Consider the following 144,179-nt stretch of genomic DNA (forward strand, 5'->3'; position numbering starts at 1 on the left):
GCTGACACAGTTCTCTGCAGTCATCGAGTCTGTCCTCTGCACTTCAGCTCAGCTAACAAATCAGACATCAGAAGACTGCAGCGGTGCTAGGAGAATCACCGTAAACCCCTTACCACTCTCCAAGAACTGTACTCATCCAGAGTGAGCAAAAGGGCAGGCAAAATCATTCTGGACCGCTCACATCCAGACCACTTCCTCTTTGTACAGTTGGCATCTGGTCGGCGCTACAGAGCACTGAGCACCAAGACAGCCAGGCACAAGAAAAGTTTATTTCCATACGCCATCTACCTCATGAACAGTTAAATGCCCCAACTGGGCAATAAACATATGCAATACACAACACTATTTATACTCATATTTATTTAGCATAACAAACCTCTTATTCACATTCCCTTGCATTGTATATAACATACCTGTACATACATAAATTGTCTATTATCTATTTTTTATATACAGTATTCTGTCATTCTGTGTATGCACTGGAAGACAAATTCCTTGTATGTGCAAGCTTACTTGGCAATTGAAAATTCTGATTTTGATAATTAAAACTGCAAAAATCAATTATTAAATTTGTTCATTTAGATTTCATGGTGACTTTAAGTAAGTATTAGGACACTGATTTGCACTCTAATCTAATGCCTCGTTTCCACCGAGCGGTACGGTACGGTACAGTTCAGTACGGTACGCAATTTTTGCCGTTTCCATTGTCAGAAGTTGTGAATGGTACCCTAATTCTGAACCGTATACTGTAGCCTACCACTTTTTTGGGACCTTTCCGTTGGGAAACCTAGCACAGTAGTCCGGTACTGAAGGGTGGAGCTAGACTCACTGCAGAACGTTGATTGGTTGACAGAGAATCGTCACTTGCGCGTGCTACAAGGGGAATGACGCTATTTTTTAATACAGCTGAAAACACAATACCGTTTCTTCTTGTGACAAACAGCCACCTGACTATGTCGAGAAGCAAGAACAAGATCTGCTTTATGTCCTCCAATGTTGTTTACTGTGTTGCTTTCTTCTTCACGCTAGAATGACATTGATCGCTACTTTCCGGCATACACCACGGCTATCAAGTAAGAGTACTGTTGGCGGTGGAAACACAAGCCGGATCAGGGTTTAGCATCCCGAATCGTATTGTACTGTACTGTCCTGTACCGATCAGTAGAAACGAGGCACACAGTCTACACAGGGCTAGAGAGACAACATAAATGTTTTATTTATTTTATGACTTCTGCTTTGAACTCCCAGGTTGACAGTTCTCAAAGATCAATGCAAAGCCATGAATGAAGATGGCAAAGAGGAAATAAAGTAAAGAAAGATTTTCGTTAGCACTTTATTTTACAGTCCTGTTCCCCATGTGCATACTATGTACTTAATATAGTAATTACAATAACTTGGTTAAAACTAGGTACTAACCCTGAACTGAACCTACCCCTAAACCTAACCTTAACCCATGTAGTTACCTAATATCACTCAGTACTTTCTTAGGTAAGTAAACATAAGTGCACGTACTGTAAAATGAAATGCGACCAGATTTTCTAAAGAAAATGTAGGGAGTGCTTGCCCACACCAAAACTGAAGAGAAAAGATCCAGGGAAGAGTGCGGCATTGAGTGGAGAGAGGGATGTCTAATCCACACTCGTTCCCTTCATAAGCATCACTCATGTCTGACAAATGACCCTCAACGGAGCGCCGGCGGGACAGAGATGTCATCAAACTGCTGTGCTAAATCATGAGCACCATCACTCACCTTCAAATCTGCAGACCACAGGCTAACCAGAGCTCCGGGGAGAAAGCCCTGGCTTCATGGCATTCACAATTTTAGATAAGAAAAATTAGATTTTTGACCCCTCTAATCTTCCAGGGAAGCATCTGTTAAAGTGTATCCTTTCCCTCCAAGAGGTAATGATGAACCTGGCCCTTTCATGTGATCTAAAGATAAACAGGAAAATAATGATCAGTGATGCAAACAGAATTCAATTCTGCTGTAAAGAAGCTCTCAAAAAGACAATAGTGACATTCAGCTGAAGTCAGTTCAGTGTCGATTCAGTTCAGTTCAACAATTCAGTTCTATCTATTATGATATAAGATCAGTTCAGTTAAGCAGCTCTACAGTAGACAGTGTCATTATTCACTTTGAGTCAGTTCAACGTTGATTCATTTAAGTTCAATGAATGTGTCAATGTAGCAAAATTCGTCAAATGAAGTTGAATCACTAAAGCAGCAAAAGACATTTTGACTTCTGACAGTTTAGTTAGATTTAGTTTACTTTAGTTTTCTTATTAGGCATGCATATTAAAGTTATTGCCGATACTGCAAAAGCTGACAATTATTTTCAGGTTCTGGATACAAAACGATAAATTCCGCTAAATTCTATTTTATAATAAAAACAATCAAAATTCAATCAATTTAAAAGCTGAATTTAGGCAAAAATGTAAATGTTTAAGGAAATGAAAAATTTGGATTTTTTAATTCACTTTAAGTGAGTGACAGCAAAGGTAATCCAAATGTAAAAATAGAAGAAATGAGCATGCACAATTAAATAAACAACATTGACCAACACTGAAGTACAGCTGACGTAACCAAGCTCAGCAAGCTATAAGTGAAAACCGTTGTTGTTGTGGTTAGATTTTTACAATGACATTACAATTGTAAAATCATTAATTAAAAAAATACATCCTGACAAAGATCTGTTCCAGCATTTATCTTCATTCTCTCAGTATGCATAGGGGACCAACAGAGGGATCAAATACTAAATTAAATCTGTGCTTTTGATTAAGACTGAATTAATCAACGCAGGACAGTGGTGAACCGTGTGCCAATCAAATTCAAATTCCGTCAGGAGGACGCAATATATTAAAATTTAATTCAGAAAGGAGTGTGTATTTTAAAAACACACTCTGAACCCTGGAGGTTTGAGAGAGAGAGAGAGAGAGAGAGAGACAGCCAGCCAGCCAAAAGTAAACAACAATACCATTAATGTACAGTACATGTGCAAAGTGAATCAGCCTCTTCTAACTGTGTCCTGTCACATCACGTTATCGTTGTCACATAGAAGAATGCCTTCTATATATTGTCAACACTTATAATTAGCCACGACATTCAGAAACAGGCGGTTCAAGAATCGTGTCCTTTAGTAAATATAGCTTCAAACTATTTTTGCACACAGAGACCTAATGAACAAGACTTAAAGGCATAGCTCACCCACAAATCAAGGTTCTGTCATCATTTGCTCACCTTAACGTAATTTGCATACTTTCAATGTTACTACAGATTTTGTGTGTGTGTGTGTGTGTGTGTGTGTGTGTGTGTTCTGTATATTTATGGTTTATGAGGACGCAAATGTGTATAATGACATGGGTATTACAAAGTAAATGTGGTTTACAAGGACACTTAAATAATTAAATAAAAATATTTTTTTTTAAATGGGAAGGGAAGGTTTAGGGGTAGGGTTAGTGTGGCGATAGACTATAAACAGTTTATACAGTATAAAAATCATTACGCGTATATGCAAGTAAGTGTGTGTGTGTGTGTGTGTGTGTGTGTGTGTGTGTGTGTGTGTGTGTGTGTGTGTGTGTGTGTGTGTGTGTGTGTGTGTGTGTGTGTGTGTGTGTGTGTGTGTGTGTGTGTGTGTGTGTGTGTGTGTGTGTGTGTGTGTGTGTGTGTGTGTGCGTGCAAGGTTCAGGTATTCCCTATACGTTATTGGGACAAAATGTTTTGGATATTCTCCATGAGGAAAACAGCTTATAAATCAAACTAAATGATGTTGTTTGATAATGTACAAATGCAGAACGTTTTCTGTGATGGATATAGCGGTATGGTTAGGGTTAGGGGATAGAAAATGCTGTGCGGGTCTCAGTTTTCAGTGATGGGTACATGACTAGTGGCTGGTCTGTGTGTGCAATTCCATAACTCTGGTAAACCTTCTGAATGTATATAACTAGTGAGGCCTTGTCCACACTAAATAAATGTATCCTGCCAGAAGAATTGCGTGATAACTTTATGTCTATTCCGTATCATCTACAGTGAGCTTTTGTGAGGTTACAGGCATGCGCTGTGAGGTGAATTTAGATTTTTCCCACATTTCAGTGTGGATGAGAAACTTTTGGAAAACGCCTGAGTGTGGACGGAGAGCGTTTTGAAATGAAAACGCCATTTTCAAAAGTCTCCGGATGAATGTAGACATAGCCTAAGTGTAACGTGTATGTTCTTGTTTTTGTTCTGTTTTCACAGTTTCCAGTGCTCATTTGCCTGTGTTCTGTGTCCCTATAGTTTCCTTCATGGCTGTTAATGAACCCCACACCTGTTCCTAGTTCTGTTAATTATATCTCCCTGTGTATTTAAACCCTGAGTTCTGTCTGTTCCGTGTCGTGGATGACGTTAACGTGGTTGTGTTACTTTGCTTATTCCTGTGATTTCTTGAGTATTACCGAGTTGGATTTCTTTTCGTTTGATTCCTCGTTTTCGTGTGCATCGTTACAGCGACAGTAGGCTTTCTTTCTTTTTTAGAAGAATATGTGTTTAAAATATGAATACTAAGTATAACGGTATGATGCGGTGAAGTTAATCCCTTTAAAATCTCAAAACCATTACCAGAATTACCAAATCTCTTTACCATCATATTACTATAGTATATTACACCATACTAGAATTATATTATTATATAGGCCTACCAGAATATATCAAGTCAGGGGGTAACAGATTTTATCTACACTCGAAACTAATCCATGCCTATAAATAAGATGTGGTCTCTTTCTCTCTACAGTGTGTGTATTCATGTGTGCCCACTCTGCCCATCTCTAGATGCCCACCAGTGCCAGATGGCCAATAAACACAGGCTTGAACTTACTTGGGAGATTTTGCAACCTCTAGTGTTCAGTTATTAACATAAAGCGAGAAATGGATCATTAACCTTTTAAAGAAATGAAAGTGGATTGCTTCTATAAACGCATATGCTCAATTAATTCTAGTTCATTTGAAAGCGCTGATGATGGTTATGGGCTATATTCAATTTTGGGTCATGCATCTAGAGGTTTCCTAATCCCTGTCTGCGCTGTTGACCCGTAGACGAGGTTTTTGAACATTACTAGTTCAAAGAGAGAAAATGTTTAGAGCAGAAGACTAGCATACTGCTGTAAACACTGTAAAACAAACTGCTGTACTCTTAAAAATAGTATGTGAAACAGTTTGCAATGCTAAACATTTAAAAAAAAAAACAGCAATACACTTTACAGTACTACACTCTACAAGGCAGTCTGATCAATCATCACAATACAAATGACACATCATGCTCATCATAGGGAACCTTCTCAGAATCAAATAACTTTGGCTAACGTTCTGGCAAGGTTCTCTCAAATATGAACAAACGTTCCTCTAACTTTGCTTGAATGTTCATTCAAAGATATCTGGTCTTTAAGAATGTTCTCAAAACATTAGCACAAAAAAATATTGTTTATACATTGTTCATGGAAGGTTCTGAAACATTTTAGTTTGACATTCATGTAACATGTTCAGAGAACATTCAAAAGTAACATTCCCATAAGATTTGAAACATTAATGGAATGTTTCCTGAGCGGTCAAAAAAACAAGTTTTTTTATACGTTTTTTTTTTTTTTTTTTAAAGAACATTCTAAGAACTTTATGTGAACATTGGCAAAACGTTCTTAGAACATGTTTTTGTTAGTACATCAGGTCATCATAGATCAGGGTATTTCATGCATACAGATTATTTGAATATTCTGATATTCGTTCACTGACAGTGCAGTCAGGGATATGTGTGTGTGTGTGTGTGTGTGTGTGTGTGTGTGTGTGTGTGTGTGTGTGTGTGTGTGTGTGTGTGTGTGTGTGTGTGTGTGTGTTTGTGTGTGTGTAAGAAAGGACACCATTTTGCCTTTTAAATTCTATGGTTTTAAAAGGACACCCTTTTGAATTATATGGTTTTAAGGAGGTATCAGGACATAATAATAAAAAAAAAATCATCTGGTCTTCAGCAGGTCTTAAAATTAGGCAAATTCAGCCTAAGACGAACGAACAACAACAGTTACACATATTACACTGTGTCATTATTTATTTAACAAAAATAAAGCCAAAATGGAGAAGTGTGACAAACTAAGTACACCCATATTTTATTTTTTCTAAAGTTCATCCATTGTACATACCATAGACTGTAAAGGAACATACCCTTAGCCGGAGGGTGCATAACACAAATTTCATGACGAGTTTTTCCTGAAGCAATCGGCAACCTGCACAAGCATCCCTGGCACAGTTCAACCTGGCATCTTGCCATTTGAATACCTGCCACTGAAAATGCCAACTTCTTTCTCCAAGTATATAGACACACTTACGCAAAATAGCGTTTTAAACAGGTAACTGCGTCTTTAAAAAAACGAAAAGGAAATGACGTCAAAGGAAAACGCTCTGCATCTGCGGAAGTGTCCGTCTCCGTGTGTTTTCTGCGATGCGTTGTGTGTGATTGTGAGTTTATTGCTTTGACTGTGATGTCGGTGCTCTACATGGATAAGTTAAGTCGTGTGTATGAGCGTTATCGGGAGTATGTGAGGACGAACCCGGCGGCCGCGTCTCATCTGGAGAGCACAGTGCGCGCGCTGAGTTACCTGATCGCAGGTGAGACTCTGAATGTCTGTCAAAGTGAAAGTAAACATACTCTCTCACGGCTTGTAAAACAGTGTCGTGCAAGACTGAAGCTAGATGTATGTTTATTCAGTTATTGTCGTTTATCGGCAGTTATCTGTATTGTGTTGTTACCTTCTGTATTTGGGTCCTTGTTTATTTTATTTCAAAAACATTAAAATCCATCAAATGTATGTGGGATGTATAATTTGCATGCCTCGTACACACTTCTAAACGCTCAAATATTTCATGTAGCCTAATTAGCATGAGATATAAAAATAATGCACTTAAAGTTTGTCATACCACGGAACACCACTGTCACTGTTTGACCTGTCATGCCAACTACCCATTAACTGTATAATGTATTTACTATTCAAAATTTTTGGACACACCTACTCATTCTTTATTATTAGCTACTATGTTCCACATTTTAGAATAAAAAAGTAATAAAAACTATGAAATAACAGAATTTGGAGTATGGAAACTATGACTAAAATGATAAGCAAATCTATGTAAATATATTTATGTTTGAGCTTCTTCAAAGTAACCAGTCTCTAGATTATACCTCTAGACAGTTTTTGATTACATAGTATTTTTCTCATTACAGGTCGCTTCTCAGACTCTCATGAAATCTCAGAGTTGGGTAGGATTCACTACTTTATATAGTCTTTTTTGTTTTATTTTTATATTAATGCCCTTCTATATATTCTGTTGTGTTTTATGTGTTTCTCACTTTGATTTGCAGTCTACTCAGCATCTAACCTGCTAGTGCTGCTGAATGATGGTATCTTAAGGAAGAATCTTTCTCGGACGTTGACTGTGGTAATGCATGTCCCTTAATGTCATATTATATATTAAGGTTTTTTTTCTTCAAGGTCGTCTTATTGTCATTAAAGGGTTTTTTGGTTTCATTTTCCACCTCCTCTCTGTCTCTTGAAAATAAATGGTCCATTTTTGTTGCCAGGCTTTTAGTAAGTGCCCCCTTTCACACATTGAATGGTCCCCTCACATTGACACATAAAATGATCCACCTTGTATGACATTGCATAAACAATTAATAAAATTAAACTTCAGCTGCTATTTGACATCAGAATATTTGTTTCTAGTGAAGTAGAGAGTACGTTTTGAGTTCTGACATTAGGGGTGTGCGATACTGACAAAAAATTATATCTCGATATCATCATGATAATTAGACACTAGCTATGTTTCCATCAACACGTTTTTATCCGAATTATGTGATATCGAATGAAAAATGCCTTATGGAAACAGTAAAATTCGATGGAATTTCTTGAATATCGACTAAAATGAAATACGGTCGGTCTCATCGGATTTTATCTTGATCGATATACCGTTTATGCGATAAACGCTGATGGAAACGTTATTTGCCGAATAAATAATGGATTGCGATTAAGTTTTAGGTCATTTTATGGGTACAACCCGCCACAAAAGAAGAAGTTTTAGTTAATTTCCGCCCAGTTTGCACCCATTATATACTGTCTGGTTTGCACACATGGCCGGTGTCAACAAAGTGGACAAACGAGGAGATGAGATACTTTTTGAATTTAATTTAACAGAAAAATAAAACGGCTATTATAGCAAAAATCTAAGAAATGCCATAATAGTCAAATAATGTCGCTATCAGCTGTCACATAAGCACCTAGAGTCCTGCAATGGGTTGGGTACCCGCATAAAAGTGGCTAAAACGGGTGGATTGTGACATTCCTAAAATTCACAGGCGGGGATGCGGGCGGATAATGAACTCCTTGCGGGCGGGTAGCGGATGAAAAATATGTGCAATATTTGTATGTCTAAATTGCCATTAGACACTCGCAAATATGTGTTTTGGGCATCCTTAAAAATATTCTTGTTTGCCGTTACCCGACCGATCCTGTCAATTTAGGACCGACCCAATAAAATTTTTTCCCCTTTTAGTCCGACCGACTGGCCGGTTGTAAACTTGCGTTAAGATCGACCGATTTAAAAAAATAAATGTTTACTTTTTTTTTTTTTTTACTCTTCGAACAACTAATACAAATGCAATAAAATAATATTAATTATATTTTAGTAGGCCTAAGTATTGTGTATATAAATTGCCCATAGCCTATATATTGCCCATAGCCTATATATATATATTTAAATTTCATGTTGATTATATGAAAAGTGAAAAAAGCATGAATAAGATTAGATGATCCCGAATATCGGGAGACAAATGGAGTGGGCAGACATGATTTTGACCACTTTATTAAGTTTGTTTTTGTAGAAAGACTTTCTTTAAAGTGAATTTCGTTTTGTATTAATTGTATCTTAATTTTAATCAATGTTTAATCAACCATTTTCCTGGATTTAATCAATAAGAGCTAAATATAGCAGTATAAATATAATCAGGACACGGAGAGGCGCCCGCGTGTGAAATGCAGGTAGCCTAGGCTACTTGAATGGCACAAAACAAAGCGTTCCCCATTTATGAGGCTATTGTGATGTTGAGAGAGGTGCGAGATAAAAAATAAAGCACTTTAAATGGAATGATTTTAGCTTGTGTGCGAGTTATCGCGGGCACGGGTCAGATCTGGTGCTGAACTTTGCGGGTACGGGCGGGGCGGGTCTCCAAAAATGGACCCGTGCAGGACTCTGCACTATTACAACTTGTGCAATATTGATCATTTGTTGGTAGATGGCGCGATCCATTTTGTCTAGCAAAACTTTGTTCGCAAATGTTTGCTTGAATGTTGTGCGATTCAGCGCGAAAATGAATGGAAACACCTTAAAATGTCTCAAATCAATTCGATATACCAATTTGATCGCAAAACAGCATGTGACGTCATTACGCACAGGTTTTTATTTGCTTTAAAGCAGCACTCAGTAGCTTTGGGATTTCTTTGCTGTATTCTCGCTTTTTGCTCGCAGGTTTCTCTCTAGAGCTCCCCCCACAGCTTCGGAATAGATATTTGACAACACTGTTGTAAAAACTCGTTGGTGATTCTCAGACACCAGAGGCTATAGATCAACGACATCAAAGCATATGGGACATTCTTTAAAACGTCTTCTTCATTCGGGTTCGGACAGCGTGAGGGAGCGCAATAATGACAGCATTTTAGCAGATTTCTTTTAGCCGTAAAGCAATTGTTTACATCGCGAGACCTTTACACGCAGCGGCCGGCGGCCCGCCGGCTCAAAGTTGCAAGTGCGTATTTTCCGCTCGCGGGCACCAGGGGGGTGCGAAACGACCACCATTCAACCCGAAATAAGTAATATAACCATTCCAATGACTCCGAAGCTGTTCAGTTAAGGTAAAAAAAGTTACTTAGTTCACCTTTAAAGCCGTTTGATGGAAACACACTTTCACCAGCTTTATTCGCATGATTTCTTTTACCGAACTTCAGATAATTCGATTGACAAGTTGATGGAAACATAGCTAATATATTGCTGATTTTTTGTTTTGTTTTGTTTTGTGCTGGTACCTTGACTTGTTTTGGCCTGTTGTGGACCGCTGACTCACAGCTTTTAATATTTTTCATTTTCTGTGCGGTGTTTAGTTCTCTGTAGTGACTGAAATTGACTTTTTAATTAAGGGGTGACATTTGCCACCTTAAATTGATTTCCATGGGCATTTTTACTTTTATGAGGGCATTTTCTAACCTTACTAGATGTGTGCATCATCATAAATGCCAAATTCTTGCATTTAATCAAAAAGTTAGAATAATGAGATGCTAAAGGCTGTTACCAGTCAAATATAATCAGTAACAACGAAATCCATTTTGCACTGCTGAAGTGGCCCTGGAGCTACATCTAAAGTAGCATTTAGATTAATTTACTTTGGAATTATAATTGCATAAGTACATAATGCTATATTTTTTTATTATTTTGATTATTGAAATATAAATAATAAAAAAAAATAGACATTTAGTTGTATAGCACTTTTCATACATAGAATGCAACTCAAAGTGCTTCACATGCATAAAATCAAATAATACAATCACACAATGCAAATATAAAAATATTCGAGAACAACTATAAAGGTTCAGCGTGTAAAATAAAGTAAATTAGCAATATAGTTTGACCTCATTATCGATATAAAATCAAATAAATAAAAAGGTAAAAATAGAACATAAAACTGACTTACACACAGCTTTGTTATATTACAACACCATATTGTTATATTGATAAGCAACTTTAAAAAGATAACCCGCTTTTTAAAAATATGAATGCTAGTAGCCTCTTTTACTTCATCTGGTTGACAATTCCAAATTAGTAGAGCATAGTGGCTAAAAGAAGTACCGCCAGATCTTTATGCTTTACTGTATAATGTGCCAGAAGGCTAGCACTAGAGGATCTTAAACTACGATTTAGGACACATCTCGACAGACAGTCTGAAATGTATAGAGGAGGCAGATTTTGCAGTGTTTTATAAACTAATAAACGAACCTTAAAATCAATTCTTTGATGAACTTGTAACCCATGCAATTCCATTACAACCGGTGTAATATGCTCTCTCTTTTTAAGTTTCATTAGTACTCTGGCTGCTGCATTTTGTATCAATTGCAACTTTGCTATAGAACCAACTGCTATTTAATAGTAATAATAATAATACTTTGAAAATATAACTAAAATTAGTTATTTTAGTCTTAATGAGTGAGTCATTGGCTGCATCCGAAATTGCAAACTTCTCTACTACGTAGTAGATGAAAAACATTATGTGACAAAAGAAGTATGTCCAAATTCACAGTTCTCATAAAAGGGTAGGCAAAAAGTACCTAGATGACCTACCTCTTCCGGCGAGATTCGGAAATGTGCATATGATGGAAACTTTGCTATCCCATGAGGCCACGGGACAGGATTTGTGAATGTCAGTGAAGTGACATAACTGACACTGGTAGGTCAAGTGATAATGACAACATGGCGAATGTAGTATGTCCAAATTACATTCATACAACTCACATTTATACTATTTAGAACATACTCAAAAACATACTATAGAAGTTATTCAAACTAACTATACCTACTTGAGATTATGCGATTTCGGACACAGCCTCTGATGAAAAAACAGCATGCTTGTGTGGTATTGCTTAACTATGTCATGTACAAATATAAGACAAAAACATTTTTGCCCTCATATATTGAATTTTGAAGTCATTATACATGTTATTGTTGTGTGACATACTCAACAATGTCAGCTTCCACATAGTTAAAAACCATGTCACTCACTCCTATCTGACAGATACATTATGTTTTCATTGTACATCAAGTTCTTTTATCGATTTAAAGTATTTTTCTCATAAAAAGACTCTTCTAAGCCAGTCTCTTTCTCTTCTTAATCATCACACTTGCATAAGGGACTGATATGTGCATGTGCAGTTGGCATGGCAACCACCATAAAGTTATCTGCGAATGAGAGTTTTCTATTGTGAAACTTGTGAAACAGCACAGTCTGTGTCTGCTTCAAGAGAGAAGATTCAAAGTTGTGGCAAGCTTCATGTGTTCAAAGTCGCTGCCAGCTGCTTCCTTTGACCGCACATTGTCAAAGAATTTATTTCCCAGGTCTTTTGCCCCAACTCTGCCACTGTGCTGCTATAGACTTGTTGTTATCCACATTTTCGCCCCCGTGATGACAGCCTCGAATCGCTCGAGATGGCTTTGAAATGGGCGGCCTGTGAAATACGCCTGACCCCTTCAAAAGCACAGTCTACAAAGTGCCATTGTTTTTTTTCTTTTCTATTATGTTTGTACTTGGGAGACATATTTGGCTTTGTGGGCTCAGGAATAAACACATTTAAAGACAGGTACTTTCAGAGCAGCTCAGCCACGGGGACAAGAAGAACGAGTTTGCGTTTACAGCCATGGGCTTTTGAGCCGTGACCTTAATGGACCTCCTCAGAGGCTGTTTGACTTTATATTGAGTTTGTGATAGTCCAACTAGTCTAGTAAACGACATAAAGTCTAGTCCTCTTTCTCATTCTGGCTAAAAGCACCACTTAGACAGGAAGAGACCTTCTGACCCATCCACAGTTCATTTTGTTCCATTTAGGGGAGTTAAAAGGATAGTTCTCCCAAATAGAAAATTGTGTCATCAACTGCTTACTCTCATGTTGTTCCAAACCCTCAAGACTTTCGTTCATCTTCGAAACACAAATAAAGATATTTTTAAATGAAATCTGAGAGCTTTCGGTCCCTCCATTGAAAGTCAATCACCCAAAACTGACACTTCAAAACTTTTTTTAAAGAGATTGCAAAATAAATCCATACGAATCGAGTGGTTTAATCCTTAAGTCTCCTGAGGAGATGCGATAACTTTATATAATGAACACATTTAATTGAGGCTTTTATTCACACATAAACATTGATGAGCAAACACACAGAGAGGACTCCAATATGGTATCGAAAGCTCAATTGTACCTGTGACAAACGGGAACAACTCTCATTGGTTCTCACGCATCAACAAGCATGTTTGAATGGCACGTTACTGAAAAACAAACTTGCTAAATGAAATGTGTTCATTATATAAAGTGTTTGTGTGATTCGTGTCGCTTCAGAGGACATGGATTAAACCGCTCAGTTCATATGGATTTCTTTTACGATCTCTTTATGAATGTTTTGAAGCATCAGAGTTTTGGGTGAACAGACTTTCAGTGGAGGAACAGAAATCTCTTAAGATTTAGTTTAAAATATCTTCATTTGTGTTTCGATGATGAATGAAAGTCTTATGGGTTTGGAAAGACAAGAGGGTAAGTAACTAATTTTCACTTTTGGTTGATCTATCACTTTAATCTAAAATGGATTAAACCACAGTAATAAAGAAATGATGAATTTTAATAATGACACACTAAGGCTGAGAGTACAGTACGGCTAACCTCTTTTCTTTTGGACCAAACTGAACAGAAAAATATTAAACATTTCTCTGCGTTTTATCCTGATCTTATGCATGTGTGTGTGTGTGTAGTCTCTTTCTCAACAGAAGCTGTTAACCTGGCTGTCAGTATTGGAGTATGTGGAGGTTTTCACTGAGATGGCGGCCGCCAAGCTGTGGGGGGACGCTGGACGTTGGCTTGTTATTGTTCTCATTCAGATTGCCAAGTAAGGACCCTCTTTCACAGGTAGTATGCTTATAGGAGTAGTTCACCAAGAGGACATATCATCATTTATGCACCATCATGTCATTTCATGTACGACTTTCTCTTTTCTGTGGGATGTAAAATGTTTAGCTGAATGTTCTGAGTGCTCTTTTCCATACAATGAAAGTGAATGGGGACATGCACTCCAAAACAAGCTCAATAAAGGACACAAAGAGCACCATTAAAGTATCATAAAAATAGTCCATATGACTCCAACACCATTTTCTAAGTTTTCTAAAGCCATACAATAGCTTTTACAAAACACAAATATTTAAGTTGATGTTTTATGAATATTCATCTGCTGTAGCTCTCATTGATGACCGAATTGTCATGTTCAGTTGTACTAACAGTTAATCTAATTATTGCTGTGTCCTCATTTCTGTCGTCCCAATTCGTCATTCTCTCCTGTGTTTACAGAGCGATTCTGCGCTGTCTCCTGCTTTTCTGGTACAAATCAGGCATCCAGACATCACCACCTATAATTCCCCTGGACAGGGACTCTCAGCTCTGTAGTCAAGGTGAGATAGACAAGAACCACAAGCAGATTCATATTTCAAAAATAATTAGAAAATATTCAAGACAAACTATTGACTCAACAAAGCCTTGTATGAAACTTTAACCCGTGGAAGATTTTTATTGAGCTGAATATGAAAGAATCAAGTGTTGTCTATGTGAAAATAGCCATTTTATCCTACAATTATTTCTGACGATCATTCCGGAGCTCTTTAGCACTCGCGCCACCGGCCTCGCTCCGTTCCCACGGCTCTCGGCCCCGCCCTGCTTGCCACACTCATAATGAACTGAAGACTCTTTGTTCTACCATCATATGAGAAAGCATGTGATGAACTGAGATCTCTTGTTGTACTTAATGTAGTTTTAAATATACAATAGGGGCATATATGAAATACATTGACTCCACCTTGATTAGAGTGAATGGAAATTTGTATTTAAGGCTGTCTGCAGACCAACTCAGCTTTGATAATAAAGTCTGTCCTCTGGCATTAACACCCCAAGACTTTGAGAGTGACAGAAGCCACAACAAATCCTCTTGTGGTCTTTGGTCATTTTCACACACAAAAAAAACTGCATTTTTTTTTTTTTTTTTACTTTTTTGAAGTATATATATAGAGAGAGGATCGATCGATCTAAATTGGTCCTCTGATTGGTTCAGTTATCAAATCGCATCTTCTGTTGAGGCAAAATCACATGCGTTTTTTGTTGTGCATCGAGGGATTTATTCTGTAACTGTTTCCATTGTAGTTTATGCGAGTTTATTCCATGTTTATGTAGTTTATTCCATTGTAGTATAGTCGTCTTACCTGATAAAAAATTATCCACCTCAATTGATTGCATACATTTTTATGCGCAATTTTAGAATTTATGGCGTTTCCATCCAGCTCATTTTCAATGCAATATCCCAAATTTCACATAAAAATAGGTGGATGGAAACATATGCCGCTTTTCCATTACCAGTACCAGCTCAACTCGACTCGACTCGGCTCGGCTCGCTTTTCGCTCCGTTTTCCATTGCAGATAGTACCTGGTCGTCATAGCGACGCCGCAGGAAACTGCCGTGACTTAATCTTTTACGCGAGACACACCCGCTACCCAAACACACAGGACAATGGAGGAAATCGAGTGTATGCTGTTTTTGGATGTTTTTGTTTTTGTTTTTGCTGTTTTTTATTCAGGATACTCCGTCTGGCGCGTGCAATGATGACGCAGTGAATAGTGACGATTCTCTCTGACCAATCAGCAGTCTGCTGTGTTTTCACGTCACATTTTAGTATCGCCTCAGCTCGCTCAGAACCGCGCCGGAGGTGGTACGAAAAAAAGTACCTGGAAGCAGGTACAGGTACAACTTTTACACAGTGGAAAACCAAACAGAGCCGAGTCGAGTCGAGCCGAGCCGAGCCGAGGCGAGCTGGTACTGTGTAGTGGAAAAGCGCCATTAGATGATCTTAGTTACTAAGTGTTCCTGAAGCTCAAATATTAGAGCACAATGCTAACAATGCCAAGGTTAGGTTTAATTCCCAAAGAATGCAAGACCTGAGAAAATACAGTATATACATCTATGAATAAAAGCATGCCGAATGCAAAAATCTAAATAATAACACAAAGATTTCAAATTTCAAAAGTCAGAGTTAATTTATTGTTATTTCTCCACTGCATGACAGGATGTTTAACCAACTGAAGTGTCTCTGGAAACCGCCGTGCAGGGCTTTTAGCACACTCACAACAAACAATGAACCCACAACAATAAGCACCAGAACACTCCCACTGATGACAATAAATAAACCGTGTGTGAGACAATAAGAGCAGTGTATGGCCTGTGCAGATAAACTGTCATTGTGTTGTTGAGTGTAATGTAAGGCTGAGTAAGAGCCCATGGAGTTACTGCGGTTTGCCCTTGAGCGTAACACCGGGAGACTCTAAGGAAACTGCTCCTGCAGTCAGTGTACTGTGGGTTCTTTATGGCGAAAAGTGATTTCCTGCACACCGCTCATATATTGATCTCCCTTACACAGAGAACAATACAGAAGAAGATGATGAGGACACGTCTTTCGTGGGCCAGCGTTCAGGAAGAGTGGTCCGGCCACTGGGAAACGGTAAGACTTGGCAAAAACAGGACGTTCGGGTGTTTGATAAAGGAAATAATGGGATATGTCTGAACAACGATTTGTGTACCATCCAGATTGTAACCCTTTCTTAAAACATATTTTGCGATGGAAGCGATACATTGATGATGTTTTCTGGCTATGGAATTGGAATACGGAGTCTCAGTAGTTTGAGTTTCATAAACTGTTTAGTGATAACTGCAGTGCACTGAAATTAGGGACCGTTCGGTATTTATGGAAGGGGCCACCGGAGGAAAATAGGGGAGGGTCATGTCTTTTTATTCTTTGTTGAGGGGAGGGTCATCCAACTTTTTTTAGTCTCGAGGGAGGGTCACCCAACTTTTATATTCATGAAAACAGCAACATTTCAAAGTGGCTTGTTTGGTGCTATTTTTTTCCATTTAGCTCCATGTTGATCTCGCGTTATCAGCCCCCCTTCGATATCAGATGGGTCTGACCCAACAACAATCCAGTTTGGTGCTGTTTGACAGTGCTCGCGCACTTCAGTTCGCGCTTAGAAAAAGTGCATCATGTCAGAACAGAATGCCAAATAAATGTTTACCCGGCAAAGCTTTAAAGCACGAGCAAATAATGAACTTTTGTGATTGCGAATAAGTGCACGGTGTCCTGTGAGTGATGTGAACGTACGTCTAGTTTTACAGTATTGGGACTGAGGCGCCAGAACTGCAGCTGATAGAATGTGCGCTGTAGCGCGATACTACCATATTTTAGTTTCCATTCTTATTTTGTTTCCACGATGTGTGAAATGTAGGGCTACCACATCTTTAAATTACTATTAGTATTATTTAAGTTAACATAATAAAATACGTAGACCTACACCACAAAAACTAGTTGAGGATAAATTCGTTAAAATTGGGCGATTCCAGTGTTATGGACGTGACATTTGCAGTAAAAACTTGAAATATAAATTCTCAGAAAATGCATTTAATACCAATATTTTGAAACGTCTGAAAGGAGTCAAGACATTAGAAAAATATCAGTCTACACATGCGTTTTATATTTAATATGAGGGAAATACACATGTGATGTGACACAAAAAATCTTTAACTTTTAGGTGGCAAAATATTTTTTAGTAATTCTATCAATTACACTGTGCAAACCAAAAGATATATACCCACCGGATGAATAAAGATCGGCCTACACAGAACATAAAATATTATTTTTATTTTATTTTTCGTGTTCGCATTAAATGTAAAAAAAAAAAAAAAAAAAATTTACGGGCGTGACAGTTCTCCATTACGGACATGACTGCTCTGAAAGCGACTTTAAAAATTTCACAGAGACCTCAAACACAAAGCCTTTCTTTAAAGTGAATTTCGTTTTTTTATTAATTGTATCTTAATTTTAATCAATGTTTCATCTGGATTTTAAGAAGTAAATATAGTAGAAAAACGATAATGACAGGAGGCGCGGGCGAGTGAACTGGACTTGTCTCATAAATGAACCGAAACTCAGCGTAAGGTATGCTACTTGCCTCACAGACCTGAGAAATATATAGAAAGCTTGAAATGTCTACTTTTAAACAGAACAATTCAAAACGAAGGAAAACAGACTGCTTTCTGCTTATGAAATGTGCATTTCTCTCTGGCACGTTCTGAGAAGATCGCGACGCATGGACAACTTCATCTTTGCAGTCGACACAGAAAACACTTGTTTATTAATAAACAATTAAAATGTATCCTTGCTATATTTTACGAAAGCGGGGCACAAAGTAACGCTTTTTTTGTGTAAATCTACTTATGGTTCAGAGTATTTATTTTTTTCCACATTAATTTCCCACATGTCTACCACAATTATGTGTTTTTGTTTTATTAATACAGTATATACTTTTTTTCTTGATATACCCCGAAAGAATGGAAGTGAAATGTGACAACATGCCCCATAGGTGGGGTACATTGTAACATGTGTGGGGCACATTGTAGCATAACATATGACAGCTTAAAATGTTATCTGATCTAATAAAAAATATATACAAAACAAACTAAAATATTTTCTGAATAAAATACAATTAAAAAACTTTTTCATATAAAATAATGGCAATTTTTAATAATTAAATATAAACTCATTTTGAGTTTTGACTATGAACACATGAAAACACAGCTATACAACATAGTTCAAAACAAATAAATAATTTTGTAATTTCTGAACATTGACTCTCAGTCTTTATAAACCTTTTTCTCATGTTTTCTCAATAAAATTAATAAAAGTATAGAATATAATAGCATATTTCTAATAGGGGCTCATTGTAACGCAGTGTTACAACATGCCCCCGCCTGCACAACTGGGATTTAAACCCTGCTAGTGTCTTCTGCTAGTTAGCGAAGCATTAAATAACTATCTCAACTGTTAAATAACATCTTAGAGATTAAAATAATATCAGATTTGTCTTATTTTAAATAAACACAAAAAATAGAGATGAAAAATTAACTTAAGTAAGAAATTTACTTTTGCTATGGTTTAATAAATGTCTATGGATATCTTCCCAAAAAAAATAGTTTTGGCGGAATTTTTTGATATATAGTGTTGATATGGCAACTAGTAAATACACAAAGTTTCGTCATCCAAGCATGTGCGGAAGTATTTAAAACAAGCGTGTTACAACTAGCCCCGCGTACGGTTGTGCCCCGCGCTCCCCTATCATTAGCCTACTTTTGCCGGTTCTTTGTGACAGCTTTTAGATGCTTTGTTGGCAGCGCCACCCACATGTTGAACGAGTCACACCGCATCAGCACCGAAAACATGATTTTTTTTTTTTTAAATCTAAAATCCAAAAATCATGATACGAAACGAATCGTAGGTTTGGTCTATCGTTACAGCCCTATGAGAAAGCAAGAGTTTATGGTTTAAAAACAAACAAACTATGGCTATCATCTTTGCCAAGCGCAAACCAGTACAGAAGTAGGCTAATCAATAAATTATCGGGGAGGGTCGTGCCTTTTTTCACAATCATTTTGGAGGGTCATAGAAAAATGTATTGCTGGCTAAGGGAGGGTCATGTCTTTTTTGACAACAGATCTCAAAACTCCTCCGGTGGCCCCTTAAATAAAAAACGAACAGTCCCTTACCATCGAATTCCATCAGGAGCATATCTAATTCGTCATCAAATCTGTATCAGGTCTGAATCGATTAGTATCGACAACCTACTGATCGTTAAACACTGTTTGTTGTTACATGGTACGTCTTATCATCCTTGAGTCATTAAAACATTCATTACAAATCTCAGTTCCGTCGTATACGTCGTATGTGCAGTGTAGGTGATGATGACTTCCAGTTCCAACATAAAGCAGCAACTTTATCAGATAGGTTTAGAGCAAGAGCATATTAGGAAGAATGGATTCATTCTGCTGCGAGTCGTTTTATGACTATGTCACAACGTGTGTGTCTTGTTAAAAGACTGAAGACTTTTGAACATCGAGTGAACTGCTATATTCAATACTCACCGTTGGCAAAAGACATAGAAGGTTTGTTACTTAAACATTGGCATATTGTGGGCAGGGACCCTAATTTCAAGAAATGCTTTGAAAAACCACCGCGTGTAGTGTCTAAGAGACCACCTAAACTTCACAATAGTTTGGTTTGAGCAGATTTAACCCCTCCCTCACATTTTTTTAAAAATAAAGTGCCTTTTGACAATTATAGATGTAATTTTGTAATCTAGATGTCAACAATGTAATTTTACTTATAAAACTCAAACTTTCACACATACTGCAAAAAATTGTAAAATAAGAAATCTAGATTTCACAAGTCCGGTAACTCAGCACTTTGCTACTTTTAGACATTCGGTCTCTACCTTACAATACATAGGAATAGAATTAGTCAACTGTCAACGGCATGGAGGAGACATTAATCATGTACTTTTGAAACGTGAAGCCTCCTGGATTTACACATTAGAAACTATAGCGCCTAGGGGATTAATCCGTTTCTTTAACATTCTTTCTTGGTTTTCTCTTTGTTTATGCTTGGAATCATTATTTTCTTCATATTATTAATTTTGCATGTTTAAAATTTGACTTTCACATTTAGTATCTTGTATTTTTCTTTTGCCTTTTTGTTCCATGACTTTCTTCCCTCTTTTTCTGTTGGCATGTGATCCTTGATTAATCACCTGTGGGTATAAAGGCTTGTTTGGGTAAAAACCTTTACTTTTTACAGCATGCTTGAAACATTACCTGTGTGTGAGCCCAACATAATTTTTTTTTAATCTTTTGCTTTTTTTGGAGCCTTGGTGTGCCGACTTTTTAGTTTTTTTAATGCTGTCAAATTGATTAATCGCATCTAACATAAAACAACATATTATATAAACAACAACTTTTATGTTAGATGCAATTAATCGATTTGACAGCGCTAGTTTTTTTCTGGGGGGTTTTAAACGGTAAGAAATAAATATTTTTAAGCGGTAAGTTCTGTGCCCTTGTAAAAATTTATTGTTTCCTTTTTTTTCCAGCACCATCATTACAGTCTCGTCTTTGGGGTCTACCTCAGAACAGGAAAACAAGTAGGAATCAGGAAGAGGATCTCCACTCAAGCCCGACCCCTCTGGGTCTGCAGGAAACCATTGCAGAGTCCCTGTACATCGCACGACCGCTTGTTCATTGTATCCTTTCTGCTAATTCTCTTTTATGACAATTTTCACAACAATATCCCAGTGTAATATTATCCCAGGATAGCCGAATAGTTAATTTACTCCCAGGGGTGTGGGAACAATTGGAAAACTCAAGTGGGAATTAGCTATTGTAAGATTACTGCTTACCGCTTGGTTTTTAAGTGTCATTTTATGTGACCATCTACACATTTTCTTTACAGCATGGTCAAACAAAATAAACACTTAAAATATAATGAAATACAATTACTCTAATGCAGTGGTTCTCAACGTTTTTTACTCCAATGCCTCCTATTTTCCAATACAATTTTCAAAGGCCAGCCCTGGATTCTGTAAATTACATTTCAGGATTCCAGAAGTTTTAAGAGCTGAATGTTTTCAATGTTACCACTTTTTAATCAATGAATTTACATGGCTTTTTCCAGGTCGTTGTTTACTGGATTAGGATTAAAGATAAGGATAGTAAAGTGAAACGAAAGTTGCGATAGTCTTTCCTTCCCTATTGTGACGAATATCCAAGTGAAACGGCTTCTCGGAGAAGAAAAAAATGTAGTGTGGGACTTGAATTTGTCCATATGGAATTGGATGGTTGTGGTTTGCTATTGGTCGATCTCATGTGATTGACAGGTTGTCCCGCCCTCGCGTCAGTAAACACATCATCAAAGAGATATCGCTGCAAAAGGGTGGGAGAGATATTTTTATTTGGTGAGCAACGCGTCTTTCTGTGCGTCGTGTGTGCGTCACATAGCCAGAATATTCACAGACAGCGCGTTTCTCTTTTGTCTTTTAACTTGAATTGTTTAAAAGCATTTGCATGAATGAGAGCATGGTCATAAAATTATATATTCAAACAATTTCATCACCACTGATCATATTAAAGCTTTATGAGGATTTATCTAGTTATACCAAACTCTAAAACGTATGCTCATAAAATCCTCATGAAATTTTAAGATGATCAATGGTGATGAAATTGTTAGAATATTTTTTTTCAGTTTGTCATCCATCATCCTTAACATTTGCAAGTGGCCAGTCTCGGGATTTGCGGAAAGCGTTCCTGGAAGCCTTGGATCATCTCTGGTCTATTAGAGATAACCAGGTATAGAGTGCTTAAGTTTGCTCCTCTCTCTCTTTGCTGTCTTTGTCAGTCTGTCTGTAAAGATTTGAAGAAGTTCAAGCTGATGCTGTTTTCTGTCCAGTTTCAGTTTGTTGAGTGACATGAAGGCGCTGAACCGCAGAGAGCGTGCTGAGATGAGGAGACGGGCCTTCCTTCTCCTCTACTACCTGCTCCGCTCACCCTTCTATGACCGATACTCTGAGTCAGTGTTTCCTTTATTGCATCCTCTGCATTAGTGCAGTCTTCTCTTATGATGTGCTTCTGGTAGTGTTTTGTTCAAATCCATTAAGCTTAAATATTTAATCTTTAGTGAGCAACTCAGCAAGCACAATTTGTGCTACAAACATGAATCATTCCTCAAATTGTGCAGTGTTTTGAGAGGAGGTTCTGTTTTCTAAGCAATCAGAGTTCAAATTTTCACTTGACAGACAATGAAATTGGTAAAATAAAACCACTCAGAAAACCCTAGCAACCGATTAAGGCCGGATATACAAACTGCAAAGTTTTCGTTCCTCGCTTTTAGGGGTAAAAATATGTTTGCATACGATACCTTTGCACCGCTATACTGTTAGCGAACGTCCCAATGCCGATCATTTAGATGAAAATAGCCAGTTTCCATCCACTTTTTGCGCTGTTTTTCTATCAACAAAGTGAATATACGTTAAAAAAAGATTGCGAAATTTGCTGTCTCCAGTCTGTTTCCATCCAATTGGCCTATTACCGATAAAATGGTGTGCGTAATGATGTCATCTATAAAAAAAACTAAAAACTTTGTCACATAAGTTTAGTTGTATCGCTAAAAAAATCAGCCCTCGAGTCGTTTCCATAATTTCATGTATATCGCAAATTATATCAAATCTGTCGCATCCCAAATATTTGTAAAATGCAGAGAGTAACGAGACACTTGGAATTCGCCAGTTCACTGCTTACTATTTTCACTTATAATAAGCCTATTTCTAAATTAGGAAATATTAGTTAATCAAAAATCACTGCGTAGTGGGACAGCTTGTCTGACAGGACTGCATGTAACAGCCTTTATTTGACGAACCCCATGGGTTTGGACACAGGATCCATAAAAAAAGATTGGTACAGTAAAATGTTTGGTCGTATAGAAACAATCTTTAACATAAGGATGCTGTATAGGCTAATTATGTCATGTGACACCACATTCATTTGTGTTAAAGCCCTTTTTCTCTACAAAAAGTGTCTCCAAATTAGTTTTTCGCGACATTTGAAGTATAGACCTACAATTTATGCGCTTAAGTTAAACGGAAAAACATTTGCAAAAAATTATAGAAAATTGGCATTTCCATCAGCTATATCGGTAAACATTTTGATACGCTAAACCTTTTTCCGCAAAAAAAAAATCCTTGGATGGAAACCTGGCTTATGTAAATATTTGCTGCACACTTCCCTCTCAATAACAAAATAAACAAAAATGACAGCAGTGAGAAAACATCAGTAAACCAAGCATCGGCATGAACTGGCCAAATCCATTTCATTTAAAAAAAATTATTTGGATTGTAAGGGGTGGTTTAACCCCTTAACGGTTGCCCATATATATTTAGAACAGTAAAATCTTAGTAAAAACCTTAGTAAAAAAATATTTGGTGGCTGTTTTTTAAAATAAATTACAGAGGAGCAGTACAATTACAATTTATCAATTTGCAACAAGAATATTTCATAATCATTAGGCGTGTTTAGGCCTTTATTTTGAAATAGAAATAAACATGAAAAATCATGAAAGATTGGTAGAAGCCTCAGTTTGTTTTCATGCCAAGAGTTCAAAAGATAACACCAATTACATTTTATGAGAAAAAAAGGTCTGAAAATGTTTTGAATATAAAGAAAAATATGATGGATTCTCGATTTGTGATGCGGCAGCGAGCTATAATGTGCATATGTGCTCTTTTTATATTTATTAGAGGTTGAAATCAAATCAAATACTGCCAAAACACCCATACTATTTCTGAATAGGATGTATACTTCATAAATTGTATGAAATTATGGAAATACATGGTTCAGATCACTCAAAACATATATGAAAATTGAGATGCCCTTATATGGTCAGTAAGGAAGCTGGCTGTCCATCTAGTGAAAAAGTCTGGTACTGCGCCCAAATAAAATCTTACTGAAAGCTCATTTTTTGAGATATCAACCTAAAATTTGGAACACAACTTGTTTAGATTTTTGGCTTTAATTTTTTTGCAGTTTTAGAGTAAAATATATTTTGAAATATATATATTTTATATAAAATATAAATAATTATATTTTTATATTGTACATTTTCATAAACTCAAACTTATATAACTTTTTTTTCTGTTTCACTTTCATAATTTTTTTTCACTTCTACAATAATCTGGCAAATGTCTTCTTAAAAACAAGACCAACCATATGTCTATATTCCAAAGCATTCTTGAATTACAACCATTTTAAGTTTGTATAGTAATTTTTTTGTCTATGCGAAAAAAGGGGGGGTGACAGTTAAGAGGTTAAACCTTTTGTAATCCGATCGAGAGGACATGTAAACACTTGATCGGATTGAAAGTACTGCGCATGTTTAATGACGTAGAAATGGTAATGACGTATGACGCAATGAACGAGCTGTTGTTGTTGTTGAATGAAGTGTCATAAATGACTGTCGTCTCATTCTAAAATTCTCCTTCCTCTCATCGTCTGTGAAGTGGAGCAAAACTACGTCCCACGAGTCCTTGTTTTCGGACCCTCATTCGCAGACGCTTTGTTTTGGGCGTGGAAAGAGGCGTTTTTACTGTTTGATAAATATAAGCAGAACGGCACAACAATTCATGTGCTCGTCGTCTCCTAATTACGACCTGAAATCAAATCAAATAAGTAATTTAGTATGTGCAAACAGCGGGAAACTCTGTATATTCGTGCAATGACGTGCGCATGTCATAAAAATCAATTCCGTTTTGAAGCATGTGACATAAACGCGCACATCAGTCCGAACACTTTATTTAGCGTTCATGTAAACACTACGTTCGGCTTCATCAATCGGAATGAATTCATTCATTGAAACAAAAGGTGTCCATGTAAACGTAGCTAGTGACGATTTCAGTTAGAATCACAACTTCAATTTCTACTATAAAGCAGCTCTCCAGTGTGTTCGTGATACTTGCGTCTGACATAAACATGTCTCAGAGCCACACCTACCTATTACATCATCGGCATGGACCAATGGTAGTTCGAAGGTGTTTACCAGCCAGAGTGAACTTTCCCGGAAGGTTTACATTGACAAGCTTCACACAAACTTTGTTTTGGCCCGATTTTGCTCAAAATGACGTCATGCAAATTCGTCTTCGATTTCGATTGAAATATATCGGGGCCTTTAGCCACTTCCTGGCCTCATGACAGCCGGCTTAGCGCGGCTATATTTTTTTTCCAGAAAATATAAAAAATGTATTTTTACACGTTGTCTATCTACATTTCACCATGCACACCTTCACTGCATAATGGGGCTTTTTGTTCCCAGATCTAATGTCTCTTTTACACTCACAGGACGAAGATTCTCTTCCTCCTTCGCTTCTTGGCAGATTATGTTCCCGGAGTTGGCTTTGTTGCACGTAAGTGGCGTATCCATCTCACCCAATGGATGTTCAATGCTGTCACACTAAAAGCTTTAAAAAAGCTCAGAGATATGTGCTGACTGGATTTCTTTTCCTGTCCTCTCAGGTCCGCTGATGGAGTACTTGCCCATTTGGCAGAAGATCTACTTTTATAACTGGGGCTGACGTCAAAGTGAATCTTTCACAGGTCTGCGCCGCCAAAATGTTAGTAGAGAATGAGAGGAAGCCATTTAGAGGATGCTACAGCGACACAAGGACTCAATCACACCTGTGCCAGAACATTACCACATTTATTGAGGAGTTTTGTAGTCAGTGAGTAACAGATGCACTGCTGGTCTCTGAGATGCATATATCTGGATAGCGATTTTCCGATTGCTGTTTTTCTTATCTCTTTTAGCTTTCACTTAATTTTATGCATCTGAGCCTTTTTCCACCACATTTTTTGCACTTATAAACATCTGTTGTCAAATGAATTTTGGCCAAACTTAAAGCTCTCTCATCCCGTTATCTATCCCTAAACACGAATGCCTTCTTTCTGATTTAGATGGTTAATTCCAGGGAACGGTTTTATTGAACACAATAATTGACTGGCTGAAATGAATTAAGACAGTCTTTCTGTTTGTTCTGTTTCTGTCTGATTCATCCTCAAGAGTTTTGTGGCATGGATGGGATGAAGCTGAATCTGATACTTTTAATTGTTGCTACATTTGCTCATTAAATGGAATAATCCATCAATGATGAAGGTCCACCGTTGTTTCACAGGACTCCAATGAGACTTTGGTTATCTAAACCAGCACTATGAGCGTGTTTTTACACTGTGTGAAATAAACTCATTCGCTTCTCTGTTTGAAAGCCCATCATTATTTTGATTGAAAGACCTGAAGCAAAAATGAAAAGCATGACTTTTTTGAAATGCTGAAAGTGTGAAATTGCATAATTGGTTTTGTAAATACCTCCGTTGCATTTAATAAATCTTTAAATAATAAGAGTCCTCATGCCTCAAGTGTTTTCCATCAGAGAGCAGAATTTATAATGCCTCTAAGAGCTACTTGTACACATATGGGCCATAACTCAAAGTCTGGTCTCACAGTGTTTTCATTCAGCTTTTCAAATCAATGTTTGAATTAAACATAAATGTGATGTATGTCCTCCAGATTCATGGAGTCGCGGCTGCAGTGTATATGCTCAGGAAAAAATCCCTGAACTACAGTATCAGCAATGCTGAAGATGATAAACTGCTTCCGGAAGAAAGGCAAAAAAATGTCCTCATGGACCTCAGAGCTGGGAACAGCCAAGCTATCCATTATACGTCCCTGTGGGGTTAAAAAAGACATCTCTCTTGAATTGTGCCCCTAGATACTCACTAGCTCCCAGTGCAATTTATCTATCTCTTTCGCTCTTTTATCTTTATGCTGTGTGCGTATATTCTGGGGTTTATCTGATCCACCAGAGGTTTTGTTAGTTTGCACATAACATAGTCATGTATCCTGTCTAACCACTGTATACTGTTATTAGTATATTAAATTCTAAAGCCTTTTCACCACTAGCAAATTACCTTCCATGTTGGGATGGGATCAATATCTAAATCAATTTTAAAACAATTAAACCTTTATAGAGTTCATTAATCACGCCTAGAATTGATTTTCTGATAAAATGCCTTTGCTTTTGTTGTGTTTTCTATAAATTATTTTACTGACACAAATGAATACATGTAAAGTAACACACAGGTGTGTCAAAAGTATATACAGTGCCTTGTGAAAGTTGTAACCCTTAATTTATTCACATTTTGTTATGTTGCAGACTTATGCTAAACTGTTTTAAAAGATTTTTTTCCTCGTCAATATACACGCCATACAACTATAATGACAAAGCAAAAAAACTGATTTGTGTATATCTTTATACATTTGTTACAAATAAAAAACTGAAATAATTACACTGCATAAGTATCCGTACCCTTTTCTGGGACACTTAAAATTTAGCTCCAATTTCGCTTGTAGATGTCACTACAGTTCGAATGGAGTTCATCTGTGCAAATTCAATTGAATTGATCTGGAAAGGCTCACACCTCTTAATAAAAGGTCTAACAGCTGAAAATGCATATCCGAGCAAAAACCAAGCCATGAGGTCAAAAGAACTGCATGTAGAGCTCAGAGACAGGATGGTGTCAAGACACTGATCTGGGGAAGACTACAAAAAAATGAAGTAATGTACATGTACTACATGTACTTACTGTAGTAATAATGGTAAATTATGCATAATTACAAGTAACTAACCCTAAAACAAACTCTAAACTCTAACTTTGAGTACATGTAGTTAATTAATATTACTCAGTACTTATTTGAGTAACCTTGACATAAAGTGTAACCAAAAATGATGTTGCATTGAAGGTTCACAGAAGCATGTAGCTTCAATAATCCTTAATGGAAGAAGTCTGGAACAACCAGGACTCTTTCTGTCCAAACTGAGCAATCAGTGGAGAAGTGCTCTGGTTTGAGTGCTGACCAAGAAGATGATGGTCACTCTAGTTGAGCTCTATGATCATATATGGAGATGGGAGAAATTTAGAGAAGGACAAACATCACTGCAACACTCCACTTATCTGGACTTTATAGCAGAGTGGCCAGACTCAAGCCTTTCAAGACATGAAAAAATAAAACAAAAGCACCTAAAGGACTCTCTCAGACTGTGAGAAACAATCTTCTGTGGCCTGATGAACCTCAGTTTCAAGCATCATGTCTGGAGGAAACCACTGCTCATCTCCTGCACGATACCATCCTAACAGTAAAGAGTGGTGGAGCAGCGGCAGGGTCTGAGGGACTCGTCAGGGTAGAAGGAAAGCTCAACGCAGCAAAATATACAGATAGCCTTAATGAAAACCTAGTCCAGAGTATTCAGAACCCTTCTGACGGACTCTGCCCTTTTAGCAATGTATTCTTATTAAAGCTACCAAAATTAATTCAGTCAAGAGCAGTGAGTGACTTCTCTTTTGTTGTGATTCATATTAACAGCATAGCAGTAGCCTACTGTATATTACGCTGCTTTCACTTTAATACACAGCTGTTTACGTTCACAGACATAACCGACTGTGTTTATGTAAACTTTGTTTGACATAACCTTGTGTGTATTTGACAGTTTTAACACAATAAGAGTTTAATACTCATGCAGTGTGCCGTCAAACATCCAGCTTTCTGTGTGCTCAAAAAAACCCCAAAAATATCAGAAGTTTCTGATATATGCGGCTTTAAAACGTATGCAGATAATAAACATTCATATTGATGAAGAACTGTAATGCCACATGAGCATGACCTCAACAGAGATGATAATCAAACCCAAACAGATGTTTTAGTTTTTGCAAGTATTGGAGGCAGGAGCTGTACAGGCTCCGCCCTCTTCTGAAAACCGGTGAGGGGAGCAGCAGCTCATTTGCATTTAAAGACTTAAATCTGTTTGTTTGTTTGTTTGTTTGTTTGTTTGTTTGTTTGTTTGTTAGAACCGAGTCCATTGATAAAAGCTGTGAGGGCTGAAGAACCCAGTTGCAGAAATGAGAGCTCAGTCAGGAAATACACTTAATGTATCTTTAATTAGTCCATAAAGTAATTCCACAACAATCCATAAAGTAATTCCAAAACTGTAACTCCAAATTGTTTCAAAGAGTCAATAAAAATAAAGCGGAAAGAAGCATATAGGGTGTGTGTGTGTGTGTGTGTGTGTGTGTGTGTGTGTGTGTGTGTGTGTGTGTGTGTGTGTGTCTATCTATCTATCTATCTATGCAGAGTCTGTGTGTTCGAATTTTCAGCAGCTTTATTAAAACACTTAATTCATATAGTTGCTTTTATAAAACAACAATATAATACACTATATATATGCAATATTTTATGAAAATATATTAATTTTAATTTGAGTTGGCATGCAACTCCCATTCCTCTCATTTTCTCCCTTGTTCTTTTTAATACAGCTTTATTCTAAGAAAGAAAAAAAAAGGCAAACATGTTCAAATCTCTCTCTACTGTAGGTTTGGGAAAGCAGCCATGTAAAACTGTAGTTATGGGCGGAGCAGGAGACGTCCAGTACAGGGTTGTTTTGTCTGATAGCCTGTGCCTGGCTTCAGTGAGTGCGTGCGCGAGCTCTAATGTCATAGTAAGTACATGCGTCATTTTGTGACCTTTTTTGCTTTTTACATTAAACACAGGCTATTAAACAGGAAAAAGCTATTATGGTTTAGTAAATCAATATGAAAATGTCTCTTGAGTGCTTGTGTCGTAGTTGCGCCGTTTCAAGTAGCCTAACTTTGTATCGACGTTAGCAGGGCAACATTTTCAGGTAACATTTTCATTTTTAGATTTGTTTTTGTTTTTGTTATATTTTTATGTTTAGTACACTTTATTGTTTGCTGTGCAGGAAAAAGTTCCTCGTGTAATCTAAACTGCGGTTGAAACCAGTTTTTCCACTCACTCACAGAGCAGTTTAAACATGTTTATGCATGTTTTTCTTTAGCGTCATGTAAGTTAGTGGAAAACGTTTATTTGTGGTGTAATATTTTAACTTTCACCTCATGGATAATAAGTCAGCATAAAATGGGAAACTTCATGGTGGGTCATTTGGTGGTTTCCGCTGATTATTCGCCTCATCCTGCGTCTGTCACGACAGCACACACTTCATGCTGAGAATAAACCAACACAAACCACACAGATGCACACTGTGAAGCATTATAAGCAGGGCTTGACATTAACTTTTTTGCTCGGTTTTCCAAAGTTACTAGCCACACAGCATTTTTACTAGCCACATTTTTGTTTTTGTGAAATTACCTTTTAAAAGTCGACTATGGCGTGCTAAAATTTACTTGAACTAGATTTACAACCCTTTTAAATGTAAAACCACTGTACACACCCAAATCAAGACTACACAAAACAGGTCATTATCATTAGCTCTGATAAGGTTGTGTGTAAAGCTCCTTTTTTTAAATAAAACCATGTATTATATTACATATCGCCACATAGCTCCACCGGCATACACTGTGTGCATGTAATACTCATTAGGGCTGTCAAAATTGCTCAAAAAATACGTTCGAATATTCTCTCTAAAAAAAAACGTTAATAACAGGGCAAATTAATACAAAGAGACATAACTACTTGTATAGGTAGTTTATTTAAGTTTAAACACATTTGACAACGTATTACCTACACAAAAACAAGTAAATCAACTAATGGCCAAGACCGCAGACCTCACTCTCGCTCACTCACTCGCAGGCACTCTTTCTCTCTCTCACCCTCACCCTCATGCTGCGTTCACACCAAACGCGAATAGAGCGTCTGGCGCGAGTGTAAAGACGCGTTTACGCACGTCTAGAGGTCTTGCGGCGCGAATGAGGCGTCACGCTCTCTGTGCATAACGGTTTAAATGAACAACAACAATAAGCAAATGTTGAGTGCTGATCAAGAGTTTTGTGCAAGCAATTTAAGGTCGCGACTCTTATATAGCAGGCTTCATTCAGTGATTGAAACAAATATTATTAACAATAATTGAAGTTTTTAGCCTATATAGAACCGACATTGAACGCTCCGAGCGAGCTGTGCTGTGGTAAACATGGAACTTTTCCTTGACATGAAACGGTAAATAATCAAACCAGTGGAAGCCTGCAGTGCATGAAACTGCTGTATCTAACCTACCTTATTCATGCAATATCTATTCAGTCATTACAGTAGCCTACACTTTAGTAATGTTTCTGTTTAACGTTAACGCTTCTTCCTGTTACCTGTCCCTGACCCCTCAGGCAGCGCGCCCACTCGCAAAGCAGACAGCCGCGCCTCTGCAACCGCGGGCGTTTTTCCACATTCGAATATACATTTTCACCTTCGAAATTCTGTTTTTTAAAACTATTCGAATATATATTCGAATTTAGAATATTCGTTGACAGCCCTATGGGAGTTGTAGTGTCACACTTATTTCAGATGCCTTTTGAAAAGACTACAATTATTCAACCCGCCACAGTGGCTAGTTGGAGTGACTATGTTACCCGCCACGAGCAAAATCTACCCGCATTTGGCGGGTTGGCGGGTGTTAATGTCAAGCCCTGATTATAAGCATTACTGTGAACACTAAGGCATTATAATGCTTTATAGATATGGTTACCATAGGCATAACACATTATGATACGTTACATATCTATTCAGAATACTAGGTTATTATAATATAAACTACGTCTATATGCACACTAACGTAACTATACTTATTGCATAATTTTGAGTATAGTGCATTAAAACAAACAATCATCATTATATTTCATGTGTTACTGTGTGTTAGGTTACATCACAGACCAATTCTCCACAGGTGCAGTCATGAACATAAGTAAAGTCAAAGTCAAAGGTCATACACAATAATAATGTACTGTACAGTTAAAATGTATAATGGATTGCAATGTGTTTTATATGGCATTAGGAAAACCTTCAGAATGCTTTATAAATACAAGCTTCACAGAAAATATTTGCATGTTTTTTACAGTACACAGTCTTTCTGGATAAAAAAGGTATTGACTTTCACTTGTATTCTCTCTCTCTCGCTCTCTCTCTCTCTCTCTCTCTCACAGAGTATATAAAATGAGTGAGGATGTGTATGAGGTCCCTGAGGGGACAGAGTATCGTTATCTAGTGCAGGACGAAGAGGAGGAACAGGTAAGGTACGTCCGTCGCCACTACGTCAGTCCATTCCGGGCAGTGTCACGCAGATGCATGTTCCTCATCGGCTGTGCAGTGGTCAGTCTCCTCTCTCTCGCGGGATACCTGGCTTATGTGGCGAAGACTCCTCCTCCAGGGGTGGCAGAGGTGAAGACGGACTGCGGTTGGCTACGCGGGCGCTGGGAAGGCGGAGCGTACTCTTTCAAGGGCATCCCGTATGCTGTACCACCAGTGGGTGAACGTCGTTGGCAACCTCCGGCGGATCTAGTGGAGGCGGGAAAGTGTTGGCATGGCATGTACGATGCTACTCGATTTCGCAGCATCTGCGCGCAGGTGCAACCCCTCCGAAAAAATGGGCAGGTCATGGGACAGGAGGACTGTCTGCATCTCAGCGTGTGGACTCCGAGTCTAGAGCCCGCAAAACCCCTGCCCGTCATGGTGTGGATCCACGGAGGGTATCTCCACATGCTGAGCGGCCAGGAGAGAGGCTACTCCCCCACTGAAGAGCTGGCGGCCCGCACGCAGATGGTGTACGTCAGTCTGAATTACAGGCTCAATGCTTTCGGCTTCATGGCCCTGGAGGTGCTCAGAGAAGGCTCTCCCACCAACTCCTCAGGTAAGGAGTCCCTGTCCTCCTTACCCAGTCCCTGTCCAGGTCACTTATGACTGCTGCCCATCTCGGACACTTTTATTAAATAAACTACTGACAACATATCTTCCAAATTTCAAGTCAAAACACATTCCATGTTTTTAGACCTTGAATAGTTTATGCTCATTTTTAAACATGTTTAGAAATCAATGTGTTGTGGAAAACCCCAGATTTACAATCACAGTTTTCATGCGTCTTGGCATGTTCTCTACCAGTCTTTCACATTGATGTTGGGTGACTTTATGCCACTCCTGGCACTAAGATTCAAGCAGCTCGGCTTTGTCTGATGTGCTTGTGACCTTGTGTCCTTCCTCTTGATCACATTCCAGAGGTTTTCAATGGGGTTCAAGTCTGGAGATTGGGCTAGCCATGACAGGGTCTTGACCTTTGTGTGGCATAGAGCATTGTCCTGCGAGAAAACCCAATCTTTGTAATTGGGGAACATTGACAGAGCAGAAGAAAGCTATTTTTCTTCCAGGTTAACCTTGTACTGTACGTGACTTGAGTCATGCGTCCTTCAAAAAGACGGATCTGTCCGATTACAGCCTTCCTGAAGAACCCCCAGATCATCACCAATCCTCCACCAAATCCTCCACAGAGGGAACGAGAGACTGTGGGTTGTAGGCTTCTCCAGGTCTCTGTCTAACCATGAGAGGACCAGGTGTTGAGCAAAGCTGAAACATCAGAATCAGGCACATCTGTCTTTGTGAAGGACGCTTGACTCAAGCCACATACAAGGTTATCCTGGGTTTTTTCATCACAAATTCAACTTTTGAACATGATTATTTAAAAAAAATAAGTTGAAATAACTTTGCAGGCTGATGGCATCAACAAAAGCATATACCATCGATTAACAACCTCAGATCTCACAGTAGGTCTGTCTTTAAAGATTTATAAGTTGTTTTTTAAAATCCATTCCCTTATGGACTCTATCAGCTCTCTGCTTGTCACTACAGCATATTGAAATTCATCAAATGTCATCAAGCAGTTTTTTTTCTGTCTGCTGTCAAAGGGAATTATGGCTTCATGGACCAGATCCAAGCACTTCAGTGGGTCCAGCAGAATATCCATAACTTCGGTGGGGATGCAGGGAGAGTTACCATATTTGGTCAAAGCTCAGGTACAACATACAATGAATGACCCCTAAAAGTATTTGGACACTTAAAATATCTGATTGTCAGTGCATAATCCTGTTCCCTTTACTTTTTGAGAATGTGTTATTATAAGGACAACATGTTTCTAAAATTAAATAAGTTTGTAACATATTTCATGTATTATAATACTTATTTGTTTTGTCTTTAAGCTTTTATATTTTTACTTTAAAAAATATTTATAAAATATATTTTTACTTTCTAATAAGTTAACAGTACTTTTTTTTTTTTTTTTTACACTGACCCAAAGGTTTATTCATGTGTAAACCTTTAAAATGACATCTAAATTTGTATTTGTTTCTAAATGTTAAATGTGCTGTCAATAGAATAGCCTAAAGCCAGTAATCATGATCTAAACTCAATCCCAACCAAAAATAATTAAACCTTAAAGGGGTGGTGTAATGTCCTTTTCACAAGATGTAAAATAAGTCTCTGATGTCCCCAGAGTGTGTATGTGAAGTTTTAGCTCAAACTACCCTACAGATATTTTTATATAGCATGTTAAAGTTGTCAATTTGTCAAAGGGTTTGTGTCTGTTCCTTTATATGCAAATGAGCTGGGGGGCGGAGCTTCAACAGCTTGTGTCCCTTTACCTCACACAGACATGCACTGAAAATTTCAAAAACTTTTAGCCTTTTATGTTCAAACCGGAGTCAGACAATGATGGAGAGACTCGAGAAGAACTGACAACATGTAGAATGCAAAAGGACGTTTCTGAATGGTTAGTTGATGAATTTTTGTAGCTTATGTGTAGTTAACTTCTAGTCATTGATTAGCATATTCTATTTTGATAATCTATAAATCGTGTTCTGGGGGCGGGGTTTATGTAAATTGTAGGGTTGGTGATGCCACTAACCCAGGAGGAATGTCGTGTAGTCTCTACCAGCCGTATGTTGTAGTCCTTAAAAAGTGATTTCTTTAAAAGCAAATATCTCCCTTTGCTTTGAGCTTTGAGAATTGTAACTTTGCAGATGTTGTTTATGCTCAAACAACAAAATTACACACTAACTAAAGTTAGAAAAGTGAGATCATTATCAACCACCCCTTTAAAATCAATTTCTGTAAATGTGTTAAAAACTACTATGTTAAATGTATTTCATTATATCTTAAAGGGATACTCCACTTTAAAATGAAAATTGTGTCATCATATACTCACCCTCATGTTGTTTCAAACCTGTATGAATTTCTTTCTTCTGCTGAACAGAAAGGAAGATATTTAGAAGAACGTCAGTAACCAGACAGTTTCTGGTACCATTGACTTCCATAGTAGGAAAAATATATACTATGGAAGTCAATGAGACCAGAAACTGTCTGGTTACTGACGTTCTTCTAAATATCTTCCTTTCTGTTCAGCAGAAGAAAGAAATTCATACAGGTTTGAAACAACATGAGGGTGAGTATATGATGACACAATTTTCATTTTAAAGTGGAGTATCCCTTTAAGTTGAAATGGGTCGGTGATTTGACCAAAATCACGATACGAGTTAGGGTTGCATAATGTATAGTTTTAGCATTGATATTGCGATGTGCGCATCCGCGTTAGTCGACCCGAAGGATGTGCGTTGTCAAGTATAGGGATCATAGTTGATCTGTGATCCGTAAGGACCAGGCCGCATGATTCCAGACGTAGATTAAAGGGATAGTTCACCCAAAAATGAAAATTCTGTCATCATTTACTCACCCTCAAATTGTTCCAAACCTGTATAAATGTCTTTGTTCTGCTGAACACAAAGAAAGATATTTGGAAGAATGTTTGTAACCAAGCAGATCTCAGGCCCCATTGACTTCCATAGTATTTTTTCCCCTACTATGGTAGTCATTGAAAAATACTCTTTTTACTTGGGTTTAGCTTTATAGATGTATAATAAGTATCTCTCTCACTGTTTGATCATGAGGAGGAACTTCGGTTTGGACTTTGATGATGTCTCCACTAGCCAAAGGACTCTTTCATCGTGCGATTGACATGAGCGGCTCGTATGTGTATAATGCTTCCCTGGAGTCAGCAGAAAAAGACAACTTGGAATTCCTGAGGAGAACTGGCTGCAAGGACGCCATCTGCCTGAGAGGACTACACATCACTCAAGTCCTTCAGGTGAGAAATTCATGGCCGAGCTTGTAACCTTCCACAGCAGAGTCATGGCTGACTAACAACAGCCTCAACCTGTTGGCTTCGTCATCCGTAAACTCTCTTTAATAAATCATCAAACCTCAACTTCCTGCCAGAACTCACAGAACGCTCAATGAATTCCCAATGAACATCAGAGGAAGGGGTTTAATTTTTCTAAATGGTAGTAATATATCAGAAATGGATCTGTGGTTGAATTAATGTCAGTGATTTGTATCTGACTCAGGCAATCCCGTGGCAGAAGTACCCATCATGGGCAGCCGATGACTTAGTCGATCTTCCAGTCAAAGGTATATTTGTTGGTCCAGTCGCAGTGGTTGACGGCCATGTTCTCAAAGCTCCTCCGTTTGAGACCTGGGAGAAACTGGGAGCCTATAATGATGTCCCATTTGTGGTTGGAACAACTGAACAGGAGACTGATTTTAGGTAACCGGCTTTGTTTGATTTTCAGTCATAAGTTGTAAAATGAAAATACTGTCAGGAATGTGCGCCATTTAGAATTAAACCCAGATTGAGTTCATGAATTGGAATTGAGGTTCAAAGAAATATAGAAATCTAATTTGTAACTATTCATTTCAATTCATTATACTATTCTCATAAACGTTATCATACACAACATGGTGTATTTCGACTGGAGTATTTCCAGCAACATTAGATGATATTTATAATCACTGTTTGAAATGCCACCTATAGAAATTTGTATTTAATTGATTATTTAGTTATAATTATTTTATAATAATTATAAAAAATCTATATGTATAAAAAAAAGAATATGTATATATATATTTTTTATTATTATTATTATTTTTATATATATATATATTTTTTTTTTATAATTCTAATAAAATAATAAAATAATTATAACTAACTAATCTAATGTTGCTGGAAATACTGACTATTTCACTAGAATACAAAATTCTCCATGTTGTGTATGATAACGTTTCCGGGAATTGTACAATGAATTGTAATGAATAGTTACAAATCACAATTAAAAGATTTCTATATTTCTTTATACATATACAGTATATACAATACAATGCATCCCCTAATATTCTACATACATTCTACAGGAAATAAATAAGCATAAATAATACAAATAAATCTTGTAATTATTAATGTTTTGTTGTGAAATGTATGTTGGCCTAATTAAATTTCTCTAATGCAATTCAGTAAATTTCTCTTCCTTTCATTCCTAGTCAAATTCTGATTCAAACCGGTGGGGAATATTTTACCCAACCATGGAAATTACATTGTGAACATGGCGTCATATATCATATATTTTCTAGTGCTGTCAAATTGATTAATCGAGAGTAATTGCATCTAACATAAAAGTTTGTTTACATAATATATATGTGTGTATATATATATATATATATATATATATTAATAATTATATATATTTACACACAAATATGCAGTATACTGCATATGTGTATAAATATGTCTGTGTGTATATATACACTATATACACACAGACATATATACAATATATATAAATGTAATAATATATATACACACACATTATGTAAACACAAACTTTTATCTTAGCTGCGATTCATCACAAATAATCGATTTGACAGCACTAATATATCATACTCTATACATCATTCTCTAGTCCTCCATATGAAAACATCTCTACATGGACATGGGGGGACTATCGCTGGATTGTGACAAGTAAGTCACTCATAGGAGACATTTCAAAAAGAACATTATGAATGAGAGTCTTTATATAAGTGAATGTGTTTTTCCTCACCACGTCTCTGTTGATTCCTTCACACAGACAAACTGAGCCCTTTCGGAAAGAACCTGAGCGATCAGGCGCTGAGGCTGTATGATAGTTCAGCACCGTGTCCGACCTCTGACCGCTGTCCAGAGAGACTCTTCACCACCATGGTGTCGGACATGAAGGCCACATGCCCCAGGAACGACCTGGCTAAGAGAGCTGCAGGTTCAAATCAATTTTTCATTTCACAATTAAAGGGAATTGAGCTTTATCAGCACTCTGAATATTTTATCATTTGTGAGCTCCAATAAATATTTCATGATAAGTGTAATAAGCAATATAGCGTACAGTCATAATTGCAAAATAAACTCCTTAGTCAGACCCATAGTCGGATGTTTAAATCTAAACCTTTTCAATGATGTCATATGTATTCCAGGCGCTTTAAAGAGCCCAGTGTACCGTTATCTGGTGACTTACACTCCATCAAAACAGGCAAACGCCTCCAGCTGGCTTCCCTTCCCCAGTCGCTTTGCCTTTCATCTTCTAGACAGCTTGGCCTTCTTCAGGGGTCTTGAAATGGTGCTAGGGACCCTGTCGCCAGCTGATATGAACTTCCAGGAAATGATCACCAAGTATTTTGTACATTTTGCCAAAGAAGGTAAGCTTATTGTGAGATTTCCCATAATAATAGCACAACACTATAGTAAATCTAACCTACTTGATTCTTCAACCATTTTATATAGACATACAGTACACTACTATTTAAAGGTCGGTACAATGTAATGGATGCACAAATTTATGGATGCACCCATAGGATTTTTTTTTGGTTGATACCAATTTTAACAAACAACTTCTGGCAAATTCTGATACCGACGTAACTTTTATTATTAAAATAGATGACTGTTTATTAGCAAAGTTCAAAAAGGTATATTAGCTAGTTTATTGATGCATCATCAAATCATCTTCACTGAACATGGATGTGATCCATTTATGATTCAACAAGCCAACATCAATTCTTAAATACAACAGAACAAAGATACATACGAAATAAACAGTGCTCTTCAGGTAGGTCTAACAGTTGTTTTCAGGTACAGAAATCGAATAAAGTAATCACATGTATAAATTAAATATATATTAAAGGGTTAGTTCACCCAAAAATGAAAATTCTGTCAGTAATTACTCACCCTCATGTTGTTCCAACCCCGTAAGACATTCGTTCATCTTCGGAACACAAGATATTTTTGATGAAATCTGACAGCTGGATCACTTCTCCATAGGCTTCTAAGGGACTGAAACTTGCTGGCCCAGAAAAGTTATTAAAGAGATCGTTAATATAGTCCAAGTGACTCCAGTGGCTCAATCTTAAGTATATCAAGCGACGAGAATACTTTTTGTGCGCAAAAAAAACAAAAATAACGACTTTATTCCACTATTCATTTCATTCTCTCTGGGCCTCGAGTTGGTTCACGTAGTGTTTTTGCGCAGCGCGTCAGTGTTGTACGTGACAGGCATTACACACATGACCAGCGTCGGCCAATAGTGAGCCTACGTGGTGACGTGTAACACAGACGAGCTGCGCAAAAACACTACGTGAACCAACTCGAGGCCCAGAGAGAAGGAAATGAATAGTGGAATAAAGTCGTTTTTTTTTTTTTTTTTTTTCACAAAAAGTATTCTCGTCGCTTGATATACTTAAGATTGAGCCACTGGAGTCACTTGGACTATATTAACGATCTCTTTAATAACTTTTCTGGGCCAGCAAGTTTCAGTCCCTTAGAAGCCTATGGAGGAGTGATCCAGCTCTCAGATTTCATCAAAAATATCTTAATTTGTGTTCCGAAGATGAACGAAAGTCTTACGGGGTTGGAACAACATGAGGGTGAGTAATTACTGACAGAATTTTCATTTTTGGGTGAACTAACCCTTTAATCCTTATTATAGTTACAAAAGTTATTTAGTCAAAAGCAGTGAGCGGTTTTTTTTTCTTTTGTTGTTTAATCAAAACCATTGTCACGATCCACACACGGGAAACAGGGAGATCCAATTGCAGCAAGAATTTATTGTTAGGGCAATCCAATTCGTAACCAGTCCAGGCAGGGGTCAAAACCAAAGTAGCAATCCAAAATAAACAAGAACAATACAAACGGGCAAGAAGGCAGTACTCAGAAGTGGGGTGATGAAAAACAAGGACTCCGTAACAAACACTAAAACAGACAGGGTATAAATACACACAGAACTAACAATCATGATGGGGAACAGCTGGGTACAATGAACAGTGATGAGTGCAGACAAGGATTGTGGGAAATGCAGTTCCTAACGAGAATGACACCGTGGGGGAAGGGGACCTCTAGTGGACACCAGGGAACATAACACAACACTGTGACAACCATATCCAAAACAATCATCCACTAACTCTTCCAGCAGCCTGAGGTTTACAGAGGAAGTGCAAGAGCAGGTTTTTCCTGATCATTTTTGCTTTGATTCAAATCAGTGTTTATTCAATACAAAGCTGGCTGGTTTGGTTCGAAACTTAAAACACTTTGACTAAATAAAGTAAAGAAATTGCGCAGCAACCCAAGGTCGATTCCCGGCTCGAAGTCCTTTGTCGATCCCGTTCCTCTCTCTGCACCCTGTGCTTTTCTGTCTGATCTCTACACTGTCCTATCCAATAATGCCATAAAAAGGCCAAAAATATAATTTTAAAAAAATGGAGCAATTCCAAGAGGGCCAGAGCAACAATGGTGCGAAGTACTAATGAATAGTACATCTGAAACCTAAGCTGGTGGAAATGAGGCAGTCGATGTTGTGCTCTGACAAATTTTTTTTTGATGTGTGTGTGTGTGTGTGTGTGTGTGTGTGTGTGTGTGTGTGTGTGTGTGTGTGTGTGTGTGTGTGTGTGTGTGTGTGTGTGTGTGTGTGTGTGTGTGTGTGTGTGTGTGTGTGTGTGTGTGTGTGTGTGTGTGAATAATGTGATCAAATCTTCCCCATAACGTTCCCAACCTCTTCATAACGTCACAGGTAGGATGCCGGAGGAGTGGCCGGAGTTCCCCTCAAGCGTCGCCCTGTTGGACAAGAACATTTCTTTTGTGCTGAACTACTCCAGAGAGAGGTGTGACCTGTGGGAGCAGAACGACTTCTACTCGTACGCCTGGATCAACTGAGCCGCATCATCATCGCTGGTGGTATTGATCCATCCACTGCATTTCCATCTGACTGTGTGACACGAGCAAAGCTTTATTGTGTGATTATACAGTATTGACACATTTATAAGACTTCGCAGAGTATGGGGTGAATATTGTGCGCAGTTGTTTGACCTCCAGGAAAATACGTGTTTCCGTATGAAAGCAAAATCGCAGAGATCTCTTCAATGTCTCAATTTCTTTCTCGTAGAGAGCAACAAGACTAAATCAAACTCAAATGGAGACTCGGGTCTTTCTAATGGGGAAAATATCCTAGAAAGATCTCGGACTGTGATCAAATTTGCCTACAAAGTTAGAGACCACAATATGAATTTAAACCTTTCTAATCAAACATTTCCAAGCCCAAATGATGGGCTATTTTATAGCTGGTTTTTTTCTTACTGTATGTCTACATGTCTTTTTTTATTTTGGGACAAACATCTAAGACAAAGTTGATTGGGATAAAAGGGCATCCATCCATCCATCCCCTAAGCTGTGAATTGAATTTGCGAATCCGAAGACTGTTTTAAGCCATAAATCCCCATTATTCAGGTTTTTTCTTTGTTTGTTTGTTACACTAATCGGCTCCATTCATATATTTACAGAATATAGCCAGTCTGCTTTCAAACCTGTTATTCTTTGGTTGTGTGACTAAGTAAATCCAAAGCTTTGACATGGATGAGAAGCCAGGGACACAATGAGGGCCTAGAAAGGGATTTAATGCGGCTCTCTGATCGCCCTCTTTTAATTTAACTGCTATGCAAATAAGACTTACGGTTACATTGATCTTTTGTTTGTTTGTAGATGCCGTAGAACCCCCGCTATCGATGCAATAACAGAAGGTGACATTTATGTGTGTTTTTGTACCTGTGATCAAAGGGTCTTCTAGCACTCCTGAACAGACTTTGGAATCAAGGCCTGTGGAATCAGGAACATCACAGCACCTGGAGCACTATCACACTAAATCTGATCCAGGAACAGTTGTGTTTTATAATACAGACCCATTTGCCTTGCATGGCTGAATGAAAGGAGAGGTCATAGGTCACCCTGCCCCTGTACAACGGGATGAAAGGTGTCCGCTGAATGGGAGCACATGAAAGCCCTGACCCATATACAGAGTTTTCTTTAACCTATAAAGCCCGAAATAATAGTCTTTTTTTATTTAAAGGTACACTTTTTTAGTGGTTAAAAAACAAAACTGCATGCAGTTTGCAGAAAAATGTTGTTTTGGTTTTATGGCTCATATGATACAGGAGAAAATGAAGCCCACACTCAAAGGGGGAAAAAAACACCCAATTTTATTCAGAGGCCCAAACTGAGCAAAAATATGCAATTTGCTGCAGTTGCTGCTGTTTATATGGCCAAAAAGTAAGATGAAAATCTGACAGCTTGTAATGTAAATCAATGACATCTTTATAACAGTAAAACAGACTACTTACATGAAATGCATATCAGTTGTTACTCTATATTTCCTAAAAATGATATGTAAATGCTTTTATGATCAAAGCGCTGTAGTTTTTATTGTGTTGGGACAAACAAATGATGATTGGGATGTACAAAATAACATTCTTCTAGATATTGTTGTGTCATATTTGGTACATTTTAACATGATTCTAAAAATGATTATGTGTAATCAAGTAAACCTAAGTTGCTTCAGTCCAGTAAGTGTTCATCTTGAAATATTACTTACAATATAAAATATATTATGGTTGCTTTAAAATCAGTAAAAATTTCACAGCAATAAGACACGTCATGTAACAACCTAAAGGTGTACGCTTTTACAATCATACTAAGTATAAACTGTCAATCGGAGGACAGATGGCAAGTCGTAGATTGCGTACATATTTTTTGGGCAACGTTTTTATCATGCCTTAAAAATTTGCATATCAAATGATACAGTAGACTTTTTATAGGGTTAACGTTAGCCAGGCCATTAAAGGGTTAACACCTTCTCTACTTTGTACTCTGTCTGAATGAACTATTTTAATATCACTCTTGTTGGTTTTGCGCTTTATCTGTAATCCTTATGTCATAAAATGATTGTGTTGACTAAATCAAAGTCTTAAACAGCTGTTGTGGGGGATTTCATTCTTTATTCACATAATTCTCAACAGGCCACAATAAAAAGCTTTTATTCCAGGCGGTCGTTGGATTGTTGTTCTTTTATTTGCAAATTTAGCAGACAAATACCATTCACCAGTTCCCAGTCTGGCATAAACCCAAAAGAATAGGAAAGAAAGGCTGTAATGCATGTACTAGAAAACAGACGACATCACTTCAGTGGGTGAATTTTAAATAAAGAACCATTTTGTCAGCTGTCATTTTATCATCTAAACTGAGAGTCGTATTAAATTGTTGAATAAATCACGTCACTGTAAACCTCCTCAGTCAGCTTGGTTTCTTGAGCAGTTTATCTGTAAATACGACGAGTGAATGCTGGAAATCTGACTCGTACAGCACCAGTGTCTACGGCTTATGCTGGCATGCAAAACAAACATGGTTCAGATTACAATAATCTGTCCTGAAACTCAAACTCCCAGGTATCACTCTCACACATCCACAAGAAAACCTCAAGAACTCGTCCTTGACATGCGAGGACATATTGCACAATATTACTGTTATTTTATCACTTAAATCACTCAAACTTTCTCATAGTTACTAACCATGTAAAATAATGATGATGCATCAATTTTAAAGATTGTATTTAGGAAATGGGCTCAATTTATAAATATACCATATGGGGTTCCCTTTCCTTGTTTACTGAATGCACTGAGGTCTTCGGAGAGCGTTAAAATACAAAAAAGAAAAGCCATTAGAACATATTAGCACTATAAGTTCAGTTATACATTTAATTCCAGACAGAATACTTTCAAATCCAAAACTATTTGAAATCAAAGACCAGTACATGGCATAGAAAACAGGACTGTTATTTCAAACAGAAAGCACTGCGACTCTGAAAACAGACTTTACACTCTGTCAAGCGTTTCTGTTGTTATCTGAAAATAAAACAAGAGTCTTCAAAAAAAATTAAAATACTGTCAGCAAGAGTCTACAGTGGTCTGGGGAGAGAGTGGGAGTTCCCAGGTCTTCGTCTTGCTCTCTCGCTCCCTCTCTCTCTCTGATGTGTGTTCATGTAGGAAAGACAGACTAGATCCAATCAGCAGTGAGGTGTGTCCTGTTTGATGCAGCTTCCATTTCAGTCGAACGCAGTCCTTTCAGTAAGATCCGTAGCGATCCTGAAACGTGATCGGAGAGAGTTAATACAGCTGTCGTAGAAGTGTTGAATCAGAATCGGCGTGGTATCGTCACGACTGGAATATAAAGCACATGTGTGCATTCACCTGAATGGTGTTCATAACCCCATTGGCCAGCACTGCCATCTTGCCCGCCACGGTCTTCACACCTTGCTTGAACTGGGCGATGTCTGGACCAGAGGGAAGCACGTTATCGAATCCTGATGAGCCTACAGGGACAACGCACACACACACACTGAGTCAAAGTCAAAGTCTCGCTTATGCAATATACTACGGCAACATGGCGAGCTGGAGAGGGATGTGTTTACCAGAGGAACGCACACTGCCGTCACCAAACAGGTCAGCAGAGCTGATGGAGGTACTTCCAGACATGCCCTCGAGACGAGTCTTTGCTTCATACTAGTAGAGACATTACATATTTATATAAACAATGAAAGAAGTCTCCATATTCTTTCTTGAGTTAAATATATTACACATTTTTAAATACACAAATAATTGACACATTTTTTTAGTACCTCATGATTTGATTTAAATCGATTCTTGATTTTGAATCAAATTTCAATTCGATGTGTGCATAGATTTGATTGTAGTTTACTGTTTTGTGTTACTTTTCTTATTTGACTGCGGTAGACAGTTTAGCAGTTTTAAAAATAACACACTATAGTCTTCACTGTGTGAATTAAATATAATTTGATTCACATTAAAAGTTGATTTTTTTTAATCAACATTAATGAAACGGATGGCATGAGTTTATGAGGCTGCTGTCCCTTTAAGAATGAATGCACGGATCTGTTACACATCCGATTTTCTCCCATTTGTTTTCGTTCGCGTAGGACATAACAGACTGTTTACATTGAGTACTCCACAGTCCACACGATGTGCATTTTGACAATTGTGTGTGTGTAGCTGTGAAAGAACTAAATTCGAAATTGCATGCATGTGAGAAGCGGCATCCCGGCTGTGAGTCCGTCAGCACGAGCACCGCATTTAGTCCTTGTTCGCAGCTTTTGTGATTAACGTCAATAATTTTAAGTAACTTTAAGTAGTACTGCGAAGTTAAAGAAGTGTAACACTTTAGAAAATCGATTTTTGAAATTTGTGAATCGATGCAAATCGGAATATAGAATCAAGATTGACATATGATTAGCTTTTTTTCCCACACCTCTATAAAATTGTGCAATATAATTTAACACACAATAACATTATCCTTAGATTACAGTAAATAAACAACAAAGTTTTACCAAAGATGTCCAGTTAGTGTCAAAATTAACTCAAGTGGGTCTAGTGGGCTCACGGTACCTCTGGGTTGCTCTCGCGGCCGAAGAACATGTCCGATGAGATGGCTTTAGCATTAGCAAACTTCTCTCGTGCTTCGCTAGACTCTGCAGCTGGCACAGACACCTCATGCTTCCGTCGGCTGGGCAACCTGACATGCATCGTGTCACCAGTCATGAAAGCGGCCACAAATCAAATCACTGACTACTGGATCAGGACATTATTAAGACAGACCAACCTTTCTCCGATTGGCTGGATGCTTGAGATGGTGACCTCACTGTCTTTAGGTTCATCCTTCTCCAGAGCCCAGGAGGAGAATGATGATCCTCCATCATTGTCCCACCGTGACCCAAAGCTGTCTCCTGATGTGAACGGGTTGTCCTTGTACCTGAGATCACAATGAATGATACCAATTACAAACACACACACACACACACACACACACACAAATGGCGTCCATCACAAACATACTTTGGCGGTCCCGAGGCAAAGCCAGGCTCATCAAACATGTCCAGCTTGGAGCGAGAGGAGGATTTGACTCCCACCGGGGTCTCCTGCTCGATCACTTGCATCTCGGACATCACGGAATGAGACACGGCACTGCAGAAAAACATCACATTAACAAAACTAACATACACGCATCACTCTGTTCTGGGTTATTCATCTGCTGAAGACGGTGATGCTTGAGGGGAGTGATGTAATTAACGTGACAGTGGTTTAATGGAGGTTTCCGCTGTGTCTTTACCTCCTGTTCCCGAATCCCATGCCCAGTCTCTCCGCCTGTTGCTTCTTCTTCCCTTCTAGGTTCTGCAGTTTCTTCTCCTCTATCTTCCTGTCAATCTCCAGCTCTTTGTAGGCCAGTCGCATCGAGGCCACCCTGTGAGATAAGCGGGAAAGCAATCAGGCACTGTTAGAAGAGGCATGAGAATTCAATAGTTTAAAGAGAGGGCAAAATCTTTAAAAGGTGAAGTATGTACCATTTTATGTTAAAATACATTCTATTAACCCTGTTTATTGTTCAATGAACGCTTCAATACTATACAGCTCCACCATACACATTCAGAAAGACACGATGTGTACCAGTTTATATTGTATACTCTGATGGGTCCGGTACAGCCTCAAACAGTCGTGGAGCGTTGTGTCAAAAAGCTGCCCGGTGCAGACACATTGGACGAAACACTCACGTTCGCTCTAGACTTAGCCGGCTCTGTTGCTTACTCATGACACATAGCAACACAGCTAAAGGTATTCATAAAATGTTTGACCTTTTCTTGGAAGTAGCCTACTTTTAAAGGGTTGAGAGATGACTTCACTAGCACCGTAAGAGCTGGACATGATGTTTGAGTTGGGGAAGGTGCGACACTTTGAAAGAGTGTTTGCAAGGCTGTAATTCCACTAGGAGCCACTAGTGAACAACATTATTTACCTTTAAAGAATGATGTAAGAAAAGAAAGTTTTCCAGCATCTGCAAACATGTCCAACAGATTTAGAATCAGACTCACATGGACTCTTCAGCTTGTTTCTTGGCTTCAGCGACCTGTTCCTCTCTCATCTTCTCTGCCACCTGGGCTTGTTTCTCCACCTCAGTGAAGCTCTTGCTGCTCACCTTCTGGGCACCAAGACCCTTTTTAACGCCAAGCTAAAAACCAAAAGGAAGACATTTTTTAAATGATCACCTACAAAGATAACCATGAGCTCTGAGGTTAAATGACAGTATTTACTTCTGAAGATGGTTTACATTTGACAAAAAAAAGAAACAAAGAAAATTCGGTAACACTTTATTTTACTGTGTCCTTGTTACATTATGTTACATGTACTTACCATAGTAATAACAGTAAATGATGCATAATTACATGCAACTAACCCTCAATCAAATCCCAATCCTACCCTAACCCTATAGTAAGTACATGTAGTTACTTAATATTACTCAGTACTTAAATATATAATTACACGGTAACAATGACACCTTAAAATAAAGTGTAACCGAAAATTCGTATTTTATGGAATATTACAGTGTTTATTATGATTTATCCATGCATGTTTTTTATTACTTCACGTGCCTTCATTATGAATGAATGAATGAATGAGGCATTTATATAGCGCTTTTATATGTACTACTGTACACCCAAAGCGCTTTACAATCATATCAGGGGATCTCTCCTCAACCACCACCAGTGTGCAGCATCCACTTGGATGATGCGACGGCAGCCACAGTACAACGGCGCCAGTGCGCTCACCACACACCAGCTATAGGTGGAGAGAGGAGAGAGAGTGATAGAGCCAATTCAATGTAAGGGGATTATTAGGAGGCCATGATTAAGGGCCAATGGGTGGAATGTGGCCAGGACACCGGGGCTTACACCCCTACTCTTTACGAGAAATGCCATGGGATTTTTAATGACCACAGAGAGTCAGGACCTCGGTTTTACGTCTCATCCGAAAGACGGTTTTCTATTGGGCGATCATATTCTATTGGGCGATTATATTTAATAAAATAACTTCCCCTCCTTCTTGCAGTGACATCATCTCTGATGACATGTTTATAGGCGCGAGGGCGGGACAACCTGTCACTCACAAGATCGCTCAATAGAAAACCACAACCATCCAATCAATTACCGATGGACAAAATCAAGTCCTGCCCTACATTTGTTTTTCTTCGAGAAGCCGTTTCACTCTGATATGTGAGACAATATAGGGAAGAAAAGACTATCGCATGTCAACTAAGTATATTTATCCTCTTAAAAAAAAAAACAGCATAAAAGCAGTACAATAAATACTATGATTTTATCTAAATTAACATCGCAAAAAATAGAGACCTTTGATATTAGAGTACCACAATGCTAAAAAAAAGAAAAAAAAGTCTCAATGACAACTACACAATTATGCTTCAATGATAATACTTAAAAGTAAAATATATTATCCTATTTGATTTCAAGATGAAATATGACCTGGACATGTTAATGGATTTTTAATGCTTAAAACACTTTACTGAGGGGGAAAAAGAAGAAGAAAAAAATGGTCTGACTGACTGAATGGGTAAAGACAAACATTACATTGGTCTAACTATTTTTAGAAGATTTAACATTCAGATTCTGCCATTACTTGCACATGTCTGCATTGATTATTAGTTTTCTTCTTTAGCTTGAGGCAGAACCACAGTTCTAGATCCTGTACAAGTCTGACACCTACTGCCACAAACTGAACACTGCAAGATCAGGAAACACAATTGCCTGAATAGGAAGTGACCGAGAGCACTGATTGTTCACCTACCCCTTTCTTTGCAGTGGCTGGCTTCTTCTTTCCAATGATGGAGGATTTCATTTCTGAAAACGGAAAGCATAGTCAGAGAAAAGTAAACAAGCATTTCCTCCTAGATTACTCCAGAGAACACAACTTCTCTAGATAAGGATCATTAGTGCATGGCGATAGAGGCCACGGCCAATAATGACCTGAGAAATATCATGCCGGCAAAGCCTGAGGAAAGGCAAGAGGTCACACTTGCACACAAATCAATTAGATTATCAGAGCAAGAGTGTGTTGAAAGTGTACATGTGAACATTCATGCTGTATTCATTTTGCAATGAGCTACAAAAATAAATAGAAAATTGGGGTAACTGGAAGACGAATGCTGAAACTGGTCTTGAAGTTTAGACCCACTGCATCCTGATCAACAATGAAAAGTCGCTCTAATCTCATTCCAGGGCATAAATCAATCCAGACCGGAAGTACACATCAGAAATGCCACAACATAAGCTCTGTGTCCAGAATGGAAAGTGTCTGCGAGCTCTTTATGAGATCAGAAAACCCTACACCTTTTGTATCAGTGAGTGACTTTACACACTGGCTACACATGGCTTCACTTGTGGAAAATTGCAGAAATTAGATTAACAAAAAATTATAATAATTTGGGAATGTGTCAAGGAATTAATAAGATTAAAAGGTGGCATCAATAATTAAGGCAATGTGTCCACCAAGGCATCTTTTCTTAAGGACAGTGTATATTTGAAATGTTTTAATGGGAGAGCCACATATTTAAAATGGCAGCAGCGTGACGAGGCAATGAGGCTGACTGGTCGCTGAGAGTTGAAACATTTTCAAATTTGGGTAAAATGCAGAACTCATCACTGTCACTTTTTACCCAGCCGTCCAATCACAGTGGAAGAGGGGCAGGACAAATACCACACTGACCAATTGTCACATCCTGCATCTACAATGACATCAACAAGCACAACAACGGCACAATGGAGGAGAAATTAAGATTGCTGGTCTCAGAATATACATAGTATGTATTCAGAAGCAAACTATCTGTGAAATCAGACACTAGTAACACTTCCACGGATACTGCGTATAACCGCAACCAAAGCGTCTCAACTGAAAAAACGCTGTGCCATCAAAGTGTACAAATGCTCTCAATCGCCCGCAGCTAGGCCTAGGCGTTTTCAGAAGAGTGCCTGTCGTTTTCAGCCAGCTAAAACATTTGGGAACATTTTTTGGACAAAAAACTTTCCAGTGACAATTTGCCGCACCTTAAGAATACAAATTGACAAATACTTTGTGAATAATAATAGTTTTATAGCATGCAAGTTAGTTCTGCCAATTTTTCTAGTTGACTCCTTAAGGCAGGGTAGGTGATTTGCTTCAAAAACATTTTTTGTTATGCTGCGTGAAAGTCTCTTCACATCCCGATAGCCATCACTAAGTTAAGTGGTCTAAATGTATCATCTGTGGAAGGTGTAGAACCATAAAATGTTGGTCCAATCATAGATCTCGTTCCGAGGGCTACGACAGGATGTCCTACCTGCCTGTCAACGTATGTTTTTACATACCCTTGCGCACACTGTTCGCTCAGACATCATATGTCATCAGCGTGCTTCATGCTATGCAGAGTTAGACAGACGTCAGTCACTGAGCACCGCAACCGAAACAGCGGTCGTCTTTTACAGTTCCTCCTGAACCAAAACAACGAGCTTATGCAGCGTACACAATAGAACTACTGGAATTTGAAAGAGTTGGAAACCTGTAACGTTATACTCGAGGTTGTTCGTGCGTTTCAATGGCAACACCATCAACGGTGAAATGAACCTGCAGCAGTCAGGTGGTACAGGTCAGTGTATATGTTCATTATTATTGTAATGGTATGTGCTTTGAGACATGAGGTAGTTTAACGCAGTCTCTCATGAGGCTTTTGTTTGCTCCCTACTGAATGCGTTCGTGGGCTTTGGAGGAGGCGTGGCTTTGGAGACGCTCTGAAAGGAGGTTGGGATCTTATGCTTTCAAAGCTAGGTCGCTATTGCAAGCCTCTCCGAAAATCGCCCACCCTACCTTTAAAATTATCAATTCCAAGCAATGTTCAAGGTGCAAGTGAAGCCCAAAGTTTACTTCAGGTTTTATGTGTCCACTAAGGTATATTTACAGCGCATGTGACAATTTTTTTCATTATCACAGCATGCAGGTACTGTATGCGAGCAGCCATATTTTTCTATATATCCTTGAATTTTGTTTGACCTAATTAGGGGCATTAACAGAATTAGGGCCACGTTCAAAAAATAAATGACAACAATAACAAGTGTAAGGCTACAACAATAGACGGTTGAAGAATACTTTAAGCTCGATCAACAGCATTTGTTTCATAATGTTGATAGCACTGAATATCTCAATTTTAAATTAAATTAATTAAATCCCAGCCAACAATTGTCAGTGCAATATATACACTGTCCCTGATGACACCCTGAATAGATTTGAAGCAGTAAGAATTTTTTTTTGAATAAGCAGTAAAGACAATTTTTAAATAGGAGCAGCTTTGCGAGGAAGGGGTGGAGCCAAAGCGGCACACACACTCAAATGAAGTGTCAGTCAAGCGCAGAACCATGCTGCTACTTTCTGATCAGCCAATAGGCATTTCAAAATCATTCAAATCACCTTCAGGAGTTTGACGCTCTTCAGACGCCAATCTCATTGAGTTCTCAATCTCTACATTAACAGAACAGACAGGACAGCAGGCTCTGAATTCATTTGCAATAAATGTCGAAGAACTACATTTACTGGATTGCTATTACACATAGATATGATTTTAGTACATACATAGTCATGAGTTTGTCATTGTAATGTTTATAAAATATGGTGTTTTAGTACCATAGCACTTTTTTGCTTTTCATTTCATTATTTGCTGTCAGTTGTCCATAAAAAGGTTGATATACTGGTCCCAACCAGGTCCTGGAGCTTGACTTGCTTATAGGATTCATTAATGTGTGGTGATAGTATCTCAAAAAAACACTTCAAAAATAATAATGGGGAATTGGGTGGTGAAGGGAGAAATAGACACATGGGGATGTTCTGATGATAATGTACATTCTGCCAGAGCACTAACACACACACACAGACAGACAGACACACACAAACCAGCAAACACTCACCTATTGTGGCTTTAGGACTAGTGCTCAGTCCTTCAATGCTCGGACCCTCTTCAGGCACTGGATCACATGGACAAGAAATGTTTACATGTAAAAGTAATGACAATGATGTATTAATGGTGTGTAATGCACTACACTCACAAGTGCTGGTAGTCTCTGAACTCTTAGGACTGCTCTGCTCCAGTTGAGGGCTAACAGTAACAGCTCCATTCAGATCTGTTAGGGATGGGGACGCCATGTCCCAACTGTTGGCAGGCTACAGGTAAGAAAACACAATTATTAAATATTACATATCAAGTCATAATAATGGCATATCTGCATGAGCACAATATTAAAGATAGAGCGAAACTTTTGACAGCATTTTCAGTCGTTCCCAATAACAGAATAAGGAATTTAAAAGATCTTTTCACTCACAAAATGCAATTACTGATTCAATATTTTAGAGAACCAGAAAAACTTTAAATTAAAATGTTTCATTTATTTTCTTGACCCTCACAATTATAATTAACAAAATTCCATGATATTTTCAGGTTTCCAAGACTGAGGGAATCCCGTTTCTGGCACACAAAAAACAAACAAAAAACATTAGGTAAACTAGTCCCTCCTGACGCACTGTTCAGCTAAAAGTTTAGTAAAACTTTTTAAAAATAAATACAAATAAAAGTGTTCCTTAAGACATAACTTCTTAAGTTCCTTAAGAAGGTATGACCTTCTACTTCCGCCAATATTCGGAAGTGTGCACTGCATACGATGGACACTTTACTATCCCATAAGGCCACGGGGAGAGGATTTATGAATGGCAGTGAAGTGACGTAACTGACGCTGGTAGGTCACGTGATAATGACAACATAGCGAATGTAGTACGTCTGGATTACATTCATACTACACATTATACTATATAGAACATACTTTTTTAGTGGTCGCAAAGTAAGACCTTATTAAAAATAAGTACCTACTCAAGAGAGTATGTGATTTCAGATGCAGCCTGTGTGTCCTACCTGTGTGAGCTCATCGAAGAAGTCAGTCTCTCTCTTCTCTACAGGTGATGGCTGAGCACAGCCAGAGTTGTCAATCCACAGCTGAACGATGAGGGGAAAAAAGGGGGTCAGAAAGCAGAATAAAAGTTCTGAATGCAGCTCTCCAGACACACTGGAGACGTCAGGGGAGTCTGGGAAGATAAAGCTAACCAACACTGCTGGAACGTGGAGTTTGTTCAGTGACTCAAGTTCAAAGTTTATTCAATATAACAAACACTACAGCTGCATGCATATATATATATATATATATATATATATATATATATATATATATATATATATATATATATATATATATATATATATATAGTGAAATCCAAATCTCTTTTTGCTTTACATAACTAAACAGCAACATAGAACTATTAAAATATATAAAAGTAAAAAAAAGAAATGTATATATATATTTTTAGAATATTGCAGAACTGCTTTAGATAAAACAAACTCATTTAATAATTGGTGATCTTTACAACGGAACAGAATCAACACTGAACTGACTTCTGCTGAACAACAGCTGAAATGCACTATTTCCCTTTCATCACTGTAAAGCTGCTTTGAAACGATGTGTATTGTATAAAGCGCTGTATAAATAAAGGTGTCATGACTTGCAATAGAGATAAAACATGGTTTGTGATGATATGCACAATATGTGCAGTTCTGTGAATTATTGGCATTTAGAACCCAAACATTCAGACTACTTATTAAAACATGCCTGTTGTAATATCAATAAAGTTTCTTTTAAATACATTTCGATATATATTTTGTTTCATTTTTTGTTACTTTTATTAAAGAACGATTTCATTTAGTATAGTGATGGGTTTGCCATAAAATGTCCTCTGTAAAATCTGGGTCTTGAAGCTAAGCTGGATGGAAGCCCCTGCCTTTAGAGCATGTAATCAGCATGACAGTACAACATCTATTAATAATGAATGCTGACAACAAACCCAAGGAGCATAGTTCACTTTCTAGGCAGTGATAACACTGGAACAGAATGAGGTTTGTATACACACCTCAGTGCCATACTTGGAGAGCGCAGCGTTGGCAAGCTGTCGAATCTTCTCTCTGTACATCTGAGCCGCACGACTGTTATACTTCGCATTGGTGTCATTAGTGGTACAGCCATGTTGGCGGAAAAACCCCATCTGTGCACAAAGAAAAGTATATTGAGTCTACAGTATTGGCTCATGCAAATAGCTGAATTAAGAGGCTAAGTTTTAAAGGAAGAACTGATGCAATGCATATTACAGGGTAGGAAAATGAAGAACTAACCGCATTGGCATTTCCTCCAACCTGCATACATCTCAGCTGAAACCAGCTCCAGTTGTTATCCAGCTCTGTGGATCTGAAAAGACAATACACCTCAACTCTTGCCTCCTTATTAACAAATGAATGTGGCATTGTGGAACACCACAGATGACTGAAAACTTTAACAGACTTTTGCATGACAGCATAATATAATTAAAGAGAAAGACAATAGAGAGTCAGACCGACCTGATAAAGCTCAAGTGTACTCCCAAGGAGCGATGGATCCCAGAACAGTCAATGCACAGAAATACTCCATATGTAATACTGGCCCAGCTCGGGTTCTTAGCGGAGCAGTCAAAGCAGGCCTAGACACAAAACAAATCATTTACATAAAAAACTGTTTCAGAAATAAACCTCTGTAAACAAAAGTTTGAACTGACCTAAAGACAAAGAGTTCCAACATATGGTTCACAAACCACATGTTCATAAAAACTCAGTAATAAATGTGTACATTCGGAAAATCGAGAATATAACAGGAATGTACAAAAACTTCACCAAAACGTTCAATTTTAAGTCAATAACAAACATTATGTAAACTTAAAAGATCTGACCGTACAATAATTCACGATTCCATGCCCCAATATACAGATTTTACCATATGAATGAGTTTGATGCATCTATGGGACAGTACAGACTGACAACTCCGTGGATTTTGAGGCACATTTTAACAGGATGAGTAATTTTCCATCGCCACTGCGTCATTCTCACATCACAGATAGAGCAGGTAAACCTGTGATCATCTGATTTCTTTTTAAGACAGCTGACTTAGTCATAATAGCTCGTTAATACGAAGTAATTATTGTTTGATAGCCTAGTACTGGTCTGTTTTTGAGATGTGATGTTGATAGTAAACATATATGTGTTAGACGGCACTCAGGCCCCATCAGCACCGGCTTAGCGAATAACAAATGACACGTAATCCCACATGAAACACACATAAGGATGTCTCTGAATAAGTTATAACGATAATGAAAACAGTCACAGGTAGGTTTTAATAAGACCTCATGTGTTACCTTGTTTGTAGGTATAGAGCGCAAACGTTTAAAAATGGTTAGAATTTCTGTCTTGTTCGGTTCCGACGCCATCTTGCCAACTGAGCAGAGGGAAAACAGAAACCAGACATTAAAGACCAGGCGGAATTGATGTTTCTGAAAAATAAAAGTCCCTTGAGACAAACGCTTTTGAAGACCATTTACAAAACTCTCACAGAAACGTGAAAACCATGTGAAAACACATACATAACATGTAAATATTGATACAAAAACAAAAATTGGAGCATCAGTATATTAGTAAAATGTACTTTTAGACGAACGCACCTAGAGTTTTTTTTTTTTGGAAAAAAACGTATAAATAAATGAATTACTCTTTTATTAAAAGAGTAATTCATTTATTAATTACACAAATCTGGATTTTGGAGTTCTATAAAATGTAAAAATAAGAGTGCAACTTCAAGCCCTGATTTTTTAAATAAATGCATAAACAACAATTACATAAATAAATATAAAATACTACATGATAATTATATACAGTTATATAACTATATTATTATATCATATTGCTATTTTATAATTCTTTAAGCACCTCAGAGAAAACAATGTTGCTGATTACTGAGTACTGTACATTATACATATTCATATTCTACATATTCTACATATTCATATTATACATATTCACAAGATTAATAATGAATGCCTCGTTTTCCAAACTTTTATCATAATTTAAAAAACCAAATAGTACATCCTCATATATAAAAGAAAATCGCACAAAAAAATGCCAAACACTTCAAGCCCTGGTCATATTTGGCGGAAGTTACATCATTTCCGCATTATGCCACTGACGTGTCTGATCGTGAGTTGAGTGTAGAGTCTCACGGCAGGCAGCACTGCGTGCGCACAGTAACTCAAGCGCAGGGCAACTTTGGAGTACTTATTTATTTTTTTACACCTATTTCGTTTTTGTTGAACGCTGTTTGTTCTGTCCTAACCTAGAATTAGGTTGTTTCGTGTTTGGCAAAGATGCTGGACTTCTTCGCCATCTTCAGTAAAGGGGGAATCGTGTTGTGGTGTTTCCAGGGGGCCGGAGTCTCTGAATCCTTTACCGGGCCTGTCAACGCTCTCATCCGCTCCGTCATCCTCCAGGTAAAGTCCCTGCTCGGCCTGCCGTGGATTATTGTGGAATTCACTAACGTTATATAGGCAGGGGAGATATCGCCACCTTAGCCCAGCTAACACATGGGCTAGTTAGGCTGTGAGGGTGTAATGTAGGCAGGTTACTATGGGAACTATGTTGGATGATGTAAAATAGCAGGAATATTGACCTACAGATGAAGCATTGGGTGGTTTCTGAATCTCAGTTTTGGATTGTACGTGTTGGACAGTCAAATGCGTTGCGTAATACAGCACGTGCCAGCTTAGACACACAGAGAGATGAATATAGACACCTTTCATGTTTAGTTTATACATTCTTTTTTAGTACTATTACTCCTTGCATACATTCATAATTGTAAGTAGTAACTTTTTATTTTCAAGAAAAATTATACATATGAATTCTTTATAGAAATTAAATTACTTGTAGGAATCTTTTAAGCTGTAAAACTTATAATATAATATAATACACTTTGGTTAATTTTAGATTTGAATGTATTGTAACCATCTCATTTCGTTTGAAAAGGTTGTATTCTTTGTTGCAATATAAAACCCCAGACAGAGAGGGCTTTTATTTATTTACTCTTATAAGTACTTTATCATTATTATAAAATTGTTTTTGTCAAAGTTTATGATTATGCAACAGTAGCTGCTAACTCAAAGTAGAATAAAAAATCTAAATATAACATTAAAAGCCTCTTTCCATGAATGTTACACATATTTAATTAACTATTATCTAATTTAAAATGAACCTAGCATGAAAACAAAGCAAGTGTCTGTATCACTCTCCATCCCTTTAAACGATTATTTTGGTCTGTCCATCCTTCTCCGCTCCATCCAACAGTTAACTTGATTAAAGATTATCAGATTTATTATAACAAGTTGTATGTTAAAGTGCCCCTATTATCCTATGAAAGGTTCCTAATTTTGTTTTGGAGGTCTCCGACAACCGGTTTACTTGCATCAAAGGTGAAAAAACACTTTCATTTTATATATAAATTTTTCAATGATTCTCAAACAACTTATCCGAAGATTCAGTCTCTCTAAACCCCTCCTTTCCGAGAGCTTACTCTTCTCTGATTGGTCAGATTGCCCAGTTGGTTGTGATTGGTCTACCGCTTGCAGCGCGTGTTGGAAACGAAAAACCTATTACCATAACTGAATTTCAGCTCCGGAGGCTTCATAAGGCTCAGCGATTGTACACACAGTTATGACAGTAATGTTGTAGATTTTAACATATCCAGCCGATCACGAGTCCGACGATGAAACATCAGAAGAACTAGTTAACCAACCCGAACCCGAATTCCTGACGACTCGTGTAGACGGTTCAGAGTCGATTCTTTCTTTTGGGAGACAATAACTTTATTTATGCTGCACTTTCGACTTTACAACTTTCGAGACCGTTTACATTCACAGATACCCTTATTACACATTGCATGAAAGGCAATATTCGAAAAAGACATTAGAAGTTGAATGTGTTTTTTTTGCTTTCTGTTTACAGGAGAGGACTGGGAATAACTCTTTCAACCACAATGCCCTCAATCTTAAATACAAGCTGGACAATGAGTTTGAGCTTGTGTTTGTGGTGAGTTTCATTTTCCTTTTTCAGTGCAAATAAAGTTCAGTCAGTGACCCATGGCTCAACCGTCCATATGCCTGATCGTGTGCTTCTGGTGTCCCAGGTGGGTTTTCAAAAGATCCTGACGCTGACATACGTGGATAAGTTCATAGATGATGTCCAGCTTCACTTCAGAGATCGATACAAGAATGAGCTGGAGCAGAGAGGTGCCCTAAAGTTTCTGCTCAATAATTTTGAGTTTGGAGAGGACTTCCACAATCTTCTACGGTGAGAAAATATATTTTTCCTGGGTCGATAAATATGAATGGCTGTCAATGTTTTTTTATTTTTATGTTTTTTTGTCTGCAAAACTAATTTCACATTGTCTGTAAACCTTTGGATCAAAATATTTTTTTCAGCTATACAGGGCACAACGCTAATCATTTTTACTTTCCCTGCCAAGATTTCCACTGGCCCCACCACAAAAAAATTATAAATAGGCTAAATAAAATAGGCCTAGTTATCGTCATCGTTGTTATTGACCCTTAACCTTAATAAATAAGCTTGTGCCAGCCTAACTCGTATCAATTTCAAATATTGTTAAAGACAAATAAACTAGCAGTAATACAATAAAAACATATAATCAAATTACAAGCAATAGCACAAATACAGTAGAACAAATATACAAATTAAATAAACACTGCTTCTCATGTTTTTCTAATTGTCAGGTAGAGAAAATGAATAATCAAACGTAAAATTGCACTGCATAGTCTTCACTGTATAAATTAAATATAGATTAATCCTTATTAAAGGGATAGTTCGCCCAAAAATGATATTTAGCCCATGATTTACTCACCCTCAAGCCGTTCGAGATGTATATGTCAATCTTTTTTCAGACGAACACATTTTCAGTTATTTTAGAAAATGTCTTAGATCTTTCAGTGGTTAGAATGTGAAGCAATGGGGTCCAGCTCGTTGAAGTCCGCAAATGAGCATGCATCCTTCACAAAAGTAATCCATCCGGCTCCAGGGGGATAAACGAAGGCCTTCCGAGGGTAATCCGTGCGGTTTTGTCGTAAAAATATACATATTTAAAACTTTATAAACGAAAATAACTGGCTTCCGGTCGCGGTCGACGCGCGTTCACGGAGATGGATGCTGGCATATGACGTAGGACGTAGCGTAGGAAGCGTCGTGACGTAGAACGAACGTAGAGTTTTGTTTTGCTCTGCTCTCTGGCTGCGCTGTCACGTTCGTACTACGTCACGACGCTTCTATCTCCATGAACGCGCGCCGACCGCCACCGGAAGACAGTTATTTTCGTTTATAAAGTTTTAAATATGTATATTTTTACGACAAAACCGCACGGATTACCCTCGGAAGGCCTTCGTTTATCCCCCTGGAGCCGGATGGATTACTTTTGTGAAGGATGCATGCTCATTTGCGGACTTCAACGAGCTGGACCCCATTGCTTCACATTCTAACCACTGAAAGATCTAAGACATTTTCTAAAATAACTGAAAATGTGTTCGTCTGAAAAAAGATTGACATATACATCTCGAACGGCTTGAGGGTGAGTAAATCATGGCTTAAATATCATTTTTGGGGGAACTATCCCTTTAAAGTTGCAAAAGTTATTCAGTCAAACAGTAGCAGGGTTGTCACTTAAAGAGCTGCACCTATCCAAAATATATGTTATAATGTTTTTATTCCGCAAAGATGCATTCAATCGATTAAGATTTGTATTTCAAATAAATGTTCTTTTGAACTTTCATCAAACAATCTTTAAAAAAAATGTATAGGTTTCCACAAAAATATGAAGCAGCATAACTGTTTTCAACACTGAAAATAATAAGAAATGCTTCTTGATGCACCAAATCATCATATTAGAATGATTTCTGAAGGATCATGTGACACTGAAGACACTGAAAATGTAGCTTTGCATCTCAGGAATAAACGACATTTTAAAATATGCTTACTTTAGTTATTTTAAATTGTCACAATGTTACTGTTTTTTTATGTATTTTTGATCAGATAAATGTAGCCTTGGTAACCAGAAGAGACTACTGTACCACTTGTTTAAATAAAAGATTACAATTACAATTTTTGCAGGGAGGCGGAGGACCGCAGCAAAGCCAAGGGTCCCGCCCCTATGAAGAATTTCAAGGAGTCCCAGAAATCCCAGAAAACTGTGAAGTCTATGATTGAGACAAAGGATGGAGACAAAAGCAAGGAGCAAGGAGGCAAGAAAAGTAAAAATGCCAAAAAGGAAGGTGAGAAATGTGAAAGACGAGGCAGTGGGGAGTAAGTGGCGCTTTCAGTGCTTATGCATTTGTTAGTGTGACCGTTTCATTCTTGTTCATCTATTCTCAGGCGTCTCAGGAGGAGATCAGACTAAAGCTGCTTCACAGACCGTCTCTAAGAAGACTGTGGAGAATGGAAGCGATGGTCTGACCGCAGAGGAGATTATTGAGAGGAACCGTGCCAAGTTCATCAGCAAGCAGTTGGGTGGCGGAAAACCAGACAAGACCACCAGGTAGGAGACGACATGAACTGTGTGAAAATGCATTGCAGGTGAAGCCACTTTTGATCACAGATCTCTAAATGACTTCCACTTTAACCCTCAAGTTTAGATCTAGACTACATTATTCCATCTGATTACTTTGACAACAGAAGGTTATAATAAACTATGGAAACTTGTTTCCGCCACAGAATAAAAAGGTATTTTCAATTCTGCAGAACTGTGAGATAAAAAGTCGCAAGTTTGAGGAAAAAAAAGGCAGTCCAGAATCGGACTTTATAACTTGTAATTGCAAATTTATGTCTCACAATTCTGAAGGGAAAAAAGTCAGAATTGTAAGATGAAAAATCATTAAATTATCTTTAAATTGTTTTATTTAATGGCGGAAACAATCTTCCTTAATAAACTCTCCTGATGTTTAAAGTTTTTATTGCTGTTGTATTTCACAGTAAGTCCCCTAAACCCCAGAAGCCAAAGGGGAAGGCAAACCGGGTGTGGGATATGGGTGGGAGGAACACCGGAGAGCTGGACTACAGTGGAAGCAATGGCAACAACTACAGTGACGCGCAGACACAAGACCATGATGCCTCAGCTGAACCGGTGAGCAGTCCAGATTTAAGTTACCTTCATTTATATAGCGCTTTTTACAATACAGATTGTTTCAAAGCAGCTTTACAGTGATAATAGGACATTAAAGGTAGGGTAGGTAATCCTGTTCAGAAACACTTTTTTTTATACTGGGTGAAATGGTCCTTCCATCCTGATAGTAGTCAATACATTATGTGTTTAGAAAAAGGAATGAAAAAAATCAGACCTCTGTAGCAGCTGCAGGACAGTAAAAACTCTGACCAATCACTGCCATTCGGTGCGAATGTAAAGAACCAATCAGATGCCTTCATGTCTCGTGCCCGCCCCGAGCCCCACTGCGCGCGCTGCCCGGCGTGCACTCATCACATGTCACCGTTCCCAGAAATATTCAGCTCAAAGCACCTGCATATGCAGTCAGCGAAGGCAAACAAGGCAAAAACTACTTCCTCGGACCCTGCCCGCACTCTTGAACGACCTCCTCTGCTTCGCCCTCAACCCCGGACCTGTCCTCGAACCGACGATGCGGTACTTGTCTCCGGACTCGGAGTGTACGTTAGTCTTCATTAGAGTCAACAATGTTTTCATCATGGAAACTCTTACATGCAAAACACCGTATATGTTATGAATCTTACACGAAATTCACCTTCATCACAGTGTAACTGATGGTAATGGAAAAACGTGTATCAATGCAACCTGTTTTTAGTTTTGCTTTATAAATATAGCTCGTTACCGAATCAAACTTTACCATTATCGATAAGCTAGCTTGATAGTGAGTACTAAAAGAAATCTTATTTGTTTATATTCATAGTGATAAAGTTAGGTATTTTATTACATGTGATTCTGACATGATGTCACTGTATGTACTGCGCTCCTTCCTCTCCACTCGTCTCAGGTAATAAATGCGTCTTGTTCCAGCCTGAGCGTTTGGCGTCGCGCGTTCATGTGTTTTGGGGGCGTGGCTTTGGAAGGAGCTCAGAAGGGAGGGGGTGGAGTGAATGGAAATAATGAGCTGTGTTTATTGCAGATTAAAAGGTCTACAGTCACTCGATTTTTATATTTTCTTTTTCAGAGTACTTACATTTTAATTATGTATTGGTATATAAAGACAGTTTAAACAAATTTGGAATGTTTTTTTTTTTAGAAAAATGATTACCTACCCTACCTTTAATACAACACAGATTGTTTTGGCTGTACAGCAGCTCTTGAAGAAAGCCATTGTCTAGCTTAAGTAAGTCTTGGATTGATTCATTTCCGTTGTAAAAATTAACTTGGGGCCGCTTACATGATTCCGCTTTCAACTGAAAACAGAAAACTCTTAATGCCTTCTGGCTGTTCATTTACACGACAGCGGCGTTTTGGTGGCCTGAGAGCACAAACTTTGAAGTAGGTTTCAAAGTGCAAGTTTTTGAAAACGGGTTTCATCTCCACGTAAACTTCAGAAACGTGAATCTGAAAACAGTGACGACATGCATTACGTGTTTAGTCTATAGGCATGCGTGTTTCAATGCATATGTGCGCGGGTGCGTAGTCTTTCTTTACAAAGTGATATTGCCAATTACTTGTCTGGCATACATAAAACAGCGTTTTAAGTCATTTCCGTGGATCTGTGTGAATGGGAATCATTTTGATAACGTTTTCATCTGTGCAGAGGATAAAACTTTTGTTGTGAACATTTTTGGCGTGATGAGAGGTCATCGTCTAGTTGACACTTCAGGACTTTGTTGTGGTCGTGTCCAGGCGCAGGTCCTTCATCTGATCTGGATACGGCTCGGATCCTGACTACAATAAACCTCGGGATAAACAGAGACTAATATTAGCGTAGACGCCATTCTTCTTATGATGCAACGAGTACATCACGTGTTTTGGGAAGTGTCCCCGGTTCCGGTTGACCTAGTTTATGCAGCCTGAAATTTCTGAATTATAGAAATTTATAATGTGTATGCCAGGTTAAAGAGATGTGTTTTTAGTCACTTAAACTGACAGAGTGTGTCTGCTTCCCGAACAATGCTAAGAAGACCCGGGTGTACTTCATTTTCCACGTTCCGCTCCGTCTGAACTATCCCTTTATAGGCTGCCAAAAGTTTCATTTATAGGGTTGTTTAACACTTTTAAATGAATTGCAGATGAAATTGTCTGTGTTCCTCTCAGCTGATCCAGGTGGATTCAATGAAAGGTGACCTGAGAGGTGTCGATTATGAGTCCTCAGATGATGATGATGAGGATGAGGATGAAGAAGTGGAGGAGGAGAGAGTTGTGGTGCCAGATACTAACAAGAAAGGGTAACATTTTAAAATCTCGATTCTGTTCTTTCAACATTGAATTTCTTCATCTGAACTTGCTGCTGAATGTGTCTTGGTTTGAATCGTTAGATAGTGATTCTGTGTGTGTTTCTCTGCAGAGCTAAAAAGGGTGGTTTTGGGGGAATGTTTGGGATGCTGAAAGGCCTGGTGGGATCTAAGAATCTGACTCAGGAGGACATGGAGCCAGTTCTGGACAAGATGAGGGACCACCTTATTGGTATGACATCGCTCTTGCTCCATGGCACCTCATTCAATACACTTGTTTACAATTTGTTTTTAATGAAATTGTTACAGGGTTCCTACAGTCATGGACAAACTGGAAATATTGAGGATTTTTTTAGATTGGTGTTTTCCAGGCCTGGAAAAGTCATTGCAATTAATGAGACATTTTGATTTTGACTGTACATATTTCTAGTTAAATTTCTACTAATATATTTAATTACACGAAGGTGTGCTAGGGAATTCATGTAAAAGTTTACAGAAAAACAGTGTAAAAATTTTAATAACAAGAATAAATATAAATAAAAGGATTAAATTAAATAAAAGGGACAAAATGAAGTAGGAAGAAGGAATTAAAAATGCAGCTAATATAGGTTGAAAAGGGCAGACAAATTTGTGATAAAAATATGATTAAAGTAAATAAATTTGATATAATAATAACCTCTTTAAATAAATAAAAAATAGATATTGATATGCAAATATATCCCAAAAACTACTATAGGTAGAGAAAGTATAATAAAAATTAAAGTAAATAAGAATTTGAGTTAAATATAAATATAAATATGTAAAAAAAAAAAGAAGAAAAAAAGGGTTTAAATAAATAAATGGATTAAATTAATAATAAAGATTAAAATAAATAATAATTGATATAAATAAATAAATACATCTACAAGTACAGGTTAAAATATAGGTTGAAATAGTAGAAAAAAATTCAATTTGAATAAAATCAAATATACAATAAATAGCTCTAACAGTACAGTACTATAGGTAGAAAAATCTGATTAAGTGGTGATTTAAATTAATTAAAAATAAATATAAATAGATATTGATACAAGTAAATAAATCATAATAAAAAAATGTTAACCAAAAAAAAAGCATAATAAAAATGTTTAATGTAAATAAAAATGTGAGTAAAATAAATAACATTTGATTTAATTGTTTGATTTAAACATTTGATTTATATAAATATAGAATTTTAATAAAAAATTATACATCGAACAGTACAGTAACAGGTAGAAAAAAAGCGTAATAAAAATGTAGTTTAAATAAATAATTTAAAGGTGCACTATGTAACATTTGGTGCTCTAGCGGTTAAACAAAATTGCATGTATAATAACAGTAAATTATGCATAATTACATGCAACTAACCCTAAACCAAACCCTAACTCTTAACCAAGTACATGTGTATAATTACGGAGTCTGTAACAAGGACACCTTAAAAGTATAACCCAGCCTACATTTATAACTGGATCAAGCTAGCTGCAATTTGAATTTTGTCTCTCGTTCTTCTAGCCAAGAATGTAGCAGCTGAAATCTCCTCCCAGCTCTGTGAGTCTGTGGCCAAGAAACTGGAAGGCAAAGTCATGGGCACTTTCACCAGTGAGTACAGCACACACACACACACACACACTCCTGCTGAACAGCCCGTGCAAACAAGAGCCTTCCCACAGACATGTGCACGTTCTCACGCCAGCACATCGAGTGCATGTCTCTGCTCTTGTAAATGTTCCTGTGTTCTCCTGTCCAGCTGTGGCCTCTACAGTAAAGCAGGCTCTACAGGACTCCCTGGTGCAGATCCTGCAGCCCAAGCGGCGTGTGGACATCCTGAGGGACGTGCTGGACGCTCGAGCTCAGCGCAAACCCTTCGTCATCACCTTCTGCGGGGTCAACGGCGTCGGCAAGTCCACCAACCTCGCCAAGGTGAAGTGAAGTTTAAAAAAAAAAAACGTGCTTGTAGAAGTTTAAGGTCTGGAATACCTGGAAAGCTTCTGTTGAAAAGTGCTTGAAATTTAAAAGGAATATGTGTGTGCGGTTTGCATGCCCGAGAAACAAATACACTACGATTTCTTTATCTCTTAGTCTCTTCTGCTCACCAAGGCTGCATTTATTTGATAAAAAAACCCAGCAAAAATAGAAATATTGTGAAATGTAATTACAATAAAAATAAAAATAAACTATTTCTATTTGAGTACATTTTAAAATGTAATTTATTCCTGTGATCAAAGCTGGTGTGTGGTGGCGTTCTGCCGTCGCATCATCAGGTGGTGTTTGAGGAGATCCCCCCCCCCCCCCCCCCTTCCATGTGTAAAGCGCTTTGTGTCGAGAAAAGCGCTGTTTAAATGTAACAAATTATTATTCATTTTATCATTAAAGCTGAATTGTCAGCATTATCACCACTCCAGTCTTCAGTTTCACATGATCATTCAGAAATCATTCTTATATGCTGATTTGCTGCTCAATTATTATCAGTGTTCAGTTATTAAAGATTAAAGTCAAAACAATATTTATATTAACAAAAATGGTAAAACTTTACAATAAGGTTCATTAGTTAACATGAACTCAGAATGAACGATACTTCTACAGCATTTATTAATCTTAGTTCATATTAGTTTCAACATTTACTAATGCATTATTAAAATCAATAGTTGGATCAGTTAACATTAGTTAACCCACTTTGTACAATCATGAACAAACAATGAACGACTGTATTTATTAACTAATATTAACAAAGATGAATAAATACTGTAACAAATGTATCGATCATTGTTAGTTCATCTTAGTTAATACATTAACTAATGTTATCTAATGAACCTTATTGTAAAGTGTTACTGTGAAAATATATATTATTAATAATAAAATAACAGCTTAATATTTTTGTAGAAACCAGATCTTTCTTTTTTCAGGATTCTTTGATAAATAGAATGTTCGATGAACAGGATTTATTTTAAAAAGTCTTTTGTCTTTACTGCCACTTGATCAATTTAATGCATCCTTGCTGAGTAAATGTATTTATTTATTTTATTTCTTTAAAAAATTGAATAGTGCATCACAATTTCCGCAAAAACATTAAGCAGCAAAAACGGTTTTCAATTTTGCTAATAATAATAAATGTTTCTTGTAAATCAGTAAAGCAGTAAATCAGCACATTAAGGTCATGTGCCTTTTTCTTCTTGTACAGATCTCTTATTGGCTGATTGAGAACGGCTTCTCGGTGCTCATCGCCGCGTGTGACACGTTCCGCGCGGGTGCGGTTGAGCAGCTGAGGACTCACCAGCGGCGTCTGAACGCTCTGCACCCGCCGGAGAAACACGCGGGACGCCCCGCCGTACAACTCTTCGAGAAGGGTTACGGCAAGGACGCGGCCGGGATCGCCATGGAAGCCATTGCCTTTGGTAAAAGCCACGTGATTTTAATGAAAGAATTGAAACTTTCCCAAGGACTCATTGGTTAACGCATCTCTCTGTCTCCAGCTCGTAACCAGGGTTTTGAAGTGGTGTTGATCGACACAGCTGGCCGTATGCAGGATAACGCCCCTCTGATGACGGCTCTGGCGAAGCTGATCGCGGTCAACACCCCGGACCTGGTCTTGTTTGTGGGAGAAGCACTGGTGGGCAATGAGGCTGTGGATCAGCTGGTAGGTGTAATGCCAGATATAGTCTATAGATGGCACTGCTTTATAGTGTTGTATGGAGTGGTGCAGGGATGACGTCGCTTTGTAGGCCAAAACACGGACGCGGATTAGCATTTTAGCACCTCTGGTTTCATCCTCCTGAAGTCAATGGGTTTTATGAATTGGGTTTCGGTTAAATGGCTGAAATAAGGTCTGTGGTGAACACAAGCTCAAGACACTTTCATGTTTAAGTCTATGACTTAAAATACATCAGTATTACCCCACTCGTGATTTTTTAGAAGCTGTTAAGTGTCTTGTAAAAGGCGGTGGCTAAATGGGAGTACAGAGGCTGTCGAGGAGATTAAACGTCATCACGCCTGACAGGTAAACTCAGTCCGCTTTTACAGCCTCGTTATGATTATAATTGTGCTCTTACAAACTATTCTAATGTTCTGGGAAAATGTTTTTAGATAACTGAAAGAGTTGTCGGAAGCTTAGCGATGGTGACGTTGAAGTCGAGCGACTGGTGTAGTTCGTTTATAGCCTACCTTTAGCTTTTTACTTCTGGCGACTGCATTTAGGCTTCAAAATTCATAAAAGTTGTGTTCATGTGTGATAATTATCTTGATCGACAAAACGTGCAAGTATCATAAACTTTTGTTGATCACAGAGCTTGTTTTTTAGTGATAATCTAAAGCCTGTGGGAAAATCCTATTGGGGTTTTCTCGAGGGAACCAGCGTGATGCTGACTGCCGGTTGGCCTACAAAGTGACGTCACACCTGCACTCTATTCAAAGTGTATGTTTCTGGTTAATGACTGGGAGACAAAAAGTGGTCTTGCTCTACGGGGCGTTGATGGTTCTGAAACAGTGGTCTGCAAGGGTTAACGGCTCACTGGAGGAGTATTTCAGTCAATTATAACTTTATGCTTTTGGTGCTTTTATTACGTTGAAATTTTTTTTTTTATTTTTTTTTTTATAGAAATGTATACTTTTATTCAGCAAGGACCCATTAAATATAATAAGTCTTTACTGTCACTTTTCATCTGTTACTAAAGATTTCTATTTTAAATAAATGTTGTTTTTTTGAACTTTCTATTCATCAAAGAAACTTGAAACCTATTATGAAATGTCTGTATTTTTGTTTTGTTTTAGTTTGATCTATTTTAGTACATCCAGTTTAACTAAATAAAAATGGCTAATTTGAATTTATTTTAAGTGGGGAAAAAAAGTATTCTATTCTACTTGTTAAATAAAAAAATAAAAAAAAAATTTTGCAAAAATTGCCGTTTTTTATAGTATTTTGATAAAATAAATAAATAAACCTCGAGAGATTCCACATGGCAACATATATGTATAATAATGATATTGATAGCCTTTAATAATTAATTAAATTGAACACACACGAGGAAAAGGAAAAGCAGGATAATTCAACAAATTACAAACAGCGTCCGGGCTGCTAAGCCCCACCCATTTTTAAGTCATCCTGATGCATGCTATGTTCTGTTCCAATCGGATCCACTTAAATGTGGGAAGTCGATGTCAGAAACCAGTCCTGACATTCATAACACACATTTCAGATCTGTTAATATTAATATTCAGTCTGTAATACATGGATGTTTACTGCATTTTTGTAGGTGAAATTTAATCAAGCCCTGGCTGATCATTCCAAGACTGACAAACCCAGGCTTATCGATGGCATTGTTCTGACCAAGTTCGACACCATCGATGACAAGGTATGACTGTTGGAATCCTTCTTTAGTTTGAAGTTCTTGTGAAATGAACCTTGGTTAAGAACTTGGCATGTTTCCTATAGGTGGGCGCTGCCATCTCCATGACGTACATCACGGGTCAGCCCATCGTGTTTGTGGGCACCGGGCAGACGTACAGCGATCTGCGCAGCCTCAACGCCAGGGCTGTGGTCAGCGCGCTCATGAAGGCCTGAGCTACACCACCGCTCTCAGCTTCCTGTCAATGCACACAAGCCTATGTGTTTTTTTGGTTTACTACACGTTTAACTGAAATTCAGTTTATATTTAGGAGCCCTCTTGTGTTTTGTTCCAGGAAAAAATTTAAAAAGTGTTTGATTCAGTTTAATGAGTGGAAGGAATAACATTTGACTTGATCTCACCTCAGCAACCGTTTTTGATTGACATGCAGCACAGCCAATCAGAGAGCAGCAGCTACAAACGCTCATTTAGATCTTTTCATTCAAGATTAGAATGAGATGAGGAAAGTATTTTTGCACTTTTCTGCCTCTCTTCGCTACGATCGAGTGTTCTCATGCGCACTTCCCCGCAAAAGAAGGAAAAAAAAAGACGGATAGAGGTGTAATTCAAATGTCATAAAAGAAATCTAATATATTCTAAATGTATTTTGTCTACTTTTTATTTGATTTAATGTAGGTACATTCAGAAGATGGCCAGCCACCCGAAACTGTCTCAAGAATTCACTACCATAGTGCCTCAGCTCATTACATTCGCAGTTGTTCCCAAAACTGCCTTTCCTCATTCTTCCTTTTTTACTCAGGCTTTTCATGTCACTTGATATGAAAGTTATTAAAGGTTATTGAAAGATTTGGTGCTTGAGGTTTAAAGGTCAAGGTCTGAGAGAAGCACCTCAGCAAAGATTTGTAGAATGCTGCGTATACCAAACTATCTGAATCCCTACAACGTTACCTTTTTGTTTTAATTCATTCGTAACTGTACTGTCATTTTCTTTTCTTTCAGATCCCTTCATGCTTTTATTTTAGAACAAAGTCAGGTTTTAATTCTCCTCACATTAATTTGCGCTAGCACAATGGCAAGACTGGAGAGCTTCATCGAGAAGATTTGATGTACTTTAAGAATGTGTAATATTTCTTAAATAAAGCTGCTATAATAGCCTGTAATGACCTGTTTTGTTTGGTAGGCTGCTGGGAGGTTTCCTGTACAGTACTGGTATGTTCACCACATTTCTAAAGAATAAAGACAAACAGACATGCCTGTTACATTGCAAAAACAAACATACAGCATGACTGATGAGGTGTTATTCCCTGAATCATAACTTTTATAGGCCGGGTCTTATGAATCAGTCGAAAAGAATCACAAATTACCGGTTTAAATCGTTATACTCAAATCCATCAGGGCGGTGCTTACTGAGAATCATCTGATTATGTTTATGATGGAGCAGTTACGCATTTTTCAGATAAAAATGTCAGTGTAGTGGAAGTGCTGTTTGTTCAGTATGTAGATCCCATATTTTGCAATGCAAAAGTACGCTATTTTTAGTGCCTGTGCGAGAGATTCAACGCCAAGGTCATGGATTCGATTCCCAGGGAAAGCAAGAACTGATAAGAATGTATATGTGTACCTTGAAAATGCAATGCAAGTCGCTTTAGATAAAAGCGTCTGCCAAATGTGTAAATGTATTTGCTTTCAGTAATGACAACACATTTGGTACCAAACAGATATTTTATTTTAAAATAGCATATAAATACCCAAGACATTTGTGGACTGAGATGTTTACACAGTGGTCCACTGGAGTTAAAATACAAAAAGTTTATAAACAACTGTTTACTTTTTTATTTTAGAGCATTACTGGCCAAGCATTTAAGACTATAAATGGGAACTAACTGTCCAAGTGCAATAACATGTATTGAAAGTTGTGTGGCTTGAGAGGAATGATGGCATTATATCATTATTCTCAGTCTCGTGACAGGTTCAAGTAGATTCATGGAAGCTGAAATGCAGATTTAGTTGTAAAAGAAATCATATATATCAAAAGGAGTCATATTTCAACCAATTAACATGTACACAAACTACAGGTTAACAGTTTGGATGTTTTGGAAAGATGATGCTCACCATGGCTAAACTTTTTTTTTAATGAAAAATACAGTAAAAACAGTAATATTGTGAAATTTGGAACTTTTCTTTTTGAACATATTTTAAAATGTAATTTATTCTGTGATGCAAATTATTCCAGTCTTCAGTGTCACATGATCCTTCAGAAATTGTTATAATACACTCAGTTATTGGTACATAATTATTAATAATGGTTATATCATTATCAACGTTAAAAATATTATTGTTTATTTTGTGAAAAACATTATACTTTTTTCAATGTTCAATTTATTATTAAGCACATATTAATACAACAAAGGTTGACCACAGTGCTGTACATGGGACAAAGTCAAATCTTCATAAAATCACGTTCAAATTCTATACCATTGCCACTGACAAGAATAGAAAGTTAAAAAGAACAGCATTTATTTGAAATTAAATCTTTTGTAACATAATAAATGTGTTTACTGTCACTTTTGATCAATTTAATGAATCCTTGCTTAATTAAATGTGACACTGAAGTAATGATGCTGAAAATTCAGCTTTGATCACAGGAATGAATTACATTTTAAAATACATTACAATAGAAAATTGTTCTTTTAAATTGTAATAATATTTCATAGTATTACTATATATTGTATTTTGATAAAAATAAAATAAAAAAAAAGCCTTGGTGAGCATGACTTAAAAACGTAATTATTCCAAACTTTTGACCAGTAGCATGTAACATATGTGTAACAACAGTGTGATATGTTTTTATTTTTTTTATTTCCCTTTTAATTTTGGGATGAAAAATGCCCATGGACATTTATTTTGTGAGGTTCAGTCACTAATTAAATATTGCTGGTGCATATGATGATGTGAAAAATGGGAATTGAGGACCCACTACATTTGACCGCTCGTGTTTAAGATCAGACTGGCCCTGAACATCATTCTTGGTCCACACTTCAATTACCACATAAAAAAAAGCCACAAATTTCTCCTTCACTCACATGAAGAGTTTCATGAAACATTTTCTGAGTTGCCGGAGTTCACAGTTTGCCTGGTGGTGTTTTTACAGACGCCTGTCCCGTGTGGAGCGAACCGGTACTGACGGCGCTCGGCTTAAGTATGAGAAAGGAGTCTGTTGTGCGTGGAGATCTGGTCATACCAGACCTGTGCGGCGGAGCTGTGGATATGTTCTCAGACTGCCACTTGTGTCACGAGTGGTAGTCTGGACAGAGAGACAGGAAGAAGATCTCATTACAACAGAAGCATCAGCTGATTTCATCACAGGAAGCCACAGCGCACATGGGCTCAAGTGCAGAAGAGGACAGTGGAAAGGTGTAGTGAGTTTAAAACAACAACAGAAGCCCTTGTGCTGCGTTCAGGTCTAAGATTCTTTCGTTCTAGAAGCATGCATTTAAGGAAAGGAGGGAAAAGGAGGGGAAAAGGCGTCGCCATGCTCCAGTCAAATGCCCAAATTGCCTTTAGCATGCAAGCCAGGCAACAACACGAAAGCTGTCCTAACCTTGCAGGAGGTTTTTCTGGGTCGTAAAGCCATTTTCACTTTCTTCGCCTTGTGAGACGGGAGATCCTGAACGAATCAAGCAAATGAAAAGGTGAAAAACCTCAAACATTGTATGTAACGCATCTTAAAAGTGAAGCCCAAGCTTACCCCAACCGTTGGTCACTACGTCCCGGTCCACATCACGGTTGCAGATCTCATTGGCCAGCCGCTCGAAGTACTCCGGCAGGTCGGCGTATTCGTTGCCGTACGAGATGACCTTAATGCCTTTGTCCAGCATGTTATCTCGAAGCTTTTTGAATTCGCCCACGTCCTCTCGCCGCACCAGCATGAAATGCTCGAGGTCAGACTTGTGTTTGACCGCCTCGAGAAACAGTGCCTGGAAGGTGGTGTCGTCCACTGTCCTCCCGCAGCCCAGGAACACAAAAGACTTGGTTTCGTAGAGTTTCTGGATCTCCCTCTGCAAAAACAATATTAGAACGGACGTCATGGAGTGACGGAAGATACATTTTAAGGATAACCGAGAAATAACAGACAAAAGAGTTCATGATGATTTCATTTGGTTTTGAAAAACATTTATGGCATTTTCAATAAAAGTTTATTTTCAAAAAACATTAAATATATCTTTCAAGGTAAAACGTATTTAAAATGTATATCATGAATTAAAATTAATTTTATTTGTTAATTATGCACGTTAATCTCACCTCATGACTTTGATTTGGTGGACTACATTTTTTCAAGTAATAAGGAAATGTTACTACATTTTGTTTGAAATACTTACATTTTAAAAATGCTGAACTACTTATGGTTTTGTTTTCAATAATTAAAAAAAAATGTTTTTTAAGGGAGCACAATTTAGGTAAAATATTGTGATCATATAGCAATATGGCTATTTAATAATAATAATAAATATTATTATTAAAAATATAACAATTACTAAATAAAAACAAACAAATTTTACTATTGTAATATTTCTCTTTAAAATTAAAATAGAGCATTTAAGAGAAAAAAAATATTTTCATTAGAACTGTAAAATTACAATGCTAATATTTATGTCTTAAGTTCTGCATTTTCGAATGTTAAAGCTAGCATGAAATCAATTTTCTTCCTTTATTTTTATAATAAATTATTTATCCGTGAACATAATTTTAAAAAAAAAAAATTTTATTTCATGTGCCCTCATAATCTTCATTCAAAATAACTTCCTTCCCATTCAAGGACTGGACAGAGAACAACAAAAACTGCTACAAAAGGGAGTATCTCCTCGGACCAGAATGCTTTGGTTCACTGTGTCCTCCACCCCAGTGAATTATCAACTTCCAGTGGTGTGACTTGATTTTCTCCTGAGAGCAGAAAACATTTACTCACCATGACTTCTGTGTTCCTCAGAACATTCTGGTAGCCCGCAGGATGCAGTACAATACCACTGGGGTTGGTGTAAACACCGTGAATATGGAGTACACTTAGTCTTCTCTTCTCCTGAGCCCACTCCAGAACCTGCACACACATGCACACCGCAGCATTTCATACTCCACTGATCCCAATCCGGCTCCCACTAGGTCCAGCTGCTTTTAATGACTGTGGGTTCTAATCAAGAGGCATCTGATGGAAAAGGTGCATAAACACCCAGCCTAAAGGCCACACTATGGAAAACCACACACGGCCTGATTAATAAAGACAGAGAACTGAACATGCAGTCACTTGTGTTTCAGAGGGCCCTTCAGGTGAGCCGCTGTAGAGCCTACATGCACTAATGCACTACATGACGCTTGGCCCGGGGACCATAAGGCTGATTTTATGGCTAATAGCTGAAGCTTTCACTGCTTTGTGCTGAAGGAAATTTATGGCCAAAAGCAAACAGAGATGAACCCAGTGCCCTGAACATCTGAAGAACATAATTTCACAAATTGATTTAATTATTTTTAGTGATCTGATGATAAGTATTATTCTACAAGTCTTCATGGTCTCTTCTTCAGATGTTTTTTTTGTATCTGCCAGTGACTGATTTATTTCCGAGGGGAATTCCACTCTGCAACATAAACAATGGTTTATGATCCTTTGGTCTAGATCATAGACTAAATAATAGCGCCCTATATGATGTCACATTGCCGATGGACTTTGAGATCCCAATGACCTGCCACCTGATTTAGTAGTGCTGAGGGGGGATTGTTAATCATGAAGGCAATTTACTAATAAATGTACTATTGTTGCATTAATAAGGGTCGTTACTAATAATACTACGTTTATTTCTTGGAAATGCACATTGACAGTAAAGCATTGAGCTTGAGTTGAGATGCAGACAAAATTTACTTTTAACAACAACCTAAGTGTTATAGGGAAAATTTTTTATTCTACTCTTAATGTACCATTGTTCTTCGATGGTGTCATACTGAACTGACAGACAGCTTCATCGATTATAAAAGGAGTGCTCTTTACTTACTTTCTGTGTAATTCTTTGCAATGTAAATTTTTTTTTTTTTTTTTATGAGACTTTGTGACTTTTCCTACTTTATACTTAATTACAAAGAGTGTCAAACTTTGATAAAAATTTATTTCTTAATGATTTGATATTTTATAATAGGGATCAATTTAAATGCAAAACGTGATAAATAAAAAACTTTATTAGGGAGTTGAAATGGCTAATAAGCTAATAAGTGCTACTGGCACTTCTTTTTTTATAAAAATAAAATAAAAGCGTTTGTTTGCCACGTGTTCGTTTTCCTACATCTTAAAACTTTTAGTTTTACAAATGGGGACAATCTTTTATTGATGAACAACAAATAATGTTTTTGGTCATCACATTAAAAATAACATTTAAACTGGATAATATTTAGAGCTTTGAATGAAGTGCTGGAAAAAGTGTGAAGCACAATAAAGTCCTTGAAAAGTGCTTGAATTTCTCTCTCAAAAGGTTGTACGAACCCTGAAATGAATAATGTAAAAGCATTCGCCTATTCCTGCCACAATACCATGGTTACAGTTAGCGTTACTACATTAAATCCATGGTGAGAGTTGGTGATTTTTAGACTGAAAAGCCTTCTTTAACTTGTTCATTCATGGCACAATGTTTGTCCTGGTTTGCGCTTTTTGATCTGATATCTGTGTGGTTTATAACAGAGAATTCTGCGCTGAATTTGAATGCCTCTCACTAGATCTTGATGCGATGTTATTAATACAGCAGTGAATTCAAACGCTTTCTCACCAGATCTTTCAGCACTGTGTAGTAACGGTGTCGCGTGATCGAGAACGACTCATGAGAAAACCTGTTCTGAGCTCGCGCTGCATTGTCGATTATTGTTCTGAGCTGATTAACGGTCCGTACTGTGCAGCTCAAATTAATAGTGCGGTTTCGTTGTGTTTTCATTTGCCGTTTGATTTTTCTCATATGCAACAGAAATGGCAGCTCTTATCAGTTGGGCAAAGTCGCACCAACAGGAAAAGGGGTTGCAAAATGCGACCATTTGATCTAGTCTGGAGCCCTGATATAGCTACCTATTTTACCTTATTGTGTTCATATCTGACTTAAAGGGATACTTCAGGATTTAGCATTAAGCTTTGTATTAGTAGAAAACCTGTAATATTTTCGAATTACCGTGCTTTCCACCCTCATATCCCCCTGAGATGAGAGATTTATGTATTTTTTGTCTGGAAAAAATCCTCCGATGACGCAACAATCATCATTTTGCGTCATCGGAGGATTTTTTGGCCAGAGGCTAAAGACTACAGCCAGTAGGAGGGGCTGTCCCGCATGTTTTCAACCCGCCCATAGAGGGTGGTATCTCACTCACAGAATGTACACATGGTATCAGCTGTCTTTCTTTGGAAGCTAAGCTAGCAGGCTCTTGCTCTGTGGAGAAAGCTGAGTAGTAGGAGAAAGCTGAGTAGTAGGGGTTACCATCCTCTTTTTCCCGGACATGTCCGGCCGTCGAGATCGTCCAAAATGTCCGGGATTCGGCTTTTGCTTTCTGCAGTCGCCATTCATTGTTTACATGCACACCTTTTGCTTCAATCTAACTGAATTCATTCCGATTGGTGAATCTGAATGTAGTGTTTACATGAACGCTAAACAAGTGATCGGTTGATGTGCGTTTTAACATTGCTAAGAAAATTCCCGCTCCTCCGTGAGAGATACGAGATCGGTGCGTCTCAGTAATCTCGCCACAGGAAAATATAATAAATGGCGACTGTAGAACGCAAAAGCCGAATCCCGGACATTTTGGGCGATCGCGAAATACCGGGCAAACTCGTCACGGAGTCTCACTAGTAGCCTAGCCTTCTTGTTTTCAACTGCGCTCTCTAACCGGTAGGCGTGGCTTGGGAGTGGCCTCCTAGGGCAGCGAAGCAAGTGCATTCTGGGAGTTGTTGTCTTTCATCCACATAAGCCAAAAATACATTTTCTGGCTTTTCTCAGTCTAGAAAGCTCCAAATTCAAAAATAATTTCTTCTACATAAATGACCTATTTTAAATACACATTCATCTTTCCAGAGGTGAAGTATCCCTTTAAGCTCAAGTTTCACATTAAGTGTGAGTAGCCAACTACTTTAAATAGAATATCCAGTTTTAATATGCCATTTAAAGCAAAGCATGTTTGTGCAATTTTGTTATTTTAATGCTTGGCGGTGTGCCGTGGGATTTTTTACTTATCAAAACTGTGCTACGGCAAAAAAAAAAAAAGTTGGCAAACACTGGTTCAGATAAATCAAGTATCTTCTTTCATTGATGCTACATTTATGCATTGACTGAATCCAAATCAAAAAGTTAGACCTCCTTTACTATTCAAATTTAAAACATTGTAAGCGCCTAATAGGGCAAGTCTGATCTGTAATGCTTATTCAGCTAATTTATACTTTAAAGTTCTTAAGGAAACATAACAGGTACCTTCTTCTCATCTGTGAGATCCAAAGACTCCAGCTTGGTCCCTTGGTGGGCAGCGTAGATCTCTAACAGGTTGTCAAAGTTGGTGGTGAGGACCAGAGCACCGCTCTCCATCAACTGCAGCACAGAGCGGAGGAGATGCTTCCCAACGTTCTCCATCTTACACTCCAGGTCATCAAACACCTCGTAGAGGCAGTCTTTAAAAAAGGTGGAGCGTACATTTCCCGTCCGCTACAGAAAAACGCATGAGGTGAAAAAGAAATCTGAGATGTTTGGAAAAAACAAAACAACTTCAGGTCTATTTAAATAACTCTTTTTGGAGTGTACAACAATGTTACATAGCCTGCTTTTAGAAGGGATATATAAACATTATCACCTTTGAGGACATTGAAATGTGCTCTATGGAACACAATACAAGAAACCAAGTACTTAATTCATATATTTAAGCTAAAATTGTAGGCAATTAAATTAGCTTGATTTATACATTATCTGGGGGAATTACAGTGACTTCCATTTCAGTCAGTAAAGTGTTAATTAGACACTGTACATGATTTGATTTCAAACACTGGAAAGTATGAGAGATCGTGTCGAGAGCGCTGAGAATAGAGTAGTTCTGACAGCAGTGCCCTTGTCCTGGTCATACTCAATCTCATTACACTGAGCTGAATTCATTCTCTGAGCTTGGCCGAGGCACATGGAAAACCAGAGAGAGAGAGAGAGGCTGCTATGAATAGCTTGCAGAATCCACTTTCTCAGGAAGAAGGCTAATTATCAGCACCTCCACACCTGCTGTGAACTAATGCCTCTGATCTTAGAGGTGTAGGTGTCTTTTAACTGTTTACATCTGGTATTAACATCCGTCTCGGTCGTCTGATCACGTGTGGTCAGTGCTAAACAGATGTAAACCACGCGAACGAGATTTACAGGGCCTAAGACTATTTAAATGTACACGTTATGAATTAAAAATGTGCATGTAATGTCTTTTTACTTGCGTGTTCTGTGAAGAGTTGCCTATGACTTCACTTGTTGTGTTGACAAAATGAGACGTTGCGCATCAAAGTTTCAGTGGGAAAAGATTAATGAAAATGTTGTGAAAGGAGGGCAGACATACACACGGCAGGATGACTGAAAATAAGTGTTTTAAAAGTGTAAAATGCCAGTATATTCTTGTTACACCTTAAAAAAAAAAAAATTATGTGGCAGCTGTTTAAAGTCTATAGTCAGTGCAGTGCATATTTCATTATTGACAGGAATGAAAATGAGGCTGAAGGATAGAAGTAAAGTGTGTTCAGTGGATTGTACTGTTGCTTAAAAACATACAGATTGTTCATTTGATGAAACATCTTTCCAAAAACCTTTCAGCAGACAAAAAACTTTGAAAGTTGTGAGTTTTTAAAATGACATGTGATCTAGAATACAGCACATGACATTATTAAGACTGTAAATCTATCCCTCACAGCCTTGTTTCATTCATGTAAAATTCAATGTTATCTATTGATTTATTTGTCTGGAGCCCTGATTTAGGTAGTCAGTGAAAAATAACAGCATTGAGCAACAAGCACTGAGAAAGTAGATTAACAATCATATTTGGAAGGTTTTGGACTTTTTTGTGTGCTTATCAACACATGCAGTAACTCGATAGCTTTGAAGTCTGAACCATGACTTTCATGCTCAAACATGTTAATGTTTATTTTGACTGGCATCCTCCGACTTGCAGCGAGCATTACAAAGCATGCCTAACTAAAGAAATATATAACGCAAAAGCTGACTGGATTATTGTCTAGCCGTGGCCTGTTGTTCTTGAGGTGCGAATCCTGGATGCATGTTCAGATTAGCCTCATTTTCTGCGCTGAACTCCAACAGGTCATTTGATTCACTAGGATCTGCTCTGCTCACTTAAGGCTCAAAACTCACACAAGTAGGTTAAACCATTAAAAGACCTGTGGAGATTTGAGACCTTAAAGTTTGGGTAGGCGATATTTTACATAAACACTTTTTATTAAACTGGTTGAAACTCTCTTCACATCCTGATAGCAATCAATAATAGAAGTGGTCTAAATATTAAAAAATGTATGTATATATATATCTTCTGTGGAAGTCTCAGGACCAAACAAAGTTTTTGTCCAATCATTGCATTCGGCCCCAATGCAATGATAGGATGTCCTACCTTACCTGTCAACATACAGTATATTTCCATACGTCCGCACACCCTGCTCACACAGACATCACACGTCATCAGAGTGTTCTGTAAGGCTATGCAGAGTTGTAGACCAAAACACTGAGCTTATGCTGCGTTCACACCATGTCATAACCGTAATTATGAGATAGAGATGCACCGATCGACCGGCCAGGGATCAGAATCAGCTGATTTTCCGCATGATTGGCCCAGACCAGTGAACGGTCGGTCAGTCTCACATCTTTCCGATTCGGCTCGTTTTGTTGCCAACGGCACAGGCAATAACGTCAACTGCGCGTTCTCGCTCTCTTCTCTCCGACGGCGAAGTGACACACATCTGCCCCCTCTAACTCACTCGTCTCATTCGCTCCGGTTAAATAGTGCTTGTATTGCTCCTAATTTTAATCTTCACTGCAGGTTACGCGCTCACACCACTGATCTATATAAGTGGAGCGCACAACCCGGCTCTCAGTCTCAAACAGCTTGTGCTGCGTTTAAACAGTCAAATACACACCAAATTATGTAAAAATGCCCGTCTTGGCAAGTATTCAGTTAAACACAGTCAGTTTTGGAACGTAAATAATAGCTGCGAAGACTCAGATTTATACGAATGAGCTCTGCAAGTTCTTTAAGTTCATTATTATTGTAATATGGTAAAGGAGACATGTAGTTGTTTTTCTTGAGAGGTCCTTGTATTTGAATGATTTCTGCATGATTGTATGTATGTACAGTAGTATATATATTTTATTTTTTACTATGTTGTGTTTATGTATGGCTGCTTCCTTGTATGTAGCACTTTAATATGTTGTTTATGTATGGCTGCTACCTTGGCCAGGTCTCTCTTGTAAAAGAGATTTTTGATCTCAATGAGACTTCCTGGTAAAATAAAGGTAAATAATAATAATAATTATTGTAATGTAATGTTCTTTGAGACGAGGTAATTTAACGTAGTCTCTCGTGAGGCTTTGCAGACTCTGCTCTGGCTGTGTGCGTTCATGTGTTTTGGAGGAGGTGTGGCTTTGGAGATGCTCTGAAAGGGTGGGATCTTATGCTTTCAAAGCTAGCTCACTATTGCTTACCCTAGCTTTAACTCCAGGGGCCTGTACCATGAAGCCGGTTTAGGTGGCTAGCCAGCTATGTTTCAGTTTAGTTTCCGCCAACCCTGGGTTTTAGGTACTATGAAAGTAGCTTGGCTTGAATCGGTGTTCGTTGCCATGGTATCTTACGCTGCGCGGCTAACCTGCTCCGGGGCAGGTTATGTTCTGGATTCAAGATCTCAGACTGATGTTTGACCAATCAGATGAGAGCAAAGAAACATATAGGTGACGTAACTTATTCCCAGTGTCTGTTGCAATGACTTCACCTTTTCTTCCAAATCCGGTGGACATCTCAGCGCAAATTGTTTGACGAGCACTTCGTAGAGAAAGAGTTTTTAGCCAGACAAAATCCCCTTGCCTTTCCTGATAGTTACTTGTATGAAAGATACAGATTTTCCGCGGAAGGAATGTCTTATCTTTGCGAACTTCTTGAGCCGCACATAAAGAATTTAACACGTCGAATTCATGCACTTACTGTACCGCAAATACTGCGTTGCGTTTTTTTTTTGTTGCAAGTGGTACATTCCTGCACGGTGGGTGACGCACAGAAGCTATAGGGGAAAACACGGTTTGTCGAACGAATGCATTCGTAAGGTGGTCCTCGCTCTGCAGGAGTACATGAATAGTTTCATGAATAGTGTTCCCCGGACATTTATCGGCCATGTCCATAAAAGAGGGCTTTTATAAAATTGCCGGTAAGATATATTGATAGGGTGACATCACATGAACACATTTTTTTATTTAAAAAAAAAAGAAGCAAATTGCACAAATGTACTATACAATATAATACATGTTAAGAATTATTTTAAATCTTTATTATTATTCTGTTAATCTTATGATAGGATTCCCTAGCTTTCTTAGTAGTACAAATACGTTCTATATTTATGTAAAATTATGTATGTGCATGTATCATTTTTTATATATTATAAAAATAGGCTATAGGCTATATTACACATATAGGCTAAACATACATACATAATTTTACATAAATATAGAACGTATTTGTTTAACTTACACATTAACAATCAGCAATCTTTCTCCAACAGTCTTCTCTTGCTTTGGCAGCAGAGACCGTATTGTTTCGAGCTTGAAATACATATTTAAATTCATCGTAATTCTGAATGATTATCTCTTGCTCCTCCGCGGGAAAATATATCGCTCACGCTCTACCCGCGATTGGTTGTTCAGTGTCGACGTCACTCTTTTATGTGCACGCGCGCGTGGAGTAATCATAGCTTGAGGATCAAAGCCTGAGTTGACAGAGAAAGTTGATGAGCTGCATCATGGTACCAATAAAGCCTGATTGCATCGGTTTGGTTTTGTCAACTCAAAACTAATCCTGTAACCCCGAGTTTGTTCAGCTACCTTCATGGTACAGGCCCCAGGGCATTGCAATTAACAATAACAAACAAACTGAGCTTGGAAATTTACTGGGATGGTGAAAGACTGCAGGCTGATGTTTTTCTAGGAGAGTTGTTTTTTTTTATGTGGATTGTTCAGCTACAACCATTCCAAGCGATGAAACACCAGCATTGGAATTGAAATACATTACCAAACTCCCTTTCACAGGCCTAATGCCATCTAAATCCTCTAGCCACACTGGTGGGTTTGGATGCAATTGCTATAAGAGCTTGACAATGAAAAACAGGGATAAATCACTGTGCGCTGTTTTGACAGGTTGACAAAAACAACAACAACACAGGTGGCACGTGGCTCAACACCTCATTCTAGCCAGAGAGAAAGGAACTGACTAATGGTGGACAAATTCAAAGTTGTGCTCTTCCACGCACTGCCTGCCATTGTGCTCATGATCAGAGCTCAAAGGATAGGATTTTTCTCACCCTGCCAACATTTTCACTAACCCCACCATAAAAAAAAAAATGTACAAATGTTTTTTTCCCTCAGGAAATTTGAAGTGTTTCTTTACAAACTTACTACTAATTTATGGTATAAGCCATAAGATTTTAGGGCTGGGTTGACAATATAGTGAATCTGATATTGATTTTTAAATCCCAAGATAGATTTTTCTATCTATGCTTTTTTCTGTTGTGTTATTTGTAGTGCGCCGGCCATTCAATAATTGTAATAAGCTTGGTGCTTTGTAACTTTGGATTAGAAAAAAGTCTCAGCTTTCAAATTGTTAATTTTATCAAGAAATTGAAACAATCAAAAAATTGTGCCATTTAATGTGGCGTGACAGATCGCTGTGAACCGTCATCTCTTCCTCTTTACTACTAGTTATAGTATAAAATAAACATGAATAAACATAAGAAGGTATATTGAAAGAAACAGTACAACTTGTTGAAATGTATCATGTCTCACGTAATTACTCAATCAGATTTTCTCCCACGGAAAGACGTCAATAAAATGGCTTGTAAACAATGTCATGTAATGTTACATTTACCTCAGGAAAGCCATTTAATGTTTACAGCTCGTTAGTCAGCTAGACAAAATAACTATAGAGAGTATAGTTATAGTTGCTTAATATATGCTTAATATATCATTCATTATATTTTTACTTAACCTGTTAGTGAGGTCTCATTTATTGTATGTTTGCAAAAATCTGTCATGAAAACAAGTTTATTTGACCACCACCATTTAAATCTTTATATTTTAACAACGAACTGGAATAGAAACATAATTATATCATCAAATGCAAACATTTAAATTAAACTTGAAGTTTTTATTTGGGTGCTGCATATTTCTAAAAAATAAAAACCAATTCAATTTGGACTGTTGTTAATTTTAACCTGTAATATTAAAGGGTACTGCCTATTATGAAATTCACTTTTACATGGTGTTTGAACATAAATGTGTGTTGGTAGTGTGTGTACACAACCACCCTATAATGGTAAAGATCCAACCACTTCTATTTTTATATTGCCCATAAATCATAAACAGTGTATGTAAATGTGTGTGTGAATGGCCCTGAATGGGAGAAAAAAAAAATGTCTAGGGCGTTTACATAGAAAATACTGGTAAAGCAGCACACTGAAATGCAATAACGCGTTCTGTGGAAAGGCTTAAAGGGATAGTTCACTTTGAAATAAATTTTTGGTATGTTTTAGCTTACCTCAAGGGCATCCAAGATGTAGGTGTCTTTTTTTCCGCAGTAGTTGATATTTTTAGGTCAAACCGTTCTTGTCTGTCAGTCATATAATGCAGGTCTATGGTCACGGTCTCAAAACACAAGCACAGAGTCCAAATTAAAACAATTCCCCGTCGTCCAAATTAAACAATTCCCCATCGTAAGTACACGTTGATGGCCTAAGACACGAAACGAGCGGTTTGTGTGAGAAAACGAACAGTATTTATATCGTTTTTACCTCTTATACGCAGACATGTCCAACTGATCTGATCTGACGTGTACGCAGACTGGTGCATAGATATATGAAGAGTTCAGATGCAAAAGCCTCTAAATGCCATCTGAAATTTTCTCATAGAATGATCATTTTTATCAAGCTCGTATATTTAAATTCAATAATTTCACTTAAATGGCAATGAAGATTACCTATTAATTGTCATTTAAGTGAAATTACTGAACTTAAATATACAAGCTTGATAAAAATGATCATTCTATGAGAAAATGTCAGATGGCATTTAGAGGCTTTTGCATCTGAACTCTTCATATACACTAGAAGTCGCCTTAAAGACATTCGTTCCAATGAACTGCCGTAGACAAGGCGACATCTAGTGTGTATATATCTATGCACCAGTCTGCGTACACGTCAGATCAGATCACTCGGACATGTCTGCGTATAAGAGGTAAAAACGATATAAATACTGTTCGTTTTCTCACACAAACCGCTCGTTTCGTGTCTTAGGCCATCAATGTGTACTTACGATGGGGAATTGTTTAATTTGGACGACGGGGAATTGTTTTAATTTGGACTCTGTGCTTGTGTTTTGAGACCGTGACCATAGACCTGCATTATATGACTGACAGACAAGAACGGTTTGACCTAAAAATATCAAAATTGAAACTACTGCGGAAAAAAAGACACCTACATCTTGGATGCCCTTGAGGTAAGCTAAAACATACCAAAAATTAATTTCAAAGTGAACTATCCCTTTAATACTGTTTCTCCTGTTTCATTGTTTTATTGCCAGAGTCTCTGCGGCACGAGCTGTAAAGGCACAGCCCTCTTCTGGAAAGGGAGGTGGGGAGCAGTGGCTCCTTTACATTTAAAGATACACCCACAAAAACAGTGTGTTTTTGCTTCTAACCAAAAAGGGGCATTTTGGGCATAGTATAATAAATTATTTGTGGGGTATTTTGATCTGAAACTTTACAGATTCTCAGACACAATCTGGAGACACTTAAGACATATGACATCTTGTAAAAAGGGGCAACAGACAGGGTTCTTTATATAGTTTACAGCTTTCGTAGAGAGGCTGTTTTCCTTAAGAAATACTGAAATGTTCTGAATGGCCAATATAATATATCCAAAAATATTGACATTGGATTTGAATCTGAATCGAATCAAATAAAGAGCTTGTGAATCTAAATCAAATTGATTTGGGAAATCTGTGTCATTAAAATAAGCAATAATAAAATCTCTATTAATTAACACACCTAGATCTACTCCAGCATATTGTACAGTAGCTCAAAAAAATATTAGTATAGCACTAGCAACTGCAAGCTTATGGGTTTGATTCCCAGAGAATGCAAAAACTGATCAAGTGAATGAAACGTAAGTTGCTTTAGCCAAACGCATGCATGTAAATGTACTATCAACACTTCAAACTAAAAAACTTAAGTTTAACTCTTTATTTAACACGTATAAGAAAAACCTATGAAATTTTCTTACCGGAGAAAGTTTCTGAATGAGGTCATGAGCAACGTGCACCAGGTTCTTGTCCTCTTGCAGACTTTTCTGGAAGCGGCGGCTCTCTTCCTCCTCTAGCAGATCAAAGTCATTGGCAGCATCTAGCAGCGCCTGGATCAGACCTTTCCAGGAGCGCAGCGCGGGCACCTGAGGAGCTACAGCTGAACTCACCCCCGTGCCGATCACCAGCACCAGCTCAGGGGCACGCTTGGTCTTCAGGCTGGGCAACAACTTCCTATAGTCAGCAGAGATGGAGGAAATGTAGTCAGGTCAGAGGAGACATGCATATGGATGAAACTACGCTGCAGAGCTGTATACAAATGCACAGCTTAAACTGACTTCTGACTTTTTTTAAACAGCCAGTAAAAGGAGGTCTATCAAACTCATGAGACATTTTGTAATGTTTGTGGACTATTGTACGTTCAGCTGTCACTCAGAAGGGACTATTTAATTTGGGTTTTTCTTGTGGGTTTGTTGTTACTGATAAACTTATACCATAAAATAAAGAAAAAACATTTGTTAAATCATTTTTACTTGCGTAATAAGAGCTGAAAGTTTGAGCTTGACGAGTACAGTTAACAATTCATGTAAAAATGAAAATTAAATAATTGGAGAAAATCATAAATTGATAGGGTTGCACTCAATGTATTGAATGAGTCAACTGTTGTATATTTTTTTATCTGCATAGTGATACAGTTAAGATCTCTGAAGTGGGGGGATACATATTTTTGATTATGTATTTTGATTTGTCTCACTAATTCTTTCATAATCTGTCTCATGCAATACTCTAGTGAACGTGATTTCACCAAGTAAAACATGTTCTTGGATCAACACCCTTGTTGATCCTGGAACAACATTCCAATCAACCAATCAGATTTGAAGGATAGGTTTACAGTTAATCTCAAGTTTAGGCTTACAACAAGGGTTAGGGGCTTCTACATCATTCTTTTTCACCTATCATTTCCTTATGATATTAGGGATAACTTATGGGTAGGGATACTGGGATACTACCCTACTGCTGATTAGCAACAAGTGTGTTGTGCTGCTAGGTCCAATTCACTTTCAACATTGTTTCTCAGAAATCGCTTACAGCACCTTTTTAACTAATGAAAACTTATTAAGTGTTACCGAATATGAAAATAAAAACGCCTGGGTGATATCATCATTACCAGGAAGTTCTTTGTAAAAACATGTTTGTCAGAACAGATGAACAAACAGGGGCTGATTGCAATGAATGAATAATGCCATAGGAATGTGCTGGCAGCAAAGCAATACATGAACATCTGTTTTCATACCTAGCCTTCTTAGCCACTGTGTCGCCATCCTCAGAGTCGGGGGAAGGACGCTTCTCTGTCTTCACTGTAACAACAGAGGCCATTCGACTCCTACAAAAAAAAAAATGTGTTGATCCAAGATATGTAGACAGATAGATCGACCAACATCAAGTGTTCGGTTAGGTTAACAAAGCTTAACAGAGCTTAATTGTTTTAATTGTCCTTGACATTGAAAAAGATTTATTCTCTTCTAGCTAGAGGAACCAATGTCAGAGTATTTACACGCTCATGATGTGAGGAACAAAACTGAAGATGCTGCAGTTCTTTGTTGTGCTCACTTCACTCAGGGGCCAGCAGCTGATGGTCAGTCAACACATACAGTAGCTCTGTTCTTTCTGTTTTCTCTTTGTTTTTCTTTCATATTCATGTCAGGCAGATTCGACTGCACATGAAAAGCCTAGAAAATCAATCATAACCTACAACAGCAAACTCTGGCCAAAAACCCAAGACAGCCTCTTTGAGCTAGCAAGCTAACAGGCTAGCTACATGTGTGATTTATTTCAGCGCGTAAAAATCGAATTATTAAGTTATAACTTATTTTTTTATTACATATTTGACACCAGAACGTTTAAAAAAGGGAGATGTTTAAGTGTCTTCAACTAAACGTTCAGACACCTGTTGCTTTTGTTCCATATGTGATAACGTTAACTTACACAGTACAGATTTAGCACGCAGGCTAAAACTACACAATTTTATATAGGTATTATTTAATATTCAAAATATTTAAGAAAGTAGCAGCTACATCCATTAAGTTGAGGAAAGACGAGATAACTGAAAAGGAAAGATTTACCAATCCGATAGCAGCTACACAAGTAACGTTAACGGTTAACTGTTACGACCAAAAAATAAAATAAAAACCTAACGACAACAGAAGTAACGTTAAGTTAGCATACTGAAACAAAAAGCATAAAATGTTCCAAACACTACTTACCGAGGTGAACAGAGAAAAGCAGGATACGAGTACTTAATCTGAAATTTCCTCGAAGCGTTTACTGAAGATAAAACAAAACACTAAGGACAAACTATCTTATTTATCTATCGAACAAACGTTAAGTGGCTTTCTATATAGATCTCAACGCCAGTAGGGTATTAGTGCCAGTCAGCCTTCAGAGACAAAAACACTAAAGGCCTTAAAAAAAAAATTCAGGTCAGCCTTCAGCGAAGTACCTGTCAGAGTCTCTTCCTCTGCGGATCCTCGCGTTCACATTCACAAGCTGGGCTTTACATGTGATGCGCGTGCCCCCGAGCGCGTGCGTGTGACTGTGCCTGGGATGCGAGTGAAGGTTTAATAGACTGTCACACACGTCATCACTCACACAGGCCGGCAGTGTCTCCAAAACAGGGTTATTATAGTTAACCAAAACCATAAAAAAAATTACTTTCGTAACATGAAATAAAATAAACTTTACCTTATATATAAACTTATTTTATTTCAGCTACTTGCCAAGGCAACATTTCTCATTTTCCATTTAGTTAACTAAAACAGAAATAAATAAAAATATAGAATTATTTTTTCAAAAACTACTAAGAATGACAAAACGCAAAACAAAATTACTAAAACTTTAACTAAAATTTAAATGAAAACAGAATTTTTTAATAAATAATTATGACTAATTCAAAACATACTATAATAGTATACTAGTATCTCAATGATACTAAAATAACTGTGCTCCATAGTTTATTAGCAGTTTTCAAAAAGATAATTACTCTTTTTGGGGGGCATTTTAGACACATTAAATGTTCAGATTTCACGTTTTTGGACAGACTCTCTGATTCTATAAATGGATAACGACATTTTTTCTTAATCGTAAGTCTGCATCTAAATAATTTTCATCAGATATGCTATTAGTTCTATGGGATATGCAAAATACTTTATCGCATGTCAGAAACAGCATTCAAGTCATTTTAAAAAATATGGTCACACTATATTTTAATGCAGTTGTTACAGTGTAATTACACAAAAGTATTATTAACAACATGTACATACTGGGTTAATGATTAGGGTTTGGTCTAGGGTTATAGTATGTAATTATGCATAATTTACAGTTAATACTACAGTAAAGTTTATGTAAAATATGTAAGAACACTGTAAAATTAGTGTTACCATATCAACTGTTACTCACATCAACTATGTGAGCCGTTAATGTCAATTGTGTGTGTGTGTGTGTGTGTGTGTGTGTGTGTGTGTGTGTGTGTGTGTGTGTGTGTGTGTGTGTGTGTGTGTGTGTGTGTGTGTGTGTGTGTGTGTATTCTATTAACTAGCTGCTTATTAGCACACATATTACTTGAATATTGGCTGTTTTATTAGTACTTATAAAGCACATGCTCTTGAGATGCCATTTTGCTGGAGCTGTCAAGGTAGTCTACCACGCCAGTGACGTCACGGACCGCTGAAGCTCAAGATGGCTGCGCCCTAGTAGCAAAACAACAAACTAACATCACTGTTCCCCCCCCCCCTTGTAACTACTTAAGCAGTTTTAAGTGTCCTACCACAAATAACAATGATAACACATCTGTTATATCACCTTTACTTCCTATTTCGTTTCAGTTCCCCTTTAATGCCTTATTCTGCATGACCATATTCTATATCCCTTAATCCTACTCAATATTAATAAGCAGTCATTAGAAGTTTATTGAGGCAAAAGTCATAGTTAATAGTTAGTTAATAGCGAGAATTGGACCCTAATCTAAAGTGTGACCATATATACGTATATATACGTATATATATATACACATATATATATATATATATATATATATATATATATATATATATATATATATATATATAAAATACACACACAAACACAGTTGACAGTAATGGGTCACATAGTTGATGTGAGTAACATTGTTGACCAGACACATTATTGACTACATGAACATTTATTTTATAGCATATCAGTATAAAAAATACATTTAAATAAAAAAAATCTTAAAAGGACATAAACGTAGCTCTCTACCTTGACTCTTCAGGTGTCTGGTCACATTCAGGGCTGTCTGCTGGAGTAATTATGTTTTCTAGCATTTGCTTTTTTTGTCTTCTTCTCTGTTGGGCTTTTCTCCATTTGTCTCTTTTGCTTTGTTTCTCGCTCTCACTCAACTCTGCGATTGGTTTCACATTTCCTAGTCTTATCAGTCTGTACCATGCCTCTCTCTGCTTTTCTAAATATTGTGCCCTTCTTGAGGGATCGGCATCCCGCCGAGCCCGGTATCTGCGCTGTTTCTCTGCTGCCGACATCTGTCAAAATCATGGAAATGATGGATTGTTACATAGTAATGGATCATGTGAAGACATCATTCTAACATTTAGGGTCAGTAAAAAAAAACAAAAAAACTTTTATTCAACAAGGATGCATTAAATTAATAAAAGTGACTGTAAATACATTTATCTATTTCAAATAAATGTTGTTATTTTGAACTTTCTATTCATCAAAGAATCCTGAAAAAATATATCAGTTTCCACAAAAATATTGAGCAGCACTGTTTTATTATTTATTTATGTTTCTTGAGCACCAAATCAATTAGAATGATTTCTGAAGGATTATGTGACACTGAAGACTAGTTATGATTAAGAAAATGTATCACAGAAATACACATTTTTTTTATTTAGTTCAAAAACATTTTTAAAAAAAATGTTTACTGATCCCAAAATTCTGAACAGTATATTGTTGGTTATACTGTTTTGAACTATGACAAGTACAGTTATATATAAACTATAACTTAAAAACAGGGTTAACTATAAAAATATATATAATCATGTCTATGACTAACATCAGCAACATTGATATTTCTTAGTAACATAGTTGACAGGTAACATAGTTGACATTATTGTCTTATTTGGTCACCCACGGTGTTTTATTATTATTATATTTTGCACTCTCATTAAATGCACTATTATCAAAGAAATGTTGAAGAAAATCAGAGTCCACTCACCGGTTTAAAATGTCAGCCAATGCAATCATGTGATGCAGGTCACATGGTTTTGGGACAAACTATTGCTCAGTTCCACGGGGGTGATCGATTAGTAACTTGACAACAGCAAAGTGACATATTTAATCCTTTTAATGATAGATGTATTATTCCTTTTGGATACTTATTTATTGGCTACAACTGAATTACTATAAAATAATGCAGATATTAATATTAATCATTCGCATTGTGCATTTTGAATCCCAACCAGTTTGAAAATGCAACATACATAGGAACATCATGGTAATTTCCTGATAAATTAAACACTGGATCCTGAAAGTGTTTGATGTTCTGCCCTATTGGTGAAAACCTGATATGGTTACAAAATTATTATAATTATAAAAGGTCACAATATTTATAATATAATATAATCAATTCTAGCATTTGCAAACATGCAGCTCATTGGCAGATGGCTGTAAAAATATTTAAGTTTATCTTTTTATAGCAGTTCAGTCTCAGTGAAAGTAGGATATGTTCCCATTCAAATGCTGCCTACCATAATAAAGTTAATGGGTTAATGGCAAGGCTTGCTCTATTTTGGACAGGTCATGATGTGCCTGTGGTTAATGAAGCGTCAAGTTTTTTAATAGCCTCTTGCACAGAGACACAAGAGCATCCTTATTTTCTGTACTTTCTTCCTCTAATGTTCTCTCTTTTCACCCACTGGTCATGTATTTGATTGCTTTTCACTGACTGCACATGAAAGTCTACATAATGTTGATTAAACAGGTACCTGTAGTTAGAGGGTTATTTGTGAGCAGACAAAACAAAGGCCCATAAAGTAGTGATTACCGGGCCTGAGCAGATGCAAAAGTGATGGTCTTAGAAATGCTGTTTTCATTTATAGGGTATTCGAAGGCAACATGGTTATATTACTTTTTTTTTAACTTCTGACACCTACAGAACATTTTGTAACACTGTATTTTAGAGATTTTATTCCATCAACAAATCTTGATAAATTATGTTGCCATATCTACATGGTCATTTCTTGGGTGATGCTGAAGTGATCAATCACAAACCAAGGAGAGGCCTTACTTACGGTATGTCCAGGTCTGATATTTCAGCAAAAAACAGGACTGTATTTCCAAGTATCTGTTAGGATATTACTTTGGTTAAGATTTACATTTTTTAATAAACATAGAGCCATTTGATTCACACAAAGTTCTTTGAAAAATATTCGATCGGTTTAACATTCAGTAAATACAGGCACTCAAAAATCATATCTATATCTATATATATATATATATATATATATATATATATATATATATCAATCATCAATCTATATTTACTGGACAAAGTGAAGGCACTGTGCTTGCTCCTTTTCAGCTCAGTAAAAACTTACTTGCAAAACATGTCCAAACTCTCATTTCAGCATAAAAAAAATAAAAAATAAAGTATATATATTTTTTCCATTTAAATTATATTTTCTCCCTTTTTTGCTTTATGGTCATGAAAACTGAGGGGGAAATCATCATAAGTATAATGTCATACTAGAAAAAACGGGCTTAATTAAAAAACATACTTAAACACAGGCTTAATTTTCACAATATCAATTTTCTTTTTTGGTTTTAGGACTAAATGTTTCTGAACATCTGATATGTAGTTGCTTTGATCTCTTTTCAAATCAGCTGAATTTATATAACTTGGTACAGGCTGTGTCTTATGGTATATTTAGAGCATGACAAGTTCAACACAAGAAAGACTTTGGGTATCTAGGCCGGATGGTGCACAGTTTCTCTCTCTAAACTGAGATTGAACCTTCCCTAAAGTTGGTCTTTCCGATCAGAACGTTTAGCAGAGTTGCCTTTCCCTCTCTGCACTCCGTCTGCGCCTTTTTAATGATGTCGTCAAGCTGCGACTCATCCTCTCGGCCAATCAGGTAACCTTTTCCTCCATAACCATCAGCTACAATGTGATAATCTGCAAGGAAGAGAAGAAATGGAACAGCATGTGATGCAACACATCACCATGACTGATCGATATACAATATATTCCCTTGGAAATTAGCTAGATAATTGGATTAAATGTTTTTTATGGATCACAAGATGTACTGGCGATTTAAAACATTGACATGTGCAGTGAACAACAATTTAATTATTGTGCCTCACCTGTAAAGGCAAGACCACAGGCCACGTTGCTCCCTAGCATAGGCACTTGTTCTCTGGAGATCTGACTCCAGCATGCATCATTTCCTACCAGAGCGATCACTGGGGTCTGACATGAGATGACAAGGTAGTCATTACAAGCTAATTGACAGCATACGTTTAACAGAATATATTCAAGTAGGTTAAAACAAATTAAGGAAATTGTTGATAGTTGTGAGCTTATAATGGAGGTCTATGAGGCAAGTGAACATCATGCCACGAATGCTTTTGAAACTTTGCACATTTACAATTAACACCTAGATTTAAAGGAATAGTTCCCCCTAAAAATGAGGGTTCTGTCATCATTTACTCACCCTCATGTCATCTCAAACCCATAAGCCCATCATTCATCTTCGTAACAAATCTTATGATTTTTGTCCCTCCATTAAAAGTCCACGCAACAAAAATTTGCAAGCTTCAAAAAGTTGTTAAAGACATTGTAAACGTAATCCATATGAATCGATCAGTTTAATCCAAGTCTTCTGAAGAGAAACAATCACTTTATATGAGGAACAGATTTAATTTAGGCTTTTATTCACATAAAAACTTTGATCATGAGAGCTTCCACATGATTCAGTGAGGTTTGTTCTCACGCATCAAGCAAGTGCTGCTGAGCCGCAGTTGAGCTTCCCTGATCAATGTTTATACATGTATAAAAAAAAAAAATTCGTAATTAAATATCAACTAAATCAAATCTGTTCATTATATAAAGCAATATGTCTTTTCAGAAGACTTAGATTAAACAGCTCGATTCACATGGGTTTATTTTAGGATCTCTTTATGAATGTTTTGAAGCATCAAACTTTTGATAGAATAGACATTCAATGGCGGGACAGAAATCTCTTCATTAAAAATGTCTTCTTTTGTTTTTCAAAGAGGAACGAAGGTTTTGTGGGTTTGGAACGGCATGAGTGTATACTTTTGGGTGAACTTAGAGAAATGTTGTGCATTTTTACAAAACATACATTTTAATACATTCTGATCTTGATACTGTAAAAGTTACAATCAGTGTTGTAAGGGCTTGTTTGTTACCTTGTGGCGTGTGAAGGTATCAAATTCAGCCACGCTGTATCCGAGGGAACCATCGCCGTAAACGATCCATACCTGTAAACAAGATATTGGTTATGTTTACATGCACAATTATAATGTGACTAAAGCTGCATTGTGATTCAACTGTAGATCTGAGAAAAACACATTTAACAAGAAAAACAAAATTTGCTTTTAAGTTAACTTTAAGATCTTACCTCAGACTCAGGTCGACAAAGTTTCGCTCCCAACGCAAACCCTCCTCCAACACCCAGAGTCCCAAAAGCCCCTGGTGCAAAGACAAGCCACAAGTCATGATGAACACAAAGACTATGAGTGCATTTGTCAGGTTTGAAGAGAAAAAAAAATAGAGGTGGAGATTATTATGGAATTGGATTTGTGACAAAAAAGAGCTTTTCATGGAATTGACACAAATACACAATGAGGAAAGAAGACAAACTGAAAAACAATAAACTCAATGTCAAAAATGCAGCATGTTATTTAAATAAACAGCATTCTTTATTCACAATTTTCCAAGCTTACTTTTCACAAATCATGGATTATGAATTAAACACTATAGTCATCATCATAAAGTTTAAATGAAAAGACTGCCTTATTTTTCATTTATATTTTCAAAGTTTTCGTTTACCAACTTTTCGTTCACCATGGCATAAACTTCTTGTGAGGGAAGGCTAGACAGCGCTCTACTCTCATTGGCTCTCATAGATTTGTATGGGCAGCTCCCTGACCTGGAAGTAGAGGCTTCAGTGACACAAATTTTGGAGAGTGATCTAAATGTGGTTCTCTGTGCTTTATACTTTCCTATATACTTCCTATATACCTATATCATTTTTCTAATTTAGTAGAGCAATTCATAACATCATTACTGCTGGTCTGGTTGGAAACGTCTAAAATTGCCTTTTCTAATTTACAAACTAGGAAAGTAATTTCTAGTTTGTAAATTAGAAAAGGCAACTTTAGACGTTTCCAACCAGGACAGCAGTAATGACGTTATGAATTGCTTTACTTACAAGATTGACACTATTAGAGAGAAAATTACAACTATGATGCAACCGTCTACTTCAGTATCACATAAGACGTCATTGTAGACACCCTTGAGGAACAATTCTATTCATTTGTTGCTATAGAAGACGAAAGAATTGTCTAAACTTGTTAAATCATCAAAATCAACAACATGTATGATCTATACTGACTAAATACTGAACGGGATGCTTCCAGATGTCATAGATCCTCGTCTTAATATTAATAATTCATCATTGTCATTAGGTACCAAAAACTTGTAAGCTGGCTGTTATTAATGCAACTTGATCCCAGAGAATTATTCAATTAAATTAAAAAATGTTAAACTCGGCTAACGTAGGAGCTGTTCTGACAGACAGTGGCAGATTATTCCACAGGTTAGGGCCGGCTACAGCGAAAGCTCAACAAACAGGAGGTGATAGTTCCATAGTGATCTGGATGGGTTATAAGAAACAAGTAGATCGGTGAGATATTTAGGCTAAATTATTAAGAGCTTTATAAACTAATAAAATCATTTTGAAATCAATTCGGTAACGGACTGCCAACCAGTGCTAGGAGCATAAAATAGGTGTTATATGGTCGCGTTTGCAGGGTTTCGTAAGTAGATGGGCAGCTGCATTCTGAATCCGATGTACAGATAAAAGTGTTAATGACAGTTTCAAAACTTTGTCTGCTTAAAAACGGTTTAACTTTCACTAACCGGCAAAGATGGTAAAAACTAGCACTAACTAAAGCATTCATTTGTTGATTTAATTTAAGATTATTGTCTAGATAATTACAGACCTCAAATCTCAAATCTACCTCTCCTGTCAAAAATACTAGAAAAGGCAGTATTTTTACAACCAAGTTCCTTTTTAGAAAGAAATGGTCTCTGCAAGGATTTCCAGTCAGGATTTACACCGTATCACAGTACTGAGACAGCTCTCATTAGAGTTAAAAATGATTTGCTCTTATCATCCGACCGTGGTTTTATCTCTCCATTAGTGTAACTGGATCTTAGTGCTGCATTTGATCCTATCTTTTGAATAGACTCGAAAATTACGTTGGCATTAGTGGAAATGAATAGGCATGGTTCAAATCATACTTATCTGACCGTTACCAAATTTTTTGCAGTAAATGAAGAGGTATCATATCGATCACAAGTTCAGTATGGAGTACCTCAAGGCTCAGTACTAGGACCGTTGTTTTTAACCCTGTACATGCTACCCTTGGGAGATATCATTAGGAAGCATGGCGTTAGTTTTCACTGTTACGCTGAAGATATTGAGCTCTATATTTCTTTGTGCCCTGATGAAACATAACAATTCACAAAATTAACAGAAAGCATAGTTAATATAAATTTGATCACCAGTAATTTCCTACTACTTAATTTTGAAAAAAACAACAACAAAAAAACTGAGATTTTAATTATTGGACCAAAAACCTCTGCATGTAATAATCTAGAATACTGTCTAACACTTGATGGATGTTTTGTCAAGTTTTCGTCGTCATTTAGGAACCTGGGTTTGCTCTTCGATACCAATCTTTCATTTGAAAGCCACATTTTTAGCATCTGTAAAACCGCATTTTTCCCTTAAAAATATATCTAAATTTCAACATATGCTCTCAATGACAAATGCGGAAAAGTTAGTTCATGCTTTCATGACATCAAGGCTAGATTATTGTAATGCTCTACTGGGTGGTTGCCCTGCACGCTTAATAAACAAACTCCAGTTAATCTAAAATGCAGCAGCATCTAAAACTAGGAAGTATGACCATTTTAGCCCGGTTCTGTCAACACTGCATTTTAAAATCTTGCTAATTACTTACAAAGCACTAAATGGTTTAGCTCCTCAGTATTTGAGCGAGCTCTTGACACATTATAGTCCTTCACGTCTATTGCGATCTCAAAAATTCTGACCAGTTGACAATTCCCAGAATATCAAAATCAGCTGCAGGCGGTAGATCCTGTTCTTATTTAGCACCCTGGAACAGTCTTCCTAGCATTATTCAGGAAGCAGACACACTCTGTCAGTTTAAATCTAGACTAAAAACACATCTCTTGGCATACACATAACACATTATCAGTTTCTATAATTCACATCCATTAAAGGATTGTTAGGCTGTATAAATTAGGACAACCGGAACCAGGAACACTTACTATAACACTTCCAAAAGAAGAATGGCATCTAGGCTAATATTAGTCTGCCTGTCTCCCGAGGTTACCGTAGTCAGCTGGATCTGGTCCATATCCAGACACGACAACAACACAGCCCTGAATTTCAGCAGAGACTGTGTCTACTACTAGACAATCCCCTGTGAAGGCCTCGTCCACAGTTTGGGTGCCTTGCCACTGTCGCCTCTGGCTTGCTTAGTTGGGGACTCTTAGTATTCAACAATATTATTGATCTGACTGTACTGACGCTGTTGTATGAGAACTGAACTGAGCTGGACGATGACATCTTTTTTTCAGAACTGCTTTATAGATGAAATAGATGACACTAATTTAACAATTGATGATTTTTACAACGAAACTGAATCAATACTGAACCGACTTCAGCTGAACATATGCAAAAGTGCATCATTTTCCTGTAAAGCTGCTTTGAAACAATCTGTATTGTATAAAGAGCTATATAAATAAAGGTGAATTGACTTTGCATTTCTTAAAATTAACTTATGTTCTTATGTGTTACATGTCATAATACGTGTTGTTAACCTGGTTAAGAAAATGATTCTTTCTTTATGATTGTTCATACAAAAATAAGTACAATATGTTCATCTAATCTTCTTTTATTTTAATGACACTTGTCAGGACCGAAGGACAAATGTCACTTCTCCAGGTAGGCGCTGAACTAATACCTGTTATTCTATGAGTAAAATAACCTCATAAAGAAATATTGATATAATTTTAATGTTTCAAATGGATAAAACCGCTAAGTGTGTGTAATGAAACTCAGAATTGATGCGTTAAAAAAGCTTGAGTCAGCCTAAAGGGGAAGTCACACTACACTTTTCATCCCACTGACTTCCATTCATATGCATATGAATGCTGAAGACATTAACATAGGTATCTTCTGTGATGGCTCTGTGTCTAACCTGGGTCCAGCCAGCGGAGCGGGCCTCGTGGTCTCATGATATATGCAGTGCTGCCGACAAAATCACCCCCATCAGCCACGATGATGCTGTCCTCAGCCAAGAGCTCATCCACACGGTGCAAAACACTCAAAGGGTTCAAATGCCTCTCTGTCTTCTCATCTGCTTTCGCTCTGAGGACAAAACATCATTTAAGGGCATTAACATAAAATGTATGGATAGATAGCATCAAACATGTCAAAAGTATATGGTCACACCTTTTAATTAAAAGGAGGGATTGCTGCAAATAGTTTTTAAATGTTTAACAGGTGTGTATGTGGTGTTTGGCTATGTTGTGTAGGTTTCCACCAGAATGCCAAGCAAAGTGGAGCCCGTCGTGAACCACAGACTTTTTTAGAACGAACGGTGACGTAATGTGTCTTTTATGGCCTGGAAACCACAGTCAATGAATCCAAGCACCAATACAACGGCTGGAATAAGATCACCTGTTTGTTTTCTCTTTGATGTCATCTCCCTCTTTCAGTTTCTGAGGCCATTCTTCTGGACATCTGTGTCCCTTCAGGGCTTTCGAGAGACGCAGGAGGAAGGAACCAGCATCGCCTGAATCAGTTGGGAAAGGAAACCTTGTCACGTAACACAAATATCAGTACATGTTATATATCTTTTAAGTTTCATTTTAGTGAATTGGTTCACTGATTAATTTAAGCCTCTGCTTTCTATCAAAATATTTAGTTAAATGCTGCTGATTATCACTGTTTTTATATAATGTAATTATATCAATTATGTGCCTAGTTTTATTGGTGGCATTTAATGTAAATGTATTTTCTTTTTTTGTAACAAATCAGTTGATTGTAAAAAATAAATAAAAAATGATCACCTTTTTTTTGTTTTATTTTAATATATATACAGATTAAAAGTTTGGGATTAGAACGATTTTTTTAAAAAGAAAGAAATTATTCAGCAAGGAAGCATTAAATTGATCAAAAGTGACCATAAAAACATTTATGATGTCTTAAAAGATGTCTATTTCTAAAAATGCTGTTCTTTTAAATTTTCAATTCATCAAAGAATCGTTAAAAATGTATTACAGTTTGCCCCAAAATAATATAATATGATAAGAAAAAAAGTATACCACAGCAAATTCTTCTTAAGGATCATGTGACACTGAAGACTGGTGTAATGATGGTGAAAATTTAGCTTTGCATCACAGGAATAAATACCATTTTAAATTGTGAAAATGTTTCACAACATTGCTGTATTTACCATATTTAATGATAAAATAAATGCAGCCTTAAGAGCATAAGAGACTTTCAAAAACATTAAAATATCTTACTGACCTCAAACCTTTGAAAGGTAGTGTATAATAAAATGTATTGTTCACCTTGAATGGCCACTGTTGGCTTCCAGAACATGTCTGAGTTCTTTAGCAGCTGACTCTTGTCTCTGTTGACTGCGATGATTTTGCTCCGTCTGTTCAGCACTCTTCCATAACTCAGTCTGAAATCACACACCGTACCTATCCACCAAAACAAATACATTCAGGAACAAGAACTACGCAAAACTCACACTTTTCCACTTCCCATGAATTGTAATATTTTATTAATGTACATGATTTTACTTTCTACTTTTTAGAATTGAATTTATGATCTTTCCTAAGCCTGGAAATCACAATTTTAAAGTTCACTAATATTCCCACTTTCCGAATCGTACAAAGAAATGAACACAACACAAATTCTGCACATATTCCAACTGTACAGTAGCTGGCGCTGTTTCCCACCTGCCAGCAGCACGAGATCAGCATCTTTTAAGGCATCTCTCCTGTTCTGTCTAATGTGCAGTGGACTGTTCTTTCCCAGCATCCCTCGGGACATTCCGCCCAGGAAGCAGGGAATGCCTAGAGATTCTAAGGCATTTCTGTGAGATACATAAAAAAAAAAAATCTTGTGACTAAAAATTGACTGAGTTATCGACAAGCACAATTTCTGGGTGCTTTTATCTGAGTCAAAGGCTTTTGATCAATAATGTATATCATTTGCTGTTGTTTTGGACTTGTTCTTACAAACCAAATGCATTTTCTTTGATCAATGTATTCCATACATACTGTACCAATCAAAAGTTTGAACACACATACTAAATTTATGTTTCTTAGGATGTTTCATGAAATGAAAACTCATCCTAACTATTTTTCTGCATGTTGTAAATCTTATTGTTAATAATTTATATGTGCGTGCTTCATTTTTTAAACACATTTCTTTATAATTACATTTACATTTTATTTATAGTATTACATTTTTAATTTAGGGTAGGTGTTGTGCTGAACTGTTCAAAGAAAGCTGAAATGTACCTGACATCATCTGCTGGTGTGGGGGGTAACGTTGCCTGACTGCCTAGCAGTATGACGGGTTTCTTGGCTCTGCTCACCAATTCCACACACCTTTGGACCTGCGAAGAGTAAAGGGTCAGTCAAGAGTCATTCAAGTGCAACGTGATCTTATCTTATGTATTTGGGGCAAAAGTCAACATTTCAACATTTCTCCTTCAGCTTAGGGTTTTTCCCTGGTGTAGTTCATGTTATGTGCTTTATTTAGACTTGATGATGAGGATAACGCAATTCTTGAATCATTATCATATAATTGATCAGTTGCATCTACAGAGTAACTGTATAACTATGACTGCATCTACAGAAATATGCCACAACAGTGTAGACAAGCTTTACCTCATCCTCGGTGGCATGAGGGATGTGAACAGGAAGTGGGGACAGATCACGCGTCTCCCAAGCTCCAGCAAACAAGTTTGTTAAATGATTCTTGAGATACCTAAAAGATACCAAATAATAATAATAAAAAAAGTTATCAAAAAAAATTTTATGTAATCACTTGTCATTTAATAAGAAGATCAGGTCTGAGAATAATACCATGCAATGATTTTTCCCATTAGCCCTTTGGGAGTGTTTTTAGGGGCAAACTCTTTTTCCACCACATGGTAAGGGTACAGTGTGTCTATGGGAAACTCTATAAACACTGGGCCTGTCAGAGAAATCAAAGAAATAGAATTACACTCACAGAATTACAAACAGGGCTCAGTTACATATAATTAAATAATTTAAGAATGGAATTCACTTTGCTTTAAACATTTTTTTTTTTTAAATAGAATCGTTATAGAAAATTCTGACATTAGAATAGAACTACACATTTAGGTACCTATGTAGTTTTGAAACAATTCCAATGTCTATGGAAAAATCATAAACTGTAAAATGATGGTAAAAATGGCTTTACAGTTCAAATAATACAAGTTGCCAAAAAACTGGGTTTTTTTAACGTTTTATACAGTGATAAACCTCATATTTCAGCCAAGAAACTACGGTTTAAAAAGACAAAAGAGTCAAAATAATAAATTATTATATATATATATATTTATATTTATATATATTTATATATATTATATTATTTAAAAAAATAATTGCATTGGTCTAAACAAAAGTGGCCGACGGGCTAAATGAAAATGCAAATTTACAGTAGGCGTCAGTTACATAAAAAGCAGAAATGCAGCAGTTACCCCGGTCACGCCATACACAAAGCAGCACTGCGCTTATAAACTACTTTATTATTAATTTACTAATTAACTTCTCTGAAGAGTCAGTTCCCCTCAGAGATACGTTCATATAAAGCCACCCACCCCACAAAAAACTCCTTGCACAAATCATGTGATTGGTATTTCACTGTCAGTAGTGTGAATTTCAGCAAAAGGAGACAAGATAATTTCAGCGCCGTTGTACCTGGTGTGCCAGACTGTGCGGCGGCCAAGGCTTTTCTCACAGTGGGAACAATTTCTCTCACAGTCCTCACTGACGCACAGAACTTACAGAGAGGCTTGAAGAGGGACATTTGGTCAATATCCTGTAGCGCACCTCTACCCTGTAATGAACAGTCACACATTATATTAATGACAAAGAATAAAGAGTATGATGCAATTGACATCAACAATTATTTCTCTGAAAAAAGCCTCGTTTACACTAGGGGTTGAACGACTTCAGATTTGTTGAAGTCGACATTTATTATGTGATTAAAGTCGACTCGATGTCGACTAGTAGCTGATGACATCATTAATGAACCAATAAGCCTGAACCTCGAGCTGAGACTCGAACGCTGTTTGCCTTGTGCACAGCTATGGCATCTCACACAGCTCCCTACATACCAGCTTATTTTTATCAGTTCTTTTCTCTTTGTGTCATAATATTTCTCACAGATTTCTGCTCATTCTAAATCAGATATAGATAAAGAAGCACAGTAAAGATTACATTTACATGAATGCATTACTGTGAGAGAAAGCGATTGTGTGTGAGTTGCACCTGGCAGCGTCTCTCTGCTAACAGTGAAGCTGTGGGGTTTAGTTACTAAGAAATATATGCTAGAACTTTTTAGTTTCTAAGCTATTTTACTGATAAATCACAGAACAGTGTTGACAATATCTTTCTGCGCTACTGAATGATTCTGTGTGCGCATTACAAAGCAGCAGCGCATTAGTTTAGAACGGTGATTAACTTACGTGTACAATCAGCTGTTTAAAACGTGCATTCACGATCATTGATTCTCAATCAATTTTGAGCATCCAGATGATATAATCAAACATATCTTGTGGAGCGCTCATGGAGTACGCATTTATTTGTCATTTTAACTGTTGGAAACGGAGTGTAAAAGTGGACTTCAAAGATTTCTTATCCTGTTGCGCCCTCTTTAGGCCATGAATGATCAGCGACTAGTCGAAGTCAAGCTTAAAGCGTCATGGCAGAGCATTAAAGTTGACTAGTCTGTGCAACACCTAGTTCACATCAAGAACGATACCTATAATGTTACGTTTTAAGAAACTTATAATGTACATACATTTTAATAATCATTCTAATTCTATGAGTTGAGGTAAGTCCACGCCACAACTACAACTATAACTGCGCAGAGGAACAATATTATTGGAATCACTTTTAGAAAAAAAATTCCAGCTGATGGATGATAAAAACATCGACAGCCAATCAGAATCCACCCAACCTTAAAGAGTTTGAGCATTTAAAGCGGCAGACTTTAATTTAACGTTACTGAGCATTGGTGTGGATGCTAATATAGTTCTGTCATGACAACTCTCTGAGTGTTTGGCATGGTAATAGTTATGACCATGTTAATGTATTTGGTCTTGGTGGAATAGAGGATGATGATAACGTTGCTGCTGTTGATTATTGCTGCTGCAGAGCAACTACAGGACTTGCGCCTGCCAATACACACACAGACACACTGCTGTGAGCATGTAAGACATATAGCACATATGAGTTAACCATAGCAAATCTATACAGGTGGAGCTGGGGAAGGTGAGGGGTTTCTGAAAGCACGCTGCAAACTACTACAGAAAACACTGATTAAGTATTTGAAAGTTTGAGCAGCGAGTTCATTGGCTGCTGATGCAACAGGAACCAATCAGCTGTGTCCTGTAGAGAATGATGTGATTGCTAGCACATTGAGTTAGATTGAGAAGCACCCATCATCCTGCGCCATCTAGAGTTTCATGACAGAACTTTGTATTTATCGCTATGCATTAGGTCTAGGTATCATAATTGTTATCATTCTTGGTGTGAACTGACAATAGGTACATTACTAGATGCAGCGTATAGGTACATTTATGTCTGTAGCATCTGGGTTGTTCCATAAAATGGAAGTCAATGGTAATCAAACTTGTTTGTCATACAGCAGAGGTCTTCAATCGTGCAACTGGAGGGCCACTGTCCTGCAGAGTTTAGTTCCAACCTGCTTCAGCACACCTGCCTTTGTATTTTCAAGCAATCATAAAGAGTTTGATGAGCTGATTCAGGTGTGTTTGATTAGGGTTGGAACTAAACTCTGCAGGACAGTGGCCCTCCAGAAGCACGACTGAAGACCTCTGTCATACAGGTATGGATTGACATGAGGGTATGGAAATGATGGCAGGATTGTCATTTCTGGGTGACTTCCCCTTTAACGATTTTTATAACCAAATCGTCGCTGTCATGGGTCAAGGCTAGTTCCCTGAGAATCACCCCTGAGTTGAGATAATATCTAATGTTTGCACAAGACACAGAAAGAAATATGAAGAAAAGATAACCAGAGCAAAGAGCAAATACACAGGTGACATGCGCATGAAGTGCACATGTACGTGACTCATATTCTGTAAGGCACTTCCTGACCTGCAGGAGAGTAGCAGCAGCACCACCAATCAGAAGCAGCGGTGATTCAGCCATCTGAGCATTCTTCACCGCAGTCACTGTGTTCGTCAGCCCCGGCCCCGCCGTCACCGCAGCCACGCCGACAGTGCCTAAACAGCAGAACAGAAGATTTTCAGCTTCTTCTACAGCTTCTAACAAGATGTGATCTGTCCGCTACTGTTTATGAGCAGTCTTACCAGAAAGTCTTGCTACGGCATCGGCAGCAAACACAGCGGTGGCCTCATGGCGGGTGTCGACGATGCGGATGCCTAGTTTCTCACAGGCCACCAGGATGGGCGAGATGTGTCCTCCCACCAATGTGAAGACGAATTTGACCCCATGAGCCCGCAAAACCTCTGCCACACTCTCTCCTCCATGTCGAGGGCTCTGTCTCTCTGTCTTAGAGGGATGAACAATAAAAGTAGTCAGTTCTTTTCTGAATAGAAATTATATAACGGATTATCAGAATAGAAACTCACAAAAATGTAGGGCGGACACTAGTAGGTTCTGTGCAATGGTTGTTGATTGGATGCTGAGATGTAGGAGTTGCATTAAAAAATTAAGGTAGATGAACACAAGCTTGCAGGGGCGGAGTTTAAATGGACTAAATGATTGGAGAAGTCCTGCATACGTCACCAGCGATGAAGTCTGTCATTTTCACTGGAAGATCCAGTTATAATTTTGATTAAACATTATGAGGTCAAAAAAAGAGAAAGAAACATATGCCCAAATTCAAAATAAGATCTATAACATGCATACAGAAGATCTTTCTACACGCTTAAAAATAAAAGGTTCTTTATTATCACTGATGGTTCCATGAAGAACCTTTATCATCCATGGAAACTTTCTATTGCATAAAAGTTTCTATATAGTGGTAAAAGGTTCTTCAGGTTATTAAAATATTCTTCACACTTAAGAACTGTTCACTGAAAGGTTCTTTATAAAAACAAAAATGGTTCTTCTACTGCATGAACCTTTATTTGGTACTGTACGGTTATCCGGACCACACGATGGCCTACCCCTAACCCCGCCCCTAAACCTACCCGTCACTGGGGTTAAGACCAATCATACGATGGCCTACCCCTAACCCCACCCCTAAACCTACCCGTCACTGGGGTTAAGACCAATCAGGGATGAATATACGGACTATACGGGACTAAACGACACACGTGTGGTCCGGATAACCGTATAGTTCCCTTTATTTTTATGAGTGTACACTAAAAGAGACATTTTCTAGAAAGTAGTGTTTTTTTCCATTCAGTTACAAAGAATGAAGACTAGACCTTTCACATTTAAAAAAAGCACCAGAAGAGAAGTGCACTGGACTGAAACAAAAATCATGAGAGCCCCTGCTCGCCTTCATGAGAGTTCATAAAAGAAATAGTGATGTCTGATTCATGAATTAATCACTTTTTTGTGTCAGATCTTTCCTAATGAATCAGTTGATCAGGTAAAAAAAAAAAAACATATGAATAATTTGTTAACAAATGAGACTCTTGAGTTCAACTCACTGGCTCGACCCACTCGCAAAAGTTAACAGTGTTTTCAGTGAGTAACACCGCAAATTACAGTCTGTACCTCACACAAAGCTATTATAAGACTTCAGAAAATGTTCGTAAAAATACATAAATGTAAGAAAAATTAATTGTCCAGTTCCTTCTGCTGCTGCAAAAGCAGTCATGCACGTAACCTGTCACACATATAATATTAAAATTTGTATGCAAGAAACTGCTTCTTTTTTTTATTTGGTAGTTGACAACTCTTGTAGTTATTAAACATGCAGTTATGGTTATAAGATATAGCCTAGATGACAGACAGACAGATATGCATGAATCCTTCAAACTAGTTTAACTGCATAACTAGGTGAAACTCTCAAACTGTGCTGATAGATAGATAGATAGATAGATAGATAGATAGATAGATAGATAGATAGATAGATAGATAGATAGATAGATAGATAGATATGCATGACTGCTTTAAACTAGTTTAACTATATAACTAGGTGAAACTCTCAAACTGTGCTGTCAGATAGATAGATAGATAGATAGATAGATAGATAGATAGATAGATAGATAGATAGATAGATAGATAGATAGATAGATAGATAGATAGATAGATAGATAGATAGATAGATAGATAGAATGTTTCATCATACCTTATGGAATAGCTGGTAAAGTAAGCCCAGTTTATAAGACACAAAGATCACACCCCCAAGGGCAGCACTCAGAGAACAGCCCAAAACCACGGAAATGTCCATCGCTAGAGTGGATTGGTTGGTGGTTTACGACCTAATGTCCACCTGCCAGTTAGAGACCTGCCCTGCAAAACATATGAAAGAACAAGCCGCTTACAATGTCGTGGGCTACGAAATTGACTTTCACCGTGCAGTAACTGGACAAAGGGCGAGATTATGGTCATTAGATTCAGCACGCTGTCATGTCTGATCTTGAGAAGGGCCTTGTTAAGGTTAAACAACACTGTACCTGCCAGCTCGTCCTCCCCTTCTGCAGGTGTTGCTGAAGCCGATGAACGCGCTGAATGGACCGAGTGAGAGGGAGGGAGAGGTACGCAATAGGCGGGACAACTGTTCCGCTGTTTGAGTAATTGTCTCGGCTTGGCCCATTCAGCGCTCTACGTTAATTCCTTTGAGAATAGCAGTTTGTGCCGTAACATGATTGACAGCGCAGTCATCCAATAGAAGGCTGAAACGTAACTCCGTCATTGTAGATCTGTACAACCACAGGAAACTCGTGGCTTGGTTGTTTTGTTTATTTTATAAGAGTGTTTACGCAAGCATGTGTTTACGCAAACATGTATTTTGTAATTTATTTAAATAGATCACAATCAATGCAGGTGACACCGTAAGACATTGAAATGCCCTTTACTCTAAAGTTGTTTGAACAAAAAAACTTCTGAACTTTGACAGGAGCATCACCTTTATGTCCTGTATCTGTAATAATAAAACAAAACGTTGTTCCAGAATCTTTTTAATTGTTTGCTGAAATGTCAGCAAAACTTCTACTTTACCTCATCAATAAAAATATATTTGGTAGTCTGAAATTATGTTGTTATTATGGCATATTAAGTGTAGCATGTTATTGTGTTTAGAAAAGCCTGTTGCAAGTAATGTATGTTGTGCTTAAGCATCTTGATTCAAATAGTATTATAAATGTGTTAAAGATTTTGTAAGCATATTGTGTAGTTGTGCTTGGAGTCAGTTGTTTATTTGTGATAACACAATGAAACAAGCCAAATTGTACAGACGTAATATTTAGCCAGGCTGTCATACAAAGAAATTGTGAACATAAGCAAAAAACAAGAGAGGACAATGAAATATTAATAACTGACTATGTTGCAGTCATTGTATGATTTTATTTTTTTATTTTTCTGTGAGCTTTTTAGTTTTTGTAAAACCTCAAGCTGTAGTTTGCCTTTTTTGTCACTTAATATTGAATATTCAACCAATGCAAATGCAAGCCCTAAAAATACAATGCATTAAAATGCAAGCATGGTTAATGCAATGCCTATTTATTTCAAGTAGTGCAATTCAACAGGCTTTTTTGTTTCAAAAACATTTGGCATTATTTTACTTCCATACCAGAACCAGATCTGATGAATGAAGACCCGGAGTCAGTATTGTAATAAATTAAAGAAAAAATGTACTGAAGATAGTTTGCAGTTTCATCAGCAGAAGTCAGCTTCAAGACTCACACAGGAGTTCGTAGGCCGCCCCACTTTCAGTTGCAAATATCACAGCAGTTATACCATTTCCAAGGGCATTGATTACATCATTGCTTACAGGTTAGCTACTTCTGATTGGCTAAGAACACATAAAATCTAAATTTTCCACATACAGATAGACTGAAGCATATCTTTGTTTTTATATCATAGTCATTATCAAACATCGCAGAGATCAGCGGGTGCTTTCAAATGTGAGAAAACACGGTTCCTTGTGTTAAAATTGTATGTGTTGAACTATTGTAGAGTAAACTGTTGAAGTGCTGAAGGTGTAAAAAAGTTACACAGTATAGTATAGTCGTGATGTTGCTGTATTATGTATAGATTTATTATATAGCTAACAGGGGAGCTCCAGTAAGGACACGTAAGTTATGTCTCTAAAGTGGATTTACATAAACCATATACATCTTAAAGACGCTTATTTTAAATGTCTATTTACATCTGACAGGAAAATCTTCAATAAGTATTGCAGAAGAGCACATCACAACATGAAATAGACATCTGAGTGATTTATGTGTGCTATTATGTAGAACAAATCTATAAAGTAATTAAACATAAGTTATCTATTTTATTTGTCCATTAGTAGTTGGTAAATTGAGGAACATTTATGCTGGATAAAAAGTTAAAACAACCTCAGCATGTAAATGAAGTGTTGAGCTCATAAATCACAGAGGTAATGGGAATCTTGTCTGGATGTTACAGGACAGATGAACAGATGTGTGTTTATCCAGTGGAGAGTGGCTCATGAAGCTGAATGCTGCCATCACTACAGAAATGAATAACAACCACTATTTAAATATTAAGTTGTAGTTTATTTTAATTATTGTAATTTCAAACAGAGCTTTTACAGCACTTTTCTGATTCTTGATTTCTGTGCATTTGCTGCACAGCTTTTGTGGTGGAGCAGGACCTGCAAGGAAAGATGATGGAGGAAAAAAAGCGTTTTTGTCTTCTAAATAATACTGAAATCAAATGACATTGTGCGGTTAAAATGACTGCTTTTGTGTTATGTTTGTGCATTTTTGTAAGATCTGAAATGTCAGCAGACTGTGAGCACTGCACTGAAAAAAATGTTATGTTGACTTTACTTAATTTTATTACGAAGCTTGAATTTCCAGTTACCGTCGTACGAGTAGAGCGATGAGGACTGTACCCGCCCATTGATCGCTAGATGGATCGGCAGATCTGGGCGGGTATACCCTCATCGCAGCACGACGATCTTTTGATCTTATTTCATTTATTATACATTTAAATAGTCCAAGAAATGCTTTTTTTTTTGTTTTGTTTTTTGGCCTGTCAGTAACACAGATAACACATGTGACAGTACGTATGTGTAGCTATGCTATCATCATTCACTGCCTGTTTGTTTGTTTTTTATTAAAAAAAATTCTTCTCTTTCTCTAATATTTTATTTTATTTTATTTTAATTATTTATTTATTTTTTCCTTTCTTTCTAATTAATTAATTAATTAATTTAATGTAGTTTTATATACCCTTTTATTTAATCATACTGTGACAGACAAGACCAGGGGACAGAGAAAACAAGAGAGAGAAAGAAGAGAAAAAAAATAAATAAAAAAAAAATAGACAATTTGCTTCGATACCTGCTGACAAAAAGAGAAAACAACAGAAGACACAACATCAGAGAAACTGCAACAACAACCAACATCTGTATGAATCACAATAAATTCTAAGGGCACGGGACCCCCAGGAGAACCACCGCAGGGACAACCGCGGCCCCCACCCAGAAAAGGGCAGAGGAGAGCCCGAAGGCGGGACCCCCGACAGCCACAGTATAGACACCCAGGGTGCCGTGATGGCAAGCCCGCAGGCTCCACCGGCAGCCGACCACACCAGGGCAGACCGGCCCCTGGGTCCGGAGATCCAAGGGCCCCCCACCCCCCAACCGGGGCCCAGCAAAGCCAGCAGGGCCAGGCCCCGCCAAGCGACCGCCGAGAGCGGGCCAGCGCTCGCCCGAGCATCCTGCCCCGGCGCGAGAAACCACCAACGCACCGGCGGCATCCTCCAGCGGCAGGGCATGATGGTGGGGTGGGGGTCGACTGAGATGATGAGTGAGGTGGAGTCTAAGGCCCGACCTGACACATAGACGTAGACGATCAAGCACACGTATACACAAGCATACATTCCCACCCTCATGCACGCAAACGAATATTCACACCCTCGCTCCACATGTAGACCAGGCTTGTGCAAAATTCTGAATTTCAGAATTGGCCTCCATTCAATTCATGAATTGGAATTCGAATTGAATTTACTCCGCCCCACAGGACGTTGAATTGAATTTGAATTGGAATGACAGGAAGTGGAATTAAATTCATGGCAATTCAAAGAAATTCCATACAGTCACACAACAGAAATAATGTGTTGAGTCTCGCATGCATTCAGTGTTAGGAAGGTTACTTTGGAAATGTTATTGCTATTGCTTACTGTTATTAGCTACCCATTATAAATGTGGTTTGGATTACTTTATTTGGATAACTTTATCAATGCAAAGCAATTTCGTTTTAAGTTGATTAGTAACTAATTGAATTAAACATACAACTAAATACAATTACATTAATTTTGTAATTTAATAACAGAAATTTCATTTCACGTAACTATTTACTCCTCAACCCTGCATACATTTTGTTCTAAAATAGATATTGATCAAATTCTTGAAATAAATTACCCCCTCAATGTTGTTTAATTAGTTTTGTTCCAATGTCATTTTCATTTCAAAGTAATCACACAAACACAAAGTTGTTGTAAATGCAGTTATCATTTATTCCAATGCAAAAAATTACTGAGCAACACTGTTGCATCTAATTCTCAATGGCTCCTCAAATGTGTTATCATTGAGTCTGCACCGTTCTGGTCTGAATATCTTTCCTGCAACACTAAAGATTCTCTCAACAGGTGCAGAGTGAAGTTGTAAGGGACTTCTGAAACTTAAAAAGTCCAGTGTTGCCCATCAAATTGTGCTTTCAAACAAATGTCCACCTCAAATTGTTTAGCAACCATTTTAAATACTTGGTTAAAGTAAAGCATTCTGGGAAATGGAGTCATGTTCCATCATGTTCCACAAAATTACAACAATTACAATAAATCAAACTTAATTATTTGTTCTGTGACTAGAGCTTTTAACATTCATTGCTGGGGGAAAACATGTCCTTTTAATGTAATCTGTACAAGTAGTTCAAACAAATATCTATTATAATGCAATCATATCTGACATATACTGTAAAGCTTCATTGTTAAACACTTCACTTAAAATATGTATATGAATTTCTTTGAATTTTTATTGAATTGCAATTCTGCTTCCTTTAATTCAAATTCGAATTGTAATTCTAGATCCTGTTTTTGACATCAATTCAAATTCAATTCAAATTCAAGAATTGAATTGGAATTAAGGAGTCATTCTCAATTCAATTCTGAATTGTGCACAAGCCTGATGTAGACACACAAAAATGGACACAGTACCCACACTCGCACCCCCCATATGCACTCTACACTCCTAGATCCAAGCACCACCGCCCCCAGCGGGGTGATCAGCGCCCGATCCCGGAGCTGAACCCCCTTCGTTCCGGTGCGGAGACAGGAAGACCGCCACGGTCCCCACAGCAGTAGAGAAGACCACCAGCCCAGACCCCGACCGGGCGGCCAGCTCATCCTCACAGCCCCCGGCTCCGGACAGAGAACAAAGAGCAGGGGTGTGAAGAAAAAAAAAAAAAAAAAAAAAAAAGGACCCCATGCTTCACCCCACCCGCTCAAATGTAGTGTTGGTGTGTGTTGTTCTACGGTGCTTTAAAACAGGGGTGCTTTAAAACAGGGGAGGGGCACCCTCCACAAGCTTGTGTCAGCTCGCCCCCTCCCTAGAATCCTCAGTGTCTATGTGCAACTTAAAATTGAGAGTTAGGCACTGGCACCAGAGGGAAGGCTAAATGAACAGACCGCCCTCCGGATGTCATTCAGTGTGCCCAACCCCCAAGGCCCTATATGTATGAGTCATATGACAGTAAGTAATGAGAATGTCTAAGCTGTAATGTGTAATTGAGATGCAGGTGGCCACGAGGAGACAGAGGAGTACCACCTCCCCCGCATCCCAGCGACGCACCCGCACCTCAAAGCCCTACCTATGTGTTGGTGTGTTGGAGCGGGAGAAGTGAAGCCTTAGGGATGGGGAGGAAAACATCAGAGGGGGCAAAATACCCCCCCCCCCCCCCCTTGGAGCCAGCTCCCCCACTGACCCCCACAGGCACCCCCGCTACCCCAAATCTGCCCAGGGCGAGGGGCCCAGGCCCATCCAGACCAGGGCCCATGGCAGCCCGGGGCGGCCCAACAGACCCCACAGCAGAGGAAAAACTACCCCACCCCATCATTCAGTCAGCTCCCAGACTACATAAAACAATAAGACACCCAGGTAAAGCCCGTTTTCCTCGCCTTTATTGGCCCCCAGATCCCCAAGCCCCCCCCCCGGAACAACCCTGGAACAGTGCGGCCGCCAGGCTGGCAACCTACGTCCGCCGGCACAAGCATCCCTAGCAGCGCCGCATGCAGCCGCCAGAAAAACAGCACCCAAGAGTCACCAATACCCCATCCAGGCCAAGGCCAAGGCCCCAGCGCCGAACCCCCCCAGAAACCCACCCCCAGGGAACTCCCAGATGCCCCAAGCCCATATGGCCACCCCATGCCAACAACAAAAACCACAGCCGGACAGAATCGGGACCCCCACTCACACTAAGTGATGGAGCTGATCAAAGGAGCCCAGAGAGATTGATCTAATGTGGCAGCAGAAGCTGTGTCAAGACTAATATAATCCCACAAATAATCTCTATATTGGTTGATATTAAGATTATTTTTATTTTTCCAGTTCATGAGGACAGTCTTCTTAGCAATGCATAGGGCAGTGAAAGCCATGTGGATTGTGTTACCCTCTGTAGTGACACCATCTAGGTCGCCCAACAAACAGACTGAAGGAGAGACTGGAATAGAGCATTTAAGACACTTTGATAAGTCTTCACAAATCCTATACCAGTACCTCTGAACAGGTGGACAGAACCATAAAGCGTGGATATAATTGTCAGGTATATTACCTTTACAGTGTGAGCAGTTGTTAAAAGCTGTAAAACCCATCCTGAACATCCGATGACCTGTGTAGTGCACTCTATGCAGGATTTTGTATTGTATTAATTGTAAACCAGGATTTCTAATCAGTTCAAAGGTTTTTAAACATATCCGAGACCAGAAATTATGGTCCCAGCTTACTGATAAATCTGCCTCCCATTTTGCAATAGGAAGTGATACTGATTCATCTATTTTGGAAAGTGTCCTGTATATTTTAGACATTAATTTGGGGGTTTTGAGATTAAGAAGATCTGCCACACTTGGTGATATTTGTAATTTGATATGATTAGACTTAAATGTACTTTTTACAATAGATTTAATTTGTTGATATTCTAAAAATCTGTGCTTGTTAATCCCATAATGTTTAACTAATTTGTCAAAGGAAATAAAGTCTGTCCCTTCGAATATATGTTCCAGGTATTTAATACCTTTACAACTCCAATCTGTGAAGTTTATCATATTGTTGTTTAGCAATATGTCAGGATTGTTCCAGATGGGGGTACGTTTGCATGGGATCAGTGAAGACTCAGTCATTTTTAGAAACTCCCACCATGCTGTCAGGGAAGAGCTGATACTAATGCTTTTGAAGCATACGTGTCGTTTGCTGATCGAGCTAATGAATGGCAAATCCGAAATCTCTATATTATTGCATAATGCCTGTTCTACATCTAGCCAAGGCTCATCTAAGAGGGTGTGTTTTAACCACCCTGAAATATGTTGAAGCCTGTTGGCTAAAAAATAGTGGTGAAAGTTAGGTAGATCTAGTCCTCCTTTATCCTTGGTCTTTTGAAGCGTTTTTAGGCTAATACGCGGAGGTTTACCTTTCCAAAGGAATTTAGAGATGGAGGAGTCCAAAGATCTAAACCAGTCAGGTGATGGTTTGCTCGGGATCATTGCAAATAAATAATTAATTCTTGGCAAAACCATCATTTTTATTGAGGCGACTCTTCCCATGAGTGATATGGGTAGAGACTTCCATCTGGTTAGATCATCTTCTACCTTCTTTAAAAGTGGGATGTGGTTTTACTTAATCAAATCTGCCAGCCTAGGAGAAACATTAACATTATTTCCAGATTGCAGTAGAGTGGAAGAATTCTGGAAAGAACAATTAATTGGAAGAACTGTTGATTTTAACCAGTTTATTGAATAATCTGAGACTCTTGAGAAAGAGTTTATTAATGTAATTACCTCAGAGAAAGTGGTTTGTGAATGCTGAAGAAAAAGTAGCACATCATCTGCGTAAAGACTAACTTTATGTTCTACATTCTTGCATTTAATGCCTTTAATCGCTGTAGTCTGTCTAATTACTGCTGCTAGTGGTTCAATAAAAACTGCAAACAGTGAAGGGGAAAGGGGGCATCCCTGCCTGGTGCCCCTTTTAAGATAGAAACTAGAGGATGTTTGGGCATTAGTCCTGACACATGCTGTTGGAGAATTATATAATATTTTTAACCAGTTTATGAAAGAGTTTCCAAAACCAAATTTATGTAAAGTTGCAAATAAAAAATTCCAGTTAACCCTATCAAAAGCTTTTTCTGCACAAAAGCTTTTTCTGCATAAAATAGTCCAAGAAATGCTTACTGTACACCAGTGTACAGTATCATTTCAAATTGACAATTTATGTTATATCAATTTAGGTTTCAATATGTGGTATCCTCAGGTTTTCATACCTCAAATTAGTGATATGTCTAATGGTCACAAAATAAAAAACAAACTAAGATTGTGCCCTGTATCATGAAGAAAACACATGTTTATTTTGTGTTACATGATATAGGCTACCTATTGCCGTTGCCCATACCCTATAATATGAACAGTGCTAATTCAGGTTAAGAATACACTGTGACAGAGGCAAAAGAAAAAAGAATACAAATGATAAGAATAACAATAATGATCACCGTCAATGACGCATGCAAAACAGAGAGAAACGACTCAATCCTATTAGAAGAATTACACAATATACACTGTTACCAGTCACATTAAATCATTAAAGGAAAATCCATCTTTGCAGTGCATACACAGAAGTGGCATTCATATATTTTCAATGCATTTGCAATTGCATACATAAAGCTATGAGATCGTTAAAATGAGAAATCAGGAAAAGATAAATAAAATACTTTTAATATATGTCCAAATAGAAACTCTTATTTCAAATTGTAATAATACATCACAATACTGTTGTTCATAGCCTAGGCTACTATATTTTAATCAAATAAACGCAGGCTAAGGTGAGGATAAGAGACTTATTTGAGTACTTTACTGAGTCGGTCCTGTGCACTTCTGTAACTGTCTGGTTTGGGTCAGCCAGCAAATCAGATATAAGAAGACTACAACGGACTGTTAGGACAGCTGAAAGGATCATTGGTGTACACCTCCCCAACCTTCAGGACTTGTACAATGCCAGAGTGAAGAGACGGGCAGGGAACATCATCACAGACCCCTCCCACCCCGGCCAAAACCTGTTTGCACTTCTGCCGTCAGGCAGACGTTACAGATCTCTGCGCACTAGAACATCTAGGCACAAAAACAGTTTTTTCCCCCATGCTATCTCCAGCTTAAACAGCTAAAACAGCAGTTAACACCTCCTGTATAACTCATTCAGTACTTGAGAGAGAAGCAAGAGGGGTTTTTTTGTGTAAATACATATACACATTTTATTTATAGAGCTGTACACACAATGCACAAATCTGTACATAAGTCTTCTGTTTCAGATGTATACTAGAACTATTATTATTGTTTATTCTATTTATTTATGTTCTCATTTAAATGCCTGTTCTAATGTCATATATGTAGGCTATGTATGTACCAAGAGCTCCTGTAAAAAACACAAAAAATTCCTTGTGTGTTTGTGCACACTTGGCGAATAAAGCTCATTCTGATTCTGATTATTTCAAAAACATTTAAAAATACAACACACACACACACACACACACACACACACACACACACACACACACACACACACAAGTTTCACGTTTTGAAAAATACAACAACAAACAGTAATATTGTAAAGTATTATAACAATTGAATTCATAATTCTATAGGATTATGTAACGGTTCACAAAATTCACGGTTCAGCATCAGATCAGGCATTAATATATTTTCACTGCATTTAAAATTGCATAAATAAAGCCATGAGATCGTTCAAATTAGAAATCAGAAAAAAAAAATACTTGTAATACATGTCCACATAGAAACTGATATTTCAAATTGTAATAATATATCACAATACTGTTGTTCATAGCCCAGGGCTACTATATTTTAATCAAATAAACGCAGGCTGGGTGAGGATTAGAGACTTATTTCAAAAATACAACTGACCTTACGCAGCAGCCAATAGGAGCGCTTGGTAAACGTGACGTACGCCAATAGCAGCTGCAAATCAGAAGCATTGCCGGAAATACCGACTGTTTTAACCAACAAACGTAGAATTTGTAGTGTTCTTGTCGTGTTTAACACAATCTATACTTGATGTCGCGAGTATATCCATCGTGAAAAATCGAAGCTTGAATTTTCAGTTACCGTCGTACAGAAACACTGGTCGACTCTGCGCTATAAATAGCCCCCGCGCGCTCTTTACTATTGTCGTGTAGAGCGATGAGGACTGTGGCCGCCCATTGATCGCTAGAAAGGATCGGCAGATCTGGTCGGTTACACTCTCATCGCTGCACGACGGCCTTTTGATCTTTTTTCTTTCATTATACATTTATATTGTCCAAGAAGTGCTTACTGTACACTAGTGTACAGTATCATTTTCAAATTGACAATTTAGGTTATATCAATTTAGGTTTCAATATCTGGTATCCTCAGGTTTTCATACCTCAAATTAGAACCCAGTCATATATGTCTAATGGTCACAAAATAAAAAATAAAAAATAAGATTGTGCCCTGGATCATGAAGAAAACACATGTTTATTTTGTGTTACATGATATAGGCTACCTATTGCCGTTGCCCATACCCTATGAACAGTGCTAATTCAGGTTAAGAATACACTGTGACAGAGGCAAAAGAAAAAAGAATACAAATGATAAGAATAACAATAATGATCACCGTCAATGACGCATGCAAAACAGAGAGAAACGACTCAATCCTATTAGAAGAATTACACAATATACACTGTTACCAGTCACATTAAATCATTAAAGGAAAATCCATCTTTGCAGTGCATACACAGAAGTGGCATTCATATATTTTCAATGCATTTGCAATTGCATACATAAAGCTATGAGATCGTTAAAATGAGAAATCAGGAAAAGATAAATAAAATACTTTTAATATATGTCCAAATAGAAACTCTTATTTCAAATTGTAATAATACATCACAATACTGTTGTTCATAGCCTAGGCTACTATATTTTAATCAAATAAACGCAGGCTAAGGTGAGGATAAGAGACTTATTTGAGTACTTTACTGAGTCGGTCCTGTGCACTTCTGTAACTGTCTGGTTTGGGTCAGCCAGCAAATCAGATATAAGAAGACTACAACGGACTGTTAGGACAGCTGAAAGGATCATTGGTGTACACCTCCCCAACCTTCAGGACTTGTACAATGCCAGAGTGAAGAGACGGGCAGGGAACATCATCACAGACCCCTCCCACCCCGGCCAAAACCTGTTTGCACTTCTGCCGTCAGGCAGACGTTACAGATCTCTGCGCACTAGAACATCTAGGCACAAAAACAGTTTTTTCCCCCATGCTATCTCCAGCTTAAACAGCTAAAACAGCAGTTAACACCTCCTGTATAACTCATTCAGTACTTGAGAGAGAAGCAAGAGGGGTTTTTTTGTGTAAATACATATACACATTTTATTTATAGAGCTGTACACACAATGCACAAATCTGTACATAAGTCTTCTGTTTCAGATGTATACTAGAACTATTATTATTGTTTATTCTATTTATTTATGTTCTCATTTAAATGCCTGTTCTAATGTCATATATGTAGGCTATGTATGTACCAAGAGCTCCTGTAAAAAACACAAAAAATTCCTTGTGTGTTTGTGCACACTTGGCGAATAAAGCTCATTCTGATTCTGATTATTTCAAAAACATTTAAAAATACAACACACACACACACACACACACACACACACACAAGTTTCACGTTTTGAAAAATACAACAACAAACAGTAATATTGTAAAGTATTATAACAATTGAATTCATAATTCTATAGGATTATGTAACGGTTCACAAAATTCACGGTTCAGCATCAGATCAGGCATTAATATATTTTCACTGCATTTAAAATTGCATAAATAAAGCCATGAGATCGTTCAAATTAGAAATCAGAAAAAAAAAATACTTGTAATACATGTCCACATAGAAACTGATATTTCAAATTGTAATAATATATCACAATACTGTTGTTCATAGCCCAGGGCTACTATATTTTAATCAAATAAACGCAGGCTGGGTGAGGATTAGAGACTTATTTCAAAAATACAACTGACCTTACGCAGCAGCCAATAGGAGCGCTTGGTAAACGTGACGTACGCCAATAGCAGCTGCAAATCAGAAGCATTGCCGGAAATACCGACTGTTTTAACCAACAAACGTAGAATTTGTAGTGTTCTTGTCGTGTTTAACACAATCTATACTTGATGTCGCGAGTATATCCATCGTGAAAAATCGAAGCTTGAATTTTCAGTTACCGTCGTACAGAAACACAGGTCGACTCTGCGCTATAAATAGCCCCCGCGCGCTCTTTACTATTGTCGTGTAGAGCGATGAGGACTGTGGCCGCCCATTGATCGCTAGAAAGGATCGGCAGATCTGGTCGGTTACACTCTCATCGCTGCACGACGGCCTTTTGATCTTTTTTCTTTCATTATACATTTATATTGTCCAAGAAGTGCTTACTGTACACTAGTGTACAGTATCATTTTCAAATTGACAATTTAGGTTATATCAATTTAGGTTTCAATATCTGGTATCCTCAGGTTTTCATACCTCAAATTAGAACCCAGTCATATATGTCTAATGGTCACAAAATAAAAAATAAAAAATAAGATTGTGCCCTGGATCATGAAGAAAACACATGTTTATTTTGTGTTACATGATATAGGCTACCTATTGCCGTTGCCCATACCCTATGAACAGTGCTAATTCAGGTTAAGAATACACTGTGACAGAGGCAAAAGAAAAAAGAATACAAATGATAAGAATAACAATAATGATCACCGTCAATGACGCATGCAAAACAGAGAGAAACGACTCAATCCTATTAGAAGAATTACACAATATACACTGTTACCAGTCACATTAAATCATTAAAGGAAAATCCATCTTTGCAGTGCATACACAGAAGTGGCATTCATATATTTTCAATGCATTTGCAATTGCATACATAAAGCTATGAGATCGTTAAAATGAGAAATCAGGAAAAGATAAATAAAATACTTTTAATATATGTCCAAATAGAAACTCTTATTTCAAATTGTAATAATACATCACAATACTGTTGTTCATAGCCTAGGCTACTATATTTTAATCAAATAAACGCAGGCTAAGGTGAGGATAAGAGACTTATTTGAGTACTTTACTGAGTCGGTCCTGTGCACTTCTGTAACTGTCTGGTTTGGGTCAGCCAGCAAATCAGATATAAGAAGACTACAACGGACTGTTAGGACAGCTGAAAGGATCATTGGTGTACACCTCCCCAACCTTCAGGACTTGTACAATGCCAGAGTGAAGAGACGGGCAGGGAACATCATCACAGACCCCTCCCACCCCGGCCAAAACCTGTTTGCACTTCTGCCGTCAGGCAGACGTTACAGATCTCTGCGCACTAGAACATCTAGGCACAAAAACAGTTTTTTCCCCCATGCTATCTCCAGCTTAAACAGCTAAAACAGCAGTTAACACCTCCTGTATAACTCATTCAGTACTTGAGAGAGAAGCAAGAGGGGTTTTTTTGTGTAAATACATATACACATTTTATTTATAGAGCTGTACACACAATGCACAAATCTGTACATAAGTCTTCTGTTTCAGATGTATGTACCAAGAGCTCCTGTAAAAAACACAAAAAATTCCTTGTGTGTTTGTGCACACTTGGCGAATAAAGCTCATTCTGATTCTGATTCTGATTATTTCAAAAACATTTAAAAATACAACACACACACACACACACACACACACACACACACAAGTTTCACGTTTTGAAAAATACAACAACAAACAGTAATATTGTAAAGTATTATAACAATTGAATTCATAATTCTATAGGATTATGTAACGGTTCACAAAATTCACGGTTCAGCATCAGATCAGGCATTAATATATTTTCACTGCATTTAAAATTGCATAAATAAAGCCATGAGATCGTTCAAATTAGAAATCAGAAAAAAAAAATACTTGTAATACATGTCCACATAGAAACTGATATTTCAAATTGCAATAATATATCACAATACTGTTTTTCATAGCCCAGGGCTACTATATTTTAATCAAATAAACGCAGGCTGGGTGAGGATTAGAGACTTATTTCAAAAATACAACTGACCTTACGCAGCAGCCAATAGGAGCGCTTGGTAAACGTGACGTACGCCAATAGCAGCTGCAAATCAGAAGCATTGCCGGAAATACCGACTGTTTTAACCAACAAACGTAGAATTTGTAGTGTTCTTGTCGTGTTTAACACAATCTATACTTGATGTCGCGAGTATATCCATCGTGAAAAATCGAAGCTTGAATTTTCAGTTACCGTCGTACAGAAACACAGGTCGACTCTGCGCTATAAATAGCCCCCGCGCGCTCTTTACTATTGTCGTGTAGAGCGATGAGGACTGTGGCCGCCCATTGATCGCTAGAAAGGATCGGCAGATCTGGTCGGTTACACTCTCATCGCTGCACGACGGCCTTTTGATCTTTTTTCTTTCATTATACATTTATATTGTCCAAGAAGTGCTTACTGTACACTAGTGTACAGTATCATTTTCAAATTGACAATTTAGGTTATATCAATTTAGGTTTCAATATCTGGTATCCTCAGGTTTTCATACCTCAAATTAGAACCCAGTCATATATGTCTAATGGTCACAAAATAAAAAATAAAAAATAAGATTGTGCCCTGGATCATGAAGAAAACACATGTTTATTTTGTGTTACATGATATAGGCTACCTATTGCCGTTGCCCATACCCTATGAACAGTGCTAATTCAGGTTAAGAATACACTGTGACAGAGGCAAAAGAAAAAAGAATACAAATGATAAGAATAACAATAATGATCACCGTCAATGACGCATGCAAAACAGAGAGAAACGACTCAATCCTATTAGAAGAATTACACAATATACACTGTTACCAGTCACATTAAATCATTAAAGGAAAATCCATCTTTGCAGTGCATACACAGAAGTGGCATTCATATATTTTCAATGCATTTGCAATTGCATACATAAAGCTATGAGATCGTTAAAATGAGAAATCAGGAAAAGATAAATAAAATACTTTTAATATATGTCCAAATAGAAACTCTTATTTCAAATTGTAATAATACATCACAATACTGTTGTTCATAGCCTAGGCTACTATATTTTAATCAAATAAACGCAGGCTAAGGTGAGGATAAGAGACTTATTTGAGTACTTTACTGAGTCGGTCCTGTGCACTTCTGTAACTGTCTGGTTTGGGTCAGCCAGCAAATCAGATATAAGAAGACTACAACGGACTGTTAGGACAGCTGAAAGGATCATTGGTGTACACCTCCCCAACCTTCAGGACTTGTACAATGCCAGAGTGAAGAGACGGGCAGGGAACATCATCACAGACCCCTCCCACCCCGGCCAAAACCTGTTTGCACTTCTGCCGTCAGGCAGACGTTACAGATCTCTGCGCACTAGAACATCTAGGCACAAAAACAGTTTTTTCCCCCATGCTATCTCCAGCTTAAACAGCTAAAACAGCAGTTAACACCTCCTGTATAACTCATTCAGTACTTGAGAGAGAAGCAAGAGGGGTTTTTTTGTGTAAATACATATACACATTTTATTTATAGAGCTGTACACACAATGCACAAATCTGTACATAAGTCTTCTGTTTCAGATGTATACTAGAACTATTATTATTGTTTATTCTATTTATTTATGTTCTCATTTAAATGCCTGTTCTAATGTCATATATGTAGGCTATGTATGTACCAAGAGCTCCTGTAAAAAACACAAAAAATTCCTTGTGTGTTTGTGCACACTTGGCGAATAAAGCTCATTCTGATTCTGATTATTTCAAAAACATTTAAAAATACAACACACACACACACACACACACACACACACACACACACACACAAGTTTCACGTTTTGAAAAATACAACAACAAACAGTAATATTGTAAAGTATTATAACAATTGAATTCATAATTCTATAGGATTATGTAACGGTTCACAAAATTCACGGTTCAGCATCAGATCAGGCATTAATATATTTTCACTGCATTTAAAATTGCATAAATAAAGCCATGAGATCGTTCAAATTAGAAATCAGAAAAAAAAAATACTTGTAATACATGTCCACATAGAAACTGATATTTCAAATTGTAATAATATATCACAATACTGTTGTTCATAGCCCAGGGCTACTATATTTTAATCAAATAAACGCAGGCTGGGTGAGGATTAGAGACTTATTTCAAAAATACAACTGACCTTACGCAGCAGCCAATAGGAGCGCTTGGTAAACGTGACGTACGCCAATAGCAGCTGCAAATCAGAAGCATTGCCGGAAATACCGACTGTTTTAACCAACAAACGTAGAATTTGTAGTGTTCTTGTCGTGTTTAACACAATCTATACTTGATGTCGCGAGTATATCCATCGTGAAAAATCGAAGCTTGAATTTTCAGTTACCGTCGTACAGAAACACAGGTCGACTCTGCGCTATAAATAGCCCCCGCGCGCTCTTTACTATTGTCGTGTAGAGCGATGAGGACTGTGGCCGCCCATTGATCGCTAGAAAGGATCGGCAGATCTGGTCGGTTACACTCTCATCGCTGCACGACGGCCTTTTGATCTTTTTTCATTCATTATACATTTATATTGTCCAAGAAGTGCTTACTGTACACCAGTGTACAGTATCATTTTCAAATTGACAATTTAGGTTATATCAATTTAGGTTTCAATATCTGGTATCCTCAGGTTTTCATACCTCAAATTAGAACCCAGTCATATATGTCTAATGGTCACAAAATAAAAAATAAAAAATAAGATTGTGCCCTGGATCATGAAGAAAACACATGTTTATTTTGTGTTACATGATATAGGCTACCTATTGCCGTTGCCCATACCCTATGAACAGTGCTAATTCAGGTTAAGAATACACTGTGACAGAGGCAAAAGAAAAAAGAATACAAATGATAAGAATAACAATAATGATCACCGTCAATGACGCATGCAAAACAGAGAGAAACGACTCAATCCTATTAGAAGAATTACACAATATACACTGTTACCAGTCACATTAAATCATTAAAGGAAAATCCATCTTTGCAGTGCATACACAGAAGTGGCATTCATATATTTTCAATGCATTTGCAATTGCATACATAAAGCTATGAGATCGTTAAAATGAGAAATCAGGAAAAGATAAATAAAATACTTTTAATATATGTCCAAATAGAAACTCTTATTTCAAATTGTAATAATACATCACAATACTGTTGTTCATAGCCTAGGCTACTATATTTTAATCAAATAAACGCAGGCTAAGGTGAGGATAAGAGACTTATTTGAGTACTTTACTGAGTCGGTCCTGTGCACTTCTGTAACTGTCTGGTTTGGGTCAGCCAGCAAATCAGATATAAGAAGACTACAACGGACTGTTAGGACAGCTGAAAGGATCATTGGTGTACACCTCCCCAACCTTCAGGACTTGTACAATGCCAGAGTGAAGAGACGGGCAGGGAACATCATCACAGACCCCTCCCACCCCGGCCAAAACCTGTTTGCACTTCTGCCGTCAGGCAGACGTTACAGATCTCTGCGCACTAGAACATCTAGGCACAAAAACAGTTTTTTCCCCCATGCTATCTCCAGCTTAAACAGCTAAAACAGCAGTTAACACCTCCTGTATAACTCATTCAGTACTTGAGAGAGAAGCAAGAGGGTTTTTTTTGTGTAAATACATATACACATTTTATTTATAGAGCTGTACACACAATGCACAAATCTGTACATAAGTCTTCTGTTTCAGATGTATGTACCAAGAGCTCCTGTAAAAAACACAAAAAATTCCTTGTGTGTTTGTGCACACTTGGCGAATAAAGCTCATTCTGATTCTGATTCTGATTATTTCAAAAACATTTAAAAATACAACACACACACACACACACACACACACACACACAAGTTTCACGTTTTGAAAAATACAACAACAAACAGTAATATTGTAAAGTATTATAACAATTGAATTCATAATTCTATAGGATTATGTAACGGTTCACAAAATTCACGGTTCAGCATCAGATCAGGCATTAATATATTTTCACTGCATTTAAAATTGCATAAATAAAGCCATGAGATCGTTCAAATTAGAAATCAGAAAAAAAAAATACTTGTAATACATGTCCACATAGAAACTGATATTTCAAATTGTAATAATATATCACAATACTGTTGTTCATAGCCCAGGGCTACTATATTTTAATCAAATAAACGCAGGCTGGGTGAGGATTAGAGACTTATTTCAAAAATACAACTGACCTTACGCAGCAGCCAATAGGAGCGCTTGGTAAACGTGACGTACGCCAATAGCAGCTGCAAATCAGAAGCATTGCCGGAAATACCGACTGTTTTAACCAACAAACGTAGAATTTGTAGTGTTCTTGTCGTGTTTAACACAATCTATACTTGATGTCGCGAGTATATCCATCGTGAAAAATCGAAGCTTGAATTTTCAGTTACCGTCGTACAGAAACACAGGTCGACTCTGCGCTATAAATAGCCCCCGCGCGCTCTTTACTATTGTCGTGTAGAGCGATGAGGACTGTGGCCGCCCATTGATCGCTAGAAAGGATCGGCAGATCTGGTCGGTTACACTCTCATCGCTGCACGACGGCCTTTTGATCTTTTTTCTTTCATTATACATTTATATTGTCCAAGAAGTGCTTACTGTACACTAGTGTACAGTATCATTTTCAAATTGACAATTTAGGTTATATCAATTTAGGTTTCAATATCTGGTATCCTCAGGTTTTCATACCTCAAATTAGAACCCAGTCATATATGTCTAATGGTCACAAAATAAAAAATAAAAAATAAGATTGTGCCCTGGATCATGAAGAAAACACATGTTTATTTTGTGTTACATGATATAGGCTACCTATTGCCGTTGCCCATACCCTATGAACAGTGCTAATTCAGGTTAAGAATACACTGTGACAGAGGCAAAAGAAAAAAGAATACAAATGATAAGAATAACAATAATGATCACCGTCAATGACGCATGCAAAACAGAGAGAAACGACTCAATCCTATTAGAAGAATTACACAATATACACTGTTACCAGTCACATTAAATCATTAAAGGAAAATCCATCTTTGCAGTGCATACACAGAAGTGGCATTCATATATTTTCAATGCATTTGCAATTGCATACATAAAGCTATGAGATCGTTAAAATGAGAAATCAGGAAAAGATAAATAAAATACTTTTAATATATGTCCAAATAGAAACTCTTATTTCAAATTGTAATAATACATCACAATACTGTTGTTCATAGCCTAGGCTACTATATTTTAATCAAATAAACGCAGGCTAAGGTGAGGATAAGAGACTTATTTGAGTACTTTACTGAGTCGGTCCTGTGCACTTCTGTAACTGTCTGGTTTGGGTCAGCCAGCAAATCAGATATAAGAAGACTACAACGGACTGTTAGGACAGCTGAAAGGATCATTGGTGTACACCTCCCCAACCTTCAGGACTTGTACAATGCCAGAGTGAAGAGACGGGCAGGGAACATCATCACAGACCCCTCCCACCCCGGCCAAAACCTGTTTGCACTTCTGCCGTCAGGCAGACGTTACAGATCTCTGCGCACTAGAACATCTAGGCACAAAAACAGTTTTTTCCCCCATGCTATCTCCAGCTTAAACAGCTAAAACAGCAGTTAACACCTCCTGTATAACTCATTCAGTACTTGAGAGAGAAGCAAGAGGGGTTTTTTTGTGTAAATACATATACACATTTTATTTATAGAGCTGTACACACAATGCACAAATCTGTACATAAGTCTTCTGTTTCAGATGTATGTACCAAGAGCTCCTGTAAAAAACACAAAAAATTCCTTGTGTGTTTGTGCACACTTGGCGAATAAAGCTCATTCTGATTCTGATTCTGATTATTTCAAAAACATTTAAAAATACAACACACACACACACACACACACACACACACACACACACACACACACACACACACACACACAAGTTTCACGTTTTGAAAAATACAACAACAAACAGTAATATTGTAAAGTATTATAACAATTGAATTCATAATTCTATAGGATTATGTAACGGTTCACAAAATTCACGGTTCAGCATCAGATCAGGCATTAATATATTTTCACTGCATTTAAAATTGCATAAATAAAGCCATGAGATCGTTCAAATTAGAAATCAGAAAAAAAAAATACTTGTAATACATGTCCACATAGAAACTGATATTTCAAATTGTAATAATATATCACAATACTGTTGTTCATAGCCCAGGGCTACTATATTTTAATCAAATAAACGCAGGCTGGGTGAGGATTAGAGACTTATTTCAAAAATACAACTGACCTTACGCAGCAGCCAATAGGAGCGCTTGGTAAACGTGACGTACGCCAATAGCAGCTGCAAATCAGAAGCATTGCCGGAAATACCGACTGTTTTAACCAACAAACGTAGAATTTGTAGTGTTCTTGTCGTGTTTAACACAATCTATACTTGATGTCGCGAGTATATCCATCGTGAAAAATCGAAGCTTGAATTTTCAGTTACCGTCGTACAGAAACACTGGTCGACTCTGCGCTATAAATAGCCCCCGCGCGCTCTTTACTATTGTCGTGTAGAGCGATGAGGACTGTGGCCGCCCATTGATCGCTAGAAAGGATCGGCAAATCTGGCCGGATACACCCTCATTGCAGCACGACGGCCTTTTGATCTTTTTTCATTCATTATACATTTATATTGTCCAAGAAGTGCTTACTGTACACCAGTGTACAGTATCATTTTCAAATTGACAATTTAGGTTATATCAATTTAGGTTTCAATATCTGGTATCCTCAGGTTTTCATACCTCAAATTAGAACCCAGTCATATATGTCTAATGGTCACAAAATAAAAAATAAAAAATAAGATTGTGCCCTGGATCATGAAGAAAACACATGTTTATTTTGTGTTACATGATATAGGCTACCTATTGCCGTTGCCCATACCCTATAATATGAACAGTGCTAATTCAGGTTAAGAATACACTGTGACAGAGGCAAAAGAAAAAAGAATACAAATGATAAGAATAACAATAATGATCACCGTCAATGACGCATGCAAAACAGAGAGAAACGACTCAATCCTATTAGAAGAATTACACAATATACACTGTTACCAGTCACATTAAATCATTAAAGGAAAATCCATCTTTGCAGTGCATACACAGAAGTGGCATTCATATATTTTCAATGCATTTGCAATTGCATACATAAAGCTATGAGATCGTTAAAATGAGAAATCAGGAAAAGATAAATAAAATACTTTTAATATATGTCCAAATAGAAACTCTTATTTCAAATTGTAATAATACATCACAATACTGTTGTTCATAGCCTAGGCTACTATATTTTAATCAAATAAACGCAGGCTAAGGTGAGGATAAGAGACTTATTTGAGTACTTTACTGAGTCGGTCCTGTGCACTTCTGTAACTGTCTGGTTTGGGTCAGCCAGCAAATCAGATATAAGAAGACTACAACGGACTGTTAGGACAGCTGAAAGGATCATTGGTGTACACCTCCCCAACCTTCAGGACTTGTACAATGCCAGAGTGAAGAGACGGGCAGGGAACATCATCACAGACCCCTCCCACCCCGGCCAAAACCTGTTTGCACTTCTGCCGTCAGGCAGACGTTACAGATCTCTGCGCACTAGAACATCTAGGCACAAAAACAGTTTTTTCCCCCATGCTATCTCCAGCTTAAACAGCTAAAACAGCAGTTAACACCTCCTGTATAACTCATTCAGTACTTGAGAGAGAAGCAAGAGGGTTTTTTTTGTGTAAATACATATACACATTTTATTTATAGAGCTGTACACACAATGCACAAATCTGTACATAAGTCTTCTGTTTCAGATGTATACTAGAACTATTATTATTGTTTATTCTATTTATTTATGTTCTCATTTAAATGCCTGTTCTAATGTCATATATGTAGGCTATGTATGTACCAAGAGCTCCTGTAAAAAACACAAAAAATTCCTTGTGTGTTTGTGCACACTTGGCGAATAAAGCTCATTCTGATTCTGATTATTTCAAAAACATTTAAAAATACAACACACACACACACACACACACACACACACACACACACACACACACACACACACACACACACAAGTTTCACGTTTTGAAAAATACAACAACAAACAGTAATATTGTAAAGTATTATAACAATTGAATTCATAATTCTATAGGATTATGTAACGGTTCACAAAATTCACGGTTCAGCATCAGATCAGGCATTAATATATTTTCACTGCATTTAAAATTGCATAAATAAAGCCATGAGATCGTTCAAATTAGAAATCAGAAAAAAAAAATACTTGTAATACATGTCCACATAGAAACTGATATTTCAAATTGTAATAATATATCACAATACTGTTGTTCATAGCCCAGGGCTACTATATTTTAATCAAATAAACGCAGGCTGGGTGAGGATTAGAGACTTATTTCAAAAATACAACTGACCTTACGCAGCAGCCAATAGGAGCGCTTGGTAAACGTGACGTACGCCAATAGCAGCTGCAAATCAGAAGCATTGCCGGAAATACCGACTGTTTTAACCAACAAACGTAGAATTTGTAGTGTTCTTGTCGTGTTTAACACAATCTATACTTGATGTCGCGAGTATATCCATCGTGAAAAATCGAAGCTTGAATTTTCAGTTACCGTCGTACAGAAACACAGGTCGACTCTGCGCTATAAATTGCCCCCGCGCGCTCTTTACTATTGTCGTGTAGAGCGATGAGGACTGTGGCCGCCCATTGATCGCTAGAAAGGATCGGCAGATCTGGTCGGTAACACTCTCATCGCTGCACGACAGCCTTTTGATCTTTTTTCATTCATTATACATTTATATTGTCCAAGAAGTGCTTACTGTACACCAGTGTACAGTATCATTTTCAAATTGACAATTTAGGTTATATCAATTTAGGTTTCAATATCTGGTATCCTCAGGTTTTCATACCTCAAATTAGAACCCAGTCATATATGTCTTAATGGTCACAAAATAAAAAAAACAAACTAAGATTGTGCCCTGGATCATGAAGAAAACACATGTTTATTTTGTGTTACATGATATAGGCTACCTATTGCCGTTGCCCATACCCTATAATATGAACAGTGCTAATTCAGGTTAAGAATACACTGTGACAGAGGCAAAAGAAAAAAGAATACAAATGATAAGAATAACAATAATGATCACCGTCAATGACGCATGCAAAACAGAGAGAAACGACTCAATCCTATTAGAAGAATTACACAATATACACTGTTACCAGTCACATTAAATCATTAAAGGAAAATCCATCTTTGCAGTGCATACACAGAAGTGGCATTCATATATTTTCAATGCATTTGCAATTGCATACATAAAGCTATGAGATCGTTAAAATGAGAAATCAGGAAAAGATAAATAAAATACTTTTAATATATGTCCAAATAGAAACTCTTATTTCAAATTGTAATAATACATCACAATACTGTTGTTCATAGCCTAGGCTACTATATTTTAATCAAATAAACGCAGGCTAAGGTGAGGATAAGAGACTTATTTGAGTACTTTACTGAGTCGGTCCTGTGCACTTCTGTAACTGTCTGGTTTGGGTCAGCCAGCAAATCAGATATAAGAAGACTACAACGGACTGTTAGGACAGCTGAAAGGATCATTGGTGTACACCTCCCCAACCTTCAGGACTTGTACAATGCCAGAGTGAAGAGACGGGCAGGGAACATCATCACAGACCCCTCCCACCCCGGCCAAAACCTGTTTGCACTTCTGCCGTCAGGCAGACGTTACAGATCTCTGCGCACTAGAACATCTAGGCACAAAAACAGTTTTTTCCCCCATGCTATCTCCAGCTTAAACAGCTAAAACAGCAGTTAACACCTCCTGTATAACTCATTCAGTACTTGAGAGAGAAGCAAGAGGGGTTTTTTTGTGTAAATACATATACACATTTTATTTATAGAGCTGTACACACAATGCACAAATCTGTACATAAGTGTCTTCTGTTTCAGATGTATGTACCAAGAGCTCCTGTAAAAAACACAAAAAATTCCTTGTGTGTTTGTGCACACTTGGCGAATAAAGCTCATTCTGATTCTGATTCTGATTATTTCAAAAACATTTAAAAATACACACACACACACACACACACACACACACACACACACACACACACACACACACACACACACACACACACACACACACACACAAGTTTCACGTTTTGAAAAATACAACAACAAACAGTAATATTGTAAAGTATTATAACAATTGAATTCATAATTCTATAGGATTATGTAACGGTTCACAAAATTCACGGTTCAGCATCAGATCAGGCATTAATATATTTTCACTGCATTTAAAATTGCATAAATAAAGCCATGAGATCGTTCAAATTAGAAATCAGAAAAAAAAAATACTTGTAATACATGTCCACATAGAAACTGATATTTCAAATTGTAATAATATATCACAATACTGTTGTTCATAGCCCAGGGCTACTATATTTTAATCAAATAAACGCAGGCTGGGTGAGGATTAGAGACTTATTTCAAAAATACAACTGACCTTACGCAGCAGCCAATAGGAGCGCTTGGTAAACGTGACGTACGCCAATAGCAGCTGCAAATCAGAAGCATTGCCGGAAATACCGACTGTTTTAACCAACAAACGTAGAATTTGTAGTGTTCTTGTCGTGTTTAACACAATCTATACTTGATGTCGCGAGTATATCCATCGTGAAAAATCGAAGCTTGAATTTTCAGTTACCGTCGTACAGAAACACTGGTCGACTCTGCGCTATAAATAGCCCCCGCGCGCTCTTTACTATTGTCGTGTAGAGCGATGAGGACTGTGGCCGCCCATTGATCGCTAGAAAGGATCGGCAAATCTGGCCGGATACACCCTCATTGCAGCACGACGGCCTTTTGATCTTTTTTCATTCATTATACATTTATATTGTCCAAGAAGTGCTTACTGTACACCAGTGTACAGTATCATTTTCAAATTGACAATTTAGGTTATATCAATTTAGGTTTCAATATCTGGTATCCTCAGGTTTTCATACCTCAAATTAGAACCCAGTCATATATGTCTAATGGTCACAAAATAAAAAATAAAAAATAAGATTGTGCCCTGGATCATGAAGAAAACACATGTTTATTTTGTGTTACATGATATAGGCTACCTATTGCCGTTGCCCATACCCTATAATATGAACAGTGCTAATTCAGGTTAAGAATACACTGTGACAGAGGCAAAAGAAAAAAGAATACAAATGATAAGAATAACAATAATGATCACCGTCAATGACGCATGCAAAACAGAGAGAAACGACTCAATCCTATTAGAAGAATTACACAATATACACTGTTACCAGTCACATTAAATCATTAAAGGAAAATCCATCTTTGCAGTGCATACACAGAAGTGGCATTCATATATTTTCAATGCATTTGCAATTGCATACATAAAGCTATGAGATCGTTAAAATGAGAAATCAGGAAAAGATAAATAAAATACTTTTAATATATGTCCAAATAGAAACTCTTATTTCAAATTGTAATAATACATCACAATACTGTTGTTCATAGCCTAGGCTACTATATTTTAATCAAATAAACGCAGGCTAAGGTGAGGATAAGAGACTTATTTGAGTACTTTACTGAGTCGGTCCTGTGCACTTCTGTAACTGTCTGGTTTGGGTCAGCCAGCAAATCAGATATAAGAAGACTACAACGGACTGTTAGGACAGCTGAAAGGATCATTGGTGTACACCTCCCCAACCTTCAGGACTTGTACAATGCCAGAGTGAAGAGACGGGCAGGGAACATCATCACAGACCCCTCCCACCCCGGCCAAAACCTGTTTGCACTTCTGCCGTCAGGCAGACGTTACAGATCTCTGCGCACTAGAACATCTAGGCACAAAAACAGTTTTTTCCCCCATGCTATCTCCAGCTTAAACAGCTAAAACAGCAGTTAACACCTCCTGTATAACTCATTCAGTACTTGAGAGAGAAGCAAGAGGGGTTTTTTTGTGTAAATACATATACACATTTTATTTATAGAGCTGTACACACAATGCACAAATCTGTACATAAGTCTTCTGTTTCAGATGTATACTAGAACTATTATTATTGTTTATTCTATTTATTTATGTTCTCATTTAAATGCCTGTTCTAATGTCATATATGTAGGCTATGTATGTACCAAGAGCTCCTGTAAAAAACACAAAAAATTCCTTGTGTGTTTGTGCACACTTGGCGAATAAAGCTCATTCTGATTCTGATTCTGATTATCAGTCCCTCCAGAAAAACGCGGAGTTTTTTAGTGATTGTTGCGGGCAAAAATCCTTGATTATGCGGCAAGATTTCTTAAAAAATGCGATGGAATATGCGGGATATTTATGCAATTTTATGCGATGAAATTGCGGGAACTTGCAAAAATTGCGGGAACTTGCGAAAATTGCGGGAACTTGCGAAAACTGCAGTTTGATGAAAAAGAGAAAAAAAAAGTGATTGCCCAACACCAATTACATTAATAGTGTAATAAATGTCTTCATTTTAGTTTGAATGGGAAAGACGAGGTGTAGGCTATTCACCCTGCTTAGGGGGATGCGATCAAAGCCTGGAGTGGAGCAAAAGCATGTTCCTCTCTCCACTCTAAGCGTTCTGTTATCACTCCACTCCTGATCCACTCCGGGTTTTCCAGTCCCGCTCACGGAAAAACTGCTCCATGTTCACTCATTTTTAAGAAAGTTACAGAAAACAACTTCTACAAACAATTTTAATTTGCCAACATTTGATAATAATAAATAAAAGTGCATGACGTGCAAATCAGATAACAATCAAGTGCAATAAACATGTTTTGTCAGGGCATCACTCCCGAACCAGCATCAACACTCCATTTTCAACATCTGCTTAACTTACTCCTTCACACCACAGACACGTCTTTTTGCCTTCTGTGTCTGACGTGATTTAACTTCTCCCCAGTTGTTCCATGAAAACATGCAAAGCACGGCCTGCGGTGTAAGATACGACCGGATTTTTGTGAAATAGGCCTATCGCGGGGTTTGCAGCTTTTCAATGATGTCGCGTAATTACGTCACTTCATAACGTTCCCATGGCAACAGGGGAAATGGCTGCGCTTGTGTGAAGTAAACCCAACATTTGTCAACTTTCTGCTGACTTTTTGCAACGAAAATGCGGGGATTATGAAATCATGCAAGCCCGCATATTTTGCACGCGGAAATCTGCAATTTATGCGGCAAAAGTGCGGCGTATTTAAAAAAATGCGCCCCCCGCATAAATATGCGGACTTTGGCTGATTATGCATGGAATCATGCGATCGCATAATCGCGTTTTTCTGGAGGGACTGGATTATTTCAAAAACATTTAAAAATACAACACACACACACACACACACACACACACACACACACACACACACACACAAGTTTCACGTTTTGAAAAATACAACAACAAACAGTAATATTGTAAAGTATTATAACAATTGAATTCATAATTCTATAGGATTATGTAACGGTTCACAAAATTCACGGTTCAGCATCAGATCAGGCATTAATATATTTTCACTGCATTTAAAATTGCATAAATAAAGCCATGAGATCGTTCAAATTAGAAATCAGAAAAAAAAAATACTTGTAATACATGTCCACATAGAAACTGATATTTCAAATTGTAATAATATATCACAATACTGTTGTTCATAGCCCAGGGCTACTATATTTTAATCAAATAAACGCAGGCTGGGTGAGGATTAGAGACTTATTTCAAAAATACAACTGACCTTACGCAGCAGCCAATAGGAGCGCTTGGTAAACGTGACGTACGCCAATAGCAGCTGCAAATCAGAAGCATTGCCGGAAATACCGACTGTTTTAACCAACAAACGTAGAATTTGTAGTGTTCTTGTCGTGTTTAACACAATCTATACTTGATGTCGCGAGTATATCCATCGTGAAAAATCGAAGCTTGAATTTTCAGTTACCGTCGTACAGAAACACAGGTCGACTCTGCGCTATAAATAGCCCCCGCGCGCTCTTTACTATTGTCGTGTAGAGCGATGAGGACTGTGGCCGCCCATTGATCGCTAGAAAGGATCGGCAGATCTGGTCGGTTACACTCTCATCGCTGCACGACGGCCTTTTGATCTTTTTTCATTCATTATACATTTATATTGTCCAAGAAGTGCTTACTGTACACCAGTGTACAGTATCATTTTCAAATTGACAATTTAGGTTATATCAATTTAGGTTTCAATATCTGGTATCCTCAGGTTTTCATACCTCAAATTAGAACCCAGTCATATATGTCTAATGGTCACAAAATAAAAAATAAAAAATAAGATTGTGCCCTGGATCATGAAGAAAACACATGTTTATTTTGTGTTACATGATATAGGCTACCTATTGCCGTTGCCCATACCCTATGAACAGTGCTAATTCAGGTTAAAAATACACTGTGACAGAGGCAAAAGAAAAAAGAATACAAATTATAAGAATAACAATAATGATCACCGTCAATGACGCATGCAAAACAGAGAGAAACGACTCAATCCTATTAGAAGAATTACACAATATACACTGTTACCAGTCACATTAAATCATTAAAGGAAAATCCATCTTTGCAGTGCATACACAGAAGTGGCATTCATATATTTTCAATGCATTTGCAATTGCATACATAAAGCTATGAGATCGTTAAAATGAGAAATCAGGAAAAGATAAATAAAATACTTTTAATATATGTCCAAATAGAAACTCTTATTTCAAATTGTAATAATACATCACAATACTGTTGTTCATAGCCTAGGCTACTATATTTTAATCAAATAAACGCAGGCTAAGGTGAGGATAAGAGACTTATTTGAGTACTTTACTGAGTCGGTCCTGTGCACTTCTGTAACTGTCTGGTTTGGGTCAGCCAGCAAATCAGATATAAGAAGACTACAACGGACTGTTAGGACAGCTGAAAGGATCATTGGTGTACACCTCCCCAACCTTCAGGACTTGTACAATGCCAGAGTGAAGAGACGGGCAGGGAACATCATCACAGACCCCTCCCACCCCGGCCAAAACCTGTTTGCACTTCTGCCGTCAGGCAGACGTTACAGATCTCTGCGCACTAGAACATCTAGGCACAAAAACAGTTTTTCCCCCATGCTATCTCCAGCTTAAACAGCTAAAACAGCAGTTAACACCTCCTGTATAACTCATTCAGTACTTGAGAGAGAAGCAAGAGGGGTTTTTTTGTGTAAATACATATACACATTTTATTTATAGAGCTGTACACACAATGCACAAATCTGTACATAAGTCTTCTGTTTCAGATGTATACTAGAACTATTATTATTGTTTATTCTATTTATTTATGTTCTCATTTAAATGCCTGTTCTAATGTCATATATGTAGGCTATGTATGTACCAAGAGCTCCTGTAAAAAACACAAAAAATTCCTTGTGTGTTTGTGCACACTTGGCGAATAAAGCTCATTCTGATTCTGATTCTGATTATCAGTCCCTCCAGAAAAACGCGGAGTTTTTTAGTGATTGTTGCGGGCAAAAATCCTTGATTATGCGGCAAGATTTCTTAAAAAATGCGATGGAATATGCGGGATATTTATGCAATTTTATGCGATGAAATTGCGGGAACTTGCAAAAATTGCGGGAACTTGCGAAAATTGCGGGAACTTGCGAAAACTGCAGTTTGATGAAAAAGAGAAAAAAAAAGTGATTGCCCAACACCAATTACATTAATAGTGTAATAAATGTCTTCATTTTAGTTTGAATGGGAAAGACGAGGTGTAGGCTATTCACCCTGCTTAGGGGGATGCGATCAAAGCCTGGAGTGGAGCAAAAGCATGTTCCTCTCTCCACTCTAAGCGTTCTGTTATCACTCCACTCCTGATCCACTCCGGGTTTTCCAGTCCCGCTCACGGAAAAACTGCTCCATGTTCACTCATTTTTAAGAAAGTTACAGAAAACAACTTCTACAAACAATTTTAATTTGCCAACATTTGATAATAATAAATAAAAGTGCATGACGTGCAAATCAGATAACAATCAAGTGCAATAAACATGTTTTGTCAGGGCATCACTCCCGAACCAGCATCAACACTCCATTTTCAACATCTGCTTAACTTACTCCTTCACACCACAGACACGTCTTTTTGCCTTCTGTGTCTGACGTGATTTAACTTCTCCCCAGTTGTTCCATGAAAACATGCAAAGCACGGCCTGCGGTGTAAGATACGACCGGATTTTTGTGAAATAGGCCTATCGCGGGGTTTGCAGCTTTTCAATGATGTCGCGTAATTACGTCACTTCATAACGTTCCCATGGCAACAGGGGAAATGGCTGCGCTTGTGTGAAGTAAACCCAACATTTGTCAACTTTCTGCTGACTTTTTGCAACGAAAATGCGGGGATTATGAAATCATGCAAGCCCGCATATTTTGCACGCGGAAATCTGCAATTTATGCGGCAAAAGTGCGGCGTATTTAAAAAAATGCGCCCCCCGCATAAATATGCGGACTTTGGCTGATTATGCATGGAATCATGCGATCGCATAATCGCGTTTTTCTGGAGGGACTGGATTATTTCAAAAACATTTAAAAATACAACACACACACACACACACACACACACACACACACACACACACACACACACAAGTTTCACGTTTTGAAAAATACAACAACAAACAGTAATATTGTAAAGTATTATAACAATTGAATTCATAATTCTATAGGATTATGTAACGGTTCACAAAATTCACGGTTCAGCATCAGATCAGGCATTAATATATTTTCACTGCATTTAAAATTGCATAAATAAAGCCATGAGATCGTTCAAATTAGAAATCAGAAAAAAAAAATACTTGTAATACATGTCCACATAGAAACTGATATTTCAAATTGTAATAATATATCACAATACTGTTGTTCATAGCCCAGGGCTACTATATTTTAATCAAATAAACGCAGGCTGGGTGAGGATTAGAGACTTATTTCAAAAATACAACTGACCTTACGCAGCAGCCAATAGGAGCGCTTGGTAAACGTGACGTACGCCAATAGCAGCTGCAAATCAGAAGCATTGCCGGAAATACCGACTGTTTTAACCAACAAACGTAGAATTTGTAGTGTTCTTGTCGTGTTTAACACAATCTATACTTGATGTCGCGAGTATATCCATCGTGAAAAATCGAAGCTTGAATTTTCAGTTACCGTCGTACAGAAACACAGGTCGACTCTGCGCTATAAATAGCCCCCGCGCGCTCTTTACTATTGTCGTGTAGAGCGATGAGGACTGTGGCCGCCCATTGATCGCTAGAAAGGATCGGCAGATCTGGTCGGTTACACTCTCATCGCTGCACGACGGCCTTTTGATCTTTTTTCATTCATTATACATTTATATTGTCCAAGAAGTGCTTACTGTACACCAGTGTACAGTATCATTTTCAAATTGACAATTTAGGTTATATCAATTTAGGTTTCAATATCTGGTATCCTCAGGTTTTCATACCTCAAATTAGAACCCAGTCATATATGTCTAATGGTCACAAAATAAAAAATAAAAAATAAGATTGTGCCCTGGATCATGAAGAAAACACATGTTTATTTTGTGTTACATGATATAGGCTACCTATTGCCGTTGCCCATACCCTATGAACAGTGCTAATTCAGGTTAAAAATACACTGTGACAGAGGCAAAAGAAAAAAGAATACAAATTATAAGAATAACAATAATGATCACCGTCAATGACGCATGCAAAACAGAGAGAAACGACTCAATCCTATTAGAAGAATTACACAATATACACTGTTACCAGTCACATTAAATCATTAAAGGAAAATCCATCTTTGCAGTGCATACACAGAAGTGGCATTCATATATTTTCAATGCATTTGCAATTGCATACATAAAGCTATGAGATCGTTAAAATGAGAAATCAGGAAAAGATAAATAAAATACTTTTAATATATGTCCAAATAGAAACTCTTATTTCAAATTGTAATAATACATCACAATACTGTTGTTCATAGCCTAGGCTACTATATTTTAATCAAATAAACGCAGGCTAAGGTGAGGATAAGAGACTTATTTGAGTACTTTACTGAGTCGGTCCTGTGCACTTCTGTAACTGTCTGGTTTGGGTCAGCCAGCAAATCAGATATAAGAAGACTACAACGGACTGTTAGGACAGCTGAAAGGATCATTGGTGTACACCTCCCCAACCTTCAGGACTTGTACAATGCCAGAGTGAAGAGACGGGCAGGGAACATCATCACAGACCCCTCCCACCCCGGCCAAAACCTGTTTGCACTTCTGCCGTCAGGCAGACGTTACAGATCTCTGCGCACTAGAACATCTAGGCACAAAAACAGTTTTTCCCCCATGCTATCTCCAGCTTAAACAGCTAAAACAGCAGTTAACACCTCCTGTATAACTCATTCAGTACTTGAGAGAGAAGCAAGAGGGGTTTTTTTGTGTAAATACATATACAAATTTTATTTATAGAGCTGTACACACAATGCACAAATCTGTACATAAGTCTTCTGTTTCAGATGTATACTAGAACTATTATTATTGTTTATTCTATTTATTTATGTTCTCATTTAAATGCCTGTTCTAATGTCATATATGTAGGCTATGTATGTACCAAGAGTTCCTGTAAAAAACACAAAAAATTCCTTGTGTGTTTGTGCACACTTGGCGAATAAAGCTCATTCTGATTCTGATTATTTCAAAAACATTTAAAAATACAACACACACACACACACACACACACACACACACACACACACACACAAGTTTCACGTTTTGAAAAATACAACAACAAACAGTAATATTGTAAAGTATTATAACAATTGAATTCATAATTCTATAGGATTATGTAACGGTTCACAAAATTCACGGTTCAGCATCAGATCAGGCATTAATATATTTTCACTGCATTTAAAATTGCATAAATAAAGCCATGAGATCGTTCAAATTAGAAATCAGAAAAAAAAAATACTTGTAATACATGTCCACATAGAAACTGATATTTCAAATTGTAATAATATATCACAATACTGTTGTTCATAGCCCAGGGCTACTATATTTTAATCAAATAAACGCAGGCTGGGTGAGGATTAGAGACTTATTTCAAAAATACAACTGACCTTACGCAGCAGCCAATAGGAGCGCTTGGTAAACGTGACGTACGCCAATAGCAGCTGCAAATCAGAAGCATTGCCGGAAATACCGACTGTTTTAACCAACAAACGTAGAATTTGTAGTGTTCTTGTCGTGTTTAACACAATCTATACTTGATGTCGCGAGTATATCCATCGTGAAAAATCGAAGCTTGAATTTTCAGTTACCGTCGTACAGAAACACAGGTCGACTCTGCGCTATAAATAGCCCCCGCGCGCTCTTTACTATTGTCGTGTAGAGCGATGAGGACTGTGGCCGCCCATTGATCGCTAGAAAGGATCGGCAGATCTGGTCGGTTACACTCTCATCGCTGCACGACGGCCTTTTGATCTTTTTTCTTTCATTATACATTTATATTGTCCAAGAAGTGCTTACTGTACACCAGTGTACAGTATCATTTTCAAATTGACAATTTAGGTTATATCAATTTAGGTTTCAATATCTGGTATCCTCAGGTTTTCATACCTCAAATTAGAACCCAGTCATATATGTCTAATGGTCACAAAATAAAAAAAACAAACTAAGATTGTGCCCTGGATCATGAAGAAAACACATGTTTATTTTGTGTTACATGATATAGGCTACCTATTGCCGTTGCCCATACCCTATAATATGAACAGTGCTAATTCAGGTTAAGAATACACTGTGACAGAGGCAAAAGAAAAAAGAATACAAATGATAAGAATAACAATAATGATCACCGTCAATGACGCATGCAAAACAGAGAGAAACGACTCAATCCTATTAGAAGAATTACACAATATACACTGTTACCAGTCACATTAAATCATTAAAGGAAAATCCATCTTTGCAGTGCATACACAGAAGTGGCATTCATATATTTTCAATGCATTTGCAATTGCATACATAAAGCTATGAGATCGTTAAAATGAGAAATCAGGAAAAGATAAATAAAATACTTTTAATATATGTCCAAATAGAAACTCTTATTTCAAATTGTAATAATACATCACAATACTGTTGTTCATAGCCTAGGCTACTATATTTTAATCAAATAAACGCAGGCTAAGGTGAGGATAAGAGACTTATTTGAGTACTTTACTGAGTCGGTCCTGTGCACTTCTGTAACTGTCTGGTTTGGGTCAGCCAGCAAATCAGATATAAGAAGACTACAACGGACTGTTAGGACAGCTGAAAGGATCATTGGTGTACACCTCCCCAACCTTCAGGACTTGTACAATGCCAGAGTGAAGAGACGGGCAGGGAACATCATCACAGACCCCTCCCACCCCGGCCAAAACCTGTTTGCACTTCTCCCGTCAGGCAGACGTTACAGATCTCTGCGCACTAGAACATCTAGGCACAAAAACAGTTTTTTCCCCCATGCTATCTCCAGCTTAAACAGCTAAAACAGCAGTTAACACCTCCTGTATAACTCATTCAGTACTTGAGAGAGAAGCAAGAGGGGTTTTTTTGTGTAAATACATATACAAATTTTATTTATAGAGCTGTACACACAATGCACAAATCTGTACATAAGTCTTCTGTTTCAGATGTATACTAGAACTATTATTATTGTTTATTCTATTTATTTATGTTCTCATTTAAATGCCTGTTCTAATGTCATATATGTAGGCTATGTATGTACCAAGAGCTCCTGTAAAAAACACAAAAAATTCCTTGTGTGTTTGTGCACACTTGGCGAATAAAGCTCATTCTGATTCTGATTATTTCAAAAACATTTAAAAATACAACACACACACACACACACACACACACACACACACACACACACACAAGTTTCACGTTTTGAAAAATACAACAACAAACAGTAATATTGTAAAGTATTATAACAATTGAATTCATAATTCTATAGGATTATGTAACGGTTCACAAAATTCACGGTTCAGCATCAGATCAGGCATTAATATATTTTCACTGCATTTAAAATTGCATAAATAAAGCCATGAGATCGTTCAAATTAGAAATCAGAAAAAAAAAATACTTGTAATACATGTCCACATAGAAACTGATATTTCAAATTGTAATAATATATCACAATACTGTTGTTCATAGCCCAGGGCTACTATATTTTAATCAAATAAACGCAGGCTGGGTGAGGATTAGAGACTTATTTCAAAAATACAACTGACCTTACGCAGCAGCCAATAGGAGCGCTTGGTAAACGTGACGTACGCCAATAGCAGCTGCAAATCAGAAGCATTGCCGGAAATACCGACTGTTTTAACCAACAAACGTAGAATTTGTAGTGTTCTTGTCGTGTTTAACACAATCTATACTTGATGTCGCGAGTATATCCATCGTGAAAAATCGAAGCTTGAATTTTCAGTTACCGTCGTACAGAAACACAGGTCGACTCTGCGCTATAAATAGCCCCCGCGCGCTCTTTACTATTGTCGTGTAGAGCGATGAGGACTGTGGCCGCCCATTGATCGCTAGAAAGGATCGGCAGATCTGGTCGGTTACACTCTCATCGCTGCACGACGGCCTTTTGATCTTTTTTCATTCATTATACATTTATATTGTCCAAGAAGTGCTTACTGTACACCAGTGTACAGTATCATTTTCAAATTGACAATTTAGGTTATATCAATTTAGGTTTCAATATCTGGTATCCTCAGGTTTTCATACCTCAAATTAGAACCCAGTCATATATGTCTAATGGTCACAAAATAAAAAATAAAAAATAAGATTGTGCCCTGGATCATGAAGAAAACACATGTTTATTTTGTGTTACATGATATAGGCTACCTATTGCCGTTGCCCATACCCTATGAACAGTGCTAATTCAGGTTAAGAATACACTGTGACAGAGGCAAAAGAAAAAAGAATACAAATGATAAGAATAACAATAATGATCACCGTCAATGACGCATGCAAAACAGAGAGAAACGACTCAATCCTATTAGAAGAATTACACAATATACACTGTTACCAGTCACATTAAATCATTAAAGGAAAATCCATCTTTGCAGTGCATACACAGAAGTGGCATTCATATATTTTCAATGCATTTGCAATTGCATACATAAAGCTATGAGATCGTTAAAATGAGAAATCAGGAAAAGATAAATAAAATACTTTTAATATATGTCCAAATAGAAACTCTTATTTCAAATTGTAATAATACATCACAATACTGTTGTTCATAGCCTAGGCTACTATATTTTAATCAAATAAACGCAGGCTAAGGTGAGGATAAGAGACTTATTTGAGTACTTTACTGAGTCGGTCCTGTGCACTTCTGTAACTGTCTGGTTTGGGTCAGCCAGCAAATCAGATATAAGAAGACTACAACGGACTGTTAGGACAGCTGAAAGGATCATTGGTGTACACCTCCCCAACCTTCAGGACTTGTACAATGCCAGAGTGAAGAGACGGGCAGGGAACATCATCACAGACCCCTCCCACCCCGGCCAAAACCTGTTTGCACTTCTGCCGTCAGGCAGACGTTACAGATCTCTGCGCACTAGAACATCTAGGCACAAAAACAGTTTTTCCCCCATGCTATCTCCAGCTTAAACAGCTAAAACAGCAGTTAACACCTCCTGTATAACTCATTCAGTACTTGAGAGAGAAGCAAGAGGGGTTTTTTTGTGTAAATACATATACAAATTTTATTTATAGAGCTGTACACACAATGCACAAATCTGTACATAAGTCTTCTGTTTCAGATGTATACTAGAACTATTATTATTGTTTATTCTATTTATTTATGTTCTCATTTAAATGCCTGTTCTAATGTCATATATGTAGGCTATGTATGTACCAAGAGTTCCTGTAAAAAACACAAAAAATTCCTTGTGTGTTTGTGCACACTTGGCGAATAAAGCTCATTCTGATTCTGATTATTTCAAAAACATTTAAAAATACAACACACACACACACACACACACACACAAGTTTCACGTTTTGAAAAATACAACAACAAACAGTAATATTGTAAAGTATTATAACAATTGAATTCATAATTCTATAGGATTATGTAACGGTTCACAAAATTCACGGTTCAGCATCAGATCAGGCATTAATATATTTTCACTGCATTTAAAATTGCATAAATAAAGCCATGAGATCGTTCAAATTAGAAATCAGAAAAAAAAAATACTTGTAATACATGTCCACATAGAAACTGATATTTCAAATTGTAATAATATATCACAATACTGTTGTTCATAGCCCAGGGCTACTATATTTTAATCAAATAAACGCAGGCTGGGTGAGGATTAGAGACTTATTTCAAAAATACAACTGACCTTACGCAGCAGCCAATAGGAGCGCTTGGTAAACGTGACGTACGCCAATAGCAGCTGCAAATCAGAAGCATTGCCGGAAATACCGACTGT

At 37.5% G+C, this 144,179-nt stretch overlaps 6 protein-coding genes across 11 annotated transcripts; 3 read left to right on the forward strand and 3 right to left on the reverse strand.

The window, feature by feature from the left end:
* The first annotated feature begins 6,402 nt into the window (after positions 1–6,402).
* On the forward strand, positions 6,403–26,667 carry pex16 (peroxisomal biogenesis factor 16). The gene is made up of 11 exons (XM_082182275.1): positions 6,403–6,624; positions 7,238–7,273; positions 7,376–7,452; positions 13,565–13,698; positions 14,154–14,254; positions 16,265–16,345; positions 20,820–20,969; positions 21,999–22,071; positions 22,172–22,291; positions 25,609–25,673; positions 25,783–26,667. The coding sequence occupies exons 1-11, from the start codon at positions 6,498–6,500 to the stop codon at positions 25,839–25,841; spliced, it is 1,023 nt and encodes a 340-aa protein (XP_082038401.1). The 5' UTR covers positions 6,403–6,497; the 3' UTR covers positions 25,842–26,667.
* Positions 26,668–29,692: 3,025 nt separating this feature from the next.
* On the forward strand, positions 29,693–43,313 carry LOC309507793 (para-nitrobenzyl esterase). 3 transcript variants are annotated; one of them, XM_082182210.1, is made up of 10 exons: positions 29,693–29,813; positions 32,260–32,963; positions 34,009–34,116; positions 36,043–36,239; positions 36,499–36,698; positions 37,888–37,946; positions 38,053–38,220; positions 38,432–38,653; positions 41,014–41,177; positions 41,979–43,313. In XM_082182210.1, exons 2-9 carry the CDS (start codon positions 32,270–32,272, stop codon positions 41,154–41,156), a joined length of 1,791 nt encoding a protein of 596 aa, XP_082038336.1. In that variant the 5' UTR covers positions 29,693–29,813; positions 32,260–32,269; the 3' UTR covers positions 41,157–41,177; positions 41,979–43,313. The 3 variants fall into 3 exon arrangements, with proteins under 3 accessions (XP_082038336.1, XP_082038334.1, XP_082038335.1); XM_082182208.1 differs by having other exon boundaries at positions 41,014–43,313; XM_082182209.1 differs by lacking the exon at positions 29,693–29,813 and adding an exon at positions 29,829–29,996 and having other exon boundaries at positions 41,014–43,313.
* arfgap2 (ADP-ribosylation factor GTPase activating protein 2) lies at positions 43,248–55,578 on the reverse strand. Of its 2 annotated transcripts, XM_082182217.1 has the most exons (17): positions 55,466–55,578; positions 54,639–54,757; positions 54,417–54,489; positions 54,158–54,289; positions 53,112–53,192; positions 52,255–52,369; positions 52,117–52,173; positions 51,623–51,673; positions 48,974–49,026; positions 47,206–47,342; positions 46,449–46,580; positions 46,175–46,303; positions 45,942–46,091; positions 45,728–45,854; positions 44,737–44,827; positions 44,516–44,637; positions 43,248–44,410 (listed from the first exon to the last, which is right to left on the reverse strand). In XM_082182217.1, exons 1-17 carry the CDS (start codon positions 55,535–55,537, stop codon positions 44,390–44,392), a joined length of 1,662 nt encoding a protein of 553 aa, XP_082038343.1. In that variant the 5' UTR covers positions 55,538–55,578; the 3' UTR covers positions 43,248–44,389. The 2 variants fall into 2 exon arrangements, with proteins under 2 accessions (XP_082038343.1, XP_082038344.1); XM_082182218.1 differs by lacking the exon at positions 51,623–51,673.
* A 707-nt stretch (positions 55,579–56,285) lies between these two features.
* Positions 56,286–70,062, forward strand: srpra (SRP receptor subunit alpha). Its single transcript, XM_082182205.1, has 14 exons — positions 56,286–56,590; positions 58,098–58,181; positions 58,279–58,442; positions 60,267–60,427; positions 60,528–60,690; positions 61,125–61,275; positions 63,412–63,542; positions 63,662–63,780; positions 65,076–65,162; positions 65,311–65,483; positions 66,742–66,955; positions 67,034–67,197; positions 68,810–68,908; positions 68,989–70,062. The coding sequence occupies exons 1-14, from the start codon at positions 56,468–56,470 to the stop codon at positions 69,115–69,117; spliced, it is 1,962 nt and encodes a 653-aa protein (XP_082038331.1). The 5' UTR covers positions 56,286–56,467; the 3' UTR covers positions 69,118–70,062.
* A 543-nt stretch (positions 70,063–70,605) lies between these two features.
* fam118b (family with sequence similarity 118 member B) lies at positions 70,606–90,065 on the reverse strand. 3 transcript variants are annotated; one of them, XM_082182226.1, is made up of 9 exons: positions 89,773–90,065; positions 87,980–88,078; positions 86,774–86,863; positions 85,461–85,713; positions 77,380–77,607; positions 73,869–73,997; positions 72,651–72,960; positions 72,504–72,569; positions 70,606–72,206 (listed from the first exon to the last, which is right to left on the reverse strand). In XM_082182226.1, exons 1-9 carry the CDS (start codon positions 90,048–90,050, stop codon positions 72,193–72,195), a joined length of 1,467 nt encoding a protein of 488 aa, XP_082038352.1. In that variant the 5' UTR covers positions 90,051–90,065; the 3' UTR covers positions 70,606–72,192. The 3 variants fall into 3 exon arrangements, with proteins under 3 accessions (XP_082038352.1, XP_082038353.1, XP_082038354.1); XM_082182227.1 differs by lacking the exon at positions 87,980–88,078; XM_082182228.1 differs by lacking the exon at positions 89,773–90,065 and having other exon boundaries at positions 87,744–88,051.
* A 1,634-nt stretch (positions 90,066–91,699) lies between these two features.
* Positions 91,700–106,917, reverse strand: ilvbl (ilvB (bacterial acetolactate synthase)-like). Its single transcript, XM_082182206.1, has 16 exons — positions 106,771–106,917; positions 106,443–106,606; positions 104,485–104,686; positions 104,270–104,397; positions 101,843–101,981; positions 100,982–101,093; positions 100,784–100,883; positions 100,412–100,509; positions 99,845–99,981; positions 99,449–99,583; positions 98,553–98,667; positions 98,071–98,240; positions 94,173–94,243; positions 93,961–94,032; positions 92,893–92,998; positions 91,700–92,704 (listed from the first exon to the last, which is right to left on the reverse strand). The coding sequence occupies exons 2-16, from the start codon at positions 106,542–106,544 to the stop codon at positions 92,526–92,528; spliced, it is 1,866 nt and encodes a 621-aa protein (XP_082038332.1). The 5' UTR covers positions 106,545–106,606; positions 106,771–106,917; the 3' UTR covers positions 91,700–92,525.
* Between the last annotated feature and the right edge of the window lie 37,262 nt (positions 106,918–144,179).

This window comes from Leuciscus leuciscus (assembly GCF_965113295.1).
Source record: "Leuciscus leuciscus genome assembly, chromosome: 10".
Lineage (NCBI taxonomy): Eukaryota > Metazoa > Chordata > Actinopteri > Cypriniformes > Leuciscidae > Leuciscus > Leuciscus leuciscus.

What these genes read in the sequence shown, in the direction of transcription:
- srpra (XM_082182205.1), top strand. Translation starts at nt 56,468, where the DNA reads ATGCTGGACTTCTTCGCCATCTTCAGTAAAGGGGGAATCGTGTTGTGG. An exon ending in TAAAAATGCCAAAAAGGAAG is followed by an intron (nt 60,428 to 60,527) that starts GTGAGAAATGTG and finishes ATCTATTCTCAG; the next exon opens with GCGTCTCAGGAGGAGATCAG. An exon ending in ATGAGGCTGTGGATCAGCTG is followed by an intron (nt 67,198 to 68,809) that starts GTAGGTGTAATG and finishes GCATTTTTGTAG; the next exon opens with GTGAAATTTAATCAAGCCCT.
- pex16 (XM_082182275.1), top strand. Translation starts at nt 6,498, where the DNA reads ATGTCGGTGCTCTACATGGATAAGTTAAGTCGTGTGTATGAGCGTTAT. An exon ending in CGCACGACCGCTTGTTCATT is followed by an intron (nt 20,970 to 21,998) that starts GTATCCTTTCTG and finishes AACATTTGCAAG; the next exon opens with TGGCCAGTCTCGGGATTTGC. An exon ending in TTCTATGACCGATACTCTGA is followed by an intron (nt 22,292 to 25,608) that starts GTCAGTGTTTCC and finishes TTACACTCACAG; the next exon opens with GACGAAGATTCTCTTCCTCC.
- LOC309507793 (XM_082182208.1), top strand. Translation starts at nt 32,270, where the DNA reads ATGAGTGAGGATGTGTATGAGGTCCCTGAGGGGACAGAGTATCGTTAT. An exon ending in CCTGGCTAAGAGAGCTGCAG is followed by an intron (nt 38,221 to 38,431) that starts GTTCAAATCAAT and finishes TATGTATTCCAG; the next exon opens with GCGCTTTAAAGAGCCCAGTG. An exon ending in TGTACATTTTGCCAAAGAAG is followed by an intron (nt 38,654 to 41,013) that starts GTAAGCTTATTG and finishes ATAACGTCACAG; the next exon opens with GTAGGATGCCGGAGGAGTGG.
- ilvbl (XM_082182206.1), bottom strand. Translation starts at nt 106,544, where the DNA reads ATGGACATTTCCGTGGTTTTGGGCTGTTCTCTGAGTGCTGCCCTTGGG. An exon ending in ATCAAAGAGAAAACAAACAG is followed by an intron (nt 98,241 to 98,552) that starts GTGATCTTATTC and finishes TTTTGTCCTCAG; the next exon opens with AGCGAAAGCAGATGAGAAGA. An exon ending in ATACCTTCACACGCCACAAG is followed by an intron (nt 92,999 to 93,960) that starts GTAACAAACAAG and finishes ATCTCATGTCAG; the next exon opens with ACCCCAGTGATCGCTCTGGT.
- fam118b (XM_082182226.1), bottom strand. Translation starts at nt 90,050, where the DNA reads ATGTCGGCAGCAGAGAAACAGCGCAGATACCGGGCTCGGCGGGATGCC. An exon ending in ACAGTGGCTAAGAAGGCTAG is followed by an intron (nt 85,714 to 86,773) that starts GTATGAAAACAG and finishes TGCTGACTATAG; the next exon opens with GAAGTTGTTGCCCAGCCTGA. An exon ending in TGAGGAACACAGAAGTCATG is followed by an intron (nt 72,961 to 73,868) that starts GTGAGTAAATGT and finishes TTGTTTTTGCAG; the next exon opens with AGGGAGATCCAGAAACTCTA.
- arfgap2 (XM_082182217.1), bottom strand. Translation starts at nt 55,537, where the DNA reads ATGGCGTCGGAACCGAACAAGACAGAAATTCTAACCATTTTTAAACGT. An exon ending in GTACACTTGAGCTTTATCAG is followed by an intron (nt 54,490 to 54,638) that starts GTCGGTCTGACT and finishes TTGTCTTTTCAG; the next exon opens with ATCCACAGAGCTGGATAACA. An exon ending in TTCAGAGACTACCAGCACTT is followed by an intron (nt 52,174 to 52,254) that starts GTGAGTGTAGTG and finishes CATGTGATCCAG; the next exon opens with TGCCTGAAGAGGGTCCGAGC.